At 33.0% G+C, this 135970-nt stretch overlaps 5 protein-coding genes across 7 annotated transcripts; 4 read left to right on the top strand and 1 right to left on the bottom strand.

The window, feature by feature from the left end:
* Nucleotides 1–2182: 2182 nt before the first annotated feature.
* LOC139523846 (thromboxane A2 receptor-like) lies at nucleotides 2183–4860 on the top strand. The gene is made up of 2 exons (XM_071318187.1): nucleotides 2183–3179; nucleotides 4368–4860. Exons 1-2 carry the CDS (start codon nucleotides 2238–2240, stop codon nucleotides 4707–4709), a joined length of 1284 nt encoding a protein of 427 aa, XP_071174288.1. The 5' UTR covers nucleotides 2183–2237; the 3' UTR covers nucleotides 4710–4860.
* A 10249-nt stretch (nucleotides 4861–15109) lies between these two features.
* On the bottom strand, nucleotides 15110–32741 carry LOC139523833 (cysteine-rich DPF motif domain-containing protein 1-like). 2 transcript variants are annotated; one of them, XM_071318166.1, is made up of 4 exons: nucleotides 32628–32741; nucleotides 21100–21208; nucleotides 19399–19482; nucleotides 15110–18517 (listed from the first exon to the last, which is right to left on the bottom strand). In XM_071318166.1, exons 1-4 carry the CDS (start codon nucleotides 32720–32722, stop codon nucleotides 18497–18499), a joined length of 309 nt encoding a protein of 102 aa, XP_071174267.1. In that variant the 5' UTR covers nucleotides 32723–32741; the 3' UTR covers nucleotides 15110–18496. The 2 variants fall into 2 exon arrangements, with proteins under 2 accessions (XP_071174267.1, XP_071174274.1); XM_071318173.1 differs by lacking the exon at nucleotides 32628–32741 and adding an exon at nucleotides 29101–30016.
* A 236-nt stretch (nucleotides 32742–32977) lies between these two features.
* On the top strand, nucleotides 32978–92663 carry LOC139523820 (transient receptor potential cation channel subfamily V member 5-like). 2 transcript variants are annotated; one of them, XM_071318146.1, is made up of 17 exons: nucleotides 32985–33102; nucleotides 41912–42377; nucleotides 48518–48761; nucleotides 51732–51887; nucleotides 62145–62299; nucleotides 62925–63068; nucleotides 68108–68189; nucleotides 70792–70907; nucleotides 71604–71720; nucleotides 73796–73903; nucleotides 74099–74250; nucleotides 78600–78709; nucleotides 79249–79355; nucleotides 80762–80785; nucleotides 82983–83144; nucleotides 84036–84248; nucleotides 87851–92663. In XM_071318146.1, the coding sequence occupies exons 2-17, from the start codon at nucleotides 42099–42101 to the stop codon at nucleotides 88697–88699; spliced, it is 3018 nt and encodes a 1005-aa protein (XP_071174247.1). In that variant the 5' UTR covers nucleotides 32985–33102; nucleotides 41912–42098; the 3' UTR covers nucleotides 88700–92663. The 2 variants fall into 2 exon arrangements, with proteins under 2 accessions (XP_071174255.1, XP_071174247.1); XM_071318154.1 differs by lacking the exon at nucleotides 80762–80785 and having other exon boundaries at nucleotides 32978–33102.
* Nucleotides 92664–119727: 27064 nt separating this feature from the next.
* Nucleotides 119728–121665, top strand: LOC139507079 (uncharacterized). The gene has a single exon (XM_071295635.1). The coding sequence runs from the start codon at nucleotides 119728–119730 to the stop codon at nucleotides 121663–121665; it is 1938 nt and encodes a 645-aa protein (XP_071151736.1).
* Nucleotides 121666–127384: 5719 nt separating this feature from the next.
* On the top strand, nucleotides 127385–133352 carry LOC139523819 (uncharacterized). The gene is made up of 2 exons (XM_071318131.1): nucleotides 127385–127530; nucleotides 130717–133352. Exon 2 carries the CDS (start codon nucleotides 130732–130734, stop codon nucleotides 132676–132678), a length of 1947 nt encoding a protein of 648 aa, XP_071174232.1. The 5' UTR covers nucleotides 127385–127530; nucleotides 130717–130731; the 3' UTR covers nucleotides 132679–133352.
* The last annotated feature ends 2618 nt before the right edge of the window (nucleotides 133353–135970 follow it).

Here is a 135970-nt window from a genome sequence, read left to right as displayed (position 1 = left end):
GAAAAAGCAATATTTTTTTTCAGGAATCGTTAGTATTTTCTTGGAAACGTCATCTTTTTTCCCCTGAAAAGTAATGCCAATTTTCGGAAACGTAAAACGCCGCTGACTATCCATAGGACTGTTGGCTATCTTTTTGGGAAATTGTGAACTTTCGCCTTTTTTTTTATATATATAACTATTGTTTAAATCTATAATTATCTTATGTTGTTGTTGCATATTTTTATATGGATATATATTATACTAGTTACTTATTACACGTAGGAGGGGACTATCTAAGTTGTGATCATTTGTGTTTGGTCCTTTTTGTTATATGTAACAACAAATAAAATATGTTTAAATTAGTGTATGTTACTTACTTCACCGGTATTGATTTTAACAGAAAAAGCTAAAACAAATTCCCAAAAAGTCTACTTAAAAACAAAGTCCTACTTAAAATAATATATCAAATATTTACTTTTCTTTTCAAGTTATTTTTACCGAACAGACATGACCTTTTGATAAACACGCCATAGTTGTTTGATAAAACTAAAAAGTAAAAAGTTAAACCATACATTATCCATCCTTTTATACTTTTTAAAATACTGAGAGAAAAAATACAGTACATTTAAGTAGTTTGAAAAAAAATCCCGGTTGCAAAAGATGGACGAAAGATACCAGAGGGAGAGTCAAACTCATAGATAGAAAATAAACTGACAACACCATGGCTGAAAATAAAAAGACAAACAGACAAATAATAGTACAGAAAACACAACATAGAAAACTAAAGACTAAGCAACACGAACCCCACCAAAAACTTGGGGTTATCTCTGTAGCTGTTATAGACCAACATTGGTAAAACTTCGACATGGTCTTCAGATGAGAGCCATTCATTGATGACATCGACGTTCCTAGATTCACTAACATGCATGTATTTTAGTTGGAAAAATTGACTTTTTCAGATTTACCGATCACTTTCATGCATGTATTTTATTGGGATTATAGTGTGTCTTTCTATGTTGTGATGTTACTACACTATTGTTTCAGGTAAGGGTTAATTGATAGGGTTCATAAGTGTTTCGCGTTTCTATTTTTTTTATGTATATTAGACCGTTGTTTTTCCCGTTTGAATGATTTTGCACTAGTCATGTTGGGGTCCTTTAGCTTGCTGTTCGATGTGAGTCAAGGCCCCGTGTTGAAGACACGGTACTTTGACCTACAATGGTTTACTTTTACAAATTGTGACTTGGAAGAAGAGTTGAGACGTCTCGTTGGCACTCATACCACATCTTCGTATATCTATATGTATTTCAGTTCGAAAAATTGATTTTCCCTGATTAATTGAAAACTTACATGCATGTATTTTAGTTGTAGAAATTGATGTTCCCTTAATCATCGATCACTTACATACATGTATTTATTTCAGTGAAAATCCGAAATGAAATTTCCAGATATCTCAATATTTCCAGAAAGCTGAAAATCCAAACAAATAGCGTAATTGATTAACATACACCTGTAACTTTTTTCCAATCCCCCTTTATTATTCTTTTAAAACCAGACTCATTTAAGTAATGATTTTTTGCTGACCTTCTATGGTCTCTGTGAAGTGTTGTCTCATTAACAATCATTGGATGTCATTTATTGTTCCATGAAAAAAATACTTTGATATTATATTAGTATTCACAGGAAATCTGATTTTCGTTGCAATATTTTTGTAATCTATTTAATGTAAGATGTAAACCGCTCTGGGATTCTGGACATATCACTGATTCGCCAGCAAAAATAAGGCTACTCACTGATTATTTTTCTCCCCTGGATGAATTGTAGTTCATTCTTTTTTAAATATGAAAACTTGCGTAGGATCATTTCTAAAAGATATTTGTTATTTTCTTTTGATGCAACTTCGTAAATACCGTCGAATGAATTTGGCAGGATGGAAAAGAGCGGGTATGAGTGTGAACGACAGCGTATTTATAAGTCCCCTGACAGTGAAGATACAGAACCAACAAAACTAGAAGAGAAATATAATTGCATGAATTCAACAATTTATTGAATATATAAAAAAGAAGATGTGGTATTATTGCCAATTAGTTTTAAAATATTTATTCGTCATAAATATATCATCATAAAAAATAAATTATTAATGAGACAACAATCAACAAGAGACCAAATGACACAGAAATTAATAACTAAGTATGCATACTTAAAAAAAACCCAGGGAAAATAAAGTCACGTGAGTTTATAAAGGGAAGTTTAATGACATGCACATGTATAAAATAGTGGCTAGTTACCGAAAGGGAAGAGGAATTGAAGACATTCAGTGTTTTAGGACGAACGTCAGAGTTATGGAAATAACAAAAAATAACTTGACTACCGCAATTTTTTCTGACTTTCATTCCTTTTCGAATAATATGGACGGACTAACAAAAGCAGATAATATAACCTGGCCTACTGTGAACACTACTACAAACCAAAAAGCAACGGTTCCGATTACATCCGTGGTATCATTCACACTTGGAGTACTTGGCAACATTCTGGCAATTATAGTTCTTGTCCGTTTCAAGAAAAAGCACAAATGGGGCATATTTTCTAGATTTGTAATAGCATTAGCTTTGACCGATCTGTTCGGGATTATAACAACGTCACCAGTCGTTTTTGCAGTTTTTGCAAGAAAAGTTAACTTGTCAGAAAATGTATTGCTATGTCATTACATGGCAGTCATGATGATCTTTGCAGGATTAGCGACCGTGCTTTTGGTCAGTGCGATGGCTGTGGATAGGGCTTTAGCTATTCTTCTTCCATTGACATATTATGCGATTGGTACACGAACTTTTGCGAACAGTTTGATAATTGGAGTATGGGTTTTTTCTTTATTAATTGCTATTCTGCCCTTAATCGGTTTGGGTGAAAATGTAGCACACTATCCATATTCATGGTGCTTTTTCAATTACTTTGGCGACAAAACAGAAGATAAAATATCTGGATTCATTTATTCCTTCCTAGGGTTAGGGAGTATTTGTTTAACGATAGTGCTAAACCTGCGTGTGATTGCAAGGCTTATTTCCGAGAGTAAGAGTCATGTCAGACGAGAAAGTATATCAAACAGAACAAACAGGAGAGCAAGATCAAAGAAAGACATTTCTATTGCAATATTTCTCATCATGATAGTTATTGTGTTTACTGTCTGCTGGGCACCATTTATGGTAAGTAATGTTGTATTCATGATACATGTCAGGGGTAAAGTTTGATGGTGGAAATTTTTTAACGACCTTACTGGCTATACAGCCTTTGCACGGTTGACAAAAGATAATCTGCGGAACCGTAAATCCTATGGTCAATGTGATATTTGATAATTTGCGGAACGGGATCTATGAATTGAAATTATTGCAGTTTCGCAGCAAATAATTGTAAAAGCCATTATATAGCCAAAACATACACACCATGATCAGATCTTACCACAAGAAAATAAAAGTCAATTCAGGTGATCGGATGGGTAAAAGTTTGCTAGATATATAAGTGAGTTGTAGAAAACTACTTTGGTGGATTTGTTGTTTGTTTTTTGTCTCATTTGGGGTTTAACCGATGATTTTAAAGTGTCATATTGGTTCAGTATTTTAGTATTTAATTAACATCATTATCACAAGAAATAATATACAAATTGAGAAAGGAAATGGGGAATGTGTCAAATCGACAACAACCCGACCATAGAGCAGACAACAGCCGAAGGCCACCAATAGTTTACTTCAACATTTTTTTTTGGACAAAATAGTTGACATTTTTGTTTGGCGAACCTTACTATACTCAAGTACAAGCTTCCTAGAATTGTATTTTTAAGATATTATAATTAGTATATCACCATGCAAGGAAGTGCAGGAAGCTATTAAGTTCATATGTCCTGGTTGAAGATGGGGCACTTACAAGTGAAGAATCACGGTATATGATTTTTAGAAACAGGATATACATTTTGTCATCGGTAGCAAAGGTGAAAAGAAAATTTATATTTTGTTTAAAACACATCGGTTACTCCCTACTTAAATTTGAAGTAGGAAGGGTCACGAAAACTGTAACAACCTTATCAAAGGGGGTCTAAAATGAAATGACACGAGCACGTCAGAGCAAACAACACTTAATTTCAAATAGCTGTCAACAGAGACATATTCTTCTATAACTTTGAAACGAACCTTAAACAACGCCAGACAAAAAGTGACGAAAAGTCTCATAGTCTCCAAATGTATCATCCCTTGTGTAGAACTATATCATATTGAAAACAACAGGAATTATTTGAACATGATACAATGGTGTTTAACGGTTCTGCAGGTTCGATGATGAAGTCCCTACAACCAACATGAAATAACAAATAAATGAATAGCAAAAATCTGTTTTTATTTCAGATCAGGATAATCATCAACCAAAGCCATAGTTTTCCAAGAAATGAAAAAGCTGACATTTTATCACTTATTCTTGCCAGCTGGAATCAAGTTCTTGACCCATGGGTGTATCTTTTGTTCAGAGGAAACACGCTGACTCGTTTAATACATTACATTAAAAAATCCAGTATCATCTGTAAGACGTTTGGAAGATTTAATTGTTCCTCTAGAGAAGTTGGTAAACATGATGCAACAGCACTGCAGTTAGGTGCTATTCCTTTGACGTCGATGGTAACCGAATGTAAACAGAGACATGAATATAATGATTATAGTGAAAAGTGCCGCAGTGGCAGAACATCAATTTAAGTTTGTTTTACCAGATTCAACATTAACTAATACTATATACATACAGGGTCATGAATATGTCATTTAATATAGTGAAGTATAAAAATTATAGTAACTTACACTTATACATATTGACCTCGTATCTGTCCTTGAAATAAATCATGCTATTCGGGCCTTCTGTACCATTTACATTACCTTTTGAACATCGTTATAATTCTGATCCAGTTCAATTATCATTCAAATGGAGTCCTCCTTCCTCGGCTGTTTCGGCGCTATTCCACAGCAACCTCCAGATGTGCGCCGGCTCAGTTTAACAGTCTTATAATGGGTGACTTACATTTCTCCCGATATGTAACTGCTGCACTGTCACTGATTGGTGTTTTCATCTGAGCTAATAAAAAGTCTCTTCTTTCATAAGTCCATTATTTACACAAAATGTCATTTTTCACATATCTCTTATTGCCACTTTCCCAGACCTCACCTCTCTCCCTCCATATCCACTGTGATGACACTTCTGCTTGTCTACACACTTCGGAAATTAGCCTTATTCCTCTCTGCTCCTATCACTCATAAAGTCCATAGACTTTACCATACTGTATGTCCCGAAAAGTCCCTGCACCCTACTTCAATAGCAAAGCACCAAGTCCTCCAAACCCTCTGTTCCCAATCTTCTACAAGCTGTTGGTATTTTGTCATCTTCCATTCATGTGCCTTATCCATCCTTTCTTCCCAAGGGACTGTCAATGCCAGCAATATTGTGTGTCTAGTTCCCTGTGACCATAGTACCATATCTGGTCTTAGTGATGTTGCTGCTATTCCTGCAGGGAAGCTCATACGTTGCTGAATATATATGCAGTACATTGCCAGTATGTTGCTGTTGCAAGGATCCCAAGGCCTTCAGGTGTGCTGTTCTTGCTCTCTCCAGCCTTCACAAAGTGTTTTGCCTTTTTCTTCTTCCTCCTGATGATGTCCAAACTCGCTGCTATTGTTTTAAGTTCTATGTATACATACTTTATTTAAGTTCCACTTGACATGATGACAAATGTTGTAGAGATGCTGTTTTTTTATTTGCATAAGGTGCACATTGGATCTTCTATCAACCCCCAAGTATAGAAATTTGATAGACGTGGTAGTACATCATACACTGATCTCAATAGGAAGCTTAAACAATATCCGTTCAAACTCCAAATGTCATTCCAGGATGAGGCTCTGCTTTTAGCACCTTTCCAATTTAACTAACTACCTTGCTGCTTTATGCCTACCGCCTTGATGTTCCTGTTCTCTTCTTCTATCCTTCTGTACCAAATATCTCTTTCCCTTCTCATCTGCTGTATACCATCTTGGTTTAGTTGTCATACCAAAACTTTGTCTCCCTACTGCAGTGACACCGACAATGACACTGTGTCAAAGAATTGTCTCTGATTCTTTCACTGCTTCCTCTGCTTTCCACTTTCTTCCTGTCCGGATCCTCACTTTAGGTCCTCTAACCTAGGCATCTTTCATCATGACCAGTCGTGTTTTTGTTACTTTAAACTCGTCAGTCAACGCCTTGAGTGATAATTGCAGTTTAGTCCCAGTACTATGCAAGCCTACGCTGCTGAAACTTCTGGGTACGCCAAGCCAACGTCTGATGCACCGATCTTTCTTTCCAAAACCTCGATTTTGGACACTGGAAACTCGAGTACCAATAACGGCCATGTTTCCTTGGCAAGACCCCATGTTGATACAGACAAACTTTGTATCTTCCTGGCAGGCCACTCTTGCCTATCTTCGGCAGCCAATCTACTAACTGCGTGTGCATTTTGGTGTTTCCACTGTCTGCTAGTGTACTAGCGTCAAACTATCCCCCAATATTTCACGGGTTTATCACCAACTGTTTGTATCTTTTCCCTGCTAGTTGGAATGTTTCATCTCTCACTTTGGTACGCCAAGCCAACTTATTAGGTTTGAATTTCATTCTGGTCCAGCTAATCATTCCTTCCAACCGTTTATATTCCTACTTCTAGTCTCGGCCATGCTGTGGGGAATCTCCTGCTGTAAATCTCATCTCAATGTGATCAACGTATTCTTGCAACAATGTCCTGATGGTGGTACCTCTGCAATAACAAATCTAACAGTTTGTGAGGGATGGATACGTAGGTATTTGCAAGATCTAGCCAAAGTACGGCTAAGTCGCTTTTCTTCTCCTTTTGCTTCTCTTAAGATCTGTGTCAAAACACTAGTATGTTCAATACATCCGGATACCTCTGGCATGCCTTTGTCATGCCTCCTTTCTTAACTGATAATTCTATGTATTGGTTGCTTAGCAGGAACCTTGTTGCCCTAAAACAGCTATGTTCAATAGAGGGATGGTTCTAAACTGCTCAACTTTCCTAGAGTTCTCATCCTTAGGATTACAATATCTTTCCACTTTATACCATGCATCTATCGCCTTTCTTCTCCAAACTAAAAAGCTTCCACAATCGTCTGGTCAGCTTCGGACAGTTCTTGTATACCCGATGCTGAATCCCGTGTGCACCTGGTGCTGACGTTGCTCTTGCTTTATTCAGAACATCATGCACTTCTTTGAATTTCAGTTCTGACTCATCAAATTGTTTTTTCGGTTCCTCTGGAGGTACCAATTTATCACATTCTTCCAGTTTTTTCTCTTGCCTTTCATCACTATGAATCTTTCTGAGATGTTCTTGTACTTCTTCCTTTGAGTTTTCTAATTTACCAGATCTTCTTGCTCCAAATAATCTCTTCATATACTGTAAAGGGTGTACTGTGACTTGAACTCTTTTCTTTGCCTTTTTCTTTCGGTCTCTTCTATGTGTTTTTGCTCTTTTAAGTGTTTTCAATTTTCCAGGTTTTTTTTCTTTAACTGTTGTAGAGGAAACTTTTCTCCTCCATAGCATCTATATACCTCTTCTTTAACATTCAGAGGGGACCTCAGTTCCTTGATCTTCCCCTGTCTACGGTTACTATGACCTTGTGTTCTCTCTCTTTTCCAGAGGTATTCAACGCAATTATGTCCTTTCCTACGCTGTAAGTAGTGGGCGTCATTGCTCTTATCTTTCTATATAAATTTCCTGCTAGTGTTGATTCTAAGATGTTTTCGAGATCTTCATCGAAAGCTTTCCACATCGTTTTGCCTTCACTTGTTGTCCACTTGATGCTTTCCTTCCTTGACATTAATATTTATCTTCTGACTGTTGGTTCTATCACAGCTCTTCTCCTTATATAAGTTGTTTTATCTCTCTAAGCTGATCTATGTGTTCACTCCTCAACCTGGTTCACATGGAGGTTATCATCACTGTGTGTTGCTTCCTGGATGGTCTCCTCTCTCCGTCTGACCAGATCTCTCTGTGCGTTGATTGCCGGAATGGGTTGGCTCACATTTTATTATACATTGATGGATCTTCAAACCTCTAGCATTCTTGCAGACTTTCCCACAAAAAACATGTACATTCATGTCCGTGCTCGCTATTCTTTCCCGTTCTTTATTCGTATCATGAGTCTGTCCTATAGGCTGTTCATCCTTCCTCGCACTCGCACAGCCTCAAGTGTGTCTTAATATAACAATAACATCTTCATGCCTTATATATCATGTACTGTAGTACGCCGCTAGATTAAAACTGACGAGGAAAGGTAACACACGGCCACCGAAAGCTCTTTTTATGAGAGCCCAGGTGGTCGTGTGGTCTAGCGGGACGGCTGCAGTGCAGGCGATTTGGTGTCACGATATCACAGTAGCATGGATTCGAATCCCGGCGAGGGAAGAACCAAAAATTTGCGAAAGCAAATTTACAGATCTAACATTGTTGGGTTGATGTTTAGACGAGTTGTATATACATTATGTACTCAGCCATGTATCACCATCATTGATGGCGATCCGATGGACACATCTGTTGTAGAGTTGTCACTGACTCAGACGTACCTTTAGATATAATTATTTTCTGTGACTGTATATTACATTAATTTGTAGGATCCTTTACTATAGATAATTTAGCTGATCTGTAACAATAACATCTTCATGCCTTATATATCATGTACTGTAGTACGCCTCTAGATTAAAACTGACGAGGAAAGGTAACACACGGCCACCGAAAGCTCTTTTTATGAGAGCCCAGGTGGTCGTGTGGTCTAGCGGGACAGCTGCAGTGCAGGCGATTTGGTGTCACGATATCACAGTAGCATGGGTTCGAATCCCGGCGAGGTAAGAACCAAAATTTTGCGTAAGCAAATTTAAAGATCTAACATTGTTGGGTTGATGTTTAGACGAGTTGTATATACATTATGTACACAGCCATGTGATCCGATGGACACATCTGTTGTAGAGTTGTCACTGACTCAGACGTACTTATAAATATAATTATTTTCTGTGACTGTATATTACATTAACATGTATTAAAAGTGGCGAAGCTCTTATAAAATATTGAATTTGAATCTGAATCTAGAACCACTGTGTTTATGATAATGCTAGTGGAATGTCGTCCCCGAGTAAAAGTGTTGACATGAAGTATAATTGATAAATTATTTTTCTGTAAATTCACCATATGTAAAATGTTGAAATATTGGAAATTTACACTAAGGTTTTTCTTCCCAAGAATTCTTTGCCTAAGACGTATTTGCCACACATTTTGTTTTTTTTTGTTTTTATTGGAATATATAAACACCGTAAAACGGTGCGAATAAAACATCGGAGTCTGGTAACTTTGGTGAGTGAGTTGTAATATTCAAAAGCTACTCTATAAAGCGATATGATAGTAATGACTTAGCTATGCACCCAAAAACCAACTCAAACAAAAGTTTACATACATAGAAACAATGGAATCTGATGAACACAAACTATTCAAAATATTATATAGCCTATACAACGAACAGAGCTCAATATCAGAGATGTGGGAGTTCATAAAATTGAAAGTCACAAGAATGTCGAAGACTAAAATTTACCTTCTAAAATGTCTTCAACAGGATTCCTTCAATCATTGACCTTTGATTAATGGTACATTAAAACGGATCACACGAAGGAAAAAAACAGTTTTTCAAAACACACAAAAACAAAACAACAAATACATCAAGAGAAACAAAACTAGCAAAAAAAAAAATAAAAAATCCCACAAAAAGAATACAATAAAAATTATTCTACATACACCAAAGATCCATGACATCATAAGCCCAGAGCAGATATCTAATGCTAACAAGTTCTATAGCTTCAAAATGAATAAAAGATGCGATATGGAGGAGTTGCGCTACTAAGAAACACATACAGGCTCACATATTCGGATTATAAAATGAAGGCAAATATACTTAGTTTCCTCAGCATTTAACAGCAAAAAGGAGAGACTACCGCATAGAAATGAAATCAGATACATACCAATATATGGGAAAAAAACACTACATCGTAACATGGGAAAATGGAATACTCAAACTGCTGTCAAATCTTAACATACATAAAGCATTAGGACCAGATGAAAATCTCTACAAAATTATTGAAATAAAAAACTCCTGAAATACATACTTGCACCAATTTTCAAAACTCCGTCGACCAAGGTTCATTTATGCCATCTGATTGGAAAAATGCTGATGTTTCTTGTTTTTATAAGTGACCTCCCAGAGTATGTGTCATCATCAAACGTTAGACTTTTCGTAGACGAGTGCATTCTAGAGAACTTCCGAATAATTTTAAATCTCGGTCTTTTTCTGAAATTAATTCTATCAAAAAATCTATTTTTTAACCCTAAAATTGAGAATGGAAATGGGGAATGTGTCAAAGAGACAACTACACGACCAGAACAGACAACAGCAGAAGGTCACCAACAGTTCTTCAATGCAGCGAGAAATTCCCGCACGCGGAGGCGTCCTTCAGCTGGCCCCTGTATACAACCATTCCATATGTCAAATTAGAATTTTAAAAATACTTTGAATGGAAAAATTTTCTATATCTCGCAGTCCTGTGTGACGTTTACATTCTGACGTCAAACACGCTTCTCTACACTATAGAGTTGATGTGAACCTTGCCATTCAGTCATAGGACTTACAATATTTCAAAAACATATATAAGTAAGCAATAAATGTGGTTGTTAAATTTGATAGATGCTTTTTGAGCTTCTTTGTTAGATATTTAAAATTGAGAAACGAAATTTGTTTGTTTTTGAGATTGTGACACAGTGATGACTGCTGTGCCCCTATTTTGTCAATTTTACCTATTATAAGATAGTTAGAGCTAAAAAAAAAAAACCAGGTTCAATCCACCATTTTCTACATTTCAAAATGCCTGTACCAAGTTAGGAATATGACAATTGTCCATTCGTTTGATGTGTTTTATTATTTGATTTTGCCATTTGATTAGGGAATTTCAGTTTTGAATTTTCCTCAGAGTTCAGTTTAACGTAGGTAAACTACAACATCCATGGCTAGAGTGGGGTGCTCATTTTCGCCGGGGACACAATTTCGCCGTTTAAGGATTTTGAGGTGTAAAAACTTCAAAGGATGGCTGAAATGGAAGAAATGTACCCATAAATTATATTTTTATAACAAATATAATATTTTTTTAAACTGAGACAAAATTGCGGCTCCTACCGAAAATGACCGAAAAACGGACAACGATTTTCGGACAATTTCCTGATTAAAAAACACGATTTCAAAGAAGTATTTCTAAGTAAATATTTGACTGAATGCCCTAATTTTGAATTCTTTATACCTTTGAAATGTCTGCTATTCATCTATAATGCAATAAATTTGATAAAAATTGTTAAAAGCTGCGGTTATTTGGTTTGAAATAGATATGTAAAAACGGCGAATATGTGTCCCCCATTGACAAAACATCCGGAAATTTCAAACACCCTTTAATCTAACTTTTCAGATGATTTTCTTAAAACAAACCGTTTTTCAAGCTTAAGTATATTTTGCATTTGAAGTAATCTTCGAAAGATGTGGCGAAAATGAGCACCCCACTCTATATCATAGAGGAGGTTGTCTCGGCGAAATATCTTTGTGTTTTTATAAACAAAACATTAAATTAGAAGCTACACAACGCTGTTGTGCACCATTTGTAATAAATGATTGTAGAAAAAACTAACAATGCTACAGACACTAAATTGGAAGATAAGGAGAGCTCAATGTGAAGTAATCATGTTTATATAGTACACTAACTGATTGCCTTATCATCTACAAATTGACAATCAGTAAGAGAACACAAAACACGATTTCTCAGTCCTTATGCCAGGACTAAAGTATATCGATGCTTCTTTTTCCAAGACACCATCATATTCTTTAAATCACTGTCAAAACAACTAGCATGACTAGTAAGCTGAACAATCATTGAATCATTTAAAAGGGTGTGCTAGTGGTACATCTTCGATAGATGTTCAAACTGGTTTTGACGTTATTTGGAAGAAGCACTGTTTCACTATAATTCCCACATTTGTTGTTCTCAAATCGAACATGAACATACAACAGTAGGATAATACTCCCTTGTGAGGCCTGTACTATAAATGAATAATAATAAGAAAACATCTAACACTGTATCTGTCCAACCAGGAGAACCACAGAGAAGCGTACTAATGGTTTATCATGTTCCTACTTTTTATCAACGACCTACTTGTCTATGTACAGTCATTAACAGTTCATTTATTTGCAGGTGGCTGTGTTCTGTAAAGACGGATAACAAAATGACACAAGAAGACAATAACATCTTGTTAAGATTGGAATATGATTGTCAAATTGAATTTCAACCCAGCCAACTTCTACGCGTAACCAAAATGCGTAAACTGCACCCCAAAAGTTATAATATCCAGGAACATCATTTAGAATTGATTGGTTGATTCAGCAGTGTAACAATTTCTAAAACCAATTATTCGAACACTCATAGAAAGCATATATCTAAAAATACAAAAATTTAACTATAGCCTTAATCCAAAGAAACCTGCATCACAGTCAACAACTAACAAAAGTTGTTTACTTCACAACTCTAGTTAGAGCATTGCTTGATTATGCATTCTTAGTTTTGAACCCTTTAACCAACCTAAATATAGAAACTAGAGTGTGCAAAGAAGATCAGCCCGGTTTTTAATGAACCACTACAAAGTAACCAAAAGTGTAACATCAATGCTAAAAATTCTTAAGTACCAAGCTGTAGCCGAGAGTAGTCGGATTTAAGGCTACGATGGTCAGAATAAAACACAAGAGCTGCATACTAGTACTACATTAGTATGTAGAGGAGACACAACATGATTTTTGTGCCATAACATCAACATACAAACATTCCTTATTCCAAGAGAGTTAATGATATGGAACCTATGAAACATGCACCAATTCTATGGTGGATAGTTCCTCACTAGCGGTTTCAAGTAGGGGTATTATTACTTACATAGTGTGCTAGTGACCTAATACGGTATATATGGGTCAGTAAATTCCATATGGGGTGAGAGCTATACTCGAATCCCCATATGGAATTTACTGACCCGATATATATATATATATATATATATATATATATATATAGATTCTACCACTGCATCGAGTGTAATACGATATTTATCCACTCTAACAGTTAAATTTTCAAATTTAAAACGCGAGGCTTGCCCGAGCGTTTTAAATATTTAAAATTTAACTGTCGAAAGTGGATAAATATCGTATTACACGAGATTTGGTGGTGGAATCTGTTTCTCTAATGATTTTCTAACAGTATGCAGGCAAACTTATTCCTTCTTTTCGAATGATCTGCAACAGATGTGTTCTTTCTATGTGACATCATCAGGCATGGTCGCCTTTTTTCATGCCGTCACAATAGGAAATTAAGAGGAAAGCAAGAAAATTAGACATCATAATCGGATTTTAACCAATGAAGTACTGAGATCAATCATTGATTATCTATTTGTTTTATATACGATCATGGGTGCAGAAAGAGATAAATTGACGAAGAATTAGAGAAACCGTATTACGTCACTAGCACACTATGTAACGAATTTATCTTACCGATTATCTTAACGTGTGAAATTTAAACTAGTGACCAAAATTAGCAAGTCTTCAATACTGTTAGCATTAAGAAACTACTTCCATTGGTCCTAAAAAACAGATGCCAACAATAACAACTTGTAAGGTTTAACTGTGTTTTATGAATTTATTTCCATCTTAATCATCAATTTCTTTGTCTGTTGAAACCTTTAAGATTTTTTCCGTTTTGTTTTTATAAAGGGACGTAACATCACTAATAAAGGTGTATGAAATAAGCCCCGCCTCACTTCTTACCTAATATGGAATATAAAGGGACGTAACACCACTACTAACCGTGTATGAAATAAGCCCCACCTCCCTACTAACCTAATATGAAATATACACGGTCTCCACGTGGACGCTATTAACCAATCAATCATATTCCTGGAAATGTATACGAGATAAGATAAAGAACTTTAATATCCTTTAATAACACCATTAAACTGTTTTTAACTTGCATCTGTAAATATTTTCGTGCACCTTTGTTGCAACACTCAGCATATGCAATAGAGCGATAATACTCAAACAGAGGACTGCAGTGTATTGGAAGAGGCAGATGAACAATGAGAAACAAATAGGCTGCAAAATCTTATTTTTGAAGATTTCAAATGTGCTATAAAGATTGATTTCATTTTGATATGTGAAAGATTAAAATTGCAACGCATTTAGTGAGAAACACATCTAGACAATATTTTGAATCATCTTCCTTTCTCAATAACTGCAGTTAAAGCTATTCTGAAAAACAAAATGATGTGGTGGCGGTTGAAGGGTGGTTTGTAACCCCCTTTTATATTTGACCACTTATGCTTTTATATGAGGACATATGGTTGGAACCCCCTGTTTATATGAATTACATGTTGAACACCACCTTTCTCAAGGTACAGATCTCTGTCAGTATAGCCTAAAAATTTACCTATCATGCCAGTGACAATCTAGATTTATTTGCAGTATATACAATCATTGGCCAAAAAACTAGAGATACTCTGATCAAATCTAAGTAAATGATGCCACAATGAAAAAGGGTGTCTCCATTAATTATCTGGAAGCAAACTTTGAACTTTGGTGGATAGTTGTCTCATCGGAAAACCTACCACATCTCCTTTTATTTAAGTTTGGTGGATAGTTGTCTCATCGGAAAACCTACCACATCTCCTTTTATTTAAGTTTGGTGGATAGTTGTCTCATTGGAAAACCTACCACATCTCCTTTTATTTAAGTTTGGTGGATAGTTGTCTCATCGGAAAACCTACCACATCTCCTTTTATTTAAGTTTGGTGGATAGTTGTCTCATTAGAAAACCTACCACATCTCCTTTTATTGAAGTTTTAAAAAAAATCAAACAATCAATCACCAAAACACTTCGACTTATAAGTGAAAACAATGCAAATTAAAACTTTCCATGTGATAAAGGGTACAAACCATTTACTAAATATTTCACCAAGTTTCAAAAAGAAATTCTTTATTAAAATAATACAGAAACCACAAAATGTTGAATTTTTCCAAAAATCAAGTACCATAACTCTGGAATTGAGTGCATATAAAGAAAATCAAATATAACCTGTCTTTTAGTTTATTCAAAACATTCCATTGAAATCAATCCATTTCAAATGGGTCATTTTTATTCATCATCTAGAGCTGAGACTACTATGTGTTTTAGTAGTCTCAGTCCAGAGACAACACAATTTTGAATTTTTCCAACAATCAAGTACCATAACTCTTGACTGGTTTAAGTTAAAATGATGAAAATCAAATTACGCTGTCTTTAGTGGTCCAATACATTCCATTAAAATTTCAATCTATTTCACAAAGGTGCTCTCCATTTATAATTCATAAATCACAAAATTTGGTATTTTTCAACAATTAAGTACCATAACTCTGGAATATAGAAGTGAAAAATGAGGAAAAAATCAAACTAAACCTGTCTTGAATGGTATTTCACATTCCATTAAAAGTTCAATCAATTTCCAAAAAGGTATCTCCAATGGTCCAACATTCTATTAAAAATTCAATTTATTTCAAAAAGCAGTTCTCTGGAAACCTACAGTGTGATAGACAATGGATATGATAGACATCATAATTCCTGTATACCCCTGACTCAACAGACAGATGTAGAACAGGTGTTAGAAGCTGTCATGGGTATGCAGTTTGGAGCAAGCATTTGCTCTGCTGGGGGCAGAAATCCACTGTAATTTTGAGAAGAAGACCTAAAACAAAGATTCTGCTCCCTTTACTTGCAGTATTCCAAGTGCACCTAGTTATTCTATGTCATTAAAAAAACCAAACCATATACAATATTTTCCCTTAAAAGGGTTCACTGCTTACAATGTTAACTATAATATAAATAAATATATTTAAAAGAGTATATGTTAACTTGTCTAAGACCTTACGGATATAAACCATTCATATAGATATCATAAAAATGATTAACAAATGTAGAATTGAGTGTGCTAACAATGCAATTTTTCAAAGAATTAATATTTTGAAGCGACATAACCATGATAACTCTTGTAAAAATATTGGTTATCTCTGATTTCTCAACTGATCCTTGACATTGCTAATATATACCTATGGTATAAGTTTAATTTAAATTTTACAATTGATGTTGAGCACTTACAATGGAGTTTCCTTAAGATTTACATTTTAAAGGGACATAACTCCTATTAAAATAATTGATAAGTGTTAATTTTCTAATTTGTAGTTGACATTGCAGATATAATCCTTCAAGGATGTACTTAGGTGAGGTTTTGGAATTTGTGTCAAATTTTCGGACTCCTTGGTGTTTTTCCATACAAAACAATGTAAAATATTTTGCCCCATAACACCCATTTATTTTTTCATACAAGATTAAATACCTCATGAAAGGTCATTTGCCAAAATTTTAGAAGATTCTTAATTTTCTTTCTTTTGTTTTGAGACCAAATAATACCAATGCAAATATAAGGTAAAATTCCGAGTCAGTCTTTTCCCGCCATATTTTAAATCTCAATTATCTCGAAAAGGAGGTCCATGACCTATCAATATTTTTATCCTTAATTGATGCTCTACCAGCTCATAGTATAAATTTTAACTTCTTAATTTATTAATTTTCTCCTAACCTCACCTAAGTACATCCTTAACATAAATTTCATTAAAAAATCTGACTAGAAATGTTACCTGAAGCCCCAAACCACCTATTATGCAACTTCGTTCAAATTAACTTGCCAAAGGGACATAATTTAGGTAAAAGTTAATTAATCAAAACTGATTATTAAACAATTCCAAAATATTTTTGATATATATCTTTGATTAAAATTTCATTATAATCTTATGAAAATGTAGGCTTAAGAGTGCTTAGAATGCATTTTTTTTAATAAATTTGAAATTTCCAAGGTGCATAACTCGGTCAAAAAAATTGATCAGAACTAATTTCAAGCATTGCTGAAATAAATCTGTAGCAAATATATGGCAAGAATTGTTAGCCTGAGAGTGGCATTAAGCTGGACAAGCAGATAGATGGAAACCAAGATGAATGGACACCTTGATTTTGTGACTCAAATCACATCAGGGGACATCTTAGAACTCAAGTGGGATTGATATGGAGTTTCGGAAAAATACAAATGTAAAGATCTTAATTGCTATTAATCTATCTACCTGAATAGAAAACAATGTTCATAATAGAAAATTATGTTCATATTACAAACATTTATACATGTTGATTTAGTGCAACCAAATGGCAAATTATGTACATTTACATTCAATAACAGAGATGACCAAACCATAAAATCTTTTAAACTTTACTTTGTGCAATATGTGCAATTATTCATTTAAGGTTAAATCAATGAGCTGCAGATTAATATGACAAATAAATTGTTTATTTGTATAAAGAAAAATAAGTGATTTATTGCATTATCCAAAATGTTTTAATAAATACCAAATATTTGTGTTTTTCAGAATTAATTTTTAAAACTCATCCATCTAAGGGGAGACAATATATATAGGAAGATGTGGTGTGAGTGCCAATGAGACAACTCTCCATCCAAATAACAATTTATAAAAGAAAACCATTATAGGTCAATGTACACCCTTCAACACAGAGCCTTGGCTCACACTGAACAAAAAGCTATAAAGGGCCCCAAAATTACTAGTGTAAAACCATTCAAATGGGAAAACCAACGGTCTACATCTCTTATTGTATTTTTTTTTATACTGGAATGAAAGTGAAATTTTTACGTATTACTTGCAGCAAGAAAACAAGCCAAGTGACACCATTTTTCCTTTTTATCTTCTTAACACATATTATGAAATCTATCTTCTCATATTTTATTTCAAACTCTATCTTATAGATTTCTTTTTATTCACACAAATGTTTTTTTGTTATGAATATTTATGCAAATCTGGGCAATATACTGGTACATAATGGCAATTTATTTTCAACATTTTTCAATAGAAAGTAATTATAATTGGTTTTTTTATTCTAATATTCAGTCCAATTTAATTTTAGAAAGATTTATACATCATATTGTTGATAATATTAATATGAATTTTTTGTTCCCATCGTCTTTGCTTATTCTTCAGGAATTTGTATTAATAATAATGTCTTTAAAACTTAGTTGATCTTTGCTTGAACATAATAAGCTCTGAGTCGCAAGTTCTGTGGTGGCTTTTGACAACCATGTTGAAAATGATCTTATATCTTGCTGGAACATAAAAAGCTTGGAGTCGCAAGTTCTGTGATGGCTTTTGACAACCATGTTGAAAATGATCTTATATCTTGCTGGAACATAAAAAGCTCTGAGTCGCAAGTTCTGTGATGGCTTTTGACATCTATGTTTAAATTGTTCTTATTTCTGTCAAGTTTTACGTAAAATTTCCTGAAGATAAAACAAAAAATATTTTGTAAGTAATAATCAGAATATTATTTGAATAGTTAATGAATTAATGAATTCATTACTATACATGTATATCATTAAATGATTACATAGCATATTGTTTCAAATTATTACATGTTGAAACTGTCTGTGTTGCAAACCCAACATGTGCATATAATATCTTATTAAAGTTTGTAAAAGTGACCTTCATAAAAAAAAAGAAGGACAGTTATGCTCACATAGATCCAGCTCTTGAGAATGATAAATCATAGGCATTTAAGAATTGGTCAAATCATTTCACAAAATTACATGAATGTTGAATCACTATTTAAACTTTTTAAAAATAAAATGCCACTGAGTGAAAAGTGAAAAGTGGGTCAAGGGTAAAATTGAGAATGGAAATGGGGAATGTGTCAAAGAGACAACAACCCGACCATAGAAGAACAGACAACAGCAAAAGGTCACCAACAGGTCTTCAATGCAGCGAAAAATTCCCGCACCCGGAGGCGTCCTTCAGCTGGCCCCTAAACAATATATATACTAGTTCAGTGATAATGAACGCCATACTAAACTCCAAATTGTACACAAGAAACTAAAATTAAAAATAATACAAGACTAACAAAGGCCAGAGGCTCCTGATTTGGGACAGGCGCAAAAATGCGGCGGGGGTTAAAACTTTCATCTCATTTTATACAACCAGTGTATCAGAGCTGCAACTGAAAACAAATGTATATTGCTAAGTTTCTGGAAAGTGGCTTTGAATATTGAAAGACTAGTACTGTACATGCTAGTTTAGACCATACATTTATCAACCACGAAAGTGTACTTAAAGTGTCATATAGTTAGAAGGTAATAATACTTATGAATAACAATGTAGTTCTTACCTGTTGAATTTCTTGAGGAAACTGTTCAATCTTTGATTTACAACAATCTATACAAAATCTCTTTGTATAGAACAAGCTGCATTCCTGTGAAACATAAAATATAATATTTCAACTATCTGTCATACAGAATTATTTATGTTTTTATTTTTTTATACAGACCATCAATAAATCTAATTTTATAATATATGTCACTTGAGGGCAGAGTTTTCGCAATTTTTGAATAAATCAAAAGTTATAATTTAGTTAAAAACGCAAGAATTGATAAATACTAACAAGTATGCACAGAGTGTGAAATTTGTAATTTTCACTCATACCAAGTTCACTTTCAAAAAGTTTATTATGTTAGAATTATTGACCAAGCAAGCCGGTATATGGGATTCAATCTGCACAGCTCGTGTGACCCTAATTAACCAGAACGACGTAGGAGTTTGGGTTAAAGGGTCACACGAGCGTGCAGATTAAATCCAATATTCCGATTTGATTGGCCAATATCTGTTTTAATATATGACGCAATCAATTTACGTGAACGTTTTAGAAATGAAGATAATATTCCGCAAACAACGAATCCTAGGAAAGTTTCTTGTAGGGTAAAGAAAGGGGGAAAAAATGACTTTGGTAAGTTTTAAATTAATAACTTTTTAAAATTTTTACACTTATTCTAAAATTGCAATTTAATGGTCGATTTTTTTTATCGTTTCTGTTAAATTTATTCACAAGTTTTATTCAATTAGTGGCGATTAAGACTTTGACAAAATTTATAACAGGGGCGGATCCAGCCATTTTAAAAGGGTTCCCAACCCAGAGTAACTATATGTTCCCATTCAAATGCATTGATCGTCCACCCCTCCCCCCTGAATCCGCCACTGCAAACTGTGAATACGTTTCTCTTTCCAATCTTTTGCTCCCCAACCCCATAAATTTCTTTTCATCTATTGTATTCATTCTTAAGACACATCCATCTAAATGAAGTCTGATTGATCGCCAGCTAATCCTCTGTTTTGAAACAAACTTAAATATGATCCTCATTACATTCGATCCAAAAATAGCTACTTTATGGGAATAGATATTCAAAAAGACGTTATAAATTCCATGGAGTCTAAAACTAATCCAAATAAGATTTCTGTTATTCGGATATTCTTAGATACATTTCTTTTTGGCAGAAATTACCAAAAATTGTTTTAACTATCTTTCTGACTTTCAAACACTGATTTAAGATTTACATAGTACACAAAATATGATGAAATATTTTATGTCCCAGCTTGGATAAAATAAACTAGAGGCTCTCAAGAGCCTGTGTCTCTCACCTTGGTCTATGTGTATATATAGATAGCATGATTTTTTGGGCTATATAGATCTATTAAGCAGGTACATGTCGGCTAACTTTATGTTTAATAGCCAAAATCTAGGTAGCTCTATGTAGCAGCTACGATATTGAATGCAATCGGGATAAACATAATATGTCATGTGACTGTGATGTCATCATTGTTTTTTCATGATTTACTCCAAAAAAAATAGAATATAGAACCAAATTATTAGGAATGACTAATATTTTTCTGTCTATTCGAAATAACCTCAAAAATGTGGTGCTATGACTCACCTGCTACACTGGTCAATCAGTGTGCACCACATTTTTTAAGTTACTTCTACAATAAATTTCACCCTACATTCCATAACAAACAGCTAGCGTAGTAATGATGTTACCGTAGAACAGCAGACAGACAGCTGACACATGGAACAGTGTGAGCCAAGGGTAATAAAGCCTCCTTCAGCACTAAATGGATCCTTGCACAAATATGAGTCTTCCATTAAACTAGAGAACAAAAAGAAAATATTCATCTATATTAAATATCAAATTGCTTGTAAGCACAGAAGGGTAAAGATTGTGTTTATTTATGAGTGGGAATTAAAATTAAACATTACATTGTCAATAAATTGATTCAACTACATTCTGGACAATGGGAGATAACTCCAATTTTTAAAGATGACTTTAACAGTGACATCATCTATATTTTTAGAACAGATATTAGATTCCTGCACTTTGCAATAGTTATGTAATTTTCTTGACAGGTGTAACATTGTTTTGTGACTTGAATATCTGAGCATATAATATATATTACATTTTTGATAAATTTCTTGAAATGTTCATGGATAGGATGTAAAGAATGTTATGAGCAATGCACTATATTTTGTGTATTGAAAAGGTAGTGATAAGCCTTACATATGTAGAAGATTTTGATATTAAGTCAGTAACATAGGGGTTTTGATTGCATTTCAGGCAATCTCCACCCCCAAAAAAACCTTCTTTGAGATACAAACATGTATATATCATTTGGCACTTATTGTATACACATTACAAAGTATAAATGACATCAAAGAACACATTTTTTTTGCTGGTCCTAATTTTTGATAAATTGCTGCACATTGATATATACCAAATAATTTCTTTCATTCAAAAAGCAGGAACATGACTTCAAATCACCAATCCATTTTCAACTAACACATACATACATGTACATGCAATTGTTATCATGTTTCATTTATTAAATTTAGAGACTTTTACAAAACTCATTTACATCTACTGACTGGCCACTGAATTTAGAGAAAATTTGATCCAGGATGTGTGTACTTGAAATCACAGAGTACATGTACTTTAAAACTTTAATTAATCATAGATTAACTGATTATTTCATTATAATTGGATTAAAATTTAGGACAGGATAAATCTTTATTTGCTTTCAAAAACTTTATGGGACGATTAAACATATAAAAATAGGTACATGGATAATATTCAAAACGTACTATATGTTATTTTAGGATTTTCACAATGGATATTAGCTGACATTCCCTGCCAGTGTTTTAGATCTAATGAGCTGTAAAGGCTTAATAACAAATAATGTGGATTCAGTAATATTCGTTGATACCAGTTTTCGTGGAATTAGTGGAAACAGGAGAACCATTGATTTAAATTTTCAATGAAATACCGTACAAATTGCCTAAAGGAATGCCAAGTCCACGAAAATTAATATCCACTAAAAATGCAAGCTATCCACAATCCACGAAAATTGGTACCCACGAAAATAAATGAATCCACAGTATAATAAACTGGAGTGTGTTGATTTCTGTCAAGACACTCATGAGTGTTAGTCTCTAGTAATGAAGTAATAATTAAAGTTGTCTTTAGTAAAATAAGGTACAATAATAATAATAACAAGAGTGCACATGCTGAAATGTCTCACCTTCTATACTAATCATTGATATTATGTTGATAGTCCTAAGTATAAAGCTTTATTACAACTGTCTCAGACCAATGAACCTTGAAAATGAGGTCAAGGTCAGATGAACCATGCCAGGCAGACATGTACAGCGAACAATGCTTCTATACAACATATATAGTTCTATTACTTATAGTTTAAGAAAAATAGACCAAAACACAAAAACTTAACACTGTGCAATGAACCGTGAAAAAGAGGTCATGGTCAAAAGAAACCTGCGCTACTGACATAAAGATCATAAAATATTTCCATACACCAAATATAGTTGAACTATGGCATATAGTATTAGATAAAAAGACCAAAACTCAAAAAACTTAACTTTGACCCCACTGAACCATGAAAATGAGGTCAAGGTCACATGACATCTGCCCGCTAGACATGTACACCTTACAATTATTCCATACAACAAATATAGTAGACCAATTGCATATAGTATGAAAAAAACAGACCAAATCACAAAAATTTACTATAACCACTGAACCATGAAAATGAGGTCAAGGTCACATGACATCTGCCCGCTAGACATGTACACCTTATATAATTACAATCATTCCATACAACAAATATGGTAGACCCATTGCATATAGTATGAAAAAAACAGACCAAAACACAAAAATTGAACTATAACCACTGAACCATGAAAATGAGGTCAAGGTCAGATGACACCTGCCAGTTATTCATGTACACCTTACAGTCCTTCCATACACCGAATATACTAGCCCTATTGCTTATAGTATCTGAGATATGGACTTGACCACCAAAACTTAACCTTGTTCACTGATCCATGAAATGAGGTCGAGGTCAAGTGAAAACTGTCTGACAGACATGAGGACCTTGCAAGGTACGCACATATCAAATATAGTTATCCTATTACTTATAATAAGAGAGAATTCAACATTACAAAAAATCTGAACTTTTTTTTCAAGTGGTCACTGAACCATGAAAATGAGGTCAAGGACATTGGACATGTGACTGACGGAAACTTCGTAGCATCCAGGTCTTCCACCTTCTAAAATATAAAGCTTTTAAGAAGTTAGCTAACGCCGCCGCCGGATCACTATCCCTATGTCGAGCTTTCTGCAACAAAAGTTGCAGGCTCGACAATAAATAACAAATGAAAGTGAACTGAAGCCTTATAAATCAGATGTATGGTAGAGTCCCGGAAGTGGCAAGCTTCCCTGAGGCCCTCACATACAAATACTAATGCAATAAAAAACAGAGAAACCCAGAACATTCAGGCAAGTATGGACACAACATTCACTTCTGAATTTATTTAAGATTGTGGTTAATTAATTATAGCACAGCATAGGTCATGTAGGTTTCTGACACAGAAGGAATGTGGTCAAAGAACTGAAAAATTTGAATTGGACTTTTACCTTTTATAGTCTTTAGAAATAAAAAATCTAAATAAATGGTTAGAATCAGCATATAGAAGTACAGTACATCAACAATTACTTTTTTGTTAAATTCAAACTAAGTTTAATCTTTAACAATTTGGACCGTAATCATTGTTAATGGCAAACCAATTTAAAAACCAGGCCCAAAATCAAAATCAAAAAATTAAACCCAAGAATTTCAGAATTTCAGACTGAAATAAATCCTATTAAAATTCAAGTAAAAAAAATAGGCAATTTATATATAAAAAAAAAAAAAATCAGCCCCAACTTTCCATTTTTAATATGGAACCTTGTGGTTCAATTTCTAAGAGATCTATAGACTTATACTCAAGTTATAGTCTGAAAACATGAAAATCCTTGTTTTTTGTCCATAATTCCAATATTCCAAAACAGTTGGGGTCATGCCCCAAAATGAAAAAGCAATCCCAACCAGAAAGATGAATAATGAAAGAATTTGCCAAAAATGCTTCTCTGGCTATGTTTAAGATGAAATTCATTTTTTTAACTTCATGTCATATAAATACATGTATTAGTCCGGCCGAATGGTGAAAAAATTGCTCAAATAATGAGGAAAGCACCAATCTTTGCATGATGGTACATTTTTGTGTACTGAGCAATATTAGCTATGGACCCACCCTCAAAATTCAATATGGGGGCTTATTTCAAGATGGCTGCCGCACGTTCTAAAATAGTTTCCAGTATTGCACAAATCACAGTGGATTTGATGCTGGAATCACAAAAATCAACATATTTGAATGACTTGGTGTACTTAGCAAGATTTTGTTGTGATCTATCTTTGAAATATAAAATGGCGGCTATTTTCAAAATGGCTGCCTTGAAAAATAAGCAAATATCAATTTTTGAGAATTGACCTGAATATAACCATTTTATAATGTATAGTGCCACTTAGTATCTGTCCCAGTTCTGTCCTTTTTTATTTTGCCTTGTTTGTCATTTTATACACAAAGTAGTAGCTTTCATAAAAAGCTGTAGTAGTAGCTTTCATTAAGTAAAGCTGCACTATTTGTTGTCTTGGGTCACACATAAAAGCTGTGAATTTGGATTTATCTGCCATTAAGATACTATTCAGTGTCTATCTTATTTCGGAGTCGCAATATTTTGCAATTTGAGATATTATGCTTTGAATTGAGAATCATTTAAATACATATCAGTGAAATGGCAGGAATTGGGGACAAAAAGGACAAGAACATTGAAATGGCAGAAATTGAATCATTTGGGGATATTGAGAAACCCACAATTGAAGACGCTTACCCAGAGAACAGCTGAGAAATGACTATTAAACAATTGTACCAAGAACTTTTAAAAGATGGAAAATCTAATGCTCAAAGAACAGCTGAGATTTAAAACAGAGCAAAGCGCGAATGGTTTTTGGTCTCATTATGATTCAAGCTGAACAGAAAGAGGCAATGAACATTTATAACGAACAGATGGGAGCAATATCTCAGCAATTTCAGCAGTCTGAAGACAGGATAGGCCACAAGGCTAGTGGTAAATGCTTGGCGGAATTGATGGTCAAACCAATAAGATATTTAATGTCGTGGTGAGGCGGATGAAAAAGCTGACGACAACTGAGGAAGGAGAAACAGTTCAATTTAAAAGTGCATTTGAACAACAGGGTACCTTCCAACAACTGGCATCATGTAAATGAATTAGTGGACAATCGAAATAAAGAAGTTAAAATTCCTGCAATGGACACATCATCTAAGTCAAAATTTGACCTTAGCCAGTACAACGCAAGTTTACCAAAAGTACACAATAGAATCCATGTCTTGGGTCTTTCTCCTCTTGTAGTTCGCATGAACCATCAACCGCGCCAACTCTGTTGAAGGTGTCTTCACCTTAAGTCAAAAGTCCTATGTCAGGGCCCTTGGCCCTGCATGCATGAGACGGGTTGAATTATTCAACAACAATCTCCATACATACTATAAACCTCTAGTGCTAATCAAGGACACCAGCAAAAGGCATATTTGTCTTCTTACGCACACTTACAATCTACTATGAGTCAATAATATTTTGTTCAGAGCAGCACACCATTACATAAACAATTGACTGCAAGTGGATTCTATCAAGTTTATACAATGCTGAATGCAGTGCCTACTGACGGTATCATACCTCCTTAGCTCCTGTAGCTCTAACAGGCTTCCCATAACAGCAAGTTGACTCCACTGACCGATCCAGGAAAGGGCAGAGGAAACCAAAAATGTGTGGCAACAGCTCTTCTTCATACTACTCATTGAAGAGAGAATATACCCGATGGCAAGAAATATTGGTGCAAGGGACCGGAGCCGAAGCCCACAGCTCCAAAAATTGCAAAAACTTAATTGAAGAGGATCTTTGAATTGGGAGGCGTTCATTTACCAATTTGAACGAACTGTCGGTAGATGACAATGGGAAAACAGGAAAAATGTGTGTAGGCCCCAGATTGCCAGGCCGATGTTGGCTTTGAGTACGCTCGCAAGGTGAACACAGATGATGATTCCAAGGCCTTAAAACATTCATTTGGAGCAGCGCTTCAGCAAGAAAGATAATTAAATCAGATTGGAACTGAAGCATTTGTCCAAGGATGTAATGACAAAGATTCTTCAAGGCATGTATTTATAGAGAGGAACCCAGAAACACTCAACAAGGCTTTAAAAGAATTGAAAACCTCAATAGCAAATATTGGATATATGGATCAAAAAGTGCCAATTATGACCATCGGCAAGTCTACTTTGCTGATGGCATAGTATCGCCGACCGATAAAGGGAATATGAACAGTCATTTGGATAATGAGGTGCATAACCTCACACAAATTGTCACAAGACTAGCTGATGTTATGCTTTCAACTAATCAGCATAACCGTGGATTGACCGATCTATATAACCTTGGTTCTTCTGATCAAATAATCATGGAAGATCACCAGTTCAATGGAAGGTCACCTGATCAATAAACAAGTGGAAGATCTCCTGAGCAATATAATCGCGGTAGATCGCCAGATAGAAATACAACCAAGCTTAATACCTATCGATCAGCAACACCCTCACTAAGCTATAGGTCATATAGTCCCTAAAGACAACGGTTAGCATCTCCACGGACAAATTCAAGAAATCCCGGTTATTTCAGACAACGGTCACCTTCACAAGGATACGGAGCAAATCAAAGTGCCACCCCATCAATTGAGTCTTTAAACAGCAAAGGGTCGGGCCAGTAGGCAAACGCACGATTCCAAAGTCTATTAACCATGAAACATCACCTCATCATAAAATCGAACAGAGGCCCACGGCTTCGTCCGCTATTGTCATCAGACAAATAATTTGAAAGAGCTTAGCAGTACGAGGTACTTAACATGACCAGAATGTGAGCATGATTGTGGACACTGCTGCAATTGTAATATTAGTTAATGAGAAATTATTTCCGGCAGAAAATGGAGATTTGGAGAACGTAACGCTAAGTGGTTTGGGTAAGCAGCTTGTTATTGGGAAGATTATTAAGAACGACTCTCAAAATTAATAGAGTAAACATACACTGGGGTGTGTGCAAAGAGCCATTAACAGACGATGTTATACTTAGGCCAGATATTTTGGACACACTGAGGGCATGATAAACCTGAGTACTCCCACAATTACCATCAACAATAAAGTGACAAATGCGGCATTTGTTAACAGTGGAAACGAGATTTCAACTCAGCAAGTAACCATCACAGTTCCTCCAAACTCAAAAATGACTGTTGCCAGGAGTGCATTTTAGGACCATGCTCGCTGAATAGTTGCGAATTTCGCACGTAATTGGAAAAAGAAATAGTTGTCACTTTACCATTTTGAATGATGACAATCGTCTCATCCGCCTGAAGAAAGGTACACCTATTGATTACATAGAATGATTTGACGATGTAGTGGGTACGGCAGATGAAAACGCGAGAAGTGACGTAAGACGCGACATTGTAGAGACACGAGACAAATGCCCTCGGCACTTCCTGAAAGTTTAGATGAGTTACCCACTATTCCACCACATGTAACTGACATATATTAAGTTAAACGTTCAATTGACTCATTTCAACCTATTTCATTCCAACCATTAAAACTGAAAGCGTTTAAAGTACAATTACAATAATACGTTACATATTGATTAACTTTTGAATTTCACTATTTGTTTTTGTATATGTAGCCATATTTGCAAATGTATGTGTTATAGAAATAACCAATTTTTTTTTTTATATTCTTAAATTAATTGTTAACATATTCAACACCATGAAGTCCATTTTTAAAGAATCTTTACTTTAATTTCCGAAATTATATAGAATACCTTTAGGACAATCTTGATATTTATACCGTTTTTCCGCCATCTTGAAAATGGCGGCCATATTGGATTTTTCAGAGTGGGTCCATAGCTAAAATCAAAGGGTATATAACCAAGAATTACTATGCAAAGTTTCATGCTTTCCTCATGAAGTGAGCAATTCTGCTCTATATTTGCACCAATCGGCAGGACTATATCATATACTATAAACCAAAGGTTTTTTTTTACAAATTCTATGTATCTATGCTAATAAATGTTCTTTTTCCTTATACATTTGTTCTCCATTTGCCCCTTGTGGGCACTTAATTGGTAATAATCAAATTATCTGTAAGCACTGAAGAGTAAAGATTGCTTTAATGTACAAATGTATCAGTGTGAAGTAAAATTAATAAATATTGCAATGAATAAAGCAGTGGTTGTAGTTGATTATACCATAATCATTACAATTCTGGACAATGGGAGATAACTCCAATTTTTAAAGATGAATTTAAAAATGACATCATTCATATTTTTAGAACAGATATTAGATTCCTGCACCTTGCAAAAGTTACGTAATTTTCTTAAAAATTGTAGCAATAGTTTATGACTTGAATAATTGAGCAACTACATTGATAAATTTTTGAAAATGTTTAAATTATTGCAACACCAAATTGAAATTCAAATTAAAAAAACACTCTTTATTTTTTTGTGATATAATTTGTTGAAATAGAACTAGTTAAACTTTATTTAAATCTCACCTAAGTTTAATAAATAAATATCGACTGGATAAGTTCTTATCTGCACATGCAGCTACTGTAACCGTAAATAGTAAAACAGAGGTTTTTATTCTCATTGTTTTCAACACTTTAAATAACCAAGTTTATAAAGTTATGTTATTGACACCTTGTAATTGGTCATCCACAACTCTTAACTGCAGCAAGATGGCAGATTATCAGCATTAGAGAAGCAGGTATGTTGCTGTGACAATTGCACGTATTATTGGTCATCACCATTCCACTATAAGTCGTTTTGAGAATAAAAATCAGGCAAAAATCGATGTTAAAGACCTTCCCAGATCAGAGACCCCTATAACATCTGCTAGGGAAAATCAAGCATAATGAAGGTTGGTCAGAAGGAAATCCATTGCAAACAATACAATCCTAAAAAGAGAGTGGTGGCCATACAGGAGCCTTTAAACAAGACTGTTGGAGATCGACACTTCACTACTGGTTATCGTGCGATAAGACCATTTCAGGGACCTATGCTTACGAACAGACACACTGTTGCCTGTATCCAATGTAGTGCAGAGCTCACCAAAGTTGAAAATTAGCATCATGGAGGAAGATCCATTGTTCCAATGGAGTTCTGTGTATCTTCATTGGCTCAATTGTAGGCCGGAATCAAACCATATCGAGCATATATGTGACACTATTGAGCGTAAAGTGCCCAAAAGGACACCCCAGTTCAAACAAGTCATGACATAAACAATGCCCTTCATCAGGAATGGTTGCTGCTACCTAAGCAACAAATTAGTCGACTTTAATGTGGCAGGAATCAGAAGACGTTAAGAGACAGTTATCAGTTTTAATTGAGGCTGCGCACCAAGTACTTATTCTTTGGCGTATAGCAATCAACCATGATATGAACAATCATCTTAGATTAATTTTGAAATGTCTGACATTGTAAAGTTCAACAACAGCAAAAGTTGTAAAATGCATTTTTTTGTACAAAAAACACTTCATTTTGTTATCAAAAATGTGGTTAGATAAAAACTTTTTTTTATACATTTTTTTCTTCGTTTTAATGCCAATGTTATCCTTAACTATGTTTCAATATTATTTTACAATTATTTTATCATATTCCATCCAAAATAAGAGGCTGATTTTTCAAGTTTTAAAAAATCAAGGTGTTGCAATACTTTTTTCCATGTGTATACTTTTTTGGCTTAAAAATAGCCTACCCTAAAGATTTTATTGTCATTTTTCATTAAGCACTATTAAAGTCAGAATGTTGCTCCCATAGACTCAATGTAAAAAAAAACCATAAAATAAAAAAAAATCCCTTCCTACCTACCCTAACTTTTTTCAGATGTAACTGGAACCACACATACTTTTTTATTTGGCCTTACTTATTTTGCCACATTATTAAACTGCTATTCGTTTGGGAGGCTATATATATATATATATATGTAAACCTCAGATCTGTGTACGACCTCAAATCTGTGTCCGTTTCTCAAATCTATGCCCCAGCGTGACGTCAATCGCTAATCTATGTCCATAAAAAAATATTTGGCCTCAAATCTGTGGTCGATTTTTTATCATGACATCATTAACAAATCTATGTCCTTAAAAAATAATTTGGCCTCAAATCTGTGGCCAATTTTTAATCGTGACGTTTTTTCTCAAATCTATGTCCGTTATAAAAAATAAGGCTTTAAAACTGTGTAATGTTTTAATTCTTTTTCAGCCATGCTCAAATGTATGCCCGTCTAATAATTTCGGACTTATAGGTTTTCTTTTTTATTAAGTCATTTCCCATAGTTCTATATTAATTTATTGGTATGGGTTCTCCCTGTGTGTACAAGAGCTAAAGTATAAGTAAATCTAGCTAGATTATTTCGCTTGTATTTAAACAGGGACTAAGAAAGTCCCTGATTTAAAATATTGTTTTTTAAGTACGGTCTTGTATGATTTTTGTTTCATAAAGTAATTTCTCCATATTTGTAGTTAAAATCTTTACATGTGTGTGTTATTATTGTATGCCGTCTTCAAAAATTAAACTACACATACTTTTTTTAGTAAAAAGACAGTAAAGAATGACTATTTGTATGCAACTTCAGCGTACTTCAATTGTCTCTAAAAAATTTCATATTGCTGTTAAATTGACATTCATACAACTTTATCAATCATATGTTACTTTAAATATCAATAAAATCATTCTGAATTGCTAAAAATAAATGTTACGTGCTCTATATTTTTAATTAAAATATTTGTAAATCACAATAAAGCATATATCAATTTTTTGGTCTTAGCTGAAATCTATTTAGTTCAAATGTAAAACTTGTAATTATGTCTTTAATAACAAAAATCTTTCCCCGAAAAGAATCATTCTTTATGTTTCGGCACATTCCTTCACTCCAGAAAGCAGATGTAACAACTGCAGTCCCTTTGTTCATGGCTGGATTTGTTTTGAATTATAAATATTCCCCAAAAGTAGGAGTAAGTAAAGATATCCCGATAATTGTCAGAAAATATTTTCAAGAGGATAAATCTCTAGTTGACGTATTTGAAAATATTCCATCAGTCCACTATTCATAACAGATTTTCTTCCAGTTTAAAAAAAACCAAAATATAAAGCAATTTTAAACCATGTGTATTAATAGATAAAATGTTAACCTTGCTTTTGTCATATAAACCACTTGTTCAATGTTTGTTCGGTGTGCTTTTCATTGTTTACTTGATGACGTTTTGTTTAGGTTTTACGTCAATGAAAGGACATAGATTTGAGCCAACAATGGCCATAGATTTGAGTAAATAAAGGACATAGATGTGAGACAATACAGGACATAGATTTGAGACAATAAAGGACATAGATTTACGGAAAGGACATAGATTTGACGAAATATTAAAAAGGACACAGATTTGGTGAAAGGACATAGATTTGAGGCCGGACATAGATTTGAGGCTTACATATATATATATATATATATAATATATATAAGTACAAAAATGTATGTCTGAGCCAGTGACAACTCTACAACAGATAATGTATATAATATATACACAGTTTGTGTTATCTTATTAGTCATTCTGATTTTAAAAGGTCAGAGCTCAACCAAATTGTCCCACTTTTGAAATAGTGAGGCCGAATCGTCTGTGAACAAATTGTCTAAACTATAGCCTAAACAGCTGTGGCCGAAATGACCTGTGACAAAACTAGTTGCTGGCCAAAACGTCTATAAAGCAGTTTTTTTTTTAATTAACTTTTTTAATAACTTTAAAAAAAAAACCCAGAGAAAACACAATCTACACATCAGAGGCGGAGATTGTTCTCTTTATAATGGTACTCAGGAGCTTGTTTTAGTGGGTTCACGTGGTTTTACTGTCAATGGTGGTCGCTATTCCATGTAAAAACCTCGTCTGACCAACTAAACAAGCCCCTGTGATTGGTAGGCCAATATTTTATATTAAATTTGAGGCAAAATTAGCAGCTTGAATTTATATAAAATAGCCAGTTTCATACAAAACACTAGATGAAAGTTGACATAAGGATTAAGACTTCTTACATGATATTCTTTGCAAAATTTGGTTTTGTCCCAAAATATTGATAAGTGCTTGAAAATTTACATGCATGACACAAAAATCGCTTGTTTTCTTCCATGCTTTACCGGAAAATTGAAAATGATTGTAATTTTACACAAATACGGGCTGTGGCTAACTTTTTGGAGAAATACACTTTTAAGACTTTTAAAGATAACAAATCAATAAATCTAAATCGCCATTTCCTACTTAATCAAAATTTCTCTTTTATTCTTAAAAAAAATATTTTTGTATAGAAAATATGGGCAATAAAATCACTTTGAGATTGTTCTCGGGTTTAGCATACCCAAAGTAGCTTTTAATCAAAATTACGTTCATTTCCTGTTACGTAAATGATCACGTGGTGTTGACATAAAATGGAGCAAAATAATTTATTGACAAGTGAAAAACACTTTTGTTAAGTGTAAAGTGTGCATTAAATAACTTCTTCTATTGTCATAGGTAAGCCATGTTTTACATATCATAATAAATCTGTCACTCGGAAGAACGTGCTTCCAATGTAGAAATCGACAGTCGTTTAAAAATAGAAAAACTGTTTACAAAATGTCATGGAAACGCATAAATCCCTCGTTTTTTTAAAACGAAAAAAAGTAATTACTATGACAGTTCATGGGAAGGAACATTTGGTGATTTTCAAATATTTTAAATGATAAATTTCAATTGACCAGATTGTAGGTTTTAGAATATCTGCCATAATCTGGTCAAGTTGTCCCATAAACGGCTATACAATGTAGGTTCTTATTTCTTTTTCTGCTGTCAACTTATAATGGCCACAATCATCAAACTATACATGTAGAATCCTAATTAGGCTTTTATACACAATAAACTGATTTTACTGCCACAGATTATTTTGCATTCTGAACCTCCCCCTCAATTTTTTTTGTTAAAGCTAAAGAAAGTCAAAGGAGTAGGTCCGGTAAGGACCGATTTTGGCCGCAAATTTCAGGTCTCGTACGAAAGATTTTGACCACTTTTTAAACACTTAAGTGTCTATTTCATTTGAATCAATTAATATATGTGAAAGATTTTAACTGATTTAGTCATTAAAAAATCCCGATTCAAGCTCAAATATGAAAAATCTACCAAATATGCTGAAAAATGTCACTTTTCAGATGATTTTTGTCAAAAATGAAAGTGGCCGCATACGTGTTCATCCTCAACCTTTATATATGTTATGTATTTTAAATCATAAAATACAACTTACATTTCAATATTAAGGATGAACACGAATGCGGCCACTTTCGTTTCACACGAAAACTGTCTAAAATTTAACTAAAATGCTAGAATTGTTAAGATTTCAGAAATTTAGCATGACTTAATGGTGCTAGTACCCGATATATGTGCATTGTATTGTCAAAACCAGCCCATATTTATGTAGCAGAAGCATTCTACTGTCCAATAAATAACTAAAAGTTTACATTTTAACAATTTTGTAAAACTGCTATACATGTATTTTGGGGCCAAAAAGGGGTCTTACTGGACCTACTCCTTTAAAAGTACATGTACGAGGGGTGGGGGTTTGAGGGGTCCTGATTCCAAAATCCTGGGCTTAAAAACATGAAATTCTGATGTCCCAAATTTAAAGAAATTTAAATCCTGACATCCTGAAATTCGAAAAAAGAATTCCCATATCCCGAAAGAATAAAACTCAAAATCCAAACCTTATTAAAACAACAGATCCTGGGGTCCCTGATAAAAGGTCTGGTCCCCCCTCATGTACACACTGTATGTTTTCTTTAATATGAGACAGGCATTACCTGTAAATGGGGACGAAGTCTATATTAATTTTTTTTAATTCAATCATGTTGATAAAAGAAACGGAAATACCTTAACGTTTCCGTTATTGGTTCTGTTGTTAGGGATTTAGTTGTGACATTATGTAAGTTATGACGTCATATTCAATGTAAACATAGAAACGCTGTTATCAGGTAACGTTTTTTCATATCAAACAATTATTAAAAATGATTTGGTGTTGAATTCCTTCCTATATTTGTTGATATGTTGATAAATATACATTTTATTCAAAGTCTCATGCAGACAAGACCGACCGGAAAACATTTGTGCGCAGATGCAGAGCGGAAAAGGAAGTAGATCTGAAAAAAAGTTAACGATTTTGAGTTCATTAGTAGAATGAAAAATTCGGGAAATTTTCCCGATTTCTTTTTTTTTTTTTTTTTTATTGATTTTTCTACCGTAATTGGGGACTTCGTCCCCATATTATGTACACATGTAATTGACAGCAAATTACTTTAGATTCTGACTCTTTATTGAGTAATTATGTGCCCCAAAAAATCAGGTTACAGTCATATTTATTAGTGAGAGAGGATAGGACCTTTATCTTTTGGATCGGGTAGTTTTAAGCTCGGGATCTAGGAATTCTTTTTTCGAATTAGTTTTAATAGGTTAGGGATTATCTCCCAAATTGGTTATTATCAATTGGAATATCATTTTACTGTCCAAAAAAAATCACTTCAGGAGAAAATATTGCACATTCCTTAAAACTAAGGGCAACAACTTTTAGTTAGCAAATGCTCTGAATATTGGATTGTATTCATTGGTATTCGAGGGATCAATTTAGCATCAGGGAAGTACATGTACATGTAGCTTACTGAATTTTCTTATATATATTGACATTAATAAATGCCATAATAATAATAATGCACTTTTAAAAATGTTTTTCTTTTAGACATTTATTATACTGAAAATTTATATTCCTTGCCGGTTAATATAAATTAAAATATCCCAAAAAGGTTAAAGTTATAACATACAAAAAATCAAGGACGTATATTAGATTGTTAGTCATGTTAGTTATACCTGTACATCCTTGAAAAAAATGTACAAAATAAAAAAAACCAAATCATTTATAATGTTGACTGAATATTCCTCATGATAACTAACAACTTCATTTAAAACCTGTTTTACTTTATGCTCGGTACTGTACTCTAAATATATATTCAATTGAAAATTTCATTAAATAAATTTATAAAAAAAGATTGTATTGCTAATTAATTTGTCAGATCAATTATCTTGTATTTTGATTACTACATTGTATATATATGGTTAACCTTTTAAACACTCTAATTTTACAAAAATAATTAACACAAAGACTCAATTTTATAACAGCTTGAGGCAAGATCTGAAATTAAACATTTGTAAAGTACTGAAGATTTATAAATAGATATAGTAAGATGTGGTGTGAGTGCCAATGAGACAACTCTCCATACAAATAACAATTTAAAAACTAAACCATTATAGGTTAACATTGATTTGACTATCAGACTGTTAACCAGATAATTGGCCGAAAGATTGTCTGAGAAATTGATTAGTCAAAATGAACAGTCAGGGGACTTACTGAAATAAGTGATTTTAAAATCACTTATTTGAGTATCAAATTCGAAGTTTGAAGAAAACACAGCTATTTGATACAGAAATTTTATACTATTTACAATGTTTTATTGGTGCAAATGAAATGTATAATTTTGGCACAAATGATATTCCAATTGGTGCAATGGCATAGCAACACATAGATTTTTACTTGCACAGCCCATTTTAGGGTCTTGTCTTTTTCATATTAAATTGTCTATTTTTCCACTTGATCTGAACTAAATAGTTCCTTGGTACAATCTTTTCTACTTATTTTGTAAATATCTTTATTCGATGTGGTGTTTTTCAACAAGTTGTGACTTCTCAAATACTGCATTTTCCACATAGTATATATATTGCATGTACCAGCATGTAACATGTATTCTGAAAAACGGAAATGAAAGTTTGAAATGTTTTCCTTTCATTATCCATTAAAAGTTTAGTATGCCTTAGTCCTAACCTTTAGATACATGTATAGGTATAGATTTATTTTCTTACATGGACTAAGCTATTATGAAGAAAATAGTTTAAAATACTGTTCATTCCATTCGAGACCTGCCGGATTATTTTGTTCTTGACCTTAAATAAAATTGAGAATGGAAATGGGGAATGTGCCAAAGAGACAACAACCCGACCATAGAAAAAAAAACAACAGCAGCAGAAATATATACTAGTTCAGTGATAATGAACGCCATACTAATTTCCAAATTGTACACAAGAAACTAAAATTAAAATAATACAAGACTAACAAAGGCCAGAGGCTCCTGACTTGGGACAGGCGCAAAAATGCGGCGGGGCTAAACATGTTTGTGAAATCTCAACCCTCCCCCTATACCTCTAGCCAATGTAGAAAAGTAAATGCATAACAATACGCTCATTAAAATTCAGTCCAAGAGAAGTCCGAGTCTGATGTCAGAAGATGTAACCAAAGAAAATAAACAAAATGACAATAATACATAAATAACAGCAGACTACTAGCAGTTAACTGACATGCAAGCTCCAGACTTCAATTAAACTGACTGAAAGATTATGATTTCATCATATGAACATCAGGCACAATCCTTCCCCTTAGGCAATGTTAGGGGTTTAGTATCATACCATCATAACATATACATGTATGAGAAGAACATAACCCGTGTCATGCCAACAACTGGTTTTTGAAAAAATGTGTTTAGTTCCGATGCAAAGACCCCATAAGTGAATCAATATTAACGCCAAAATATGCAATCTTTAATGACCTGACAACAGTATCGTAACTATATCCCTTCTTAATAAGTCTATTCAAAGGTTTTGTTAGTTTTTGAGGTGAATACTGACACCTTTGTGCTTTTTAAAGAATATTTCCATAAAAAATTGGATGTGAAATACCTGAACGTATAAGAAGTCTGCATGTTGAGCTATATTTACGAATGATGTCCTTATACCGATGATAAAATTTAGTAAATGTTTTTGACTAGTTTGTGATATCGAAAACCCTGGTGTAATAATTTTTCAGTAATACATAAATTTCTCTCGTTAAAATCTAAAACATTGTTACATACACGAGCGAATCGTACAAGTTGAGATATATAAACACCGTAAGATGGTGACAAGGGAATGTCACCATCTAAAAATGGATAATTAACGATAGGAAAATCTCTTTTATCATAAATTTTAGTATTCAGCTTTCCGTTAGTGATATAGATATCAAGATCGAGGAAAGGGCAGTGGTCATTGTTAGTATTAGCTTTATTTAAAGTAAGTTCAACAGGATAAATTTCTTTAATATACATACTGAAGTCGTCATTATTTAGATGTATTATTGATTACATGTATTTATAATGACGTCTTTTAAAATTGCTTAATGAAAAGTGGTAAGGAAAAATACTTTTGGGAGAGTTTATTAAAATTTTTGAATCTAAATATCTGTCTATTGAAAATTGTATGTTTTCAGGGGTGTGGAAATGCTATGCCCGACTCGCCCGACTCGTACATTTGAACAACCGGACAAGTAATTATGTTTGTCTTGGTTGCCCGTGGACAAGTAAAAAAATATACAAGACAAAGTTCAAATCCAACAAAAACATAAAATTAATTTCAAAACGTATAAAGATGTTTAATTTATGTAAAAGAAACCAATGTTCAGCAAGTAAAAACATCAATGTTCATGACGATAAATATTACATGATACCGGAAATAGATCAATTACCAAAATAAATAAAAATAAGTATGCGAACCCGAGTCGCGTAACATTGCATCAAATGGCTTTGTCAATTGACCGGGGATCGTCGATTAGGTTTTATTCATCATTTACCGGAAGTGTCATTTCTTTAAATTTTGTATCGCGATTCAGATTAATAAATACTTAATAAAAAGGTGGGCAAGCAAGACAAAAAGAGTCATGAGTCGAGTACAAAACCTTAAATGCAAATGGAGGACACAGTATTTAAAAACAAAAACGGAAGCGAGAATTTCAGACATCGTGGATATCAGATTGCCCTTGGCTATCATGGCTATGGAAATTCGGAAAATAAATTAAGTTTTTGTCTTATTTATAGATGAAGTCTTATTTATAGATGAAAGGTCAACATTATTTGTTGTCAAAGTGGAAAATAAAAGGGACGCTTTAATTGCCCATCAAGACAATACTAAATAATCAAGAAAAAACCAAGTGTGTCAGTTGAGAGAAACACCACAAAATCAATAGTTTATCTATTATTTAGTTTACATTTCTTCAATCACTGTCCTCAAATTTAGTATATGTACCTACTGGCTACAATTTTTATTCAAAAACTGCTGCAAAATTGTCCTTTACCATGTTTACATCTCATTTCATTGGTTGGTTTGCTGTTAGGTTTCTGTCCCATTGATGTCAACCCATTTCCTACTTCCTAATTTTTTACACATATAAACAAATAGATTTCATTTGTTTGTGATGCACAACAGTGCTAAGTACGAATCATATATTAGCCAACAAGAAATACTTCAATATTTATTGGGATAATCAGGGCAAGTAAATTTTTTTCCGGACAAGTAAAATTTTAGGTTTCACTTGCCCGGGGACAAGTGCCCACAACAAATATTTCCACACCCCTGGTTTTGTGAAATAAAAGTGTTTTCTTGACTTGTAATTTTATGAAGCAGATTAAGAAACTTTGCTTAATTAAAAGTTTTAGATCTGCATTAACTTGCAAATGTGCGTGATGTATTTTGCGGAAAATTTTTGACTGTATCCCAACCACTTATGTCAACTTATAATCAAACCACTTAATATAGTAAAAAGATATTTTTACTGTAGGCATGGTAGGCCCAAAATTATATTTTATAGGAATTTGGGGTATAGGGGATGTGACCCTCTATAGATTGGGGGGGGGGGGGGGGGGGGGCGGGTAACAGACCATAAAATATATAGTACATGTATTGTATTTTAACTACATTGTTATTGGTAAATTGTTAACTTCTAATATAATACCTTGTAAGACGAAAAACTGACATCAATTTTTTTCGTGGTATATGGATATTTAATTATATAAAGAGCATTTAAAAATGTACACTTGAACCTCTTTTGAAATGGTGTCAAGTTTTTTTTTATAGACATCAATTTGTAAGGAATACTTTTATCAATCTGTTCAATAATGCAACAGTCTGATCATATCTCATAAAGTCATGATACTTGTCAGACATGCATACATGCTTCAAAATCTCCTAGGGGGGATTTTAGCCAGAGGAGTCCTATTAAATGCATCTCTAATAGACATAGATGTAATAAGTGTATTTACTCTAATAATATATGGTATTGAATAAGTTTATTAGAGATTAAATGTATTTTAACACCTTTGTGTGTCTGTTTCTATGTGTCTAACTTATATGATAGGGATGTACAAAGTCAAAACTGCTTGTTGGAAATCTTCTTTAAATCAGGAAAGTTAGCTATACATGTAGGTTGTCAGTCTAGCCTAGTAGTTCTTCTTTTCTCAATTATATAGATAAAATTTTTTGTAGCAGTGGCACATTTAATTTTGTTCGTTCTGTAGATTCAGCGTCAAATGCCACAAGCCTATCAAACCATACATTTCAAATTGAATTTGGCCTCTAAGAATTATTGATAAAGCCAATAAAATTCTTACAAAATTGTCTTATCATATAAACATGATTAATCATAAAAGAATTCAGACAGCAGTGGCTGGATGTCAGATTGCAAAAAATATGTGATACCATATATACTTACTAGAACACACCCGCGAAATCGCGGGCATTCAGAGTTTGAAGGATGTAAAGTGTTGTTGGAAGAATTTTGTAAAATATTGAATGACTGGAGAATTTCAGCAAAAGTATCATAAGTCATATACAGACCCTCTCTATTTAATAAACTCTGTGACCGCCGTGGATAGTAAACTTGAAACGTAGCAGATAGAATTCTGAAAATACACTTTATTCTTTGTATATGTATGTTCAAAGTATACAGAAAAACGCAAACCGGAAGTATAATTTGACTTAAAATTTCGTCCAATGACGGGACAATATCCGGATGCTTTTTCTAGTTTTTCTCCCAAAATAACTCAATCTGAATAATCATATGAATGGATGACAAATGCGACTATGAACTGTACCTATAGGACACAGAGGTGTGTTGATTATTTTATTGTGGAAAGAAGAGAAGCGACACACAAAATGAGGTCTTCTCGTTTAATAGTATAGATAAATGTATGAGGTTTACATGTGAAATATATATATTTGACAGTGTACTATGTACAAAATGTACATATGTACATGATTTTAAAATTTGATGTGAAGATCAAACATTTTCTTTATTCTGAAAAATGGCCTAAGTACATGTACATATATATACATGCATAAGATGGTCTAATTGAATAATTTAATGTATAGATTCCTGTTTGGAATATATTAGTAAAGCTGAATCAATTTCTGTTCTGAAAATATTATTATCTCCATTTATTTCCTATTTTCTAATTTGGTATAGAGTTTCAGGCATGTGGGCTTTTGTGTTTAGGTTTCCTTACATGATCCTTGTATACTTCAAACAATTTCATTGTGGATTTACCATCAAGGATTAAACAGTTAAGGTGAATTTAATGACATATCGCATACAGACCAAGAGATTACATATATATAATGTTTGTACATAGTGAAATCAACATTGTTAAAGAATTAGAAAGGTAATAAATTAAATGTAAACAAATTTTAAAGTATCAAAATAAAAAAGTGCTTTATACTAGAAGACCTTCTGATAACATTGTTTTTCTTTGGCCTTCGACTTATAAAGCCATTAATACTTTACCATTAATCAAGTATGCTTGCAACTCCTTGAATTAAAAGGAAATAACACTTGAAATATAATTGAATTTACAAGCATTGTGCTTGATATACCAATGTTGTTGTCTTTGCTATAGACATTTGTTGTATACTTATTTAATTTTCAAGTGTGGGTGCTAAGGATAATAGAAATGTGTATTGTTTTGATATAGGCACTCAAAAATTTAGTGAACGTGAATTATATTTATGCTATAAACTTCATCAGGTACTTTCACAAAATATTTTACATGTAATACGTAGATGAAAAACTCAAAAAGGATAATAATTTAATTATTGTTATGTATTATTAATCATACTTATAGCGGGAAAACTCAAATGGTATAGATTTACGATCATCTTCACTGCTGGCAACTTAACCTTATGTAAAAAGACTGTTTGAAATGTCGAGTACAAGGCAGAATATTGGCCAATGAATTAACATGTTTCTTGTAAACTGAGTTTAACTGCACATATGTAATATTCAGCATTTGTTTGGTTCAGTATACGTAGCTCAATATGTTTTCAAACAGTAGCTGAAGTGGGTTCACATATCACCAGATTGTTATTGATTAATTTTCTGATTTAATTTTTTCAGATTATAAAATAAGACATGGAGTGAGCTGGACAAGAACATGTGATTTCAATGCTGAGCAACAATGGATATCATAACTTTAAAAACATTAAATAGTATAGAAGGATTTACTTTCTGCCATATTTTATCACATCTGTATCTATCTTATGCATTTATTCCTTAAAAACTGAGAAGAAAAAAGTTTCTCCAAATGAAAATGGGAAATCTCTGTTTTCGTAAGAATAATGAGGATCCAGACTCAGCATGGCGGCAACAAAACAAAGAAATGGCGAGAAATCCCATTTACAAATTTGTTAACTTTAGTGGCGGTGGCAGGCTTATAGATGCATACAAAAATGGTGGTGTTTTTGCAGTTGAAAAAATAATCAAAACTGAAGTTGTGGACTATTTATATAACAATGGACAGGGGAAAATGTTAACATCATTGGACCACATCAAATGGCAAAGGAGATGTATAGCAAAAAGACAAGTAGGTTTTGACACTCTGTAGACATGGTAGATAAGAAATGAAAATTAGATTTTATGGCAATATATATGGCAGCCGCAACATAAAAAAACAGTTAGTGTTTTAATGTTATGGTTGAGTCTGTAATTGGCTTTAAGAACTGTCAAATATAAACCACAATGTTATGCCCTTGTTCAAAGGCCCTTATTAAATACTCAAAACTTTCCATTAATATTTAGGTGAATAAATCATTATTTTTCTCAGAATTCTGAGATTGACCTGATAAAAAAGAAATGAATTGGAAAATTATTGTCAAAACTATCATTATCTATCATTTAAAAATCCATACTCCAGGCCAAGGTTACCTTAAAGTAGGGTTATTGAATATTTTACTAACACATGTAAGCATGGATTTTGCAAAGTGATATGAACACCAAACAGAAATATCTGATCAGAACTTAGATATAGATTTAAGGAAGTTCGCTACTCAGTTTCAAAATAACAAGCTTTTCATAACACTATTATATATTGATAGGGAATTAATAAAGGAACAAAAAAAAAAGCAAAAAAAATAAGCAGTGAATGTTCTTGTTTTCGAGATATTAGCCTTTGAAATTTTGGCAGGAAAATGTTCTCTCTTGATTTTTCATACATGTAGCTTTATCATTGACAAGTTAAAGTTCTCAAAAACTATTAAAAAATAACTAAGATTTTATAAAACTTTGATCATGTTGACAGATGGCTTATAATTATATATACATTTAAAAGATTTAAAAAAAGAAAAATGGGGGTCACTGACCGTCAGTGGGCAAATTTTTTTAATGCATTCAAATGAATAAAACGAAGGATTCTGAAAATCTGACAAAAATCCCCCAAATGACTAGCGAACATTCTTAAGATACATTACGCTAAAAGTCAACCCACAACTTTAAAAACATGAACATGTATGTATTTAGGATATTATTGTGTTATTAAACCCAATGTGATAAATAAGGGTATATTATTTTGCTTTCACCTGTTTGTCCTTTCTGGTCCTCCACCATTTAATGCTTTATGATACAATGTAGCCAATAGTGCTGAAGTGGTGAAACACCAGTAATCATCAATCTACTTACAAATCATTTAGATTGTTTAACAAAGTTCTAAAGAATAAATATAACAAACCAATGGCATGATATTATATTCTGACTAGTACACTTTTTAGTACTTCAAGGCCAGTTCAAGCACACCTCCGTCTATGGGATTTTCTCACTGTGTTGCTGTTTGGTCGTGTTGTTGTCTCTTTGACACATTCCCAATTTGCATTTAAATTTTATAATTGTGTAGGAATAGCAAAATGAACCAGCAGTCCTTTAGTTTTTTTAATGTCAATTTGATAGTGCCATCTGCAGGTACATACACAATTGAATAACATGTGATCTACTAACCAAACAGTTAATTTAATAACATCTACTTTAGAAATGGATGTTTAGATGTGCATTACCAGTGCAGAACTAGTGCTTCTATTGAAAATACTAGTATAGTATCCTATCTGTATACAAATGACATGTACCTTTGACTTCACTAGAGGATGATCATATAATTAAATACATCCCTCAGTGCTGATCAATACTCCTGTTCAGTAGTAAAGCTCAGTTCATTACACATTGATCTATTTACACTGTACCTATATTGGGTACTGTTGGGGAATGATTTGTTGGTTGCTGGGACTTCAATATTGGATTACTGTACGTCACACTAATGACAAATTGGCACAATGTTTAAACTACAAAAAATGTGAGACTGTGAGATGTGATCATGTAAATATGAGGTTGGAAAGTTTTATATATGCAGACCATATATTGCATACAAGTTAATAAGAATGTAAATGCTGTTCTCTAAAATGTAATTGTTATTTTTATTACATCAAGTAAAATACTATTCCTTACAAAAATTGAAAGATTTAAATTCTCGGGAACCTTTGAGTTAATAGTAATCTGGACCATAGTTTTCTCACAGTTTTAACTTTTGAAGGGAGGAATAAAGTTTTGTAACTAACTTTTCAGAGACACACTCTGTGGATAAGGACGTCTAAATTAAGCTATAACTGTAGATAGATGGGTTCAGGGGTCTAAATACAAAAAAACAACAAAGTTTGTTTACACTTCGCCAAAATGTAGTTTATGTCAAAATCATGGTTATATGTGCTTCCAAAAAAGAATAAATCACAAAGCTTTTTTCCAAGCTACATTGTACAGTTTATACAAAAATTTCCAATTTTGAAAATATACATTGAAATTTTTTTGTTTTGTAAAGTTGAAGAAAAATGAAAGATATATTTTTGATCATGTTTCATGTTACAATGATGTACCATTTATCTCCCAAGATACAATCTAGGCTGATAATTTGCAGCTAAAAATTTGGATCACCTGTACATTTCTACCTTTAGCATGTTTAGGGCAAATGATTCAGTTACAGGGGAGGTGTTGATGTTGCTAACATAAAGAAGACATCAAATCGTGACATACTCTGGAAGAGATGCATTTTTGTACTGATTTTAAACATTACTTTGAAATCAAGTACATGGACCCTTTATTAATTTTTATGAAATTAGTTAAGTTTTTGTAAAAAAAATAATTTTTTTTGCTGTATTTTTTTCTCTGGTATTTTGAAACATAGCAGCAAACATCCTTAAAGGGATTATGTTATACTTATTTTTTAAATATAAAATTAAAGGTCATAATAAAAGAACATATACACAAATGTATCTTTAAACTGAAGAGCTCTATTATTTTCAAGTTAGAGAAGATTTGTGGATAAGATATATAAACCATCTATAATATTGTTTTTTTAAATACAGTTTATGGTGAAATAAAAAATGTGCATAATGTGCATTTTTGTTGAACCTAAGCTTGACACAGGGATAGATCTAGACAGCTGTGTTAGCTAATTTCTTAAAAGCTTTATACTTTAGAAGCTTAAGCTTGAAGACCTGGATGCTTCATACATTGTATATAGATGCCTTATGTTACCAAGGGCAAGTTTCTGTCTGTCATATGTCCATTGTCCTTGACCTCATTTTCATGGTTCTGTGACCTGACTACTTAAAAGAAAAGAAAATGTAGAGTTAATTTTCTTATTAGGCCAAAAAAAAATATATGTCTGTTTCCTGTTTCCCGACCGACCCTGACTCAAACCCCCCGACCCTAGATCTTTTTATTCAAATCCGGAAAAACATCGTTTCCGGTCGGGGAAAAATTCATTTCCGGTCCGATCCAGATCCGTATTTTACTATGCCCAAACATCAAAATGGCTGCTCCCAGCACAAATGTGCTACAATTAAAGTTTAAATAATGTCAGCACTGGGAGGATTATTCAATTAAAGCTTCTTTAAAGGGATTAAATCATTTTGGGGTACAGGACCCTAACCAAACATGACATTTAACGGACTGCAAATCTGACCGGGAGTGCAAAAAAAAAAAAAAAAAAAAAAAAAAAAAATCCCGACCTACCGACCCTGATTTATTTGCCTTGGAAGCAGGAAACAGACATATATTTTTTTTTGGCCTTAATATGAGTAATAGGATAACTATATTTAGTATGTGCGCACTTGCAGGGTCCACATGCCCGTCAGATACATTTTTTGTAGTTTACATTTTACAACAAGGTTATGTTTTCGTGGTCAAGTCCATATATAAGATACTATAAAGCAATAGGTCTACTTCATTTGGTGTGAGGAATTATTGTAAGGTGTACATGTCCCTCTGAAATAAATATTTTATGATGTTCATGTCAGTTTTGCAGGTTTTATTTGACCTTGACCTCATTTTCATGATTTATTGCTCAGTGTTAAGTTTTTTTGTGTTTTGGTCTGTTTTTCTTAAACTATAAGCAATAGGTCATTTATATTTGTTGTATGGAAGGATTGACCATCTTTTTAGGTGAATATATATATGTTTGTTTGGTGGGTTTCATTTGACCTTGACCTTATTTTCATGGAATATTGGTCAATGTTAAGTTTTCATGGTTAAGTTTGTTTCTTAGATACTATAAGCAATAAGATTTATATTTAATGCATAGATTGCTTGTAAGGTGTAAATGTTTTTCTGTCATGGTTCATTTGACCGTGACCTCATTTTCATGTTTAGTTTTCTTGGTTAAGTACAATGTATATTCTTAGAAACTATTAGCAATAGATCAACTATATTTGATGTTTTGAATGATGTACATTAGTTTCTTGTTTGTTTTTGTATGACCTTGACCTCATTTTCTTTGATTATGTTAAATTCAAGTGATACTTGTAGTAAAGCCTTTATATTAGACTATCAACAAAAAATCAATGGTGAGCAAAGAAGGCGAGACATTTCAGCATTTGCACTCTTGTTTAAAGATGTATGTTTTCTGAAACTTGTGCAGTTTTGTTCTTAGTCTTGCATGAAAGTGGTATAAAATATTAGAAACCCATAAGTTGAAAATTTATTTCATTAGAAAATTATATATAGATTCGTGAAAAAATCTTCTTTTAACATTTAAAATACGTCATTAAAATGATGATATTGAGTTGGAGTATCTAATTGTACATGGTAGTTTTAACTAGTTTGTTAAGTATTGATATTTTGGTTTCCAATAATAGTTGTCTTGAGGATAGCTGTGTAGTTAATAAAACTATTCACATCCCTGTGAAAGGCAATTATATCTCCTATGGAAAGAGAGTACCCACTGTGGAAGTAACATCTAATAGAGTCATCTTATAGTGAGAAAATCAATCCCAGAATACAAACTCAACATGCAATATACACTGACTATAAATCTGAAATGATTTAATGTCTATAGAATATTGAATTAGACATAGTCATTATCACCTGGCTATTCATCTGCTGTTAATTAAGTTATAACAAAATGATTACATTTAATCTATCATGATGGTTTTGATTGGTCAGTTTCATTGATTGGCAATTGTTTATTATGGAAATACAACAGACACCAAGAAAACAGTTGTCAAATGGTTGTAATAATAAACAACACTTTGTAAATATTCAATAAACCTGTTCATGTGATTTACTGAAACCAAAACTTTTTATTGTAATGATTTGAAGAGTAAATAGAAACATTATTGAAATAATATCAATTTTGATGTAACATATCAAGTATTTGTATAGTAATTAATGACATATACAAACCCTTGACCACAGCAACCAACACTTAAATTGAGAATGGAAATGGGGAATGTGTCAAAGAGACAACAACCCGCCCAAATAAAAAACAACAGCAGAGGGTCACCAACAGGTCTTCAATGTAGCGAGAAATTCCCGCACACTGTCTCTTTAGTGAATCTTGAAAGGTGCAATTTCAAAGGAATGTGGAATGCATATATTCTCCACTTAATGAAGACATGAAAAAAACTGTTTCAAATAATATGAGCTTAAACACAACAAAGGAAATCGGAAGTGAATTAATATTCATATAAGAAGATGTGGTACATATGATTGCCAATGAGACAACTCTCCATAAGAGACCAAATGACACAAAATTAGCAACTATGGCTCAAAGTATGGCCTTCAACAAAGAGCAAGCCCATACCTCATAGTCAGCTTTAAAAGTACCCAAGATGACAAATGTAAAACAATGTATAACCACTGAATTAAGGTCTCCTTACTTGGGACAGGCACTTACAGAATATGGATGGGTAAAACTAGTTTGTTGGTGCTAAACCTGTTCCCTAATAAGGCATATTTTCTTAAAGTTTTTATCAGTGGCCTTTTATAAAACTTGGACAAAAGCATTTTTATGATCAAAAGACAGTATCTAGAGTAAAAGTCTTGAAATTTTATTTCAGTTTCCTGTCTCTTACTTATAAATACTTATTTCTTCTAGTAAACTTTTAGATACAATCTTTGGTTTAAGTTTTAAGACATCAATAGCCATGATAACTTTGTTAAATCTTCATGGACTTGTATGAGACATAAGTTTTTATAAGATAAGAAAATACATTGAAGCATCTAAAATAAAAAAAATCTGTATTTTTCTAGTTTATGGTTTAAAGCTAGCAACATTTACTGACCAGCCACAGGGCTACAGGGAATCCTTTTCTAATTTTATTATTACAACCAAAAAGCATTTTTTAGGAAGTGTTATATAATTAAACTTATACATGTTTAATCATAATAAATTTACTATTTTTCCAGGGATCAACTGTTTTTGAAACAAAATCAGATGCTGATCTGCAAGCAGAATATCAGGAAGACGAATTTAACAAATTATACGATCATGAAGTGTGTTGGGACATGGATAATCGTGGGGGTGTGGGGGAAACCCCATTTCATCTTCTTTATCTTGTGTCAACACCTATACATTTGGAAGTTGCTAAAATTCTCATGAAACACTTTCCAAAAATGGCTTTGGATCGTTATGAAGGAGAAGAATATTATGGTAAGTGGGAGTTAAAAAGAATGGCATGAGAAATCATTTAAAAGTATTTATTCTGGCAAAAACATTTTATCATTCACCCATGAATGACTGAAGTTGTGTTTCAGTCTGATTAAGCATAATGTTTTGGAAAAACTCAAGTTTGCTTTGACCAGTATTAAGATATCATGAAGACTGCTCCCTTTTGACTCTGAGAATTTGGACCTTTTGTCGAACTAATATGAGATATTGTACCTTGTGCAGTAGGGCCAGGATTTTTTAATTTGTTGGTTTACGGATTTTTCCCATGAAAAAGTGAGGTTGGTTGGTCGGGAATTTTTTTTTTTTTAATTTTTCAAGACAGAAAAATACACAAAAAAAATATCTTTGACCTTTAAATTTCTAATAATATGTTTGGTATGCTATTTTGTAATGATTTCTTAAATTTTAGTTCGATGAAATATTATTGCTCAGCTGTAATAAACATAGCATGACATCGTCTAATGATTTCCAAAAAGGGGGGTTAATTAAAATTGTGTCCATGGACAAAGACGAAATTAAATCTTCAATTCACAAACAAGAAAAAAACAGATCTACGAAGGTCTTTATCAATTTCAGGAAACTTGATGAATAATAATCATCAAGGACGAAAACTAAAAAAGAATTTTAAAAAACATTGCAAAAACATGGTAGGAAAAGATTAAAGGTTCAACATTCGTGTCAAGAAGATAGAGACTCGTCCAATGGAAAAACGAGCTTGTCGGGTTTCATCAGTTGTCATGCATTCCCGTTTTTTTATATCCAATTTGACGATTTTTTTTTTAATTATCTATGAAACAAGAAAAATCCAAATGATTTGTTTATATTTAGTACTTTTACGTGATGTCTTTCACGTTTGGAAAAGTTCATTTTCCATTTTTCTATGAGCATGATGTGATAATGCATCTTACGCAATGATGACAAATATGGGAAACGAACTTATTGTGTAATAGGTTCTAAACATAGCTTTCATTCAGCAAAATTATTTGCGTATACGACATTTCAAGGGCAGTATTTATTGATTTGTCTATTTTTAGATACGTAAATATACAGAATACAGATTATTTTTGAAGTTTTATTTTATCAAAACACAAAGTGTTATCATCAACTCTGTTAGTGTTTAATGCATTTCACTTCATAAAAAAGAATATTTTATTTATTTTTCAAGGATAATATATTTGTTAGGGTCGGCGGGAATAAAAATTCTTTTATTTTCATGGGTATACATGGATTAAGGAAAAAAATGATTTCTCTTGGATATATTTGATTTCATGGTTTTACAATAGTTTTCATACTGCAGGCGTTAAGGAAACTTGTATTTTTGTTAAATATATAATTTGTGGTTCATCTGTACCCACAAAATCCATGAAAATTGGTAACCCTCTAATAATTTGGCAAAAAATGTAGAATTTGTTTATGGATCAAATCTTGGTGGTACAAACTGCATTGATATTGAAAACTATTTCATTAAAAATGTACCAAAAGCTGAGAATGAATAAATTTCAAACTTTTAGACAGTTTCAAGAGTTATTGAGGAGGGCTGTATTCTTGTATGAGACCAAAATGTGTTTTTCATTTGAAATCAATTTCAGTTTCCTTGGATATTATCTGATGACTCGGGAATGATTAAATCACTAAATCATATTCAAAACAGTGTTTAGCAAAAATCGTTGTATTGAAATCGATAAACGAGGTATAAACTAACATCCCATATTTAATTAAGGTAAACATTTGTGTAGCTTTTACCAATTAAATTCACATCAGAAATGTCTTTTTAACACCATGTTTGGTAAATTAATAAGAGGGTGTAATCAGGGGCAAAGAAAGTATTAGTTATCATCCTGATTTAATAATCACATTTATGGCCTCCATTGTAAAATTCAATGATGTTTTTGAAGCTAAAAGCAATAAAGTTCGTGATACAGCATATTTCGTATGGACTGTTACTTTCAATACTTCATGTGTAAAATGTTTTATGCCCTATTGTATAAATAATACAAAGTAAAAAGTAAATAATTCTTAGTATTATGTAAAAGCATTATCAACCCAGCAATTAAAGGCTTTTAGATTCTGTCTATTTTTTGTTCAAAAATTTAACAGTACTTGCAGAAATAGAGATCTTGATGACTGTGATTTTCAAGTAGTTATTTTTCCTTTACTTTCTTAACTGCATTTAGTTGTGTTCCTAAGTATAATACATAATGGTATCATATATTATAAGATGTACTACCATACTAATAAGACAGGAGTTGATTCATTTTTGAACAAAAAAATATGTTTAAAGTAAACTGAAATTAGAATAATTGTTTTGTCTGAGTGAGTGTTACAAAATTGTAAAATGAAATGACCTTGACAGTAGACTGATCGTAACTTTCTATGGCATTCATGATATATAAGGAATAATTCAAATCAACTACATTTGTTTCAATGTTAGATTTTAAGATGTATTTGTCCATCTTGCAGGGTTTGTCTGTCCTTGACTTGCTGGTAATTAAATATGGTGCATTGGTCAAGGTTATATTTGGTGGCTTACTCATGGTCTCAGATCGATACTATCATGTGACATGTATATGAATGTTATGTGTTCATATTTGTCTGACAGGATGATCTGACCTGGTCACCTTGACCTCTTGTTCATCAGTTATTTATAATATAAAGTAAATGTGATGCCTGAAGTAAAATCAATTTTGTTAAGGAGCCTGTTAAAGAAGCCTTGGTTGCCAGAGTTTTTGGCTCTGTTGAAGACCCATTGGTGGTCTTCTACTGTTTGATCGGGTTGTTGTCTCTGAAACATTCCCTATTTCCATTCTTAATTTTATCTTGAAAAATTTCAAAATACATAAAATTCAATCACAATCAGTAAAACAGGTGAGACATTCCAGAATGTGCCCTTTTGTTTCTATGTATTCACACAATTTATGCTGCAAATCATAAACCGATTTCTTAATTTTATAGGTGAAAGTGCCTTGCATATAGCTATTATTTTTGGAAGTGTTGAAGCTGTGAAGGTCCTAATTGAAAATGGTGCTAATATCAATGAAAGGGCCAGCGGTCGTTTCTTTCTTCCTGAGGATCAGAAAAAGGGAAGAACGAAAGATACAGATTATGAAGGTTTGTATTTAACAATTTCCATATGCTGTATTAGTTCCTAAAAAGATGTCCAGAGATGTATAATTTTCACTAAGTAGGAATGTTATATTGCAAGAGTTAAAATTTATGCTGTTTTATATTGCAGCTAGAATACCTATTTATTTACCATAGTAACATAGGGATATTTTGAGCAATGCCAATTTTATTTACCATAGTAACATAGGGATATTTTGAGCAATGCCAATTTCATGTCAAATCATGTTTTATCACAATCATTTGGCTTGTTAAGGGATGTGAAATAATAATTTTTGTGTAAACAATTTAATAAATGTAATTTTTAGCTAAAGTATATAAACAATGTGTCAATGTCAGAAAAATATTGATTATTTTGTATTGGCACAAAGTTGTTGAAGAGCTTGGTAAACCTTGCCCTTCCCATGTTTTTAAGCTTCATTAAAAAAAGATGATATTATTCTTATATTGACCTTTATAATTTATTAAATTGTCTACCTAATATTCTTTTTATGCAGAAACCAACTAATACTCTGTACATTGTAGTAAGTTGTGAAATGCTATAGTAAATCTCAATCTGTTCTGTACAAGAACTTCATTATGATGTTAATGCTTTAAGAAAACAATTGGCATAAAATTTACATAAGACCTATCTCATCATTTTACTGGACTGAAAACTTACTTTTAAAGCCTTGTTTATAAAATAAATTATTGAGGAAATTCAAATATTGGAATGAAAAACAAAAATTTACTGAAATGTATTCATGGAAAATGGAAACAAAACCAATGTTCAAGCTAGATCTTGTAAATATTTGGATGTGATCCATTAACAATGATAAAGTTGAAATCATCACAAGATCTAGAACATTGGTTTTGCTATCATGACATTTCAGTAAATATATAAAACTCAAATTAAATGTGTATTTGTCGATTGATTTATCATAAAAACAAGAAGCAATTTGATGAAATAAAAAATGTGTTAGTAGATCTAGGGTTTTTGGCACTTGATAACTGATTGCAAGGTCTTGAAGGCCAATGTAAACATTTGAAAGAAGACATGATAGAAGATGTGATTAAACTAAAAGTGAAGCCAAAAATACCAAAGGAACATTAAATAAGTCAAAAATGTCTGACACTGCCATGGCTTAACAAGAAAGCAGACAAACAGATACACTAAACACAACATAGAAAACTTAAGACTGAGAAAAATAAACCCCACAAAAAACTGATTTTTGGGGGGGGGGGGTGATCTCAGTTGCTCCAGATGGATAAGAAGATCCTGCTCCACATGTGGCAACCATCATGTTGTTCATGTTATTACAAACCTGGTAATACATCTAATTCTGTAAGTCACATTTTAGAAAAAAAACGGATTGTATTTACATAAGTATAGTATACTTTATGCCATGGTATTGTCATAATCTTGAGAAAAATTAAAAACAATCATCTGAGCATATATGCAAAAAATATGAGTGACCATTTGAAATACCTTTCTGTAATCTGCAGTATCTCAAATGTATGTTTTTCAGTTGCAACAAGCTTTATAACATCGAATTCAATCTGAAATTGTTCAATATATTAGTTGAATGACGATGATTATATGTTATATTTTATACTTATTAATATTTTATTGCCTAACTCTTATTAATTACCTTATAAATAGTAAATAGTTTCATATGAAGAAGAATATTTATTTGTAGTACTTCAGAGACACAAAGTACTTTACATGATTACTTGCTTGAGTCTTTTCATCTATACTTGTTCTACTACTGTAGCCAGGTGTCAACACTGAGGTTGTCAGTTCGAACCCCACTCATGGGGGTGTACTCGATTACAATCTAAATTGTAATTTTTCCTATTAAAGATCAGTGGCTCTCACTGGGCACTCCTGCTTCCTTAATAGCAATAAGAATTGGCTGCCGAAATAGCACAAAAGTGGTGCTGAAATGTGGCTTTAAAACAGCAACAATCAATCACTCATCCTTACATGATAGACTTAAACCAGATAGTTTTCTTTTTCTTTGGAGGACCAAATGGTCAAAATGTTTGAAATGTTTAGTTCTACCTTTTATTATTATCAAAATCATCAATCATCTTACAGGAGTTATGGCACTTTAATGACAATTTTTTGGTACCATATTTAGAGTTTTTGCTAATTAACAAGCAGAGTATGTTAGATTAGCCTAATATTTTATGAACAGAATGACCTTCTTTTTTGGTGAAATGCTTTAACGCTTTTAACAGCGATAAGTGTGTTTATTTTTTTTTTTAGATCTGTTAGACACTAGATCCAGTTTTTGTTATTTTTTTTATCTTCTATTAAACAGTTTCTAAACAATGGAGAATTGTATTAGGCTTTGCATGTTTGTAGAAAGTATAATACTATGCTAGGTTTAATTTAACTTAGACATTAAAACATATGGATCAAGAATTACAGGATAGAATCTTTGGATTATAATGTCTGAGTTTGAAATCGACTTAAATTTCTCATGAAAAAGGTCATATGTACCAATAATAGAAATCACTTTGTTGGATTTAAACACCTTGATTTCAATATGAAAAAGATCCATTTCATGGATTAAATATTTTACATTGGATAATAATTATGTTCAGTTATGAAATTTCTCTTTTAATTGAGCAATGAGATTTAATTCTGAAGAGAAATCAACAATATTTTTCTTCTATACAAATACAGAAAAGCCTTCAATTGCAATCTATGTGACTATTCTTAGCTTCGATTGACGTACAGATTGTCCCGTTAACATTCACAACATTACAGTGATTTGATTAAGTTTAAATTTCCTCACTTTTCAATACCAATCAATGCAGACATTATCAGAGGCATTAACCATGGAGCTCATTTTTCTTCCACAACTCATAAATGAAAGGCTTTTTTTTACAATTAAATGCAAATTTTGGCAATCTAAATTAATCTGAACAAATCATATGAATGACGTCTTTGAAATGTGAATTTTGAATTATTTTTTTTAAAGACCACTACGTTGGTAATTTTGGTCAATTTAAGGGATGACATCAAAAGTTCAATGTAGGATAAAAAACTTAATTCACATAGTTTTTTCACTGACCCCCACCCCACCCCACCCCTCTCTTAACTTAATTTGGGAACAATTGAGTTGCCAATAGGGATATATGTAAAAATCGATTTTAGATCTACAAAACTTGCAGAATTTCACCCCACCCCCAAACTATTTGATTTAAGTTTTTATCCTACATCGATCTTTTGATGTCGTCCCTAAGTCAAAATGTCTTGACTGAATGGAAATACATTGTAATTGGTTTTGGAAAAATATAAATCTGGTGACTTTCTTGTAAGGTTAAATATCTTTAGTTCATTATAGTGTTTTATGTTTCTATTAAATATTCGTAAATGCAAATAAATTAAGAGTTTTTAGTTAGTTTTGTTTTTATGCACCACCTAGGGCCATTTTGTTTTTCTGTCAGTGCATTTGTTCTTTGTTTGTCTGTCCTTTTGCCCATTCGTTCTGCTTCAGGTTAAAGTTTGAAATTTAGAACACATTTTCCCTATGATATGATCTTACTTGTTTTATTGCCAATTTAGAGTTTTTACCCCAATTTCACAGTCCACTAAACATAGAAAATGAAAGTGTGAGTGGGCATCCTTGTACTATGGACAAATTCTTGTTATGTTTTTTTTTAACTTACTGATCAAGAATGCTTATCTATCTTATGAACATGTTATTTATGATCTGTGTTATCTATCGCATCATCTGTTTTTTCCCTCTCTTACTGTTTTTCTAAACTTTCTCTCCACTGCATTTTTGTCACATTCATTTCAGGAATTACTTGTCAGACTATCCTTATATTTGCTAGCAAGCTTCATGTGAGCATGCTTTACCATGAGATGAATTTTTACACCAATTCCTTCATTTAGTTCCTGTTTCCCCCATACTTATATAGTCTTACACACAATGGCTGTGTAGGAAATATCTTATTGTATGTTCATAAGGAACTACAAATTAGATATTCCTAAATTTGGTAACAAGCTCTGTGTGAGGAATATACATATGGTGTGATAACCCTTTCTCATCTACACTCATTATTGTTAAACGATACTAAAACAAGGTATATTATAAGTGCGCAATACATCACATGATTCGATGTTGTCCTTGTGGAATGTATCACAACATGGCAAGGCTTGCTTGAGTTTGAGATTTATTAGGAGGGGGGATGTCCTTGTATGGTGACCTACATATCTTTTTTTGGGTAAAATGGTATTGACAAATTTCTTGCTAATACAGTATCTTTCAATTCATACAAAAGCCAATACTGAAAGTGATATGAGAATTATTTATATCAACAATAACATATTGCGTAATATCAAACATTGCCCACAATCTGTCTAGGGGATTGTTTCATTTTAATGGGTGGAATATTGATAGGTGCAATTAATTGATCAAGATTTCTTTTAAAATAGGTTGCCGTTTTAACTCTGGAGAATACAAGTGACTTTTGTTGTCAAGTGAATTATCCAATTAGTTTCAGTGGTTCAATATTCAACAGATAACATGATAATGTAACATGGGACTAAGACACAATATGATGTGACAAAGTTACAACATATCAATCTTTCTTATAAATAGCATCAATAGAATTTTCAACATAGATGTATAAAAAAAAATCAAGATTTTAATAGATTTTTAGATTCTTGAGGACATAAGAAGTGATAGGGTGTTTAAAATTCATGACACAAAATCCCAACGTGCATTGCATTCTCAAAACTTTTCAAAACTGAAAGCAAAGAAATAGATATTTTCATTGCTATGTCCTTCTCTGAAAGCCAAATATATGACAATACAGCATTGTAATGTATATTGTAACAAGGAACATTTTTGTCAAGCCTGCGACTTTTGTTGCAAAGGCAAGACAAAGCAATCCTACGTTCTTTTGCTGGTGTAGGCAGCAGCGTCCTCAAATATTCACTCTGAGGTTAAAGTTTCTTAAGCTTTAAAAAACTATTTTTTTTCTTCTATATTTGAAATTGTAATCTGAAAGGAGTTACTTATGTGATTTGTCTCTCTTTGTAATCTAACAGGGATGACAATATTAAGTAATGAAATAACAGCTCTCCCAGTGTTCTCCCCATGGCCATATCATAGCAATGTGATTATATTTGAAATGATTTTCTTAAGATTCTGTTATGGATGTGATACTGCTATAATTTCTTGAAAAAATATCCAATCAGAATTTCCTGTTTACCGTGATCAATGTTTTATGACTGAGATCACTGTCTCTTATGTTTTCTCACAAATATTATGGTTGAGTTACCAGTTTCTTACTAAGATGGTTTTATACTACATTTATTCAATACTATATGCATAAGATAAAACAGTAAGAGAATAAAATCCTCACATGGGGGCAACACAATCTTTTTACCTTTTCTAAAATAGCATGTCATCAAGGAAAAAAGTAATTGTTTAGTCTATCAGGGACAAGCTGAGGCCCACCTCTGGAGGTACAAGTCCTCACTGTAATGAAGACCCATTGGTGGCCTTTTGGCTGTAATCTTCTCTTTGGTCGGGTTGTTGTCCCCATTTTCATCCTCAATTTTATTAACTTAATTTAAAATATTTTATTTTGAGAATAAATATATTATTTCCAAATTCTATTCTAGTTGACTGCTATCTTGATTGTATAACCCTCTAGTCCTCTACTGTTGCTTACTAAACATCTCCGGTATATTTTGTAACTACATACATAAAATCAAAATTACAATTTGTATCTTTAGAAATTTGAAAATGCATTGTCACAGTCAAGAGATAATTATATCTTAACACGAACATAGCTTTCTTTAAAGTTTGTGATAATTGATTTTGTATTCAAGAAGAAATTTTGTTTGATGTTTTGGAAGTTTATGTAAAGCACATTTATATATATAAGTATCGCTGAATAACGTTAAAACTTTTTTACACTTATGTCATTAAAATTAAATGTGTTCTACTCCTATTAGAGAAGGCTTTTATCAAAGGTTTTAAAAGGTTATTCAACACATTCCTTCCTATGGTATTACATATAATAATGGAATGAAAAGTTTGATGATTTTATATAAACATTTATTGTCAAAAGACTAGAATCTGTTCACAGAGTTTTGAACACTTGGTTTAGTGATATAGATGGGCCTTTTTACTTCTGACTTCACCCATGTATATTTTTATTCACAGAAAAGGAGAGATGTGACATAGCAGTATTTAAAAATATTATACATTTTTTCCAGCTGATATGCACCCTTTCAGCTAATTATTTGGTCTGAAATGAAAAATAAATTCTGACTGTTAGGAAATTCTACAGGCTGTGGTCCAGTATTTAAGTTCAAGTTAATTGGTATTTAAATTCAAGTATACTAGTCTAATCTACTTTGTGGTTGTAATAGCATTAAATACAGCGAAAACTGTCAATACCAAACTCTTTGGGCTAAAATTGTGTTTGTATAAGATAGAAGTATGAAGTTAGATTTGGTTAAATCATTCAGAATAGGAATAAAAGAACATGTAGGGTTTTCATGAATGACTTCAGAACTTAATACAAAAAATGTCAAATTCATCTTCATTTTCATTTCTATGCCCTCATAGTTTAAACATATTTATTTATAGTGGATTGGGAAACAAATTTTGCAACTTATATTTTATAATCCCTTTCCACTTTGCGGGTGCGAGTGCTGCCTTGTAGCGGTATCCACTCTTTTTTTTAAATCTACAAGGATGACTTTAACGTGCAAGAGATATGGCTCTCTCTTAACACATGTCAGCCATTTATCGTCCCCTTCCGACGGACTATCATCGTTTCCTCAAGACCGTACTCGCAGATGGTGTCAAGGGAGAGCTGAAATTGAGTTCCTGAAATTTTCATCCCAAACGGGAATCGAGCCATCATGCAAGAGCTCGATCATAGTAAAAGTGTTGTTCATTGGTTTGTTCGTCCGTCTTCCTTTGGTTTAAGAATTGGATAAACATTATTTTTTACCAGTCATTCGTTTCATGTGACTTTCAAAGGTAAACCACCAACACCTGTCTTCTCTAAAAAAAAAATAATTGGCAAATATAGTGTAACCTGCCTAATCTGAAACCTGGGTATTACGACATTTTTTTCTGGTCCCCCAGTGTGTCAAATAACACAGGTTGCACTGTACAAACAAAACTGAACAACACATGGTTGAGATAGACTGACATGGCAGTTATGATGAAGTTAAACCAGTTAATCAATCCCATAAACCTCCTCTATTTCTATCTAGACCATATGTTTGTACAGACACAAAATGTTTTTAGGTGAAACAAGTTTATCATTAGATATATAGGAAGATGTGGTATGTGCTAAGAGTCAACTCTCCATCCAAGTCACAATTTATAAAAGTAAAACATTTAAAGGTCAAGCCTATAAACCTCCCCTTCTTCTATCTATACCATGTGTGGTAAGAATTGTTTGATAAGGACAAGTTTCATTATATTATACCAGACTGATTTGTTTTTATGCCCCACCTACAATAGTAGAGGGGCATTATGTTTTCTGGTCTTTGCGTCCGTCCGTCTGTCTGTTCGTTCGTCTGTTCGTTCGTTCGTCCGTCTGTCCCGCTTCAGGTTAAAGTTTTTGGTCAAGGTAGTTTTTGATTAAGCTGAAGTCCAATCAACTTGAAACTTAGTACATATGTTTCTTATGATATGATCTTTCTAATTTTAAAGACAAATTAAACTTTTGACCCCTATTTCACGGTCCACTGAACATAGAAAATGAAAGTGCGAGTTTCAGGTTAAAGTTTTTGGTCAAGGTAGTTTTTGATGAAGTTGAAGTCCAATCAACTTGAAACTTAGTACAAATGTTCCCTATGATATGATCTTTCTAATTTTAATACCTAATTATATTTTTTACCCATTTTCACGGTCCATTGAACATGGAAAATGATAGTGCGAGTGGGGCATCCGTGTACTTTGGACACATTCTTGTTTATAAGAATTATACCTTATGATACCTTGTATATAGGCCTAAATTAAAATATTGTTTGTTTGCCCTTTTCTGACCCTATGTTTTGAAACAGGGTAGGTAGGTAGGTAAAATATTTTATTTTTTTCCCAAAAAAATAATTTGGCTCGGTATATTTTTTGTCATGGGTAGGCAGGTAGGTATAATATTTTATTTTATATTGCAAAAAAAACATGAAACCCTGACGGGTTAAAATGCAAACATAGTACATTGTATACACAAGTGACAAGAAACATAATATACAAAATCTGCATAATGTCATTTTTGTCTGTTTTGCTTTTGCTAATAAGTTGATGGGACTAGTAGTATAATAGTCCCCAGGAAGTTTTGAAAAAAAAATATCATGTAGAATGTGAAGTTAATTCATATGCAAGACTACTTTGTTTTCAAATATCAAAATATAGAGCTGTGCCGCATATTTTCAACGTGTATATGCCTGAAACTTTGAAGAGTTTTAACTTGCACTAATATTCTGTACTACGTACCTTGTACGCTGACCTCTACCTAAAGGTTTTCTGTATATTATAAGCGATTACTTTGTCCTGGTAAAATATGTCCGGGCAGAGATACATTACTAGTAGAAAAAGTCCCTAGAGTGTTTAAATTTTCGTGTGTGTCTGGGTTTCCAATAAAAATGCTACAAGACTTGAACTCAATTCTGAATCTGAATAAGTACGTTGCAGGGCCAGTATATATGGCATCAGTGGCAACGGGAGAGAGGCGCTGGAAAATTAATCCAACATTGTGAGAGCAACCGAAGTTTAAAGCTCTCAATTGTCTTAGCACACACGAGATTGTCTGGTAGTCTATTCCATTCGGGTACGTATTCTACATCGCAATTTATAAATGATCTGTTTGGAAAACTTGGGAGCTTTTACTGCCAAATATTCTCCACTTTACAGGCATTTGCCACCTTTGGTTCATGTCAGATATAAATAATACAGCAATGCTGGTCGAAGGCATCTTTTACATAATCATCCTGATCTACGGATCACAAAAGGCCATCCCTACTGTACATAGAATAAAACGTCCATTTACAAAAAAGTTTGTACACACGTTGATAATTTTGTATTAAACGAACTTTTTTGTAAGTGAACCCTGCTCTCCAAGTATAAAGATACAGAGTAACGTACGTCATATCTAGCTGCGAAAACGTAGCTCTATTGTCCTTTGATTTTTTTTTTGCCATATATCTATGGTCCGCAAATATCAAATATCATCAAAAGGACCTTAAGAGCTACGTTTTCGCAGCTAACGTCATATCATCATGTTTTCTCAAAGCGTTCAACATCGATTTCAAACAAATGCTTTGAAACTCTATATGCAAGTGTTCATGTCAAACGCTCACGAGATACCAAACGGACTAGACTTTATACGGTAAAGATAAAACCCGAGGATTCCGGTAAAAAAGTTTTGAGCGGGAAATACAAATATAAGATTTTTGGTAGGAACGAAAAGATAAAATAAAATAAAATCTTGCTGGTAAATACAAATAAAAGATTTTCAGGCGGAACGAATTGACAGGGTCGGTCGGTAAAGGGCAAACAAACAATATTTTAATTTAAGCCTCAGCTATATTGATTGTTTTTTTTGAGAATTAATAATAAATGGTTTATTTAAATAACAAAATAAACATCATGCTTGATCTTGTGAAAAAAATACTGTTAGATAGTAATTCATTATGCATTAAAAAAAAATACTGTTAAATAGAAGTTCATTATGTACTAAAAAAAAAATTAAGCATAAAAATAAGGAAGTATGACAAGATAAATATATTAATTATTTAAACTTTGCCCCATGAGACTGGGAACAGATATGTATATGAGAGTAATAAAAATATATATCCTTTTCAAAGAATGGTTCACATTTAAAAATCAGTTTTGAATTTTAGATAATGTTTTGGTTATATCAAATTTTAGTTCAAATGTAGTATAAATCTTGTAAAAGTTAGACCTGGAGAATCTTTGCTTTTTTCATGCTCATGCATAGCTGACATAAACACATTTTTCTTGGAACCCAAAACATAAATGGAAACTTCTTTTCGCATGTTAGCATTCAGGTAAGCCACTAATAAGGGTTTACCATTACTTTAGTTTTGATTCTTACTTTGTAATTGTAATCCAATAGGTATAAGAAGATGTGGTATGAGTGTCAACGAGACAGTCACAAGCAGCTTTATGATAATACCAGTTGATATAATATATTAGTTTATAAAGAAGATTGCACTATAAACCAAATTTTAATTTCTATTTGCAGGTTATGCTTACTATGGAGAATACCCTTTGTCTTTTGCTACATGTATTGGAAATCAAGAAATCTATGACTACCTCATTAATAATGGAGCTGATCCTAATCTTCAAGACTCTTTTGGAAACACGTGCCTTCATATGGCTGTGATTCATGATCAAGTTGTAAGTGACTATGATTATTTAGATATGACAGGGTATGAATAACAGGAAGATCAAAATACAAAAGATCATTTTTCTATAATAAACATAAAAACAACAATCACATGGCAAAATACAAAACAATGAAAAGATCAACAAGAGTCTACAAAACAATGAAAAGATCAACAAGAGTCTACAAAACAATGAAAAGATCAACAAGAGTCTACAAAACATTATACATAGAAAACAAGACTTAGCTACATGAAACTTTTCCAAAAACCGGGTGTGCTTTAAGTGCTCTGAAAGTGTACTGTTCCGAAGTTGTTAATTATTGTCTAAAAATATCTTAGCATTTGTAACACACTATCCAATCCAGAAATGATAATCTTAAAAGAACCAAAAATAACAAATATTGCATTGTTGCAATAAATTGTAGACAAAAGCTGTGTCAATAAATGAATTAAAAACTGCTTACTTTGGCTTACATTGAAATTAAAAATTTTGCAATGACTAAAACTTTTGACTGAAGTAGAAAATCTTGTTCATACAGTACAATAAATAGTATTTCTTTACATGATATCAAATCATGTGTACATGCATAAATTTCTGTATAATGAGGTATGATTTATGTTATATTTTTGAATTTCAGGAAATGTACAAATACCTTGTAAAACACCACAAAAAACCTGCCAAAACAGACATCAGAAATAAAGCCAATCTTACTCCTTTGACACTTGCCAGTAAATTAGGGCGGCAAAAGATATTCAAAGAAATGCTTGAATTAAATAGTTTGGTGAGTAAACCTAAAAAAAGAATTAAAAGGTGGAGTTAAAAATTAGAGTCTACAACATATGCAAAACTATCATCAGCTGCTTGTTTGAGCCAAAACCACTCTGGAGTTGTCCACCATTGAAGTAATTACGAAAAAAAATCTGGTTTTTTTTCTCCCAGTAAACACCTTTTGCAAACATCATTTGGTCAACCAGCACTTTATAAACTTTAATAGTAGAAAACCCATAATTCAGGTTATATGGATGAAAATCTGTTGACAGCCGTTATTTATCATGACAATAAAACTAAATGATCAGCAGGTAACAAATGTGATCAAAATCATCCATTTTGTCTCATGGAATACTGTTTACATTATATTTTTGAATTCACAGAAAAATAGAAGAGTCTTTCTCAAAACACATAAAAAGTGCTTGTGTTAAAGCAGTATGAGGACTATTTAAATATGTGGTTCGCTTCTCTATTGTAATTTTTATGAAACAGATCAATTTTATAGTCATTGAAGAGGTCAAATCAATACATTGTTTAACTATCCCTAGTGTAATATAGATAAAAAATGAATTGACCCATTTATCAGTCGTGTTTAATTAATGTCAGGCTTACTCTATTGATTACTCGGTTTTGTGATGGTATGGTCATATTAAAAATAAACTTATAATTGTTATTGCCTACACATTGTGTAAACAAATTGTAAATAAAACCAATATTAAGTATCCCTTCTGGATTCTTCATTAAGCCAAAAGTACATATAGATGTTTTATTCTTTGGTCTATTAAATGGATGATCCTTAAGGTAATTTAAAATTTCAAAATTTCAAAATTTTTATTTTTGTTTTTTGTCAGTTTTTTATTTCTTTAATTACAATTGGTTTTTATATTTCACTGTATAGACATATTATATAATTGTTTAACTAGGTAAAAGAGCATACCAGATTTGATTTTTAAAGTTTAAATTTATTACTTCTTTTTCCATTACCATTATTTATTTATACCTGGCACTGAGGTGCTTTATAACATACAAACTATATATAACTAAAGCTGTATAACAAGCTTAAATTATTCTATTTCAATTAGACTGTGTATGTTCAGTAGTTTCATCTACTTACGATAATAATCAGCAACCTTTGATGTATGTTTAATTATTGTCATATAATTATGATGCTTGAAAGCTTGAAATTTTGGAAAAGGTCATCCAGCAGCTCCCCTATCTCTCTTTACAAAGAAACACCCCCACCCCCACCCAACCACACACTTACACACAATGAAAAATCAACATAAATGCCTTTAATCTGCCATGACCAATGGATTTAATATATTTACCGTATAAGATACTCTCTCAATTGTACAAAATGACAGTACTATCAAATCTGCAGATAAAGTTCACCTTTGGGTTTAGAGAGGGTACTTTAGAAATTGGATGTTCAAAATGTAAAGATATAACTTAGTCTACAAAAAGAGGGTTACCTGACAAGAAAGGTTTTTGCCAAATAGAGGCAATGGGGGTGTTTTAAGCATTACACATTTTGTACAAAGTACTGTTGTAAATAAATTGTTGAAAAAATGAAAATTTAGAATTTTGGTAAACTTTGACAATGTGAATAAATTAAAGCATATTGGATTAATTAATAAATATCAGTGATTTCTGCACTTAGTGCTTAATTAATCAGATCACTGGATTTAGGATTACTGTATTCATGGTATTCGTTCATTTAATATTTTCATTGTTTATGTGGTTTCAATAGAAATTATTTGAATAATTGTTTCTTAATCAGATTTCAATTAATCCTTGTTAGCTTTAAAAATTGATTTAGAAATAAACTGTGCAGAAAATCCTGTTATTTTGTAACTAATGTGCTTTTAAAGATGGATTGAAAACTACATGCAACAAACACAATTCAATATCCATAACCAGTGCAAGTCCCAGTACTTAAAAATTAATAAAGATTATGTCAATGTTAGAACGTTGATATCAGTTCTGTATTATGGCATTGCTTCTTTGTAAATGACTTTCTAATGAAAATTCAACAGAACTTTATTGATAAATAATGTTTGAACAGGGTTTTCAGCAGGTTTTTGGTCCATTATTTATAATAGTTTTCAATTTTGTTTATGAAAATGACTAGTTAATTTGAAACAATACCCAGAAATTTGATGAAGACTTATAAAAGTGCAAATAAAAATTCTGAAAGTTGATCATTAAAAAACAACATAATCAATTTCTTGTCCAGCGTTGACCTTTTCAACTTGTTAAAGCCAGTATTAAGTGTCACGGTGAAATGAAAATACTTTTAATTAGATTTGGCAAAGTAAATTCAGACTTGAATTAGTAAATTTCTTTATAAATATAGGAACAAAGGACAAAATGACATATATTATAACACAATGTCAATTTTCTGTAAATATGATAAAAACTGGAAAATACTTTATCATTTGCCTCAAAACAAATCTGGTATTAACTGCTGAGTCTTTCAAATATAAATAGATAATTGTAATTTGTATTATGAAATTGATAGAAAATGCTTAAAAGCATTTGGGATTTCAGTATAATTGCAGGATATTTAACAAAAATATTAAACAGTACAATAGACCAAACCATTCCTATGAAAAAATAGACATACAAACTACAGTAAATAACACATGATCTAGAAGGCCTGACTTAGTATCAATAAGGGTATGTCATAGAGTTCTTTCATACATACAATGTACATCAAACTTGGCCTGTTTAGGTACAAAAGGTATATGATCCATATTCTAAGGTCCAGAATCACAACATTACCATTTTCCAGAATCAGTAATAAGATTCTTTTAGTTGTATTTATCATGCCTTAATTAGTTAATTTTAAAAACAAAATGGTAGTAAATGTTACCAATTTTTGGCGCCAGAATTGAGAAGTTAATCCCAACCTGGACTTAGTGCTATTACCAATCTAATAATAGGAATGTAATTACAGCTTAACATTTAACATGGAAAAGGGAGTTTGTTTACTAGGAACGAATACAGATATTTATTTTAAAAAAAATAATTTTAAAACAGAAAGTTGCAAAAGCATTGATTTCCTTTCTAAGATAGATACTGCCTTTCCAGCGCTACCTTGCTTTGATTTTTAAACAGGAAATGCAGCACTCTCATCCAAGATCTTCTTCTTTTGATTGAATTGAATTTTACATAAAAACTCTTAAATTGAAATACACTGAGTGTGTATTTTGTATCTTGTTGTCCCTTTAAAGAAATGATATGAATTATAAATAAATCAATTTCCAGTTTGGAATCCAGAGGTAATCAATGTCAACATTAAATGATAGGTAAAGCACTTGTCTTCCATTTATCTAGTAGCATTTAAAGCTCCATGTTTAGAAAGGGTGTATTGATTAAAAACATGGAATTACCAAGCAACAGAAAAGCAGAAGATTTTGACTACATGTGTAAATAGGAGATCAAAGGGGTCACTACTTGTGACAGGCTTAATTAGACAATTGAAAATGTGATGATCCTTTCAAATATTTAATAGAGATTTAAATGTTATTCTTCGAATAAACTTTAAACAAATGATCTATTGTAATCAAGTTCTTAAGTAAATAACTACTCTGTACTAAAGAAGTGAATTAACAATAAAGGGGACATATAATGTAGGGGTGTGTCAGCATTCCATCAACAGCAAAAATAGATCAATGGACTGATTACACATTAAACAATTCATAAAGACATTGAGCATCTGTTGTTTCCTTTTGTTTTAACAGATGTATCTTCAGGGCTTCACATAGTAAAACATAGACTTTTCCATTACTCTATACATGTTCTATGTACCTTAACCTATAATGGTCACTTTACTTTTATAAATTGTGACTTGTATGGAGAGTTGTCTCATTGGCACTCATAACACATCTTCTTATATCTAACTATAAAGGTATGAAAAATACCATAAATTATCTGCAACTTCAACCCTATTGAATGGTAACCTTGTAAGATATTTCAGTACACAATATATATTCAGTCAAGCACATCCTTTTAATGATAACAATGATTTTTGGGTTTCACTTTACAATAGCAAATATGTCTATTACCATTTTTATATCATTCATTATATAAATCCACAATACCTTCAATCAAACTTTATTTTAGTTCAACACTTTTTTTTCAGGACAACTCAGGCAAAAGTGACTGTTATGAACTTTGTATTTATTCAGCGCACCTTGTCAAGGGAATCCATTTTAGCTTCCTTGACCTGTTGCCCATCTATCTACCATTTGTAAACTTTTATTCTCAATAGCTACTTAGAAAGCTAAACCAAAACTTGGTCACAATCATCTATGTTTCAAACCTTTGTCCACTGTTCACTCTGATCAAAGACCATGACTGCTGAGGTTAAAAAAAATAGAATGTGTAGTTAAAAGAGGAAAGTTAAAAAAAAAAATTATGTCTTTCCATGTAAAAATTTAGTCAATTTTAACTAATAGTTGTGTCATTAGTATTTGGAGATCCCCTGTGACATACTTTTGAGATGATTATTGCCTTTAGTAAGACAATTTCATGGATAAATGGAGAGGGTGGGAAAATTCAGTTGTCAACCATAATTTAGAGATATTGAATTATGATTTGGTTGATGATTGTAATGTAGATAAAAAATCTGTGTGATTTTGTCTTAAGTTTGATCTGCTGTTGACCTAATTATTGCAATGGACTTTATCTATTTCTACCTACTGGGGATTCATTTATTTTCGTGGGTATCAATTTTCGTGGATTTAGGAAAACTTACATGTTCGTGGATATTTAAATTGATTTGATGGTTTTCCAAGATCTGCACATAAACCTGTTAAAAATGTGTTATTCGTTTAACATTTGATTTTGTTGTTCGTCTGTACTAATGAAAATCAGTTTTCAACAAATAATAATGAATCCACAGTATTTTTTGCCATATAAACAGATTCAAATAGATAGGTGAGTATCAAAACACTCTGCAAGAGTGAAAAGAATTTATATCTTAATTGTATATTGTCTGTAAACATTAGATCATCTGATACTTATAATGTTGTATTTGTTTTTCAGGAACTTTGGAGATACAGCAATATAACTTGTTCTGTTTACCCTCTTCACTCAATAGACTCTATAGGGCCAACAGGAGATTCAAGTAAGTCAGCCTGGTACAAGTTATATTCATAACTAACCCCGGTAGGGAAAGAAAGGTCAATTAATTGAAATAAAATACCAGTTATATTCATATTAAACTCACATTGGTGTATAAAAAGGTCCATGAATTGACACACACTACAACCTTGTATTGGCATACACAAACAATATTACAAATTGGAGAATGCCCAACAAATTATTTCACAAGATATTTGTTGTATTCACACATAAAAAAATATGATACAATACTGGCAAAGTTCTTTAGAAGAAGAAAACTATAGCATTTACTTGTGGAAGTCATCTTTTACCGTGCTCTAAAATTACTTATAAAAGAGCTTATTTCTTTTGTCTGGCACCCAGTAGATCAATTTCAAATTACAGTAACTTACAAGGATCTACCATTCACCACTGCAAAATATGGTAAATAATGCTATTATTGCAGAAATGAAATCATTGAGTGTTTATGGACAACAATTACTACCGTCATTTATGTCATGGAAGAAGTGGATTTTTTTCCAAAGTAATTACTATTGACCATTTACAGTTTTAATAAATGAGAATTTATTAAAACAGTTTAACAGGTGAACATATAGTCAGGTTTTGTTGGGAAAAGATGCATGTAAGACCAGTCAGCATTTTTTTGAAAAAATGTACCACATATTTTGAATCATTGTCAATATTATTTGCAAACAGGAAATTGGACAGGTAAAAGTTTTGACAGTTTTAATAAATGCTTAGAAGATAACTATATGCAGGTACAGCTAGGCAAAGGTATTTTTATTTGACCATTCATTTTTATTTAAAAGACAAAAAATGAACCACCTATTAATCATTGTTAATATTATTTGCAAACAGGAAATTGGACAGGTAAAAGTATGGGCAGTTTTCATAAATGCTTGCAAACAGTTGATTTGCCATTAGATTGAAGTTTTCCCAGAATACCTTTTACCAATGATATCATTTTATCCCATTCAATTGTTTTGTTTTCCACAATGGTTAGGAGAATTTGATTAATTTTTTTATTATTATTTTTATTAATTTTTTTTACGTTTTTTTTAGCACCATATTAGAACATCATTCCTGTTTATAGGTTTAAAAAGGGACCCTAAAACTTATGAAAGTTTCTATTTGAATACTTAGAATATTGAATTAATTAGATTGATTTACATTATGGATTACCATCAAGCATGCATTTTGTTCCTCATTGAATGTAAAGCCAGTTTCTTTGTATTATTCATTTTAATGCATTTTTACCACATTAGCTCATTTGTCCTTTTTGTTGTTAGTTGACCCATGAATTATTATCTGAAGACAAAATCTTAATTGAGCATTAATTATATTGATCAATATGATCATGGTAATATTATCATTGTACAAATGTATGATAATTATTATCCTTGAAGAGCTTGCCTCTTCTGATTTCCAAACAAAAGAGAATTCCATTAAAAAAAACTAACGCTAACGTGGTCTGCTCTATAGATATAAGAAGATGTGGTATGAGTGCCAATGAGACAACTCTCATCCAAATCACAATCTGTAGAAGTAAACTATTATAGGTCAAAGTACGGTCTTCAACACAGAGCCTTGGCTTGCACTGAATAGCAAACTAGAAAGGGCACCAAAAATGGCATGTCACTTTGTGTAAAACAATTTAAACTGAAAAACCAATGTTTTAATCTATATATTAAAATGAGAAACACTTAGGAATCACATCAACAAATAACAACTACTGAAAATTAGACTCATGACTTAAGACAGGTGCAAACGAATGCAGCAAGTTTTAAAATTTTAGTACCAATCTTCCCACTTATCTGAAAACACAACATAATAAAGACACACTTTAAAATATCCATTGAAATGGCTTACCTCAATTCAAAGACATATTAACACAAGTGAACATACTCTGAATGAATAATTTTGATCTAAAATATGACACAATGTAAATACAAAATCAATAAAATAAGGGGTTATATGTTAAACAATTTCAGAAACCCAAAATTGAACAAAATGCTGCCAAATGAATGTATTGTGTGATAATTACAATATTCATTTTGACGTAATGGCAATTAAATGATATTTGTATATTTTTCTTGTTGTTTTTTTCTCCAACAAAAAATGTACAATTGACTTTAGAGAAACAAAAATCCCAAACTTTTGTCACTGATGGTTTTAAATGAAGGTTCATCCTTTTTGGTTACATAGCTCTTTGAATTTTATGGTTCTTAGCTTGGCTTACAAATATTCAGCTTTGAGCGTTCCTGGTAAAGGGAAATCCAGAACGCTTCTGACGCATGCAATTTATAACATGTTATTTTCATATTTTTCATCCAGAAAAGTGCTTCAAACATTTTTCTATGCAAGATGTCAAATTCTTTCTTTTTCTGGATATATAGCACCAGTCTACATTGGCAGAGATATTTCTTTTGTTTTTAATCATTGGTAACATAAATTAATAATATACATGATATAGTAGATAAGTGATTAGTTCCATTTTAATTAGCTAAAATTTTATTCTCATGCTCTTTGATCTTTCAATTGTAACGTAAGGATAATGTATGCATTTTGTAAAAGAAATTAAAACTATTAGAATTGTTTTTTTTCAGATTTTAATTCTGCATTAATGATAATTATCAACGGCGAAACAGATGAACATTTAGAGATGCTAGAAGGTGGTGTAATGAGGCAGTTACTGGACGAGAAATGGAAAACATTTGCTAGGGTATAAATGTTATACAAGAAAAAACATACTAATTATAATATTGGCAAAAATCATGTTTATTTCATCATATATGATGATGCAAAAAAAACCACAACGTCATGATTTTCAATACATATATATTATTAAGCATTTAAATGTATGTGCTCAGATGTTACAGTTAGTTTTATATTTTTGATGATGTTTCTCAGTTATTGATGAGGGGAGGAAGGAGGGGTATTAAATATTTAAGAATAATTTATGGGAGATTTGTTTTCATTCAAACATGCGTTAAATGAGGTGTACAAGAAGTTTGAATTTGCTCTGTGTTTACTTTTGATGCCCAATGCATGCATATGATATTACCTTCTTTAGTTGTTAAAATGCAAATTTCTTTTACATGTAGTAAAATAGTATTAAGAAACTGAAAGCAAAAATCTGAGAAGGTCAGTTTTTAATTATCACGATGTTCATCTTGTCACATTTTTCATGTGAATGAAAATGTGTTATTTTTTGAATTTTTATGGAAAGTAGTTATCATTAGTTAAAGAAGCATAAATGTCAACTTTTATTTAGACCTGTGAGGCTCCAGAAGGGAATTTTGATAAATTGATGATCAAGTCTGTTCATTTGAAATTATCTGATATTATTCCCTTTACTTATTCATGTTATTTGATACCAACAATGACATTTTACATATATGAATTTTATATTTTACAGAAACGATTCTTTATACGATTGGTGTTAGCCTTCCTCCATCTTGCATTAATCAGTACATCTGTATATACCAGACCTCCTGAAGATGACCTACTTGCCGTACATAGTTCCTCTGATATTGTAAGTATATATATTTTGATAGCCTGTGTTAGAGGTAATATTTTTTGTGTTTCAATTTCTCGTCCAACCTTTTTTTTTCATCATTTGTCCAGAGTTGGCATATTGCACTAAGAACATAAATGTCTTTCTTAAATCACCATTACATTTTGTGTAAAAATTAGGATTTGTGGTATGATTGCCAATGAGACAAATTTCCCCCAAAGTTCAAATGAAGTGGATGTAAGTAATTATATACAACCTTCAATAATGAAAAATACCCATATTGTATAGTCAGCTTTAAAAGGCCCTGACATGATATATATGAAACAATTCCAATGAGAAAACCAACAGCCTAATTTATAATAAAACAATGTATATAGTTTGTAAGAAAATAAATCACATTTTTATTAGCTCACCTGGCCCAAAGGGCCAAGTGAGCTTTTCTCATCACTTGGCGTCCGGCGTCCGTCGTCGTCGTCGTCCGTCGTCGTCCTGCGTCCGGCATTAACTTTTACAAAAATCTTCTCCTCTGAAACTACTAGGCCAAATTTAACCAAACTTGGCCACAATCATCATTGGGGTATCTAGTTTAAAAATTGTGTCCGGTGACCCCGCCAACTAACCAAGATGGCCGCCATGGCTATAAATAGAACATAGGGGTAAAATGCAGTTTTTGGCTTATAACTCAAAAACCAAAGCATTTAGGGCAAATCTGACATGGGGTAATATTGTTAATCAGGTTAAGATCTATCTGCCCTGAAATTTTCAGATGAATCTGACATTCCGTTGTTAGGTTGCTGCCCCTGAATTGGTAATTTTAAGGAAATTTTGTTGTTTTTGGTTATTATCTTGAATATTATTTCAGATAGAGATAAACTGTAAAAGGCAATAATGTTCAGCAAAGTAAGATCTACAAATAAGTCAACATGACCAAAATGATCAGTTGACCACTTTAGGAGTTATTGCCCTTTATAGTCAATTTTTAACCATTTTTCGTAAATCTTAGTAATCTTTTAGAAAAATCTTCTCCTCTGAAACTGCTGTGCCAAATTATTTGAAACTTGGCCACAATCATCATTGGGGTATCTAGTTTAAAAATTGTGTCCGGTGACCCCGCCAACTAACCGAGATGACCGCCATGGCTATAAATAGAACATAGGGGTAAAATGCAGTTTTTGGCTTATAACTCAAAAACCAAAGCATTTAGAGCAAATCTGACATGGGTAAAATTGTTAATCAGGTGAAGATCTATCTGCCCTGAAATTTTCAGATGAATTGGACAACCTGTTTTTGGGTTGCAGCCCCTGAATTGGTAATTTTAAGGAAATTTTGCTGTTTTTGGTTATTATATTGAATATTATTATAGATATAGGTAAACTGTAAACAGCAATAATGTTCAGCAAGGTCAGATTTACAAATAAGTCAGCATGACCAAAATGGTCAGTTGACCTCTTTAGGAGTTATTGCCCTTTAAAGTCAATTTTTAACCATTTTTCGTAAATTTTATATATCTTTTACTAAAATCTTCTTCTCTGAAACTGCTGTGCCAAATTGATTCAAACTATGCCACAATCATCTTTGGGGTTTCTTGTTTAAAAAATGTGTCCGGTGACCTGGCCATCAAACCAAGATGGCTGCCACGGCTAAAAATAGAACATAGGGGTAAAATGCAGTTTTTGGCTTATAACTCAAAAACCAAATAATTTAGAGAAAATCTGACATGAAGTAAAATTGTTAATCAGGTGAAGATCTATCTGCCCTGAAATTTTCAGATGAATTGGACAACCTGTTTTTGGGTTGCGGCCCCTGAATTGGTAATTTTAGGGAAATTTTGCTGTTTTTGGTTATTATATTGAATATTATTATAAATATAGGTAAACTGTAAACAGCAATAATGTTCAGCAAAGTAAGATCTACAAATAAGTCAACATGAACGAAATGGTCAATTGACCCCTGTAGGAGTTATTGACCTTTGTAGTCAATTTTCAATCTGCTTCCTTTGTTTAATATTCACATAGACCAAGGTGAGCGACACAGGCTCTTTAGAGCCTCTAGTTAATGATTTTTTTCACAATTTTATTTTTTCTTTATTTCAGATTCGATTTGTAGCTGAAATATTAACCGTTTTAGGATGTATAGTAACATTAGTTGTAGATTGCTTTGAAATAGGAGCTCAGGGATTCTGGAGTTTTGTAAATAATTGTGTAAGTATTGTTCAAATGTATACACATTATAGTTTAAAGTTAATTATAGTTTTGGACACTGACTTTATTTGTGTAGGTCAATGGTCAACCTGTTGCCTCAGAGTTAGTGTCATTTTTAATAATTCTCATATTGCAGTAAGATTCATTTAAAGGTTTTCAACTTACGTTTTAATGATGTAACATTTTGTATTACAGAGACATGCTCCAGCTCTTACGTTATATTTATTGTCATGTGTTCTGCTGCTGGCGTGTATACCATTCCGCTTTCTGAGGTTACGATATGTAGAAGATATACTGCTAATTGTAGCAACTCCGACAGCATGGTCATTTCTTCTTTTTTTTGCAAGGTAAAGTAATGTTTATTGGAATAAAGCAGAACTGATTTAGTGTTTTGTTAATCCAGGTTTAATGCAGTTTGCCATTAAAAAAAACAACAATTTTTTTTGAAATTTTATAAATTTAAATCAAAACATTGTAACGTGACGGTACCCAAATTGCACCTATTTTGACAGTTTTTTCACCTACGTTTTTTTATGATCAAGAAAAAAATGTCTATATTGTGTTTATTTTGTAGCCCTATCCTTCTTTATTGTATAGGTACACCAATTTTATTTTGAATCCATATTGAGTCATAAAAAAATAGGTTTGAATCAACCTCCAAACTATCCATGATTCTGTAAAGAGGAGTACCCAAATTGCATCCATGCTGAAATTTACATCGTCAAAAGTCTCATAACCGAGCTTTTGTTTAATTTCTGCAACTATTTTGAACAATTGGATATTTGTCCATGCTTACTCTTCATATTTTACGAAATGGATACTTATAATATATTGTATTTGCTAATTTTAAAAAGATGACGTTTTGATGACGTCGCATGGTGACGTTTTCGTACATTTTGCTTTTTCAGCAAAACAGTCCATCTGTTGATAAATACTGTGAACGTTTTGTGTATATCTAAATATGTTTATCTATGTTGAAAGACGTGCATAGTATCAAATCATAAAAATACAAATTGTTTAGTCTCTAGGAAATCTTGTAAGATTTTTGTTGCTATTTTTTCTAAATAGGTGCAATTTGGGTACTCGGTGCAATTTGGGTACCCTTACGTTAACTTCTTAATGACGTTTTTTTTTTTAAACTGTTGACATTTAAGCAATGATTAAGCTTTTTTGTGTAATAACATTGAAATATTGACAGCCTTATTGATTCTGGTAAATACTAGTAAAAGCCATTATTCCGATTAGCTATTTTTCCAGATTTATGAATTGTGCCATAGAGATTTGAAAATACATGTTGTTTTGCAGTATCTGTCCAAATTTTCATTTTCAACTTAAAAAAGATTCTGGTCTCTACCATAGACTGTTAAAAAAGTATTTCAGCAATAAAAAAAACTTGGAGACGTTTATTAAATCCTACTGGGAAAGTTTTTATTGTTAAAACCATCTTTCAAGAATTAAGACTCAAGAAAATTCCATAGCAAGATATTTTTAAATATTTATGAATTGTAGAGGGTATCCAGGGACAGGAGCTATGGTTGTTATGATGTATCTTATGCTCAGAACAGATTTTCTCAAATTTAGCATCATATTTGCTATATTTATTGCCCAATTTTCTGGAGGTATTTGTGTATAGATTACATTGCATATTTGATATCCATGATTGTTTAATCCTTCAAGCGTGTTATCTAATATTGCATCACATCAAAGTGTGAAACACACCAGATAGTTAATAACCTAAATGTTGATTTTTATGATGAACATTTGTTCTCTCCCCAATAGTGTGTAAACACAATCATGACTGTCATATGATTCAAGTGGTGTAATCATAATCTTTAACTTGTACATTCATTAGCTAAGATCAGATAAAGGACGTTTTTGGTCAGTCCCATAGCAATCAAAATACCAAAAAAACATTGGATATCATACCTATTCCAGTTATGAAATGATACATATATATGTAGGACTCGGAACCGCGATGGTACTCCGAACCGCGATGGTCACGCTGAAGTGCAATGGTGTACGCTGAAGTGCGATGGTAACATTGTGACGTTAACTTGTTGATATCTACGCTGAAGTGCAATGGTGGTTACGATGAAGTGCGATGGTGGCTCTGTCATAGATGGTCTAACTATAAAGTTGACTTTAATGAAACTATTAAGTGTGATGGTTTATACCAGCTAAATGCGATGGTCTTAAGTAAGAACTCTATTGAATGAGGTGTGATGTAGTGGTTAGCGTTTAAGCTTCGCATTTGGGAGTTCAGTTTCAATTTTTAGTTAGGTCTAATAAAAAATACATACAATTCTAATTTGCTAATCATCCGCTTACCACGGAGAAGTATGGAGTCAGAAAAAATGGGCTAGATGGCATTAATTTAGTATACGCGATTCGATTCGCGGTTCAGCGTGTCGATCTATATAGTGCTTCGCAGGGTCCATCTCATTTTATAACTTGTTCTCGTCATATCATAGCCGAGAAATTGCTCATAAGACACTCATTCATCCATTTATATAATATCGTAACAGTTTTAAACAAATAAAAGCCATCAAGTACATGTATGCTTGACTTATAGCGAAACGTGACGCGAGTTCTGTGAAAAACTTGAGATTAAGCTGATTTTCCGCTATTCAGCAGACTATCCTATTGTAGAAGATTTATACTGTAAGAACAATATAATTAGACTTATATATAGTGCGAGTTTTCTTACAAAGCAGAATTCATCTCAATAATAAAGCAAAATTATATCGACTCAATAAATATGATTGCTTTTAATAATTTTTATTTTATTTAAAAAAAGTTTCACACCAAATTAAGTGAAACATAGTTGAAGCAAAGACCCAGACATTTTATTGGTATTACAAAATGTTTGCGGCATAACACCGAACGCTAGATAACCAATCTGCAGACCAAGATAATATTTTAGCCGATTTGTTCCTCATGATTTGTAGCATGACTTAATTATAAATTATTTTGTAACCTCAACCTCTAATGCTCAAAACTGTTCTGGACTTCCGCAATAAATCTTCATCTAAAAAATCTTATCCACCTGCCTGCGAATCCGTGTTGTTTAGAACACGTCACAACAACAAAAGGTCGTGCTATGCCATCGCACTTCAGCGAAAGGACCATCGCACTTCGGCGTAGACCATCGCACTTCAGCTTGACCATCGCACTTCAGCGTCCCCATCGCACCTCCGAGTCCTACATATATGTAAGTTTCTTTAAGGGTTTCAGAAAATACAACAGAATACCACTGTGTTTTTCAAATATGGACCTGCTGAATTTAATAGAAATTTTCAGTTATAAGTGTTGCTTTTAAATGAAAGTTAGAATTGGCTATTTCAAAATCTAATGCATTCTAAACGTCCTTAACAATGAAAATTCAACCAATGACATAGGACAATTATCATTTTGATGTGCAAAAACTGAGATAACTCATAGTCCTTTAGATAGTGAAAAGGTTAATTGTTCATCTGTGTGAATCAAGAAACCTGTTGTGATTAAGTTCATCAAACGATTTGCCAAAGGTTAATCTATTTGGTGTGGTCACTTTTTATGCAAGATTTGAGTATATTGTATATTGTAATAGTTTTATTATGCATGAAAGGTTTACATGTTATAATCACAGCTGAAAATGGAGGGAAGAAGCTTGTGCTTTACAATATAGTTATTTATTATGTAACCAGTATAGCATAAATAACAGGGTACCAGTTTTTGTCGAGCCTGCATTTTTTGTTGCAGAAAGCTTGACAGGGATAGTGACCAGGTTTTATTTGACCTTGACCTCATTTTCACGGTTCATTGCTCAGTGTTAAGTTTTTGTTTTTGGTCTGTTTTTCTTAAACTATATGCAATAGGTCAACTATATTTGTTGTATGGAAGAATTGTTAGCTGTACATGCCTGCCTGGCATGGTTCATCTGACTTTGACCTCATTTTCAAAATATTATCAATGATAAGTAAAGAAGGCAAGAAATTTCAGCGTGTGCACTCTTGTTCAAATAATTCTTTGTTAAAACAGCCTTTATCATGTTGTGCCCCATAAAACAGATATGTTGTGAATACATTGTAAATCCTCTTTCAAACAAAATTAATGATGAATAAGCAGACTCTGCTAAAAAAAGAATGTTTTCCAAGGTCATTATTATAGAATTGATGTCAGCATTCAAATAAAAAGAAAGATTTTTTTGGTTTTTGAAAATTTGGATAGTTAATTTTTCCTATATTTATGAAATAAAAATGATTGTTAAGATAAGATATAAAATAAATCTTGCACATATAGCATGTGTAGTATTCGGCTTTCTTTTTCAATAATTTTAGAACATTGTATTTTGATTTTGTTTATTTGAATAAAGAGTTTATTCTCATTCCCAAAATGTATTTCCTTCTAAATAGGATAATCCAAGGTATAATAAGAAAGTTTTTTACTTAGTGTACTATGATCAATCTTCTTGGTCATGGAGTGTACTATGTGTTAGATCAATTTTCTTGGCCATGGAGTGTACTATGTGTTAGATCAATCTTCTTGGCCATGGAGTCCATGTTTCTTTCCTCTTTGTTATAAAGTGCATCTATACAGTTATACAATCTTTCATGCAGAATAAATTGATATTAACAAATACACTCCTTAGTCCTACCATGCTTTGAGTAACCTCACTGTTTGAACCATGCACTACATAACAATGATTTGTTTACAGAAGTGTCAAGCTGACAGGGCCATTTGTATCAATGATCTATAAAATGTGTATGGGAGACCTGGTCAGATTTGGTGTTATATATGTGATATTTTTAGCTGGATTTACACAAGGTAGGAAGTACACTGATTAAAATGTTATGTAGTTACCGAAAAATGGCTATGTGCTAAAGGCAGTACTTAGACTTATAATAGTTTACTTTTACATACTGTGACTTGGATGGAGAGTTCTCTCATTGGCACTCGTACCAAATCTTTTTATATCTATATCAAGTTGTCTCATACTATTGTAGTTACAGGTAGTTGATAAATAAATAAAAAAACATTTGTGGATGAAAATGATCAATAAGAAATCAAACAAAGACTCATCTGCCTGAAAATGGACGTGTTAGTTCATGAACAGAACTGGTCAGCAAGACATTGTCACCTGACCTTGACCAGATTTTGTATTGATAAGAAATGAATACATGTGGAGAGTGTATGTCAATTAAACAGCAACCCAACATTACAAATAAGCAGAAGGCCTCTAAAGGGCAGCATAAAATCTTATAATTCATTAGTCAATTTAATATTCGATTGTGTATGTACAATATGAATTGAACTTTCAGTTTCTTTATTGAGATATCATAACTTTATGATTTAATATTTTTCAGCTTTTTACTTCCTGTTCCAAGGATCAACAGATAATCAATCTCAAGGTTTCCTCACTATAGGGGATACCATCATGACTTTGTTTCAGATGACCTTGGGTGAATTCAAGGTCAGTATAACAACCATATAATAATCATGATATACACACTCCCTGTATGGTATATTTGTACTGAAAACCATCATATATAATACTAATAACATCCTTGTATGAGTATTGATTACAAAAAGTCACATCCTTGCGTTTTCCTTCACAAACCAAGCATGAAGCATGCAAGATCATCTGTTATGGACATGTTGACATACAGAAAAAAGGGAGGCAAACATTTGATTTTTGACCAGATAATTCACTAAGAGCAGGGGTTTAGGGATTTTTCACTGTCCTATCATTCAGTACCACTTAAAATGTGTGCTTGGTTACTCCTTGACGAAGAAGTAAAGTAAAGAAAAAACATTTTTTGTAATTGCCATTTAACAGGGAAACTAAGTTTTTAAAAAGTCATTGCCATCCCTTTAATTCACATCTAAATCACATGCATTGGTTTCAGGGGGGGGGGGGGGGGACAAAGTTTTAGTAATATTTTGAGACCTTCCTATATATTGATCCTGATAATTATCTATGTTGAATGGAGTTCTTGACAGATTTATTTTTAGGAAACTACAAATAAACAAATATTGACACAAATTAATCAAATCTTAATTTAGAACCATATCATGTCTTTTAATTGACAAATTAAAGCAAATTAAACAAATAAAACAATATGTGAAATAGGGAGAACAAAGCACAAAAATTAAGGAGACCATGTGTTTTATGGTGCACAGTACCTGTTCTGCATGAAATTCCAAAGTAACTTGATTGCATGTGAAAACAGCATACTGATTCATGTGAATGACTGTTTATTGCATGCAAATACATTACTGTGTTTGTAATTGTTTTGTGTGCTGTCATTGTGGAAAATATGATGAAATATAACCTCTACAATAAAAGAAAATATTTTTAATCAGAAGAACTCTATGCTTTCTTTTCAGGAATACATTTTTAGTTTTAAACAGATTTTGCAAATATATTATCTAAAAGTGACAAAAATAATTGATTCATATAAACAAATATCACTGCTGAGACCCAATTTATTGGGATAGTATTCAGTATTTATAGTAGTGATTTGGGATAGGAAAATTTTATGTCATGAAATCTTTCAAACAAATTAAAAATTACGGGAATGCATTAGCATGTATCTTTGGTTTAGGTATATGATGCTGAAAATGCTTCATCCTGATTTGTTAACCTTTTTTGTAAAAAGTACCTTTTAAAACTTCTTTTTTGCCAGTTACTTTGGGTTTTTTTAAGGTAGCATTTTAAAATCTTCACTGCCAAGAAACACTATTTATATAAACTTGTTTGCATGACAATGTCTTTGTCTGTGTAAAGAATGTCCCAATTGTTAACCCTTTCACATGAAACCAACACTTTATACCAATGTTTTGATACCTATGTTTCTTCACACATGCATGCTATAGTTAAGCAGGAGAAATACTTCTCAGGTATCTTTGAATATCATATGTAGTTCTTATAGCACATTTTAGATTATTTTCTCACTTTTTGTATTGTTTAATGTATGCGTATATGTTACCCATTGTTACATGTGCTTAGAAATATTTTTAATTGGTAAGTAATCTTTATAGTTGTAAAATATAAATTGACTTTACTACTTTTTTTTTATTCATATGCTTTCCTAAAGAGCGAAATGAGTAAAGTCATTATTTGCTGTTTTTTTATTGATGCTTTAGATGTTAGACAATGGTAGCTGTAAAAGATCTTCGAAATAAAAGTTTTTAAAAAGAAATCTTTTAACTAAAATGAGTAGTTAATTAGGGTTAAAGAATAAAGATAAATGTTTAAATTTAAACTTGGGATAGAACAAAAACAAAGAAATCTCAAGACACCCAGGGATAAGACTTCTAGTGACAATGGTTGTCAAAGTCAAAGATAATAGAGATTTGCCGTTTCAGAATCTAATGCATTTTGAGTAAAATATATTCAAAAGTGTACATGATTTGAAAGTCTTTAAGTTGGAGATTTCAGAGTCTTGTTTTCGTGCACTTATTTAATTCTATATATCATGACAAACATTCAAATAGATTAAAAAAGAGGGTTCAAAACCCATAGTAAAGTGTTATGTATGCTGTCGTACATAAGGAAGTTGGGTGAGAGAGTAATGCCCATGACCCTTGACCATCAAAAACAAATAACTGGCTGTTTACAAGAGGCCTGCATATTTCAAAAATGGACCAGTGAAATAAGTGTAAAATTTAATGGATTCAGGACAGATTTCTTTTTATGCCCAATGTTTTCTGGCCTGTGCATTGGTTCGTCCATCCGTTCGTTCGTCCCTTCGTGGGGAATCTGTGTACTGGGGACACATTCTTGTTTGGATATGTTCTTGTAGCTAACGTGATATTCTAGAAAATTTCATTTTTTTTATCTACAACAGTAAGACGGATTATAAGATGTAGTATGATTGCCAATGAGACAACCTAATTGAACAAATCCCTGATATTGATGATATTGATGTAAACAACCTAAGATCAAAGTATGGCATTCAAAAATGAGCTATAGCTCATTCCCAATAGACACCTTCAGATAGCTATGAAGCAGGGAAAGATATGATGCAGTTTAACATACTTAGATTGATTCTATCGTAATTCCCGGACATTTGAATGTTGAGAAACTGTCTGTATTTTATATTAGCAGTAGAGGAAATCTTTTAAAAATATCTTGTTAGCTTGAGTAATGTACAAATAATAGTTGTATTTTTGTTGTTATTGTTTCTAATTTTATAAAGATTGTTTACCTTATTACTGAAAAACCAATATTCTATACGTTGGATTAACTTATTTTCGTGGGAACCAATTTTCGTTGATTTAGGAAAACTTACATGTTATTTTTGTGGTTTTGCCGAAATTTGCATTCAAACCTGTACGAAATTTGTTATTCTTTGAACAGTTAATTTCGTGGTTCACCTTGACCAACAAAATCCACGAAAGTTGGTATCCAACGAATAATACTGAATCAACAGTTATTGTACATAATGTTTTAGAGTGTATTTGATGCATCTCTTATGCTGATCATTTGAGATCCACTTCAAAGTCAGGTCAATGCAAAGTTTTATTCATATTGGAACTGTCAAGATATTTCATGCTTTCTAAAAGTTTCAATTAAAAAAACATATTTTAGTAACCATTCCAATTCATGAAAAATGTATAAAGACAGCTCATCTTTATTGTTTAAGTTCATTGTCTTTTATAACCATGAAAACACATTTTATCATTTCCTATTTTGTTTATTTTTAAATTTGTGAATAGTTCATCTTTTACAAACTATTGATATGTCAGACGAAGTTTGAAACCTTTTACTGTTTATATAAATTTAAACCCTGGAATTTTAAAATAGTATGCAATACAAGTGAATACCAGTAAATATAAAGCATTCACAAATGAGACAGCAATGTACCTATTGAATTTTCTTACGCACTAATTGAATACATTTCAACTGTCAACAAGTTTTAAGTACAGTAAAATATAGTTTAGTTTATCATTAACATCAACGTTATTTGGAGATGAAAATACAGTAAACAATGAAGTTGAAAATGAAATTGTACCTTTGATTGAAAAAAAAATATAATTTTGGAATATTATTTGTAACAGAGAGTAAATTTTACATGTTAATCATTTATTTCAGTACCAAGATTTTAACTATACAAAGTATCCAGGTTTGACTAAAGTGGTATTTGCTGTTTTTATGATATTAGTACCAATATTGCTGTTAAACATGTTGATAGCTATGATGGGCAATACTTATACACAAGTTATAAATAAATCAGAAAAAGAGTGGAGAAAACAGGTATGTTCTTTTACACAGTCAGGATTTGTATATATAATTTTTATACTTAGGACAGGTGCATACAAATGCAGTGGTTTTAACAGGTGCCAACCTTCATCCTAACCTGAGATAATAGTGTAACATTACAACATATAAAAAGACACACTATATAAATATCAATTGAAATGGCTTAACTTAAGACATGTATGAAAAACATTGAAAGTCTATAATTGCCAATAACTAAATTGATTCTATTATTTCACAAATTCAAATTAAGTTGTCCCCCATTGCTAATTGTAGACTGGTGCCATACTGAACAAAATACGCTGCTGTCTATGCAAATCAAAATAAGTTTAATAAAAAAAATAAAAATAAAAAAATAGTAAAAGTGTTTAGCTTAACAAAAGAAAGAATGGAATTAAAATATATGGAAAAGTAAAAAAAAAAAAACACAATACTGTTACACATATACCGATTTGTTGTTTCCATTAGCTCTTCATTGTCAATGAAAATTTATGTTTGACCTAAGGAAAGCAGCTGAAAAAAATGATTTTATTTTGTACAGGTTCAAATTTAGATTCATTGAATCGTCATATTCAAATTTTATGTGAAGATGCATAAATATTATGTAAAGTGTGCTTGTGAATTGTCAATTTTTCATCACAAAGCAGAATACACTTATAAATATTGTCACTAAAAGCTCTAAACTGTGTCAATTTCTCATCCTGGATAAATAAAATAACTCGTTAGATTTTTCCCTTCTTATCATAACATAAAGTTTATAGAATTGACAATTTTATGTATAATCTCAAATTTGAAATTGACTTTGTATATATATATATGTAATTTGAAACCTTTAACAATCACTAATTCACTATTGCTCATATTGAACCATATTATGTATATTTTTAGTGGGCTAAAATTGTTGTGGTTCTAGAGAGGTCATTTACTAGGAAACAGCTACTGAAATTTCAACAAGAGTATTCCATTAAATTAACTAATACTGAAGACTGTGATCTTGGTGAAGGAAAAGGCAAAGTATCAGAAACAAGAGGCTTAATGGTCATCAAAACATCCAATAAAACAAAAGCTAGCCAACGTAAAGGGGCTATTAGTGCATGGAAGGTTAGTAACGTTCATTGTCTCGTTATTAATCATAGTCAAGATTTTCAAATAAAGTTGAAAAGAAATACATTGTGTTTTAATGTCATACAGGGAAATGACATTCAAAACTGGATTCAATATTTCATTTGGCTGCCTTAACTTTTGATCTAAATAGTTCCAGATAAAGGTAATGCCATACCATACCGATATATTACATAGGAAGGATGCACACTGAAATTGGTACCTAAATATACTTAGAGATCAATAAAAAAATTTAAAAAATGTTAACTTATGTTCTTGAACCAATCGTAGAACTTAGGAGTTGAGATTTTGTAAATATTGACATTATATTATATTTGTAAACTGTGACTTATTGCAGAGAGCGGTAAAGGTAACTATTTTTGTACTCTTGAATGTATATAGATATCCCTTAATGAGGTTGGCTGATATGTTGACAATGAAAACAACAATAGCATTTAACTAGTTGTAATGTATTACTGATAAATATTTTCTCTCTTTCGATACATTCTCCTAAGGCAAAAAGAGTGATATATCACTGTATAGGAGTTTTTATGTTATCTGTTATATTTGATTGTAAACTTTCTTTTCGACTTATTTCTCGGATTGATACTCATTATCCATGAAATTGCTTTGTGGAATAAGTATTTACAGACCAGGGCTCTAATCTCTTTCATTAGATTAGTGTGAGCCATCAATTGGTATTTGTCATATACCAATTTTACCAAATTCTTTCTGATGTAATCAATAGACTGTTTAACAGATGTATACTTAGCTTAATAAAAAAAGGGGAGGGAGAAGGCAAGTTATTACAGAATTTGTTTTTAACCAAGATAGAAGCCTACTTTTTTAGAAAATGCAAGTAAAACTTTGGTGTTAAGTAGAAAACAGTGTTTCATTTGAAACATAATTGAAAACTTTTCTGTAAAACCTGCCATATATTCCATGTGAATGGTACAGCCTTCTTAAAGCAAGATTTTCACTCCGTCATTATATTTAGACATGATAGAGTATTTGGATGGGCCATACTTTGGATCTACGCGAAAATTTTCATTTCATTTTCTTTATTATTGAACCTCCATTTGTTGTTGATATACATACTTATAAAGCAGTCACTTATATGTACTTATATAAGCACAATCTCTCTCCATTTAATTATCAATCTGATTAAAATTTCGATTCCATGTTTACGCTTTGCTAAGGATCTGACAATACTCCTTCCTACTTTCTGTTCTGATAAATTTTATATCAACCAATGAAATGTCTACCTCCAAATTTATGGGGTCGTATAATACTACGAAAAAACCTGAATATCCCAAAAGTCAGTAAAACAGAAAAAAGAATATAGTGTTTTTAGATCCTTGTAAGCAGAGCTTAGACACACAATCTATATTTTAATTAGGTTGATTAAATATAAATATATATATACTTAAGTTTACAAACATTCACATAAACCCAAAAAAGTCTATTTAAGATATTCACCCATTCTAGTAAATGGATAAGAATTTTTTAAACAATATATAAATATTTGTTGTAATCCACATCATGGTATGATTCTAAAGATTTTTAGGAGATTTTGATTTTTTATCTTAGTGGATTTTTTAGCTTACAGTTGGCCATAGAAAACTTGATTTCTAAGCAATAGATATTTTTTCAAATGCACAATTTTTTTCAGTAGATTTGATTGATTGCTTTCATTGGATTTCAAGCACGGGTGTCTAAGACACGAATTAATCTATTCTTGTTTTTTATTCTCTCTTGTTTTTAATGTGTATTTTCTATTAAAGTCTAGGTTTTTTTTAAACTTGTAAAAAAATATAAGCAATATTTCACTTTAAAATTTTATTGGTTAACTGATGAAACCTACATTTTATGCTTGATCAAATTTATCCTCCTTTTTTTTTTTTTTAATAGTATGTAAGTTTTGTGTTGAACTGTTTAAAAAATACAAAAATACTGCTTCATACCTATTTCAATTATTATTTTTTCTATGTTTGTGAATTTATGGTGCATAGGATTTTATATTATGTTTTTATAGAAGAGAAATTGGAGTGTTAGAAAACATTATGAGTATAAATCTATGTCAAACGCATCTGTAGTTATAATATTTTGGTTCACTGTTAGATTAATTGTTTCATTCTCTTGTATAAGCTTCTTTGAACCATTCCATGTCTCAAATTATGCTATGAATTCCATGAGTTTATTTACCACTATGCCAGATAATAATTGTTAAGAATCTTTAAATTGAGAATGGAATCGTGGAATGTGTCTAAGAGACAACAACAGCTGAAGAATATTTTTTTTAATGTAACAATTTCACCAAGTAATGGCTTACAGTTGATAGGTAGTTGATACAGTAATCAAAGTTAAAACAGAGTAAAAGTATTGTAGTTTAACATTACTAGAAAACCTGGGAAAAAATCATTTCAGAATGCATGTTTATCTTTAAAACATAGATAGCTTAACAAAATGCCCATTATTTTTTTTATCTTACATAGAAAAATGCAATATCTGTAAAGCATTGATTGACAGGGCTTTACACTAACATGTTTAGTTTTTTAGTCCTATGCCTGTTTAGTTAGTTTGCCCATGGTTTGTTTTCAAATAGAAAGTTTTTCATTCCTAAAGATATTTGTTCATGTACTTAATTAAAAGATATCCTGATAATATTTTTTTTTACAAAAGTAGGTAAAGATTGTTAGAATTAAGTCTGATTTAAAAATATATATATATATTGTTGAAATATGCATATACAACACATGGTCTTTGTCAGAATGAATGATACAGTATACATGGTTTGTGATGTGCAAACTACTTTTTTAACACAATTTAGAGCTTTATTCATTATATCTACCGTGTATTGACTTTGGTTGATTCAGAGTTTTGAATACTATACAGATACCCATCTTGATGGAGGCTGAAATAATTATGTATCTCCATTTGTTTATGTCTCTAGATGTCCTTTTTTGTTTTTTGTTGCTGGGTTGCAGTCTTGTTTTGCAGATAACACTCATTTCCTTTTGTTCTTTGTCCTGAAAAGCTTGAAATATTTGCCACTGGATATTAAATAAACAAGAATCAATTAATTATCCTTTTATTCATATGGATTGTGATGTCAAATATTTCAGTAGAATTCTTGATAGAACTTTTAATTACCAGTGTTGCAGAGTATTGTATGTGTCCTATGGATTACTAAACTCTTGTGTCAACTAGCCTACAAAGTACATGTTTATGTAAGACTTTTCATTAGCTTCCCAAAATAGGTATGTTTCCTTCATCATTTTACCAATTTGGTTTCTTTAACATTTCTTTCATGCAACCCCTTCTCTGAAACTTAGGATTGATTTTATACCAAGAATGTTTTAAATGGTCAGCAAACTTGTCTTTCATTATGACCTTCATTTGACCTAGACATTTTCGTGTCCTGAATTTTTTTTTTTTTACCTTTTGCTATATATTATAATGCTGTTTTGCGACCCAAGCGCATCAAAAATAGAATTGTTTAGTTGTAGTTGAATTTTATAATTAAATGAAATTATCGAATTTTATAATTAAATGAAATTATCCAATTTTATAATTAAATGAAATTGTCTTTTGTTTTACAGAGAGTTGGTAAGGAAGTTGTCAGACAGATGAAGGTACAGAGAGCTAAAGGCTCTATTGGTCCAATCATACTTAAACCAGCGCCAAAAAGATCTCATGATGACGGAGATTCTAGTGATGATGATAACAATCAGTCATTTGCTGCAGCAATCCAACAGTTAGCATGGACAAAAGACATAGATTTGACAAAGGGCAAAGCATTAGTGACAGACGCTAATGTTATAGAAAAGTCAGGTCACACTGACAAAGAAAATAACATAAAAAGTAACGGTGCAGCCATACCTAATGGCAAACCTCGAACATTTCAAAAATTTGTCAAAAAGCCACCTGGTACTCCAAAATCTAGCCCAAAACCATCGTTACGTACTTTAACGGTCAATAAAATATCACCGTTGTACGAGGTGAAATCTACTGATGAATCAAGTAATAGTGATATGGACACCAAGAAAAAGATAACTAATACAGAGGACGATCTCTCTAAAAGTACCGATTTAGATGTAACAAAAAGTACTGCCAGGGAGGATAAAGTGATTTTAGTCAAAAGTGATAGTGATAAAGAAGATAAGGATGCTTCAGGTAGTGACCATTCAGATCGTTTTAGTGTAGGGGAGGGACCGAAAAAATCATGGATTGTGCCAAAATTAGAGACAGGAGAGGAAATTGCTAGTCATGACTCAGACTCTAAAGGAGCAGAAAGTCCTGTAAAGTCACAGAAAAAATCGCCTAAAAAGTCCAAAAAACACCATAAACGTCATGGGTCACCGGGCAAAAAGAAAGACCCACCTAGATCCTCCTCAACAACATCATTGTTACAATTAGCCGAATATTCTAGTAAAGAAAGTGAAGGATGATGATTCAAAATTGTGATATTGTTTTCTTGTTTTTTTTTTTAATTTGTTGATTTAATTGTTGATAAACTAAGTTTATGTTTAAAAAGTTATTATTAACATTTGTACATTGACAATATTTTACCCAGTGATAACTTCGTCATATATATTCAATATTTTGAATTTTTAGCCATTCCTGTGGAATTTACATTATTCTTTTTTTGGTATATAGTTATAATTTTTTGCAAAACTCATAAAAAAATATATTCTAAGAAAAGCCATACAAAAATAATTCAATAATTTTTAAGAAAAGGCTATGAAAATTATTCAATACTTTTGAGAAGAAATAATTTAATAAGTGATTAATTATGTGTGCCTTTCAAAGCCATTATCATCATTGGAAAAAAGCCTTTTCAGAGCATTGTGAAGTGACCACATACATTGTATTCCTTTAGATCTCAATTCCTTTAAATAACTCTTAAGAGATAAGTCATTACCAACAAAGTCATTATATGTTAAAAACTGTACCACTTTTTAATCATGTATTTACCAAATGTATACATAAATCCTGAGTAATTGGTAGGATAACATCTTTGGCTAATGACCTGCATTTTATTTTTTGCCAAAATTTAGATGTTTGAACAAAAAAAAAATACATAAACGGCTTGTATTTGATTAACTGTTTCCTGTACTGTACAAAAAATGTATGTACAGACATGTCCTGTGTCCTGTTATATTACAAATTGATTAATGATTCATTCCGTCCATTGATTTCCATAGTCTAGTTTAAAAATCTATTTTATATCTATTTGTTAATACTATTTATTTTTATACATGTTTATAGAGTTGCATTTATTTACTTATATTTTAGATAGTTTTATTTTTAAATGACTATTTTAACATTTTTTCAAAGGGTAATAATTTGTTTTTGTTATCTTTACATTTTATGGGGTATGTGTACACAAACAAAAGCTTAACATTTCAATGTATTTTAATACTGAATGACTAATATTTGGGTTTATACTTACTTCATGCATGGGAGACAATTTTATTCATTTAGTTCCATTTTGAGTAAGCTATGGACTCCTGATACAGACCAGTAACATAACAGTAGTCATTTCAAAAACTTGTATTGTAAATTCATAAATTGTGGCACATATTTCTTATTATTGCAATTTACACAAATTTGAGAATAATGATTGCAATTTCTGGAAATTCTGCTTAGAATTCATGCTATCAAAATTTAAAATGAGTATTTGTTTTCTTTAAAAGCCTGTTCCATCACAATTTTTCCAAAAAATAAAAACACTTAAAAAATTTGTGAATTTACAGTATTTTTAACACAATTACAAGGAGAGCATCATGTTTCTTTTAGTTTTATTACTAAATGAACTTAATTTTTCTTCCAATTAACAATACATGCAGTCTACAGTTAAAGTTTTAAAAACATTATTAGATTCATAAACCATCCTGTATTTTTACCAAACTTGGACAGAAGCATCTAACAATCAAAAGATAGTATCCAGAGAAAAAAATTAATAATGATTCTTTCCCCATTTTTGTTGATCCTTCAACTAACAGCAAATGTAGGCGAGACACAAGGTTCACATAACCCTTAATAAAATAATTTTGAACTAATTTCAAGTTTTTTAATTCTCAGTCATTCTGGTTATTAGCTGTCTTGCATATTTTTTGGTTTAATGTTTTTGTTTGTCTTTCATTGCTAGGTCATCTTAATTCATGTATTGTATTCTCAATTGATTTTAATGTATTAAACCTATCACAATAATTGCTTAAATTTAAGATATCAAAGTCTTTAGAACCTGTTATAGCATTTTATTTACTTTTTATGTTAAAGGAAAAAAATAATGAATCTATATTGTACTTTCAAATGATTAGATTCTTAGCTAAGAAATTCTTATTGTAAAAATAAAAATGTTTCAAAAATCAAAATTACAAATTTTTCGTGTTGTGATGTTTTAGTTGATTTCAGTGGTTTTGATGTCTCGTGCAATATGTCAATTTAATTTTTGTATAAACATGATAAACTAGTCTGTTTGTGCCAAGAAAGTAGTCCCCATTGCAATATCAGATGTTAAAATGTCACAGTTAATTTTCACTGTAAATTTTGTTTGAATAAAAGAATGATTGTATTGTACAGCTGATGTATATGGGTAAAAGATAGATTGTATCATTAAGTAATATTGAGAGTGAAAGCATGACATATCATTGTTTTTTTTCTCCATTTATTTCAGTTTAATATTCATCTATGTCTTATGTTAGAATTATTAAGTGTAAATATTTTTTACATAAAAGCAACTGTGATAATCTTTTATCTGTAATAACAAAAGAGTGAAGTTGCAATGTGGCATTTAGCATGAATCATGATTTTACAATAAAAAGGTCCTGAGCAAGTTAAAAAGCATAAGGTCGAACAAATACAAATTACAAATAAAATTTTGTATTTTTAGTTTTAATTTATATAATTTTAGCTTGCTTATGGTCTTTATTACTTAGGATGAGAAATTGATATTTTAAAAGAATTTACAATTTAACTATTCCAGAAAATAGGGTTTGGGGTTGGAAAAGACTTATCCTGACACTTTCTACTAGAGTATTTCATTCTCCTTATTTAGAGGGCCATAACAGTTATTCTTAAAAATATACCTCACAACACCAATATGTAGCCCACAAACCATGGGGCACAAATGAATATTTGAAGAGTTTGTTAGTTATGGTGTTTCCAATTTTCCTGGATTCTCAAGATTTTTTTAATTAATTTTTTTAGTTGATAGTGGTTTTTATAAATTCTGGCTCAACATCTGCAGGATTTTGCAATTTTAATTTCACATATCACTTTTAGCCTCAAAATCCACCAAAGCTAGCTTTATGTATATATTTATTTTCAAAACAGTTTATGAGATGAATGAATTATCTCCCTTGGAGTTAATCTAAAAAAAAAAAAGAATTTAAACTTGAAATTTCCTGTTTTAATAAATGTTTTTCTCACCTTTTCAGTCCCATTCTTTTTTGTTTAATTTTTTTCTGGAATAGTTAAAAAATGTGATATAATATAAAAAAACCATCAAATTGTTGTCTTGAGTTTTATTGTAAAGCAGAAAAGGCAAATCACTGTGTAAAATCATGTACACATTTTCAATCAATATGCAGTTCTTTGTCATCATATTGTTTGCAATTTGAATGAGAAATTGTTTTTTTAATGTTGAGAACTGTGTCTAGTGAAAAAGTTTCAGTTCTTTATAGAAAACAATTTTGTTTGTAGAATTGTTGTTGAAATAAGTTATAACATTTATATTCTTCATGTTGATATGTGCTGTCAAATTATACCTTTTATTCTGTGTTCAATTCTATCAAGCAATTATTAAATAACTTTTAAATAAGTAAGAAATAAAGAGAAAACGGTATGGCTGAAATTTTATTAGAGGAATGGCATCATTTTTATGGTTCTAATAAAACCAGATAGTGAATGCCTTAGCCTTCAATTTTTGTAAAGTAACCTTTACATATTAAACTGTTATAACAATTGGTTCATAAATTTAATACAAAACAAAAATTTTACTTTTTCATGAAGAACCATACTTATATTTTTTAGTTTGAAAATAGTTTTCCTTATATTACTGAATGTCTCCTTAAGCAACAATTATTGATATTATGATCAATAAGGTTGAGAATGAAAATAAGAAGAAATCATTTATTTGTCAGAAATGAAAAGAAAACAGTATAGTGTTTAAAATATCTGACATTGTCCATTGCCTTTTCTCTTTATCATAGTATGTTTTTTAGGTCAGAGTTCAAAAACTGGACTATATGTAGATATATTGGTTGTTTTATCTGAAGGTATAGTTTACAGCACATAAATCCCAGAATCTTCCAGTTGTAGTAAATATAATCACCCAACCATGTCATTCAGTGACAAGTACCCTGTATATATTGTCTATTAACCAACTAATAAAAAAATAAGGAACAACATGTTTTAAACTTTCTTTGCCTACTTTAAAATTGAGAATGGAAATGTTGAATATGTCAAAGAAACAACAACCCAACCCACACACAGCAAGAAAATTCCGCACCTGGAATACAGGTTCAGCTGTCCTATAAAAAGCGTGTACTATTTCAGTGAAAATAGATGTCATACTTAACATCAAAACATATAAATAAACTTAATTAAAAAAAATTACAAGACTAACAAATGCCAGAGGCTCCTGTATTTTTAGACATTTAAATGATAAGAGAGACAGAATTTATAAGGGGCAAGGGAATGTGACAAAAAACATTTTCAATTCTAGAATTATTTCCACATCTTTAAATTCTCTAACTTTACTTTGCCACAGCCAAATATAATGAAACTTAAAGAGAAATTGTAATTAGCAAAATAGTTCTCCAAAGTAAGTCTTACTAGTACCTCATCATGGTCTAATGAATCAAATGACTTTTGTTGAAATTACTGCTCTAGAAAGAAGGTTTTTATCAATTTTGCTTCTCTTGCAGAAACTATGAATGCTCTTTTAACCAGAATTTAAATCCTGATTTCCGTCTTTTTTAATGCATTTAAATTTATTCACTGTATGTCAAACATAATGACAATAGTGGTAATTAAAATAACAGAAAATATTGGAACTCCAAGGAAAATTCAGAATGGGAAGTCTTTCAAATGGCAAAATCTTAAGCTCAAACACATCAAACCAAAGAAAAAAACTGTTGTATTTTTGACATGGTACAGGCATTTTCTTATGTAAAAAATGGTGGATAAAAATATTTTTACAGCTAGCACTTGTATGACAGTCTTACACATACACAATGCAGGTTAAAACTTAAAACAGTCGCTTTTCATTTCACTGCATTATATCATCACATTATAATTCAGATGACAAAAAAAGAGGGGGGATAACAAGAGTTATATGGGATTACAGGACACTTTTAATAGAGGGTTGCTGTTTCACAATGCGGCTACTATTAGTCACGGTAACTCGTTTCTTCAAAAGCTTCAATTTTATCACAAAAATGTGGTCAATGAACCATAATGCATAAAAACACGTACAAATCCCTGATGATAAAAATCATATCATTCAGAATAAAACTGGCACTCGGTCATCTTGAGGTAGAGTAAAAAAAGCTATTAAAACTGGCATTCGGTCATCTTGAGGTAGAGTAAAAAAAGCTATTAAATTTTTGCAGTATTTTGTTCTTATTAAATGTAGAAAAATAATCAACATATGTGGTTTTCTTGTCTAAGCTCTATATTCTCTATATGAAAGATAATAATTATGTTGGCTGACAGCAGCAACATATATTAAAAAAAAATCATTTGTGGTATTTATTATACTAATCAGCTGGATCCTATCATTTCTTTTTGCATTTTTTTTTTTACTTAATCTAATGAATTATACTGGGTATCAAAAATGCATTAATGATTTTTGGAAAATGACGCAGTCATTGTTCCATAACTGCCGACCTGAACTTCATTACATTGCTCTGCCTACCGCGCTTGGTTTCGTATTTCCTATTTTCCAAACAAACTGGAATCTGCTTGTGTTATCATTATGCATCATTGTGTAGTATTAAACCAGCCAGGACCCAGTTTACACTGGTTTTTGCTTGTATTCCACTACACTCGAACAAAGTGTTGTAGTTTGACGGGAACCAGTTTTAGAATTTGTAAACTACAAAACGTAATCGGTTATTGTTCATTCCGTTTTGGTGTTTCATACCGACTTATATGGTTTGAATAAGCTTAAGACCATTCAAACATTAATGTGATAGGTATATTAAAGATTGTTTTACAAAAGGATTGAACTGTTTTACTTTCAAAGTCGTACTATAGGGATATCTGTCATATACGGATTTCCACTCTCACCGGTTAATTTCTTCTTTTACACGTGCTTTGGAAACTTCCTGTTTAATCGCAAGTTTTAAAATAGTTTTTGAGTGAATTAAACTTATTTTAACAATCATGAAGCGTTCCAGAATCATTTTAAAGCAGTTTCTTCTTCTCTTTGATGATGGAAAATAGGTTTTCTCAAGAAAATACCGCAAACGATCGCAGAGGAATTGAAACGTACAAGTCAAGTCGGCACCTGGTTAAATTGGCATCTAGTCAAATCGGCACCTATTCGACGTCAATTCGGCATCCAATAATATTTGATATAATATTTTCTATTCAATTAATTTATTACTGTTACCAAGTACATAGTGAATATGTTGTTGTGTATTTTGGTAAACCACGAAACGAAAGTGAATATGTAGTGTATAAAGGTAAACAACGAAGCCCTTACCAAAGCTGTTGTTTTAACAATTAAACAATTTGTGTAATTGTAAAAACAAGTCAATTATTAAAATAAAATGGAAAACTATGAGTCCCTTACAATAAATCAAACTTTCATGCCAAATAATTAGCAAATTTAAGGTGTTTGTTTTTCAGTAAAGTTTAAACAGCATTAAACCAACAATCCTGTAAAATGCTCAACTGGTTAAAATAATGCAGAAAAATACACAATATCTCATGTATAAGTCCAAATAATTATGACGTCTGGCAAGGCTATTTTATTATTTTTCTGGGACGCCTTCCTACGACGTTCAGGTGCCAATTTAACTAGGTGCCAGTTTGACTAGAATTCTTTGACAAATGTTTGAAACTATCTGAGTTTCATTAGACCTTTGATAGCAGTAACAAAAAGATTATTTACTTAATATTTTGTGGGAGAAGGGGGTTCAGACTGTGGCATCAGGTCTGTTTGTGCCCAATACATTTTCGTACCCTACACGTTCGCACATTCACACTCTACTCATTCACGCCCAATTTTAATTCAAATTCAAGTTGAATAATTGGAAAATTATGGTTGTTGTTTCAAATTGCTTTGGTGTAAATACTGAATGTATTTATAGCTTGGTATGAGTAAAACATTGAAGATTTTAAAGGAAAAAACACAAAAGATAATTGTTTTTAACAGCTTGGTCCCATTGATCTGAAACAACGAAACAATAAAACATAGAAACCAAAATATAGCAATCCACTAATATAACCAAAACATGATAAAATTTATTCAACACGCAGAAACAAACATAGTCAGAATCTCACTTCATTTTGAAACAAGTCAATGAAACAAGTTATAGCAATACACTAACCAAAACATGATTAAGAGTTATTCAACACAAAATAAAACGTTGACAAAATACCACTTTATTTAGAAAGGATTATTATTATTTTTAGCAATACCTTATCCAAAACATAATTAAGATTTATTCAACACAAAAAAAAATTGCTGTCTCACTTTATTTTGAGACAATGACAACAATTATACTTATAAGAAAACACTTGCTTACATAGTTATTAAACACAAAACCAATTAAGATTGGGTGCGAACATGTAGGGTGTGAAAGTGAAAGGAGTGAAAATGAGTGGGCGCAAACGTGAATGGAAGCGAACGGACTCAGATTCAGACTATGTACCAGTGAGAAATATACAAGCCTTTCTACGGTATTTATTTGTACAATTCAGCTAGTCTTGACCTATTCATTTGTCTTAAAAAACCAGCCAGTTGTCACCTTCACTTCACACACACACACATAAATGTCACATGTACGAATATCAATTATATGCTTACGATACATGTTGCATTGTTAAACTAATTACGGTATGTGAAAATCAAGACTTGCATAAAAACTATCCCAATATTAGAGGCAGTGGCGTCATTTTTCTTCAGAGCTTTCAGCTCTTTGATTAAAGTAACCTATATGTGTGTTATGTTAAGTGGCTCTCACAACATTCATTGCTTGATGGACAAACTATTTCTTTCTTTTATTTGATTGATCCTTAAAATTGGAATAGTTTTCCAGTTATAATAAATATTTAAAAATATACAGCTGTATTTAAAAAAAAATATCATGGATAAATTTTTCTCTTTATTTTATTCTTTACCCAAAACACTTGAAGATGATTAAACTGAAACTGAAAACTTATTCAAAGAGTCTAAATATTATTGTACTTAGGGCCCAATTAACTGATAAATTGATAATGACAATTTCAAAGAAAGATTAGCGAAGATTTCAGTTTAAAATTAGCAATAACATTTAAAGGAAAAGGAAATACCCATTAGAAACTGAACAAAAGAAAAGAAAATTATTTCCTCAATAAGGTTTGTGACTTTCCTCTTTCCTTGAGATTGCTAGATAAATTAAAATAAAATTCTGAATTGTTTGTTTCAGTTTCTGACATATACTTCAAACTTTCCATTGTTGTAAACAATTCTTGTTTCCGGCACTTACACTTATTTCCTTCATCTGCATTGGGAATACATGTACATACTTAGGCTAAATAAAAAGAGATGTGTGTTTCCTTTTACACTAGCCTATCTATTTTTTAATCCAAAAATAAATGGTAATTTTCCAATAAGCACTGTTAAAGTCAAAAAGTCACTCCCATAGACTCAATGTAAAATAAATGGTAAAATAAAAAAAAAATATCCCTACCTACTCTATTTTTTTCAGATATTATAGGAAACACACATATTTTTTTTGCCTTATCTGTTCATCTCACATGTTCATAATTATATAAAGTCTCACACAAGTAAAATAGTCATTTACTTTAAAACATTGAAACATGGAATACAATACAGTCAGAAAAAACAATACAAAAACTGACTTAACCTTCAATGACATTGTAGAGCCTAAAAATATAAATTAAAGAAGACAATAATATCTTAGATAATGGAAAAGAAAAACTTACAGGTAAGCAGCTTAGAACTTTCAACTTATCTTATGCTCAATCTTTCTTGTTGGCTTTCACTTCTCCAAAGATATTTTATGCATTCCCTGATCATGACAGAAAGTAAAATGTTGTCAATGGGACACCATGTCCTGCTCAACCTATCTACCAGTATTCACATATCCTTGTTCAGTGACATGTGCAATCTGGGTTCTAAAGACAGCTTTTCTTTAAAAAAAAACATAGAGAAAAGGTTATTCCCCCTCACCACCATATTGGAGGATACCTGCTCAAATTCCCCTTTATTATATTTACTTTTTGTCTTGCTCAAGCTATCACAAATCCGTGTTCAATGACATTATGTATTTCTACTCCCCACATTATTGGGGTAACCTTCTCAAATCCGTGTTCAGTGACATTATATATTTCCACTCACCACCATATTGGGGTTACCTTCACAAATTCCATAACTAATTAAACAGATTTCAATTTAAATAGATTTTAGGAAAAAGGGAAAATCTGAACAATTTTCATTTCTGTAGTTTCAGCATTGTATAGTTCATCAATCATGATGATCTATTACAAATGTTGTATGCAACCTTCTAGATGCAATTTATGGAATTGGTGATCAGGGTGAATAGGTCCGTTTCTAAAACCTATAAGCATGTGTGGAATTATTTTAAGGTGTTCATGTCAGTTTAGTTCTGATTCCTTTCACGGATTTGGCTATACTTTTTGGACCTTATGGATTATAGCTCTTCATCTTTTATATAAGCTTTGGATTTCAAATATTTTGGCCACGAGCATCACTGAAGAGACATGTATTGTCGAAATGCGCATCTGGTGCAAGAAAATTGGTACCGTAAATTTTATTAGTAGGTTTCATCTGATCTTGACCTCATTTTAAGTGTTCATTGGTCTATTGTTTTTGTTTGTGTGTTTTCGCCTATTATCATATATGTCATTAACATGATTTACATGATTTACTGGTCAATGCTAAGTAACCGTAGTTGGGTCACTCTCAGATACTATAAGTAATAGGTCAACTATATTTGATGTATGGAATGGTTGTAATGTGTAAAGATCTGTATGGCAGGTTTTATAGGACCTTGAAAGTTCAGATGATATCCACATGAGTTTATAAGATGTTTTGTGTAATTATAAGATTATAAGATACCCTTCAGATCTTTGAAATCAAATCACAACATGAATATGCCTATGTTTGCATAGATTAGCTAAGATATCTTATAAACTAAATAATATATCTTACAAACTAAATAAGATATATATTATATATTTATAAACGGTTTAATATTAGATGTTTTACTTTATATATAAGATATCCTATCAGTTTTTGTAAATATCTCAACTCATTTATTTCCTTATTTAGTTCAAAAGATATATTTAAAACATTATGAGATATTTTGAAAATGGAATGAAAAATCAGATCGGCATACCAAATGTACCACAAGTTGAGGTAATAACACTTGGTTGGTCAAATCATGGAAGTAAAATTACCTCCATGGTCACATGAATGAATCTACCAGTTTATCCTCTTTCATGGCTTCAGACGAAAGGCTCTCAGGAGAAACAACTTCAACTCAAACTACACAAAAGGAAAACTTCCTACAGAGAAGAGACTTCTGGTCATGGGTTTCAATAAGTGTTGGTCACCGGATACATTTTAATCTGAACAGCGGAAATAAAAGGATTTTCACGCTTTTCTTATTATATAAAAAAAAAGAAAAAAGTTATTATTTTACCAGGTGATCTGACTAAATGAAAGTTTCGAACAGTCACCGCCTTTCTTCTCTTAATGGAATCCCTAATTCTTAGCAGTCAACACTCTTGTGGGAATTCTATGTTTAGTTCCTCTTAGCAGTCAACACTCTTGTGGGAATTCTATGTTCAGTTCCTCTTAGCAATCAACTCTCTTGCGGGAATTCTATGTTCAGTTCCTCTCAGCAGTCAACGCTCTTGTGGGATTTCTATGTTTAGTTCCTCTTAGCAGTCAACACGCTTGTGTGGGAATTCTATGTTCAGTTCCTCTAAGCAGTCAACACTCTTGTGGGAATTCTATGTTCAGTTCCTCTTGGCAGTCAACGCTCTTGTGGGAATTCTATGTTCAGTTCCTCTTAGCAGTCTACGCTCTTGTGCGAATTCTATGTTCAGTTCCTTTTAGCAGTCAACACTCTTGTGTGAATTCTATGTTCAGTTCCTCTTAGCAGTCAACACTCTTGTGGGAATTCTTTGTTCAGTTCCTCTTAGCAGTCAACACTCTTGTGGGAATTCTATGTTTAGTTCCTCTTAGCAATCAACTGTCTTCCGGGAATTCTATGTTCAGTTCCTCTCAGCAGTCAAAGCTCTTGTGGGATTTCTATGTTTAGTTCCTCTTATCAGTCAACACGCTTGTGTGCGAATTCTATGTTCAGCTCGTCTTAGCAGTCAACACTCTTGTGGGAATTATATGTCCAGTTCCTCTTAGCAGTCAACACTCTTGTGTGAATTCTATGTTCAGTTCCTCTTAGCAGTCAACACTCTTGTGGGAATTCTATGTTTAGTTCCTCTTAGCAGTCAACACTCTTGTGGGAATTCTATGTTCAGTTCCTCTTAGCAATCAACTCTCTTGCGGGAATTCTATGTTCAGATTCTCTCAGCAGTCAACGCTCTTGTGTGATTTCTATGTTCATTTCCTCTTAGCAGTCAACACGCTTGTGTGGGAATTCTATGTTCAGTTCCTCTAAGCAGTCAACACTCTTGTGGGAATTCTATGTTCAGTTCCTTTTAGAAGTCAACGCTCTTGTTGGAATTCTATGTTCAGCTCCTCTTAGGAGTCTACGCTCTTGTGCGAATTCTATGTTCAGTTCCTTTTAGCCGTCAACACTCTTGTGGGAAGTCTATGTTCAGCTCGTCTTAGCAGTCAACACTCTTGTGGGAATTCTATGTCCAGTTCCTTTTAGCAGTCAACACTCTTGTGTGAATTCTATGTTCAGTTCCTCTTAGCAGTCAACACTCTTGTGGGAATTCTATGTTCAGTTCCTCTTAGAAGTCAACACTCTTGTGGGAATTCTTTGTTCAGTTCCTCCTAGCAGTCAACACTCTTGTGGGAATTCTATTTTCAGTTCCTATTAGCAGTCAACGCTCTTGTGTGTATTCTATGTTCAGTTCCTTTTAGCAGTCAACGCTTTTGTGGGAATTCTATGTTCAGTTCCTCTTAGAAGTCAACACTCTTATTTGAATTCTATGTTCAGTTCCTTTTAGTCGTCAACACTCTTCTGTGAATTCTATGTTCAGTTCCTCTTATAATAAGAAGTCAACACTCTTGTGGGAATTTTATGTTTAATTCCTCTTAGCAGTCAACACTCTTGTGGGAATTCTATGTTCAGTTTCTCTAATCAGTCAACGCTTTTGTGGGAATTTTATGTTCAGTTCCAATAAGCAGTCAACACTCTTGTGGGAATTCTATGTTCTGCTCCTCTTAGCAGTCAACACTCTTGTGGGAATTATATGTTCAGTTCCACTTAGCAGTCAGCACTCTTATGGGAATTAAATGTTCAGTTCCTCTTAGCAGTCAACATTCTTGTGGGAATTCTATGTTCAGTTCCTCTTAACAGTCAACGCTCTTGTGGGAATTCTATGTTCAGTTCCTCTAATCAGTCAACGCTTTTGTGGGAATTTTATGTTCAGTTCCAATAAGCAGTCAACACTCTTGTGGGAATTCTATGTTCTGCTCCTCTTAGCAGTCAACACTCTTGTGGGAATTATATGTTCAGTTCCACTTAGCAGTCAGCACTCTTATGGGAATTAAATGTTCAGTTCCTCTTAGCAGTCAACATTCTTGTGGGAATTCTATGTTCAGTTCCTCTTAACAGTCAACGCTCTTGTGGGAATTCTATGTTCAGTTCCTCTTAGCAATCAACTCTCTTGCGGGAATTCTATGTTCAGATTCTCTCAGCAGTCAACGCTCTTGTGTGATTTCTATGTTCATTTCCTCTTAGCAGTCAACACGCTTGTGTGGGAATTCTATGTTCAGTTCCTCTAAGCAGTCAACACTCTTGTGGGAATTCTATGTTCAGTTCCTTTTAGAAGTCAACGCTCTTGTTGGAATTCTATGTTCAGCTCCTCTTAGGAGTCTACGCTCTTGTGCGAATTCTATGTTCAGTTCCTTTTAGCCGTCAACACTCTTGTGGGAAGTCTATGTTCAGCTCGTCTTAGCAGTCAACACTCTTGTGGGAATTATATGTCCAGTTCCTCTTAGCAGTCAACACTCTTGTGTGAATTCTATGTTCAGTTCCTCTTAGCAGTCAACACTCTTGTGGGAATTCTATGTTTAGTTCCTCTTAGCAGTCAACACTCTTGTGGGAATTCTATGTTCAGTTCCTCTTAGCAATCAACTCTCTTGCGGGAATTCTATGTTCAGATTCTCTCAGCAGTCAACGCTCTTGTGTGATTTCTATGTTCATTTCCTCTTAGCAGTCAACACTCTTGTGTGGGAATTCTATGTTCAGTTCCTCTAAGCAGTCAACACTCTTGTGGGAATTCTATGTTCAGTTCCTTTTAGAAGTCAACGCTCTTGTTGGAATTCTATGTTCAGCTCCTCTTAGGAGTCTACGCTCTTGTGCGAATTCTATGTTCAGTTCCTTTTAGCCGTCAACACTCTTGTGGGAAGTCTATGTTCAGCTCGTCTTAGCAGTCAACACTCTTGTGGGAATTCTATGTTCAGCTCGTCTTAGCAGTCAACACTCTTGTGTGAATTCTATGTTCAGTTCCTCTTAGCAGTCAACACTCTTGTGGGAATTCTATGTTCAGTTCCTCTTAGAAGTCAACACTCTTGTGGGAATTCTTTGTTGAGTTCCTCTTAGCAGTCAACACTCTTGTGGGAATTCTATTTTCAGTTCCTATTAGCAGTCAACGCTCTTGTGTGTATTCTATGTTCAGTTCCTTTTAGCAGTCAACGCTTTTGTGGGAATTCTATGTTCAGTTCCTCTTAGCAGTCAACACTCTTGTGGGAATTCTATGTTCAGTTTCTCTAATCAGTCAACGCTTTTGTGGGAATTTTATGTTCAGTTCCAATAAGCAGTCAACACTCTTGTGGGAATTCTATGTTCTGCTCCTCTTAGCAGTCAACACTCTTGTGGGAATTATATGTTCAGTTCCACTTAGCAGTCAGCACTCTTATGGGAATTAAATGTTCAGTTCCTCTTAGCAGTCAACATTCTTGTGGGAATTCTATGTTCAGTTCCTCTTAACAGTCAACGCTCTTGTGGGAATTCTATGTTCAGTCTTAGCAGTTAACGCTCTTGTGTGAATTCTATGTTCAGTTCCTATTAGCAGTCAACACTTGTGGAAATTCTATGTTCAGTTCCTATTAGCAGTAAACACTCTTGTGGAAATTCTATGTTCAGTTCCTATTAGCAGTCAACACTCTTGTGGGAATTCTATGTTCAGTTCCTCTTAGCAGTCAACACTTTTGTGGGGATTCTATGTTCAGTTCCTCTTGGCAGTCAACGCTCTTGTGTGAATTATATGTTCAGTTCCTCTTAGCAGTCAACGCTCTTGTGTGAATTCAATGTTCAGTTCCTTTTAGCAGTCAACACTCCTGTGGGAACTCTATGTTCAGTTCCTCTTTGCAGTCAACAATCTCGTGTGAATTCTTTGTTCAGTTCCTTTTATCAGTCAACACGCTTGTGTGAATTATATGTTCAGTTCCTCTTAGTAGTCAACACTCTTGTGGGAATTCTATGTTCAGTTCCTGTTAGTAGTTAACACTCTTGTGGGAACACTATGTCCAGTTCCTCTTAGCAGTCAACGCTCTTGTGGGAATTCTATGTTCAGTTCCTCTAAGCAGTCAACGCTCTTTTAGGAATTGTATGTTCAGTTCCTCTTATCAGTCAACACTCTTGTGGGAATTCTATGTTCAGTTTCTCTTAGCAGTCAACGCTCTTGTGGGGTTTATATGTTCAGGTCCGCTTAGCAGCCAACGCTCTTGTGTGAATTCTATGTTCAGTTCCTCATATTAGTCAACACTCTTTTGGGAATTTTATGTTCAGTTCCTCTTAGCAGTCAAAACTTTTGTGGGAATTCTATGTTCAGTTCCTTTTAGTAGTTAACACTCTTGTGGGAACACTATGTCCAGTTCCTCTTAGCAGTCAACGCTCTTGTGGGAATTCGATGTTCAGTTCCTCTTATAAGTCAGCACTCTTTTGGAATTCTATTTTCAGTTTCTCTTAGCAGTCAACACTCTTGTGGGAATTCTATGTTAGGTTCCTCTTAGCAGTCACTGCTCTTGTTGGAATTCTATGTTCAGTTCCTTTTAGCAGTCAACACGCTTGTGGGAATTATATGTCCAGTTCTTCTCAGCAGTCATTGCTCTTGTGGGAATTCTATGTTCAGTTCATTTTAGCAGTAAACAATCTTGTGGGAATTCTAAGTTCAGTTCCTATTAGCAGTCAACAGTCTTGTGGGAATTCTATGTTCAGTTCCTCTTAGCAGTCAACACTCTTGTGGGGATTCTATGTTCTGTTCCTCTTAGCAGTCAACGCTCTTGTGTGAATTATATGTTCAGTTCCTCCTAGCAGTCAACGCTCTCTTGTGTGAATTCAATGTTCAGTTCCTTTTAACAGTCAACACTCCTGTGGGAACTCTATGTTCAGTTCCTCTTAGCAGTCAACAATCTCGTGTGAATTCTTTGTTCAGTTCCTTTTATCAGTCAACAAGCTTGTGTGAATTATATGTTCAGTTCCTCTAAGCAGTCAAAACTCTTGGGGGAATTCTATGTTCAGTTCCTCTTAGCAGTCAACGCTCTTGTGGGAATTCTATGTTCAGTTCCTCTTAGCAATCAACGCTCTTGTGTGAATTCTATGTTCAGTTCCGCTTAGCAGTCAACGCTCTTGTGGGAATTCTATGTTCAGTTCCTCTGAGCAGTCAACGCTCTTTTGGGAATTCTATGTTCAGTTCCTCTTAGCAGTCAACGCTCTTGTGTGAATTCTATGTTCAGTTCCGCTTCGCAGTCAACGCTCTTGTGGGAATTCTATGTTCAGTTCCTCTGAGCAGTCAACGCTCTTTTGGGAATTGTATGTTCAGTTCCTTTTATCAGTCAACACTCTTGTGTGAATTCTATGTTCAGTTCCGCTTACCAGTCAACGCTCTTGTGGGAATTCTATGTTCAGTTCCTCTGAGCAGTCAACGCTCTTTTGGGAATTCTATGTTCAGTTCCTCTTAGCAGTCAACGCTCTTGTGGGAATTCTATGTTCAGTTCCTCTTAGCAGTCAACGCTCTTGTGTGAATTCTATGTTCAGTTCCGCTTAGCAGTCAACGCTCTTGTGGGAATTCTATGTTCAGTTCTTCTGAGCAGTCAACGCTCTTTTGGGAATTGTATGTTTAGTTCCTTTTATCAGTCAACACTCTTGTGGGAATTCTATGTTCAGTTCCTTTTAGCAGTCAACGCTCTTGTGGAATTTATATGTTCAGTTCCGCTTAGCAGCCAACGCTCTTGTGTCAATTCTATGTTCAGTTCCTTTTAGCCGTCAACACTCTTGTGGGAAGTCTATGTTCAGCTCGTCTTAGCAGTCAACACTCTTGTGGGAATTCTATGTCCAGTTCCTCTTAGCAGTCAACACTCTTGTGGGAATTCTTTGTTCAGTTCCTCTTAGCAGTCAACACTCCTGTGGGAATTCTATGTTTAGTTCCTCTTAGCAATCAACTCTCTTGCGGGAATTCTATGTTCAGTTCTTCTCAGCAGTCAATGCTCTTGTGGGATTTCTATGTTTAGTTCCTCTTAGCAGTCAACACGCTTGTGTGCGAATTCTATGTTCAGCTCGTCTTAGCAGTCAACACTCTTGTGGGAATTATATGTCCAGTTCCTCTTAGCAGTCAACACTCTTGTGTGAATTCTATGTTCAGTTCCTTTTAGCAGTCAACACTCTTGTGGGAATTCTATGTTTAGTTCCTCTTAGCAGTCAACACTCTTGTGGGAATTCTATGTTCAGAACCTCTTAGCAATCAACTCTCTTGCGGGAATTCTATGTTCAGATTCTCTCAGCAGTCAACGCTCTTGTGTGATTTCTATGTTCAGTTCCTCTTAGCAGTCCACACGCTTGTGTGGGAATTCTATGTTCAGTTCCTTTTATCAGTCAACACTCTTGTTGGAATTCTATGTTCAGCTCCTCTTAGCAGTCAACGCTCTTGTTGGAATTCTATGTTCAGCTCCTCTTAGCAGTCAACGCTCTTGTGCGAATTCTATGTTCAGTTCCTTTTAGCCGTCAACACTCTTGTGGGAAGTCTATGTTCAGCTCGTCTTAGCAGTCAACACTCTTGTGGGAATTCTATGTCCAGTTCCTTTTAGTAGTTAACACTCTTGTGGGAACACTATGTCCAGTTCCTCTTAGCAGTCAACGCTCTTGTGTGAATTCTATGTTCAGTTCCTTTTAGCAGTCAACGCTCTTGTGGGAATTCTATGTTCAGTTCCTCTTAGCAGTCAACACTCTTGTGTGAATTCTATGTTCAGTTCCTCTTAGCAGTCAACACTCTTGTGGAAATTCGATGTTCAGTTCCTCTTATAAGTCAGCACTCTTGTGTGAATTCTATGTTTAGTTCCTCTTAGCAGTCAACACTCTTTTGGAATTCTATTTTCAGTTTCTCTTAGCAGTCAACACTCTTGTGGGAATTCTATGTTCAGTTCCTCTTAGCAGTCACTGCTCTTGTTGGAATTCTATGTTCAGTTCCTTTTAGCAGTCAACACGCTTGTGGGAATTATATGTCCAGTTCTTCTCAGCAGTCATTGCTCTTGTGGGAATTCTATGTTCAGTTCATTTTAGCAGTAAACACTCTTGTGGGAATTCTAAGTTCAGTTCCTATTAGCAGTCAACAGTCTTGTGGGAATTCTATGTTCAGTTCCTCTTAGCAGTCAACACTCTTGTGGGGATTCTATGTTCTGTTCCTCTTAGCAGTCAACGCTCTTTTGGGAATTGTATGTTCAGTTCCTTTTATCAGTCAACACTCTTGTGTGAATTCTATGTTCAGTTCCGCTTAGCAGTCAACGCTCTTGTGGGAATTCTATGTTCAGTTCCTCTGAGCAGTCAACGCTCTTTTGGGAATTCTATGTTCAGTTCCTCTTAGCAGTCAACGCTCTTGTGGGAATTCTATGTTCAGTTCCTCTTAGCAGTCAACGCTCTTGTGTGAATTCTATGTTCAGTTCCGCTTAGCAGTCAACGCTCTTGTGGGAATTCTATGTTCAGTTCCTCTGAGCAGTCAACGCTCTTTTGGGAATTGTATGTTTAGTTCCTTTTATCAGTCAACACTCTTGTGGGAATTCTTTGTTCAGTTCCTTTTAGCAGTCAACGCTCTTGTAGGGTTTATATGTTCAGTTCCGCTTAGCAGCCAACGCTCTTGTGTCAATTCTATGTTCAGTTCCTTTTAGCCGTCAACACTCTTGTGGGAAGTCTATGTTCAGCTCGTCTTAGCAGTCAACACTCTTGTGGGAATTCTATGTCCAGTTCCTCTTAGCAGTCAACACTCTTGTGGGAATTCTTTGTTCAGTTCCTCTTAGCAGTCAACACTCCTGTGGGAATTCTATGTTTAGTTCCTCTTAGCAATCAACTCTCTTGCGGGAATTCTATCTTCAGTTCCTCTCAGCAGTCAATGCTCTTGTGGGATTTCTATGTTTAGTTCCTCTTAGCAGTCAACACGCTTGTGTGCGAATTCTATGTTCAGCTCGTCTTAGCAGTCAACACTCTTGTGTGAATTCTATGTTCAGTTCCTTTTAGCAGTCAACACTCTTGTGGGAATTCTATGTTTAGTTCCTCTTAGCAGTCAACACTCTTGTGGGAATTCTATGTTCAGTTCCTTTTAGCAGTCAACTCTCTTGCGGGAATTCTATGTTCAGATTCTCTCAGCAGTCAACGCTCTTGTGTGATTTCTATGTTCAGTTCCTCTTAGCAGTCAACACGCTTGTGTGGGAATTCTATGTTCAGTTCCTTTTATCAGTAAACACTCTTGTGGGAATTCTATGTTCAGTTCCTTTTAGAAGTCAACGCTCTTGTTCGAATTCTATGTTCAGCTCGTCTTAGCATTCAACACTCTTGTGGGAATTCTATGTTTAGTTCCTTTTAGCAGTCAACACTCTTGTGGGAAGTCTATGTTCAGCTCGTCTTAGCATTCAACACTCTTGTGGGAATTCTATGTTTAGTTCCTTTTAGCAGTCAACACTCTTGTGTGAATTAAATGTTCAGTTCCTCTTAGCAGTCAACACTCTTGTGGGAACTCTATGTTCAGTTCCTCTTAGCAGTCAACACTCTTGTGGGAATTCTTTGTTCAGTTCCTCCTAGCAGTCAACACTCTTGTTGGAATTCTATTTTCAGTTCCTCTGAGCAGTCAACGCTCTTTTGGGAATTGTATGTTTAGTTCCTTTTATCAGTCAACACTCTTGTGGGAATTCTTTGTTCAGTTCCTTTTAGCAGTCAACGCTCTTGTAGGGTTTATATGTTCAGTTCCGCTTAGCAGCCAACGCTCTTGTGTCAATTCTATGTTCAGTTCCTCTTAGCAGTCAACACTCTTGTGGGAATTCTTTGTTCAGTTCCTCCTAGCAGTCAACACTCTTGTGGGAATTCTATTTTCAGTTCCTTTTAGCAGTCAACGCTCTTGTGTGTATTCTATGTTCAGTTCCTTTTAGCAGTCAACGCTTGTGTGGGAATTCTATTTTCAGCTCCTCTTAGCAGTCTACGCTCTTGTGCGAATTCTATGTTCAGTTCCTTTTAGCCGTCAACACACTTGTGGGAAGTCTATGTTCAGCTCGTCTTAGCATTCAACACTCTTGTGGGAATTCTATGTTTAGTTCCTTTTAGCAGTCAACACTCTTGTGTGAATTAAATGTTCAGTTCCTCTTAGCAGTCAACACTCTTGTGGGAATTCTATGTTCAGTTCCTCTTAGCAGTCAACACTCTTGTGGGAATTCTTTGTTCAGTTCCTCCTAGCAGTCAACACTCTTGTGGGAATTCTATTTTCAGTTCCTTTTAGCAGTCAACGCTCTTGTGTGTATTCTATGTTCAGTTCCTTTTAGCAGTCAACGCTTTTGTGGGAATTCTATGTTCAGTTCCTCTTAGAAGTCAACACTCTTATTTGAATTATATGTTCAGTTCCTTTTAGTCGTCAACACTCTTCTGTGAATTCTATGTTCAGTTCCTTTTAGTCGTCAACACTCTTCTGTGAATTCTATGTTCAGTTCCTCTTATAATAAGAAGTCAACACTCTTGTGGGAATTTTATGTTTAATTCCTCTTAGCAGTCAACACTCTTGTGGGAATTCTATGTTCAGTTTCTCTAATCAGTCAACGCTTTTGTGGGAATTTTATGTTCAGTTCCAATAAGCAGTCAACACTCTTGTGGGAATTCTATTTTTTGTTCCTCTTAGCAGTCAACACTCTTGTGGGAATTATATGTTCAGTTCCACTTAGCAGTCAGCACTCTTGTGGGAATTAAATGTTTAGTTCCTCTTAACAGTCAACATTCTTGTGGGAATTCAATGTTCAGTTCCTCTTAGCAGTCAACGCTCTTGTGGGAATTCTATGTTCAGTCTTAGCAGTTAACGCTCTTGTGTGAATTCTATGTTCAGTTCCTATTAGCAGTAAACATTCTTGTGGAAATTCTATGTTCAGTTCCTATTAGCAGTCAACACTCTTGTGGGAATTCTATGTTCAGTTCCTCTTAGCAGTCAACACTTTTGTGGGGATTCTATGTTCTGTTCCTCTTAGCAGTCAACACTCTTGTGGGAATTCTATGTTCAGTTTCTCTAATCAGTCAACGCTTTTGTGGGAATTTTATGTTCAGTTCCAATAAGCAGTCAACACTCTTGTGGGAATTCTATGTTCTGCTCCTCTTAGCAGTCAACACTCTTGTGGGAATTATATGTTCAGTTCCACTTAGCAGTCAGCACTCTTATGGGAATTAAATGTTCAGTTCCTCTTAGCAGTCAACATTCTTGTGGGAATTCTATGTTCAGTTCCTCTTAACAGTCAACGCTCTTGTGGGAATTCTATGTTCAGTCTTAGCAGTTAACGCTCTTGTGTGAATTCTATGTTCAGTTCCTATTAGCAGTCAACACTTGTGGAAATTCTATGTTCAGTTCCTATTAGCAGTAAACACTCTTGTGGAAATTCTATGTTCAGTTCCTATTAGCAGTCAACACTCTTGTGGGAATTCTATGTTCAGTTCCTCTTAGCAGTCAACGCTCTTGTGGGAATTCTATGTTCAGTTCCTCTTAGCAGTCAACGCTCTTGTGTGAATTCTATGTTCAGTTCCGCTTAGCAGTCAACGCTCTTGTGGGAATTCTATGTTCAGTTCCTCTGAGCAGTCAACGCTCTTGTGGGAATTCTATGTTCAGTTCCGCTTAGCAGTCAACGCTCTTGTGGGAATTCTATGTTCAGTTCCGCTTAGCAGCCAACGCTCTTGTGTCAATTCTATGTTCAGTTCCTTTTAGCCGTCAACACTCTTGTGGGAAGTCTATGTTCAGTTCCTATTAGCAGTCAACACTCTTGTGGGAATTCTATGTTCAGTTCCTCTTAGCAGTCAACACTTTTGTGGGGATTCTATGTTCTGTTCCTCTTAGCAGTCAACACTCTTGTGGGAATTCTATGTTCAGTTTCTCTAATCAGTCAACGCTTTTGTGGGAATTTTATGTTCAGTTCCAATAAGCAGTCAACACTCTTGTGGGAATTCTATGTTCTGCTCCTCTTAGCAGTCAACACTCTTGTGGGAATTATATGTTCAGTTCCACTTAGCAGTCAGCACTCTTATGGGAATTAAATGTTCAGTTCCTCTTAGCAGTCAACATTCTTGTGGGAATTCTATGTTCAGTTCCTCTTAACAGTCAACGCTCTTGTGGGAATTCTATGTTCAGTCTTAGCAGTTAACGCTCTTGTGTGAATTCTATGTTCAGTTCCTATTAGCAGTCAACACTTGTGGAAATTCTATGTTCAGTTCCTATTAGCAGTAAACACTCTTGTGGAAATTCTATGTTCAGTTCCTATTAGCAGTCAACACTCTTGTGGGAATTCTATGTTCAGTTCCTCTTAGCAGTCAACGCTCTTGTGGGAATTCTATGTTCAGTTCCTCTTAGCAGTCAACGCTCTTGTGTGAATTCTATGTTCAGTTCCGCTTAGCAGTCAACGCTCTTGTGGGAATTCTATGTTCAGTTCCTCTGAGCAGTCAACGCTCTTGTGGGAATTCTATGTTCAGTTCCGCTTAGCAGTCAACGCTCTTGTGGGAATTCTATGTTCAGTTCCGCTTAGCAGCCAACGCTCTTGTGTCAATTCTATGTTCAGTTCCTTTTAGCCGTCAACACTCTTGTGGGAAGTCTATGTTCAGCTCGTCTTAGCAGTCAACACTCTTGTGGGAATTCTATGTCCAGTTCCTCTTAGCAGTCAACACTCTTGTGGGAATTCTTTGTTCAGTTCCTCTTAGCAGTCAACACTCCTGTGGGAATTCTATGTTTAGTTCCTCTTAGCAATCAACTCTCTTGCGGGAATTCTATCTTCAGTTCCTCTCAGCAGTCAATGCTCTTGTGGGATTTCTATGTTTAGTTTCTCTTAGCAGTCAACACGCTTGTGTGCGAATTCTATGTTCAGCTCGTCTTAGCAGTCAACACTCTTGTGGGAATTATATGTCCAGTTCCTCTTAGCAGTCAACACTCTTGTGTGAATTCTATGTTCAGTTCCTTTTAGCAGTCAACACTCTTGTGGGAATTCTATGTTTAGTTCCTCTTAGCAGTCAACACTATTGTGGGAATTCTATGTTCAGTTCCTCTTAGCAATCAACTCTCTTGCGGGAATTCTATGTTCAGATTCTCTCAGCAGTCAACGCTCTTGTGTGATTTCTATGTTCAGTTCCTCTTAGCAGTCAACACGCTTGTGTGGGAATTCTATGTTCAGTTCCTTTTATCAGTCAACACTCTTGTGGGAATTCTATGTTCAGTTCCTTTTAGAAGTCAATGCTCTTGTTGGAATTCTATGTTCAGCTCCTCTTAGCAGTCTACGCTCTTGTGCGAATTCTATGTTCAGTTCCTTTTAGCCGTCAACACTCTTGTGGGAAGTCTATGTTCAGCTCGTCTTAGCATTCAACACTCTTGTGGGAATTCTATGTTTAGTTCCTTTTAGCAGTCAACACTCTTGTGTGAATTAAATGTTCAGTTCCTCTTAGCAGTCAACACTCTTGTGGGAATTCTATGTTCAGTTCCTCTTAGCAGTCAACACTCTTGTGGGAATTCTTTGTTCAGTTCCTCCTAGCAGTCAACACTCTTGTGGGAATTCTATTTTCAGTTCCTTTTAGCAGTCAACGCTCTTGTGTGTATTCTATGTTCAGTTCCTTTTAGCAGTCAACGCTTTTGTGTGAATTCTATGTTCAGTTCCTTTTAGTCGTCAACACTCTTCTGTGAATTCTATGTTCAGTTCCTCTTATAATAAGAAGTCAACACTCTTGTGGGAATTTTATGTTTAATTCCTCTTAGCAGTCAACACTCTTGTGGGAATTCTATGTTCAGTTTCTCTAATCAGTCAACGCTTTTGTGGGAATTTTATGTTCAGTTCCAATAAGCAGTCAACACTCTTGTGGGAATTCTATTTTTTGCTCCTCTTAGCAGTCAACACTCTTGTGGGAATTATATGTTCAGTTCCACTTAGCAGTCAGCACTCTTGTGGGAATTAAATGTTTAGTTCCTCTTAACAGTCAACATTCTTGTGGGAATTCAATGTTCAGTTCCTCTTAGCAGTCAACGCTCTTGTGGGAATTCTATGTTCAGTCTTAGCAGTTAACGCTCTTGTGTGAATTCTATGTTCAGTTCCTATTAGCAGTAAACATTCTTGTGGAAATTCTATGTTCAGTTCCTATTAGCAGTCAACACTCTTGTGGGAATTCTATGTTCAGTTCATCTTAGCAGTCAACACTTTTGTGGGGATTCTATGTTCTGTTCCTCTTAGCATTCAACGCTCTCTTGTGAATTATATGTTCAGTTCCTCCTAGCAGTCAACGCTCTTGTGTGAATTCAATGTTCAGTTCCTTTTAACAGTCAACACTCCTGTGGGAACTCTATGTTCAGTTCCTCTTAGCAGTCAAAAATCTGGTGTGAATTCTTTGTTCAGTTCCTTTTATCAGTCAACAAGCTTGTGTGAATTATATGTTCAGTTCCTCTAAGCAGTCAACACTCTTGTGGGAATTCTATGTTCAGTTCCTCTTAGCAGTCAACGCTCTTGTGGGAATTCTATGTTCAGTTCCTCTTAGCAGTCAACGCTCTTGTGTGAATTCTATGTTCAGTTCCGCTTAGCAGTCAACGCTCTTGTGGGAATTCTATGTTCAGTTCCTCTGAGCAGTCAACGCTCTTTTGGGAATTGTATGTTCAGTTCCTTTTATCAGTCAACACTCTTGTGGGAATTCTATGTTCAGTTCCTCTTAGCAGTCAACGCTCTTGTGGGGTTTATATGTTCGGTTCCGCTTAGCAGCCAACGCTTTTGTGTGAATTCTATGTTCAGTTCCTCTTAGCAGTCAACACTCTTTTGGGAATTCTATTTTCAGTTTCTCTTAGCAGTCAACGCTCCTGTGGGAATTCTATGTTCAGTTCCTCTTAGCAGTCACTGCTCTTGTTGGAATTCTATGTTCAGTTCCTTTTAGCAGTCAACACGCTTGTGGGAATTATATGTTCAGTTCTGCTCAGCAGTCATTGCTCTTGTGGGAATTCTTTGTTCAGTTCCTTTTAGCAGTCAACACTCTTGTGGAAATTCTATGTCCAGTTCTTCTCAGCAGTCAACGCTCTTGTGGGAATTCTATGTTCAGTTCCTCTCAGCAGGCAACGCTCTTGTGTGAATTCTATGTTCAGTTCCTCTTAGCAGTCAACACTCTTTTGGGAATTCTCTTTTCAGTTTCTCTTAGCAGTCAACGCTCGTGTTGGAATTCTATGTCCAGTTAATCTCAGCAGTCAACGCTCTTGTGGGAATTACACGTTCAGTTCCTCTTAGCAGTCAACACTCTTGTGGGGATTATTTGTTCAGTTCCTCTTAGCAGTCAACGCTCTTATGGGAATTCTATGTTCAGTCCCTCTTAGCAGTCAACACTATGTACCACTTAAAAAACTGCTCTTTATTATTTTTTTACTGATATTGCAAAATAAATAAATTGTTGTTACTATTAAATATAATTAATGAATAAACAACCTTTTTTTTAGCCTGACATACCAAAAATGGCGAGAATGTTGTTACGGCCAGAAATCGCCTTTAAATTGTAGCCAACAAAAGACACAAATCAATACTAAAATTTAACAATATTTATTATACAAAAGTTTACAAGAAGTATTTTACAAATATTACTGATAACTTAACTGTCAAAATATGAGTCCACTCTTTTATCTTTATCTGTATCCGGAAATCTTTCGGAATCCAATCTGAATATTATGTTCACTACTAAGGTCACAATCCAGTATGATGTTGTTTGTAGAATAAAAGTGTCAATCCAAATGCCGTGAATACTAATGTCTATCAATGTCTAAGTCCAAGTTTAATTATGAGAGTTTAACTTTAGTGTCTGTATATATAGTGTTGTCATGGAAAATTCTAGAACACTCTATAATGGAACATTGTGGAAAATCCTGGAAAGTTACAACGGAAGTTTCTGGAATAACGTAGAAGTTTAAATTACGCATCTTTTATAAGGATCATTCTAGAAAGTTCCAATCATTCCTAAACTGCACAGTTATAAGATTATTTGGTAAACAACTATCAGGCCATACAACACAAATTAGGCCAACATAAATAAACATAATAATTACAATATCATAACACCTCCCCCCTTAAAAGAAGTTTTAGTGTAACAAAAACTTATCATGAATAATATGAACAAAAATACATAATATATACAAAGTGATTTAATAAGCTCTAGATAAAGCATCAGCTATTACATTATCTTTACCCTTAATATGTTTTACAATTACATCATATTCCTGTAACAATAAACTCCACCTAGTCAACCTCTGATTCTTGTTTCTCATTTTATGCATGAAGGTGAGAGGATTATGATCAGTATAAACAAGAATAGGATATACAGTGGGATTCAAATATACATCAAAATGTTGAAGTGCTGACAACATTGCAAAACACTCTTTTTCAATAGTTGAATAATTTTTCTGATGTTTATCTAATTTCTTAGAAAAATATGTGATATAGGTTTCTCAACATTATCATTTGTCTCTTGGTATAAAACAGCTCCTATTCCTACATCGCTTGCATCAACGGCAAGTTTAAATTGTTTTTCAAAGTCTGGAGAAATCAGAACTGGACTATTAATTAAAAGTGATTTGCTATTTTCAAAAGCGTTTTGACAATTTTCACTCCAGATAAATTTAGAATCTTTTCGTAAAAGATGAGTCAGTGGTTGAACCACAGTAGCAAAATTTGAACAAAATTTTCTGTAAAATCCAATCATGCCTAAATATCTCATAAGTTGTTTTCTATTTGTAGGAGGTGGAAATTTGGAAATAGCTTCCACTTTACCCATAATAGGTTTTACTTGACCTTGGCCAACTGTATGCCCTAAATAATCAACAGTGGCCTGACAAAATTCACTTTTACCAAGATTAACAGTCAAATTTGATTTTGACAATCTATCAAAAGTATCATACAAATGTTTTAAATGCTGTTCCCAGCTATCACTACATACAATAAGATCATCAATATAAGCATAACAACAGTCTAAATCTTTTATAACATTATTGATCATTCTTTGAAATGTAGCTGGAGCACTTTTCATACCAAATGGCATTACAGTATATTGAAATAAGCCATCTGGTGTAACAAAAGCTGATATTTCACGAGCTCTCTGTGTCAATGGAACTTGCCAATAACCTTTCAATAAATCAAATTTGCTCACAAATTTTGCTTGACCAATATTGTCAATACAATCGTCTATCCTTGGAATCGGATAGGAATCCGATTTTGAGACTGAATTTACTTTTCTGAAATCAGTCACGAAACGAAAAGTTTTATCTGGTTTTGGCACAAAGCTCCATTCACTGTTACTCGGCTCAATAATATCATTGTCAAGCATATATTTAATTTCTTTTCTCATAACTTCAAGTTTGAGTGGATTGAGCCTGTAAGGATGTTGCTTAATTGGAGAAGCATCTCCGACATCAACATCATGACAAACAGCAGTGGTTTTGTTTGGCACATCTGGAAAAAGATTTTTAAAAGAAAATACCAAAGTTTTTATTTCTTCTCTACGATCAAAAGACAGATGTGCAAGTTTTGAATCTAAATTTGACAAAATTTCTGAATTTTTCAATCTAACTGTCTCTTCCATAGTTTTACAACTAAAAGTTGGTTCAATTACATCTGGTTTGTCATGATTGTTCTCAAAGTTAACCATGCCTAAAGTGGCAACTGGTTTACTATCACATAGTACATTAGTACGCTCAAAATATGGTTTTAACATATTAATATGACACACTCTATTTTGTTTGCGCCGACCTGGAGTTTTTACAATATAATTCAAATCATTAATTTTATTCTCTATTGTATAAGGACCACAATATTTAGCCTGTAAAGGATGTCCAGGGACAGGCAGAAATACAAGTACCTTATCACCAGGCTCAAAAACTCTGTCCCTGGCATCTTTATCATACCATATTTTCATCTTGTTCTGTACATTTTTTAAGTTTTTCTGAGCAATTTGACAAGCAGTATACAATTTTTCTTTAAATCTAGATACATAGTCTAAAAGATTCAAGTCAGTATGTTCAGTAAGCCACTTTTCCTTAATCAATTTTAACGGTCCCCTTACAGTATGACCAAATACCAACTCAAAGGGACTAAATCCAAGGGATTCTTGAACAGCCTCTCGAACCGCAAAGAGTAGAAAGTGAACTCCATCATCCCAGTCTCTGTCAAATTGAAGACAAAAAGTTCTAATCATGTTCTTCAATGTTTGATGAAAACGTTCTAAGGCACCTTGAGATTCTGGATGATAAGCACTTGATCTGTACTGAGCAATCCCTAACTGGTATACGACTTGCTGAAATAAACCTGACATGAAATTTGATCCCTGGTCGGACTGTATAGACTTAGGAAGTCCTACTAATGTGAAAAATTTGATCAAAGCTTTGACGATAGTAGGTGTCTTGATATTTCTGAGCGGAATAGCTTCAGGAAAGCGGGTAGATGTACACATGATTGTCAATAAATATGCATTTCCAGTCTTGGTCTTTGGTAAAGGTCCAACACAGTCAATTAGAACTCTGCTGAAAGGTTCGTCAAAGGCTGGAATAGGCAGAAGTGGTGCTGGTGGTATTTTCTGGTTAGGTTTACCAACAACCTGGCATATATGGCATGATTTGCAGTATTCTGCGACATCATTTCTAAGTCTGGGCCAGTAGAAATGTTGCAATATTTTTAGGCAAGTCTTCCTTATACCTAAGTGCCCAGCCAAGGGGGTATCATGGGCAAGACCAATAATTTCTTGCCTATAAACTTTAGGCACCACCACTTGGAATAGCACTCTCCATTCCTCCTCTGGGGTGGCATCAGGAGGCCTCCACTTCCTCATTAAAATGCCGTCCTGATGGTAATAGCATTCGGCCACTTTGTCTGCTTCCTCCTGTGGTTGAGCTCTCTGGCTGAGCTGAAGAACCTCAGGGTCTTTATGTTGTTCTTCAGATAAATTCTTTCGGTCTAATGAATGGCTGTTAACGTCTGGCCATGGCATAATAACATTCTTGTTAACACTAGGTGGTCTTGTAATGGCCTTTTCTGAGCTACCAGGACCTTCAATGTCAGCTATAAAAGTGTCAGAAAGGTCCATGTAATCAAACTTGTCTTCTTGCAAATTCTGATTTTGTTGTTTTCTAGCCATCGCCCTAGTAACAACACAAGCTGGATACAATTCAGCATCATCTTCAGGTGATTTAACATCCACCACCGGTTCACTGGTAACAATTGGTTCAGCAACCACTTTGTTCCTAGCTAGATCATTTCCTAGCAATAATGTAACACCCTCAACAGGGAGATTAGGACGAACACCTACAACAACTGGTCCAGTTATCAAATCTGACTTCAGATAAATACGATGGAGAGGAACATCTATACAACCTAACTCTACACCTTGTAACAAAACGGAGGCACCAACAGAAGTATTCTCGGACAAAGGCAACACACCTTCTAACAATAAAGTCTGAGAAGCTCCAGTGTCCCGTAAAATCTTAATAGGCTGAAGAGTGGTATCATCAACAATAGAAACAAACCCATCAGACATAAAGGGTTTGTATTCCTCGATGTAATCACAAAAACTGGACTTAAAAGCCTGACGCGCAGGGCATTCCAATGTACTGGTATTATAAGGTGTCGTACAAGCACTGGTCTTCGGCTTATTATCTCGTTCATTCTTCTTCTGGAGTCTAAAACAATCAGCCATCAGGTGACCAATCTTCTTACAATAAGCACAAGTCAGTGACTTCTTCTCAAAAGTATCAAATTTTGGACTAGACATATTATAACTGGACTGACTCTTATTCTGTGCAACAGGCTTACTATCAGTACGCTCATTGCTTTGATTTTTGTAATTTCCACTGGAAGTATTGACATTTTGACCCTTGAAACTTCTTTTATGTGAAAGAGTATAATTATCTGAAATGACAGCTGCATCATGTATTGACTCAACAGTTTTGTCGTCTAAATGTGTTTTTAAGTCTAAATGAACACATAGTTTGAACTCTTCTAATAATATCAATTGTCTTAGGTTATCAAAATTGTTATCTGTTTTCTTTGACGTAAGCCATTTGTCAAATAGATCTTCTTTTTCCCGAGCAAATTCCACATATGTTTGTGAATCAAACTTTTTATAAGATCTAAATTTCTGTCTATATGCTTCTGGTACTAGCTCATAAGCTTTCAAAACTTCCTGTTTTACCGTGTCATAATCGGAACTTTTTTCTGATGGAAGTGCGGAGTATATTTCAGCGGCCTTCCCCTCAAAAACACTTTGCAGCATCGTAGTCCAATACGGCATAGGCCATTTCAAATTGTTAGCAATTTTCTCAAACTGTGGAAAATATTTATCAACTGTTTTTTCACAAAATTTTGGAACCAAACGTATGTTTTTTGCTGCATCAAAATAATCTGATTTCGAGTGAACTTTAGTGTTGCTTTCTTCTTTGACCATTTCAATTTTCAGTTTCTCCATCTCTAGCCTTTCCCTCATTTCAAGTTCTTTTAATTTCTCCCTCTCCTTCATTTCCAGTTCTTTTAATTTAAATTCATCTTCTTTTTCTTTTTTCTCCATTTCTAACCTTTCCTTCATTTCCAGTTCTGCCTGTTTTAATTTAAATTCATCTTCTTTTCTTTTCTCCATCTCCTTCATTTCCATTTCTTTTAATTTAAGTTCATGTTCTAATTCAAGCTGTTTTAATTTAAAGGCGTCAACATTTTCAACCTTAAGATCAAGAGCCTCTTCACCTAAAATTTCTTCGTCAACTAATTTGTCTATAACCAAATTTTTTATAATTTGTTTTCTCATAGATACTTTGAAAACTAATTTCAGTTGTTTAGCAAGCAACACTAGTTCCTCTTTCTTTAAATTATCAAAACTCTCCAGGTCTGGCGTTTTCAAAAATTTACCAGCATCAAATGCCATTTTGTAGAATTTTGTTGGCTAGTTATAATAAAAATATTAAACAGATTTTGAATAAAATATGTTCAGTATCCCGGACGAGCCCCCAATTTCTGTTACGGCCAGAAATCGCCTTTAAATTGTAGCCAACAAAAGACACAAATCAATACTAAAATTTAACAATATTTATTATACAAAAGTTTACAAGAAGTATTTTACAAATATTACTGATAACTTAACTGTCAAAATATGAGTCCACTCTTTTATCTTTATCTGTATCCGGAAATCTTTCGGAATCCAATCTGAATATTATGTTCACTACTAAGGTCACAATCCAGTATGATGTTGTTTGTAGAATAAAAGTGTCAATCCAAATGCCGTGAATACTAATGTCTATCAATGTCTAAGTCCAAGTTTAATTATGAGAGTTTAACTTTAGTGTCTGTATATATAGTGTTGTCATGGAAAATTCTAGAACACTCTATAATGGAACATTGTGGAAAATCCTGGAAAGTTACAACGGAAGTTTCTGGAATAACGTAGAAGTTTAAATTACGCATCTTTTATAAGGATCATTCTAGAAAGTTCCAATCATTCCTAAACTGCACAGTTATAAGATTATTTGGTAAACAACTATCAGGCCATACAACACAAATTAGGCCAACATAAATAAACATAATAATTACAATATCATAACAATGTCCATAGAGAAAAGTGGATCGCTGAGTTTTTACAATTATCTATGCCAAAAGATAGGATCTGAGGAAGTCGTGAAAATTAGAAGATTGGAATCAACTATTAGGGATATTGGAGATGGCAGAAAATTCAAGATAACTAGTGGAAGTAAAGGCGAAGGGCTTGATTTTAAAAGCAGTGATTTGGATTTAATGTATATGGATACTTTCCCAAAAGTGTATCAATCACAAGAGGAAGTTGTTCATGATAAACGAACAACTCACTTAATTTTGAAATCTGAGGAGACCCCACCATGTTATACACAATTATGTATCCTAAATCATCATGGAGTGAAGGAAAACATGGTGATAAAAACTCATCTCGGATATATGCTTTCGAGTGAACAGTATAAACAGTACCGTCGCTCGAGGCTTCCTCGTATAGTTCCAGCCAAGCTCTTGAAAATTCATGGTCCATGTATATCTGATACACAAGATAGACTCGATATAGCATATTGCCTTAAATGTGACCAATGGGTGTCACAAGCACAGCCTTGGGTTTGTAGACCACGTAACGCATGGCCTTCAACTGAAATCGTTTCCAAAATAATATCTTGTGGGGTGTTAATTGTTCCAGTTGGCTGCAAAGGATCAAGAAATGAAAATCTAGAATGGAGAATTTCATTTTCTATTCCAGAAAAGTTTCTTGTTTTTTCCTTCAGCCATACACAATTATTATGTTATGCTCTTTTAAAAATCTTAATGAAGGAATTAGTAGACAAACATGAAGATTTAAAAGGACTATTGTGTTCATACTTCTTAAAATCTCTGATGTTTTGGATTTCAGAAGAAACAGAGCCAAATTTATGGCAACCAGATAATATTATACCTTGTTTCAAAGCATGTTTACAAAGACTGTTGTACTGTGCAAGATATTCAATCTTGTCACATTATTTTATTCCTGATAATAACTTGTTCAACTCAAGGTTCAATGTTATGAACAAAGACAAATTAACCACCATACTCAAGAACTTATATGAACAAGGAATTGCTTGTTTCATATTTTTTGACACGCTGCAGTATTGTCAAAAACAATCATACAAAATCACTGAATCTTTAAACGTGAATGTCAATTTAGTTATACAACAATCATCTTCTCCTATGCCTTATACTACAAATATACATTTGCTTTGTCATCTTTTATATACTTATCTACATCATTCCAAAACTGGTTTATCTAAGGCTTTATTTGCTTCACAATTATCAAAAACATGTCCGAAATTTGCTCAAGATAATACAGATTATCCATATAACTCCGAAAACAAACATCAATATTTCAAGTACAAATATGATCTCAGTCATTTATTGATAGGGTTACACTCAGATGCAGTATCAGGATGGCTGAAGCTGGCTTCTCTCTTTTATGTTCACAAAAATTACTTTGCCTCATTAAGTGTAATACATTACGCATTGCAAAAAACTACAGATGAGAAAATTTATCATTATATCTGTAAAACAACCAGTTTTGAAATCAAACCCCTTCAAAAACATGTGCTGGATCTGATGAAAAAGGAAAAACTGTTCATAGTATTAAAAGCATTAACAATTAATCCTGTTCAATTTTTCACGTACTCGTACATAATTCCAGTAGATTTACAAATGAAAGGTATATACATCATACACCTCCATTATCCTTTAGCATTTGGACATTTCCTCAACTTTTTATGTTACTACCATCTACAAGATATAACATCATGCAAATATTCTTTACAAAAGCTTGAATCAATAATTAAAAGCATTTCACTTGAATCATATGACTTACTGTGTTTACCAATATTTTGTGGCATAGCGTACCGCTTAATGGGCAAACCAGACCATGCCAGACAAATGTTTCAACGAGCTGCTCGGCTTGATTATAATAATTTAACTGGTGCAGGATCGAGATTATCAAATGTCATCTGACACTGACCACACTGACATGCCTATTAAGATATCACGTAGTGTTAAATTAACGAGAACTTAACCCTTGTCTTATGATTTTCACACTGGACAGTCACTTAACTTATATGGGAACCTGCCTATTTCAGAAGGACCATAGTAATATAAGTCATCTTTGCATATTTTTAGAAGGAAAAAATAAAATTTTATTGTCGTGTACAATGAAGAGTAAGTTTTTACAGGATTTTCATATATGGCTTTTAGAACTTTATCTAATAAAATTATGAAAAGAAAAGTAAGGGTTAGTAGACAAATTTTATTAATGGTATAACCTTAATAAAGCATAAGATTCCTAAAAATATGGCAAAAATTAGAAAACAAGAGGAGCGAACATCCTTAAATGGTTTTTATTTTTCAATTTTGCACCACTTACAACAACAAATGCTAGAAAATATAGTCATGGTTGCAAAGAACATACAACTAAGTTGCCTTCATACAAATTGAATGTATGGGGCGTAATAAAATTGTTTTCAGCCAATTAAAGATTATTTATTGTATGAGTTGAACACCTACTGTAAATATTGTATAATAAGCTGTGCAGGACAATGAAATGTGTATTGCATAAACTTATGTGCATATTGTAAATATGAATTTGTATAAATTTGGTCATACTGTTTAAATGTACGGAAGAAAAAATATTAAAGAAATATTAAAGAAAGGTCTTTCTTTAATCAATATAAAGCAAATGTCGAACACACTAAGACGAATTCCTAAATGATTACTATGACTAGTGATGTAGAATTGTAATGTTTTTAATGATAATAACAGACATGGTCTACAGAAAGAAAGCATTAAAGGAAAATCAAAGTGAACAAGATGTTCTTTGAGGATGTTGGCTGTTCTGGTTCAAAATAACAGGATTGTTTAACGACTGATATACATTGATAGTACCTCAATAAGGGATATACACAAGGATTTTGTTTTTAAGATTTTCAAAAATGGAATTTAAACTATATGCTAAAACATTATGAAAAAATGGGTCAGCAGAATTTTTTTTTTTATTTCGCTACAAGGGTAAAACAAGAGGATTCCAAATATCGGACACACATGATAAGTGAATATCTCTTCGATTCATCAATTCAAGTATATGTCGCAAGACAGCAACATACCAAAACCTCCAACCATAATGACTATGAATACATGGAAATGTTGGGTATAAGGCAATGAGACAGCTACATACCAAAACCTTAATAAACAGGACTTTGAATGGAAATGTATATACAGTAAACAAACTTATTTTCGCGAGCGATTTATTTTCGCGACTTTCGCGAGTAGAAAAATAACGCGAATATAAATCGTCGCGAAAATGTAAAACTTGGATCTTTCCTTATTAAACTACGTCATATAAACTTAAAATCACGAAATTAAATAGCCGTGAAGTCAATGTGAGAGATTAAATTCACCATAAAAAATTGATGGATACCACATTTTAGAACACCTGTCCAAAAAGACCAGTGGGTTATTGATATCCACTGAACCTCCCCTGGTTAACTGCACTGAGCTTTATATTGGGAAGCTGAACTGAGCTTCATATTGGTAAGCAGTACTGATCTTCATATTGGTAAGCTGGTCAGTTGTACTGAGCTTTATACTGGTAAGCTGGACTGAACTTCATATTGGTAAGCTGTACTGAGCTTTATATTGGTAAGCTGTACTGATTTTCATATTGGTAAGCTGTACTTAGCTTTATATTGGTAAGTAGTACTGATCTTCATATTGGTAAGCTGAACTGAGCTTTATATTGGTAAGTAGTACTGATCTTCATATTGGTAAGCTGGTCAGTTGTACTGAGCTTTATATTGGTAAGTTGTACTTAACTTTATATTGGTAAGCTGTACTGAGCTTTATATTGATAGTCTGTTTAAAAATCGAATAACTCACTTATCTGGATGAATAAACCTTTAATTTTTTGGAAAAATGCTTATTTATTCAGGATGATAGTGGTTCTTATAAATTCTGCTTCCACATCTACAGGAATTTCGCAATTTTTTAAATATTTAATTTCACAGATCACCTTTACCCTCAAAATCCAGCAAAACTAGCTCTATGTATTTATTTATTTTCAAAATAGTTTATGAGAGGAATGAATTATCTCCCTTAAAGTTAATCTAAATAAAAAAATAATGTAACCTGGATATTTCCTGATTCAATAATTGTTTTTCTCAACATTTCAGTCCCTTTCTCCCTCGTTTATTTTTTTTCTGGAATAGTTAAGAAATGTTACATAATATAAAACAATCATCAAATTATTGTCTGTAGTTTTATTGTAAAGCCGAAAACACATATCACTATGTAATTTTCAATCAATATGTAGTTCTATGTCATCATATCGTATGCAATTTAAATGAGAAATTGTTTTTTAATGTTGAGAACTGTTTTTTAATGTTAAGAACTGTGTCTAGTGAAGAAGTTTGAGTTCTTTATAGAAAACAATTTTGTTTGTAGAATTGTTTTTGAAATAAGTTATGTTGATATGTGCAGTCAAATTATACCTTTGATTCTGTGTTCAAATCTATCAAGCAAATATTAAATACCTTTAAAATAAGTAAGAAATAAAAAGAAAAAGATATGGCTGAAATTTTATTAGAGAAAAGGCGCCATTTTCATGGTTCTAATAAAACTAGATAGTGGATGCCTTAGCCTTCAATTTTTGTCAAGTAACCTTTACATATTAAACTGTTATAACAATTTGGTTCATAAATTTAATACAAAATTTTTTTATTAATTTTTCATGAAGAACCATACTTATATTTTTTAGTTTGAAAATAGTTTTCCTTATATTACTGAATGTCTCCTTAAGCAACAATTATTGATATTATGATCCGTAAGGTTGAGAATGAAAATAAGAAGAAATCATTTATTTGTCAGAAATGAAAAGAAAACAGTATAGTGTTTAGAATATCTGACAATGTCCATTGCCTTTTCTCTTTATCATAGTATGTTATTTAGGTCAGAGTTCAAAAACTGGACTATATGTAGATATATTGGTTGTTTTATCTGAAGGTATAGTTTACAGCACATAAATCCCAGAATCTTCCAGTTGTAGTAAATATAATCACCCAACCATGTCATTCAGTGACAAGTACCCTGTATATATTGTCTATTAACCAACTAATAAAAAAAAAGGAACAATATGTTTTAAACTTTCTTTTCCTACTTTAAAATTGAGAATGGCAATGTTGAATATGTCAAAGAAACAACACCCCAACCCACACACAGCGAGAAAATTCCACACCTGGAATACAGGTTCAGCTGTCCTATAAAATACGTGTACTATTTCAGTGAAAATAGATGTCATACTTAACATCAAAACATATAAATAAACTTAATTAAAAAAAAATACAAGACTAACAAATGCCAGAGGCTCCTGTATTTTTAGACATTTAAATGATAAGAGAGACAGAATTTATAAGGGAATGTGACAAAAACATTTTCAATTCTAGAATTATTTCCACATCTTTGAATTCTCTAACTTTACTTTGCCACATAGAAAATATTGGAACTCCAAGGAAAATTCAGAATGGGAAGTCTTTCAAATGGCAAAATCTTAAGCTCAAACACATCAAACCAAAGAAAAAAACTCTTGTATTTTTGACATGGTACAGGCATTTTCTTATGTAAAAAATGGTGGATAAAAATAGTTTTACAGCTAGCACTTGTATGACAGTCTTACACATACACAATGCAGGTTAAAACTTAAAACAGTCCCTTTTCATTTCACTGCATAATATCGTCACATTATAATTCAGATGACAAAACAGTTATAAAAAAGAGGGGTGGATAACAGAGTTATATGGGATTACAGGACACTTTTAATAGAGGGTTGCTGTTTCACAATGCGTCTACTATTAGTCACGGTAACTCGTTTCTTCAAAAGCTTCAATTTTATCACAGAAATGTGGTCAATGAACCATAATGCATAAAAACATGTACAAATCCCTGATGATAAAAATCATATCATTCAGAATAAAACTGGCACTCGGTCATCTTGAGGTAGAGTAAAAAAAGCTATTAAAACTGGCATTCGGTCATCTTAAGGTAGAGTAAAAAAAGCTATTAAATTTTTGCAGTATTTTGTTCTTATTAAATGTAGAAAAATAATCAACATATGTGCTTTTCTTGTCTAAGCTCTATATTCTCTATATGTAAGATAATAATTGTGTTGGCTGACAGCAGCCACATATATTAAAAAAAATCATTTGTGGTATTTATTAAACTAATCAGCTGGATCCTATCATTTCTTTTTGCATTTTTTTTTTACTTATCTAATGAATTATGCTGGGTATCAAAAATACATTAATGATTTTTAAAGTAACCTTTATGTGTGTTATGTTAAGTGGTTCTCACAACATTAATTGCTCGATGGACAAACTATTTCTTTCTTTTATTTGATTGATCCTTAAAATTGGAACAGTTTTCCAGTTATAATAAATATTTAAAAATATACAGCTGTATTTAAAAAAAATATCATGGATAAATTTTTCTCTTTATTTTATTCTTTACTCAAAACACTTGAAGATGATTAAACTGAAACTGGAAACTTACTTAAAGAGTCCAAATATTATTGTACTTAGGGCCCGATTAACTGATAAATTGATAATGACAATTTCAAAGAAAGATTAGTGAAGACTTCAGTTTAAAATTAGCAATAACGTTTAAAGGAAAAGGAAATACCCATTAGAAACTAAACAAAAGAAAAGAAAATTATTTCCTCAAGAAGTTTTGCGACTTTCCTCTTTCCTTGAGATTGCTAGATAGATTAAAATAAAATTCCGAATTGTTTGTTTCAGTTTCTGACATATACTTCAAACTTTCCATTGTTGTAAAGAATTCTTGTTTCCGGCACTTACACTTATCTCCTTCATCTGCATTAGGAATACATGTACATACTTAGGCTAAATAAAAAAAGATGTGTGTTTCCTTTTACACTACCCTATCTAGTTTTTAATCTAAAAAATAGCCAACACTAACAAAAAATGGTAATTTTCCAATAGAATCGCATTCAAAACAGTGTGGCTGTGGCCATTGATTGACGACCTAAATTATCCCATTGACCGGGACAGATTATGTGAACGTTTGTCTGTAATGACCACTGCTCACTCTGTACTTGTTAAAGACACTTAAACTGTGGGGTCACCAAAGGTTCTCAACACCTAAATAAAGTAATTCGAAAAATTAATCAGGAATAACACGATGTTTTGATTTATATCAATAATATAAATCAAAACATAAGTTATTCCTGATTAATTTTTCGAATTATTTTAATATTAAAGGCGTTAAGAACCTTTGGTGACCCCACAGTTTAAATGTCTATCGTAGGTACGTCGTGAACAATGGTCGTTACAGACAAAATTTTATAATAAGTAAGTAGTGAGCAGTGGTCAGTAGTAATTTACAGACAAACGTTCACATAATCTATCCCAGTCAATGGGATAATTTAGGTCGTCAATCAATGACCACAACCACACTGTTTTGAATATGATTCTAAGCACTGTTAAAGTCAGAATGTCGCTTCCATAGACTCAATGTCAAATAAATGGTAGAATAAAAAAAAATCCCTTCCTACTATATTTTTTCAGATGTTATAGGAAACACATATTATTTTTTTTTTTTGCCTTATCTGTTCATCTCGCATGTTCATAATTATATAAAGTCACACGAAGTAAAATAGTCCTTTACTTTAAAACATTGAAACATGGAATACAATACAGTCAGAGTCAGAGAAAACAATACAAAAACTGACTTAACCTTCAATGACATTGTAGAGCCTGGAAATCAAAATTGAAGAAGACAATACTATCTTAGATAATTGAAAAGAAAAAATTACAGGTAAGCAGCTTAGAACTTTCAACTTATTTTATGCTCAATCTTGCTTGATAGTTTTCACTTTTCCAAAGATACTTGATGCATTCCCTTATCATGACAGAAATTAAAATGTCAATAGGACACCATGTCCTGTTCAACTTATCTACCGGTACTCCCATATCCTTGTTCAGTGACATATGCAATCTGGGATCTAAAGACAGCATTTCTTTTAAAAAAACATAGAGGAAAGGTTATTATCAAACAATGGCGTACTCAATTATAATCCTGGTACCTTTGATAACTATTTAAACCACTGGGTCGATGCCACTGCTGGTGGATGTTTCGTCCCCGAGGGTATCACCAGCCCAGTAGTCAGCACTTCGGTGTTGACATGAATATCAATTATATGGTCATTTTTATAAATTTCCTGTTACAAAACTTTGATTTTTTTCCAAAACTAAGGATTTTCTTATCCCAGGAATAGATTACCTTGGCCGTACTTGGCACAACTTGTTTTTGTAATTTTGTGTCCTCAATGTTCTTCAACTTTGTACTTGTTTGGCTTTGCAATTTTTTTGATCTGAGCGTCACTGATGAGTCTTATGTAGACGAAACGCGCGTCTGGCGTATTAAATTATAATCCTGGTACCTTTGATAACTATTTATTCCCCCTCACCATCTTATTGGAGGATACCTTCATTTATTCCATAACTAATCAAATAGATTTTAGAAAAAAGGGAAAATCTGAACAATTTTCATTTCTGTAGTTTCATCATTGTATAGTTCATCAATCATGAAGATCTATTACAAATAGTGTATGCAACCTTCTAGATGCAATTTATGGAATTGGTGATCAAGGTGAATAGGTCCGTTTCTAAAACCTATAAGCATGTGTGGAATTATTTTAAGGTGTTCATGTCAGTTTAGTAGGTTTCATCTGATCTTGACCTCATTTTAAGTGTTCATTGGTCTACTGTTTTTGTTTGTGTGTTTTTGCCTATTATCACATATGTCCTTAACATGATTTTCATGATTCACTGGTCAATGCTAAGTAACCGTAGTTGGGTCACTCTCAGATACCATAAGTAATAGGTTAACTATATTTGATGTATGGAATGGTTGTAATGTGTAAACATCTGTATGGCAGGTTTTATATGACCTTAAAAGTTCAGATGATATCCATATGAGTTTATAAGATGTTTTGTGTAATTATAAGATTATAAGATACCCTTCAGATCTTTGAAATCAATTCACAACATGAATATGCCTATGTTTGCATAGATTAGCTAAGATATCTTATAAACTAAATCATTTATCTTACAAACTATATAAGATATATTTATAAACGGTTTCATATTAGATATTTTACTTTATATATAAGATATCCTATCAGTTTTTGTAAATATCTCAACTCATTTATTTTCTTATTAAGTTCAAAAGATATATTTAAAACATGGGATATTTTGAAAATGGAAAGAAAAATCAGATTGGCATACCAAATGTACCACAAGTTGAGGTAATAACACTTGGTTGGTCAAATCATGGAAGTGATATTACCTCTATGGTCACATGAATGAATCTACCAGTTTGTCCTTTGGCTTGAGACGAAAGGCTCTAACGTGAAACAACTTAACTACACAAAAGGAAAACTTCCTACAGAGAAGAGACTTCTGGTCATGGGTTTCAATAAGTGTTGGTCACCGGGATACATTTTAATCTGAACAGCTTTTCTTATTATATAAGAAAAAAAGAAAACAGTTTTTATTTTACCAGGTGATCTGACCAAATCAAAGTATCGAACAGTCACCGCCTTTCTTCTCTTAATAAAATCCCTATTCTTAGCAGTCAACACTCTTGTGGGAATTCTGTGTTTAGTTCCTCTTAGCAGTCAACACTCTTGTGGGAATTCTATGTTTAGTTCTTCTAAGCAATCAACCATCTAGTGGGAATTCTATGTTCAGTTCCTCTCAGCAGTCATCGCTCCTGTGGGATTTCTATGTTCAGTTCCTCTTAGCAGTCAACACGCCTGTGTGGGAATTCTATGTTAAGTTCCTCTTAGCAGTCAACACTCTTGTGGGAATTCTATGTTCAGTACCTCTTAGCAGTCTACGCTCTTGTTTGAATTCTATGTTCAGTTCCTCTTAGCAGTCACCTCTCTTGTGTGAATTCTATGTTCAGTTTCTCTTAGCAGTCAACGCTCTTGTGGGAATTCTATATTCAGTTCCTTTTAGCAGTCAACACTCTTGTAGGAATTTTATGTTCAGTTCGTCTTAGCAGTCAACACTCTTGTGAGAATTCTATGTTCAGTTCCTCTTAGTAGTTAACACTCTTGTGGGAACACTATTTCCAGTTCTTTTCAGCAGTCATCGCTCTTGTGGGAAATCTATTTTCAGTTCCTCTTAGCAGTCAACGCTCTTGTGGGAATTATATGTTCAGTTTCTCTTAGCAGTCAACGCTCCTGTGGTAATTCTATGTCCAGGTCTTCTCAGCAGTCAACGCTCTTGTTGGAATTATATGTTCAGTTCCTTTTAGCAGTCAAGACGCTTGTGAGAATTATATGTCCAGTTCTTCTCAGCAGTCATTGCTCTTGGGGGAATTCTATGTTCAGTTCCTTTTAGCAGTCAACGCTCTTGTGGAAATTATATGTTCAGTTCCTCTTAGCAGTCACTGCTCTTGTTGGAATTCTATGTCCAGTTCCTCTTAGCAGTCACTGCTCTTGTTGGAATTCTATGTCCAGTTCTTCTCAGCAGTCAACGCTCTTGTTGGAATTGTATGTTCAGTTCCTCTTAGCAGTCAAAACGCTTGTGGGGATTCTATGTTCAGTTCTTCTCAGCAGTCAACACTCTTTTTGGAATCATATGTTCAGTTCCTCTTAGCAGTCAGCACTCTTGTGGGGATTCTATGTTTAGTTCCTCTTAGCAGTCAACGCTCTTATGGGAATTCTATGTTCAGTCCCTCTTAGCAGTCAACACTCTTGTGAGAATTCTATGTTCAGTTCCTCTTAGTAGTTAACACTCTTGTGGGAACACTATTTCCAGTTCTTTTCAGCAGTCAACACTCTTGTGGGAATTCTATGTTCAGTCCCTCTTATCAGTCAACACTATGTACCACTTAAAAAACTGTTCTTTATTATTTTTTACTGATATTGCATAATAAAGAAATTGATTCTACTGTTAAATATAATTAATGAATCATTAACCTTTTTTGTAGCCTGACATACCAAAAATGGCGGGAATGTCCATAGAGAAAAGTGAATCGCTGAATTTTTACAATTATCTATGCCAAAAGATAGGATCTGAGGAAGTCTTGAAAATTAGAAGATTGGAATCAACTATTAAGGATATTGGAGATGTCAAGGTAACTAGCGGAAGTAAAGGCGAAGGGCTTAATTTTAAAAGCAGTGATTTGGATTTAATGTTTGTGGGCACTTTTCCAAAAGTGTATCAATCACAAGAGGAAGTTGTTCATGATAAACGAACAACTCACTTAATTTTGAATACTGAGGAAACCCCATCATGTTATACACAATTATGTATCATAAATCATCATAGAGTGATGAAAAATCTGGTGATAAAAACTCATCTCGGATATATGCTTTCGAGTGAACAGTATAAACATTTCCATCGCCAGAGTCTTCCTCTTAACGTTCCAGCCAAGCTCTTGAAAATTCATGGTTTGAAAATTCATGGTCCCTGTATATCTGATACACAAGATAGACTCGATCTAGCATATTGCCTTAAATGTGACCAATGGGTGTCACAAGCACAGCCTTGGGTTTGTAGACCACGTAACGCATGGCCTTCAACTGAAATCGTTTCCAAAATAATATCTTGTGGGGTGTTAATTGTTCCAGTTGGCTGCAAAGGATCAAGAAATGAAAATCTAGAATGGAGAATTTCATTTTCTATTCCAGAAAAGTTTCTTGTTTTTTCCTTCAGCCATACACAATTATTATGTTATGCTCTTTTAAAGATCTTAATGAAGGAATTAGTAGACAAACATGAAGATTTAAAAGGACTACTGTGTTCATACTTCTTAAAATCTCTGATGTTTTGGATTTCAGAAGAAACAGAGCCACATTTATGGCAACCAGATAATATTATACCTTGTTTCAAAGCATGCTTACAAAGACTGTTGTACTGTGTAAGATATTCAATCTTGTCACATTATTTTATTCCGGATAACAACTTGTTCAAATTAAGGTTCAATGTCAAGAAAAAAGAAAAATTAACTACCATACTCCAGAACTTATTTGAGGAAGGAATTGCTTGTTTCATATTTTCTGATACACTGCAGTATTGTAAAAAACAATCATACAAAATCACTGAATCTTTAAACGTGAATGTCAATTTAGTACTACAGCAATCACCTCCTTTGATGCCTCACGGTACAGATATACATCTTCTTTGTCATCGTCTACATACTAATCTACATCGTTCCAAATCTGGTTTATCTAAGGCCCTGTTTGCTTCATATTTATCAAAGATATGTCGGTTTGCTCCAGATGTTGCATCTTATATCTATAACTTAGAAAACAAACAACAATACTTCAAGTACAAATATGATCTCAGCCATTTATTGATAGGTTTACAAGCAGATGCAGTATCAGGATGGCTGAAGCTGGCTTCTTTCTTCTATGTTCACAAACAATACTTTGCCTCATTAAGTGTAATACATTATGCATTGCAAAAATATACAGATGAGAAAATTTTCTCTGATTCAACAAGATCTGAATTCACACTTATCCAAAAACATAAGCTGAATCTGATGAAAAAAGAAAAACTGTACACAGTATTAAAAACGTTATCAATTAATCCTGTTCATTTTTACATGAACTCATATATAATTCCACTAGAATTACAAATGAAAGCTACATTCGTCATACACATCTATAATCCTTTAGCATTTGGACATTTCCTTAACTTTTTATGTAACTACCATCTACACGACACATCATCATGTAGCAATTCTTTACAGCAACTTGAATCAATAACTAGAGGCATAATAATTGATTCGTATGACTTAATGAGTTTCCCAATATTTTGTGGCATAGCGTACAACTTAATGGACAAACCAGACTTAGCCAGACAAATGTTTCAACGTATTGCTCAGCTTGATGATCATAATATAACTGGTGCAGTATCGAGATTATCAAATGTCATCTGTCACTGACCACACTGACATGCCTATTAAGATATCACATATTGTTGAATTAACGAGAACTTAACCCTTGTATTATGATTTTTGCACTGTATAGTCACTGACCTAATATGGGAACCTACCTATTTCAATTTTATTAAAATTATAGAAGGACCATAGGTATACAAGCCATCTTTGTATATTTTTAGAAGAAAAGAAAAAAACAGATTTTAGTATCGTGTACAACGTATAAGTAAAGCATGATCACAACATGTGTAAATATGAATAGAATACAATTTAGATTGGGACATCACATCCAATGAAACTGTATGTTGATTGCAATATGTTCCTACAATTTGTAGTTCTACCTGTAATAAAATCAACAACAAAAATTGGGATAATGTTGCAATTAAGACATTTATACTTCGTCTCCTCCTAGCATCATACTAGATTGTTTCGTTGTCAATTCATCTGTTTTTCTGATTTCATTTATCCCCTAAGTAATATATGAGATAGCGACACTAGTTTAAAGATCAAATACATCCACAGCACAATTTTTGGAAAGAATTATTAACTGTATAACTATTAACTTCCTTGTGTGATAAATTGTTAAATGAATAAAAGTTGATACATGAAAAACAAACAATTCGCCCTCCGGACTTATGTTCCTCTTTCACGAATCAACGCTTACCCATTGTTACTATACTATATATAAAAATATTAATTTTCGCGAACCATTTAGGTCACGGAAATTCCAAAATATGGCATCAGTAAGGAGAGTTGTGCAAATAATGTGAATACACAGAACCCCCATCCAAATTATCTCTAGCCAAAAGTATTTATCTTTTTCTATTTTATATGTACTAACAATATTCAATTTTTCTTTAATTTCGATTAAAATATTACAAAATCTGAGTAAAAATAGATCGAATGCCCCAAATAAACATTGTTTGATTGGTTGAAGTACTGTGGCGTCGATGCTTAGCATAATAAGCCTCGATGTAAAGCACACGCTTCATTGGAATAAGGAGAGTTTTACAAATAATGTGAATACACAGATCCTCCATCCTATTTATATTTTGCTGGAAATGTTGCAGTGTTCATCATTTCTGTTTTGATTCTGCTCACAACATTCCATTTTTTCTATAATTCCGATTTAAATATGTGGAACCCGCAATAAAAATAGATGGCCTCAATCACGTGGCCTCAATGGTTTAATAGCAACGCAAAAAAATCCATCAATACTTTGTTACCAGTCGGAACTACTCGGCCTTTCTGGTTGCACGAAGTGAATAGCCGAGTAGTTCCGACTGACGATGTTACATAAGCCAAATCTCACATACAGATCTTAGCGCTCAAATGTAATTCTTGGTGAAGTATACAGGTAACTTCGTTTACGAAAATTTATACTCACTTTTTCATTAACATATTACCAGACTTTTGCATATATCAAAGATCTGTATATCCCATTTATTGCTCAATACTATCTCCGATGACAGAAATGTCAACTCGACCTATTCGTGTCGAAAGTGAAAATCGCATCTATTTGATGAAATAATTTCTTCTTCACCGGTTCATGCATTATTTTTGTATTATTTGATAACCAATCACATTCACGTTGCATGTTTGCATGAAAATGGTTATGTATTAGTGAATTGTAAGGGCGATGCAACATGCGAGGTCAGTGCGCGATCACGTGACATTATTATTTGTAAACAAACATGCTCCCCGTGTAACACGTGTCTGAATTATCCTTTCAAAGTGTTATGAATCTTTCAATCACTATTTTATGATACATTTCTTTTTGTTTTTAGGTCTGCATATCAGTATAGTCCAAGTGAATTAGTAATAGTTCTGAGTTGGTTTTTTTTTTTTCATAGAATTAGAAGTTTTATCTTAATATTTAACTTAAGTCTAAAAAGATAACTCCACTTTCCCTCTGTATTTAAAACCGCATACTAATTTAAACAGCATTTGCTCCCCTTGAACACTAATTTGCCCCTTCCCCGTCATTTCCCTTTAAATTTGCGCAAAAGTCATACTTTTAGTCCATTTACATTAATGGCCTATTTGTGATTTTACCATCTTAACTGCAATTTCCATATTGAACACACTTGACCATTCAGTATGAGTTCCCACGTTTTTTGTCTTATATGAAGGATGTTAACTTTTTAGGTCATGTTTTCCTAAACACCTTATTGCTATTTGGTTTGAGAACACAATTAATTTGTAGTGCATTTCTTTTAGAACATATATGAAAATTAAAAAAATCCCACCCGCGCTTCCTCAATGAAACTTTTACAGTGTGTTGTACTACTTTTGGGACAAATTATATCAAAATTAAAGAAAACTTCATTGTCTCTAACTCAAAATATGAACAATTTTATCTTTAGGGCGTCTTGAAATCTTTTGACAGCTTCCAAAGTCCTATATTTCAACCTTTTTCACCTGGACTAAATCACTACTTTCCTTTTAAATTCGGGACCCAAATTTCTTTACAGTGTAATTTCACCCCCCTACTTACAATTTGAGGCATTAAACATGGATAAATTAATTTAGAAGGGGTATTAAAATTAATGGCAAGTAACCCACTATTAACACTAGGGACTTTATTCGTGAACAACGAAAATCAAGGGACGACAATTGTGGTCTCGAACCATTTGTCTGTCTGGATTGTTAAAACCACAAAATCAGATAGTGATGAATATGCAAGTTTTCAACAATCCCGGAAAATACGAAAAATACACCTTATCGCTATTTAATCCAATCTGGGAAAGACAGTCAAATGTACAACTCCCTGTTTGGGTCATGTGGCTAAAAATAGAGGTTTTTTAGTAGAGAGCTGAGGGAGTAAAAACTTAAGAAAGCGATCATCAAGAAACTTTAAGGGGGTGGCGGGTCTAAATCATTTATATAGGATTTCTCTATATTTTTCTATAAATGAACTTTATATTATAGTTAATAGAAAAATAAAATAAAAAAAGTGGGGTCACCCTTCATTTGCGCTCATAATCAGTCTTCCAAAGAAGCATACATTTATGTAAAAGTGTTTTTTTTTCTATTGAAGTAATAGGAGAAATAAAGTTAATATCGAAATACATTGAAATAAAAAAAGAAATTTATTACAGAAATCGCTCAAATTTTCACAATAATTTAGTTTAAGTACAGCTTACATATGGAAATGATAACCAAACATGACATATAACCGACAAATCTGACAGGAAGTGCAAAAAAGCAGGAAACAGACATATATTTTTTTTGGCCTAAAAGTCATCTGGGGCCAACACAAATTTATTGTTTTGAATGATTTTTGTACCATATGATA

The sequence above is a fragment of the Mytilus edulis genome, chromosome 1, assembly GCF_963676685.1.
Source record: "Mytilus edulis chromosome 1, xbMytEdul2.2, whole genome shotgun sequence".
Taxonomy (NCBI): Eukaryota; Metazoa; Mollusca; class Bivalvia; order Mytilida; family Mytilidae; genus Mytilus; species Mytilus edulis.
Note: the sequence above shows the minus strand (reverse complement) of the source record. Positions and strands in the feature narration are given on the sequence as shown.

What these genes read in the sequence shown, in the direction of transcription:
- LOC139523846 (XM_071318187.1), top strand. Translation starts at nt 2,238, where the DNA reads ATGCACATGTATAAAATAGTGGCTAGTTACCGAAAGGGAAGAGGAATT. An exon ending in TCTGCTGGGCACCATTTATG is followed by an intron (nt 3,180 to 4,367) that starts GTAAGTAATGTT and finishes TTTTTATTTCAG; the next exon opens with ATCAGGATAATCATCAACCA.
- LOC139523833 (XM_071318166.1), bottom strand. Translation starts at nt 32,722, where the DNA reads ATGGAAGAAAACAAGCGATTTTTGTGTCATGCATGTAAATTTTCAAGC. An exon ending in TGTCTGTCTGCTGTTCTACG is followed by an intron (nt 19,483 to 21,099) that starts GTAACATCATTA and finishes TATGTTTCACAG; the next exon opens with GAATGCAGCTTGTTCTATAC. An exon ending in TTCCTCAAGAAATTCAACAG is followed by an intron (nt 18,518 to 19,398) that starts GTAAGAACTACA and finishes TTTTATCTTCAG; the next exon opens with GAAATTTTACGTAAAACTTG.
- LOC139523820 (XM_071318146.1), top strand. Translation starts at nt 42,099, where the DNA reads ATGAAAATGGGAAATCTCTGTTTTCGTAAGAATAATGAGGATCCAGAC. An exon ending in TGAAGGAGAAGAATATTATG is followed by an intron (nt 48,762 to 51,731) that starts GTAAGTGGGAGT and finishes TTAATTTTATAG; the next exon opens with GTGAAAGTGCCTTGCATATA. An exon ending in TACATAGTTCCTCTGATATT is followed by an intron (nt 71,721 to 73,795) that starts GTAAGTATATAT and finishes TCTTTATTTCAG; the next exon opens with ATTCGATTTGTAGCTGAAAT.
- LOC139507079 (XM_071295635.1), top strand. Translation starts at nt 119,728, where the DNA reads ATGTCCATAGAGAAAAGTGGATCGCTGAGTTTTTACAATTATCTATGC.
- LOC139523819 (XM_071318131.1), top strand. Translation starts at nt 130,732, where the DNA reads ATGGCGGGAATGTCCATAGAGAAAAGTGAATCGCTGAATTTTTACAAT.